General features: G+C 41.4%; 3 protein-coding genes, 1 non-coding gene and 1 pseudogene across 4 annotated transcripts; 2 read left to right on the top strand and 3 right to left on the bottom strand.

The window, feature by feature from the left end:
- Positions 1–24,262: 24,262 nt before the first annotated feature.
- Positions 24,263–33,907, bottom strand: Mapk1ip1l (mitogen-activated protein kinase 1 interacting protein 1 like). Its single transcript, XM_090345005.1, has 4 exons — positions 33,779–33,907; positions 27,849–27,870; positions 26,223–26,912; positions 24,263–24,389 (listed from the first exon to the last, which is right to left on the bottom strand). Exons 2-4 carry the CDS (start codon positions 27,864–27,866, stop codon positions 24,378–24,380), a joined length of 720 nt encoding a protein of 239 aa, XP_090201131.1. The 5' UTR covers positions 27,867–27,870; positions 33,779–33,907; the 3' UTR covers positions 24,263–24,377.
- A 6,943-nt stretch (positions 33,908–40,850) lies between these two features.
- Positions 40,851–54,112, bottom strand: Socs4 (suppressor of cytokine signaling 4). The gene is made up of 2 exons (XM_090345006.1): positions 54,011–54,112; positions 40,851–42,719 (listed from the first exon to the last, which is right to left on the bottom strand). The coding sequence occupies exon 2, from the start codon at positions 42,625–42,627 to the stop codon at positions 41,320–41,322; it is 1,308 nt and encodes a 435-aa protein (XP_090201132.1). The 5' UTR covers positions 42,628–42,719; positions 54,011–54,112; the 3' UTR covers positions 40,851–41,319.
- Positions 54,113–54,431: 319 nt separating this feature from the next.
- Positions 54,432–112,751, top strand: Wdhd1 (WD repeat and HMG-box DNA binding protein 1). The gene is made up of 25 exons (XM_090345007.1): positions 54,432–54,787; positions 60,599–60,710; positions 64,541–64,692; positions 66,896–67,007; positions 67,182–67,232; positions 68,356–68,451; positions 69,900–69,992; positions 71,518–71,624; positions 72,023–72,164; positions 74,623–74,830; positions 77,589–77,770; positions 80,978–81,162; positions 83,131–83,372; positions 86,747–86,884; positions 90,551–90,707; positions 98,431–98,545; positions 99,053–99,184; positions 101,717–101,934; positions 102,021–102,139; positions 103,579–103,629; positions 105,141–105,184; positions 106,730–106,900; positions 107,743–107,873; positions 110,480–110,618; positions 112,433–112,751. The coding sequence occupies exons 1-25, from the start codon at positions 54,711–54,713 to the stop codon at positions 112,631–112,633; spliced, it is 3,375 nt and encodes a 1,124-aa protein (XP_090201133.1). The 5' UTR covers positions 54,432–54,710; the 3' UTR covers positions 112,634–112,751.
- On the top strand, positions 55,598–55,735 carry LOC150055051 (small nucleolar RNA SNORA21). The gene has a single exon (XR_016537720.1). It is a non-coding gene; the product is annotated as a small nucleolar RNA SNORA21 (small nucleolar RNA).
- On the bottom strand, positions 76,241–76,897 carry LOC150055052 (general transcription factor 3C polypeptide 6 pseudogene; annotated as a pseudogene).
- Positions 112,752–128,700: the final 15,949 nt, after the last annotated feature.

A 128,700-nucleotide genomic window follows, 5' to 3' on the forward strand; every position in this document is an offset into this window, starting at 1 on the left:
TTCTTTTTATTTCTTGACCTTGGCATTGTTCATAGTACACAGGCCAGCATGTGTAGAATCAGCTTCAGTTCCAGTCTGTTCCATGTTTTCTCATGACAAGATTGGAGTCATGGCGTCATCTTCTTCATTCCTATCTCCTGCATGTTAAGCAAGAGACGTCTTTCTTTCCCTTTGGATTTCTACCTACTTGATCTTTTTTGTTAAGGAAATTCTTGCTAACTTAAAAAAATGGTATGAGTTGTATATTTTTGACACATTGATGGGTAGATCTCGGTTTGAACATCTTTTTTTGTTTGCCAGTCCTGGGCTTGAGCTCAGAGCCTGAGCACTGTCCTTGGACTTTCTCAAGGCTAGAGCTCTACCACTTGAGCCTCAGCACCACTTCTAGCTTTTTTCTATATGTGTGGTACCTAGGAATCGAACCCGGGTCTTCGTGCATGCTAGGCAAGCACTCCACCACTAAGTCAAACTCCTGGCCCCGTCAGTTTGAACGTCTTAAACAGAGCTATATAATATTGAATATTGGTTTGTACCATCACAGAAATGTTAGATTTGATAACTTGGTTAAAGCTGTATCCACCACTATGATATCATTAAATTTTTCCTTTATAATTAATAAGTAATCTGTAAGAGCACATAGTTTTTATTTTATGTGTAGAGGATTGATTCCAGGACTCTTGTTGACAACAAGAGTCAAATTCTTGTACTATTTACATATAGTCTACATCCTTCTTGCCCTCTCTCCCTTCCTCTTTCTTTCCCTCCTTCCCTTCTTTCTCCCTCCCTGCCTCCCTTCTTTCCTTCCACCCAGGATCTTACTAAGTAGCCCAGGTAGGCCTTGGACCCATGATTCTCCTGTCTTCAGTAGCTAGGATTATAGGTGTGAGCAACCGGTACCCCTGATTTTGAATCTCATCCCTTGCTTTTTTCTGTTCCCCACTCTGAGGCTCATTTCACCTTAGCTCCTGGCCTTCGATCCCATTTTATCTGTTTTTTTGTTTGTTTGTTTTTATCTCCCAAGATTGGATTTCCAGTTCTACCTGCACAGTCTTTTCCAGTCCCTGAGCCACTCTGAGTCTGCTCCTCCACACTCCATGTTGCTTTTATTTCTGCACTAGCATACCTTTTTGGCAATACCAGGGTTTGAAATCAAGACCTTGAGCTTGCTAGGTAACCTCGTTAGCAATTAAGTCCTCCTTCTTCCCTCCCAACAGTTCTCATCCTGCTGGGCCGTGTACCGGTTTCATAAAGAGGAACAGCTCCTGGAGATTTGGCAGTGTAGCTGTGTCTGTCCCTGCTAACTCTTGAATTCTGAGCTCTGCTTGCTCTACCACCTCACTTCTTGACTGCAGTTCTGCGATGGTCCTGGGCCTTCCTCCGCAGTGATAGCAGAAGCCAGGAGCTGGTGACACCTCCTCACAACAGCGTTTTGTGAGCAGGACAATGACACACAGGAACCATGTGTCCTGCCACCATTTAATGGATGTGAAACTACGCAACCCACCAGCAAGGCATGGCAAGTGGCCAGAGCTGGGAGAAAAAGCAGAGAGGCGGGCGGGCCGCGAAGCACCCTTTAAATGCTCCTGAATAACTCCCTTTTAGCATAGTTCAGCTTAGAAAGAACCCTAGGGCACAGGAGAGAAACTAAGAAAGGAGGCCACAGAAGCAGGAAGTTACACCCATATGACTATTAAGAGAAGTGAGGCTGTAAGAGCTTATTTTCCAGGCTCCTCCATGAAAAAGGTTAGTGTCGTTCGGCTCTGGAAGCTTCTGAAAGGCTCTTTGACTCAGAGGAACTCAGCCCTGCTCTTCAGGCCTCCCTAACTTTATTAGCAGCCCAGGAAGCGGCTGTTTGCTCCTTCTGGGGCTGTGTGTGTGCGCGTGCACCAGTGTGCCAGTCCTGGGTCTTCAACTCAAGGCCCAGGTGCTGTCCCTGCTCTCTCTTCTTTTTTTTTCCCCTCAAGGCTAGCCTTCCCTCTGTCACTTGAGCCACAGTTCCACTTTCAGCTATATCACCTATGCTGCCTAGCCTTCTGAGGTCTCAGAATGTTGGGCTATAAAAGGGTTACTATATTCTTTCTTTTATTCTTTTGTACCAGTACTAGGGCTTGAACTTGAAAAGAACTTCATGTTCTTTTTTAAAAACATTTTTGTTAGCATTAAGATGTTCTACAAGGGTTACTGTTTCATAAGTCAGATAATGAGTCCTCGTGTTCTCCCTTGGTTTTGTGCTTAAGGCTGGCACTCTACCACTTGATTCACACCTCCACTTCTGGTTTTTTACTGGTTCATTGGAGGTAAGACTCTCAGATTTGTCTGCCCTAGATTGCCTTCAAACTGTGACCCTCAGATCTCGGCCACCTGAGCAGGTAGGATTACTAAGATGAGAGGTCAGCAGTGGCCACTATTGTTCTTCTCATGGGTTCTCAGCCTCTCCTTGCTTTTCTCCACCTGCGCATCTTCATTGGTTTCTATTGGGTCAACAGAAAATTGGCTAGAGCATCTTTTCCGTAGGCTTGTGGATAGCAACCTCTCATAGGATCTCATGGTGCAAAGCCTCTGAGCTTCCTGCTGTTATTCCTGCTTGGAGACACCAACACACCACAGACCAACAACAGGAACTCCTCAATGGGGAGTCCTCTCTACCATACACCAGACTAGTTTAGGATGTGGTTCTAGCTCCTCAGATTCTCAGTGGTGCAGGTACCCAGTCCTGCGGTTCTACTCCCTGCTTCCCACTGCTGTCCTGACCCACTTGCAGCTCCTGTTGACTCTTACCTAGATTATTGTAACCACCTACTTCCCAATGAGTCTACTGCTACTGGTAACAGTAAGATGTAAAGCGATCTGGCGGTAGAATGTAAGGTTATTTGGCCACGATCCCACATTAGCCTCCTACTGGAGCCACCATGAGATTCCATAGTCCTTGAGAGATGCATACAGCTGGTAAAGCCAGGGAAACCAAGCATTAACAACTCCAGCCAAATGAGGACAGGGCCACAGCTGGATTGGAAAATCTCATTTGGATACATTTCCAATGGATCTTTCACAGCCTTGGCTTCAAGTAGAAGCATCTGGGGAACTTTAAAAACTACCACGCCCCTCCCTCTGACCTTTAGATTTAATTAGACCATGATGAGATCTGGGTATGTTTACTCTTTCCTTCAAAATAAACTTTTATGTAAGTATTAAATTACTCAAGTCCAAAATGGCTATAAATTCGTTATGAGTACCTTTTTTTTTAACAAATTAGTACAAATTTCCAATATGGTTTTCATTGTTGTAAAATGCCCCATCAAGTGAACACAAATATTTAACTATTCACCTGCTATTTGTTGAGCTTTTAGTTTGTTTCTGATCTTTTTCCTTTTCACAAAAGAAGTTAGAATGACAGCAGTCATCACAGACATGTTCCTTACTTGAAGTTTCTTGAATCCATTAGGAGAAAATCCTGAAAACTCTGACAATTAGTTTCACTAAATTGTACACAAAGAGGTCTTGTGCTTGCAAGCTCAGTTTGCTTGGTGGGCTGGGTGCTCTACCACTCGAGCCACACCTCCACTTCTAGCTGGTTAATCTTCTTTTTGTGCTGGTACTGGGGCTTGAACTCAGGACCTCAGGTTCTTGCTTAGCTTGTTTTGCTCAAGACTGGTACCCTAGCACTCAAGATATACCTCTGTTTCTGGTTTTTTACTACTTCATTGGAGGTACGTTGTCTGCTCTGGTTGGCTTCAAAGTGTTATCCTCAGCTCTTAGCCTCCTGAGTAGCTAGGATTACAGCTGTGTGCCACTAGTTCCAGCCTTTGTCATTATTTTGGAGATGAGGTCTAGTGAACTTTCCTGCCTGGCTGGTGTTGAACCTGGTCCTTCCTGTCTCAGCCTCTTAAGGAATGTCAAGCTGTTGTAGGCCAGCCAGCCTATCTAGAGTGAAGCTGCATCGTGGAATCGTTCGGGACTCGGGTGCTGAGCTCACTCTGCTCTCTGTTGTCTTACTGTATCTGGGAATAATGGGGATACTCCCTTGGAGTCGAAAGTTCTATAAATGTGGGAGATGGAGGGCACTGTTTTGTTTAAGAACCTTGCTGTGATGCCCAGGCTGGTCTCTAGTTGGTGTGCTCAAATGATCCTCCTGCCTCAGTCTCCCTGGTAGCTGGGATTTATGTTTTTCCTCCCTTCTTTCCTCTCTTTTCTCCTTCTCTTTCTTCCTCTCCTCCCTCCTTCCCGTTCCCCCCTCCCTCCCCTTTTCTCCCTTCCCTCTCTCCCTCTGCCTCCCTGCCTCTTCCCTCTGTTTTTTATTTTTGCCAGTCCTGGTTTGAACTCAGGGCCTGGGCACTGTCTCTGAGTTTCTTTTGCACTCTACCACTTAAGCCACAGCTCCATTTGCAGCCTTTCCTGTTATGTGGTACAGAGTGATCACTTTATCACTTGAGCCACAGCACCATTTCCAGTTTTTTCAGGTTAATTGGAGGTAAGAATATCACAGACTTTTGTGCCCAGGCTGGCTTTGAACTGCAGTCCTCAGATCTCAGCCTCCTGAGTAGCTAGGATTATAGGCATGAGCCACTGGTGCCTAGCTAGATTTTTTTTTTTGCTAGTCTTAGGGCTTGAACTTGGGGCCTAAGCACTGTCCTTGGACTTTCTCAAGGCTAGAGCTCTACCACGTGAGTGACAGCACCACTTTCAGCTCTTTCCTATGTATGTGGTACCGAGGAATTGAACACGGGTCTTCATTCTTCATGCACACTAGCAAACACTCTACCACTAGGCCAAATTCCTGGCTGCTCCATTTTTTTTTTTTTTTTTTGGCCAGTCCTGGGCTTGGGCTCAGGGCCTGAGCACTGTCCTTGGACTTTCTCAAGGATAGCACTCTACCATTGAGCCTCAGCACCACTTCCGGCTTTTTGCTATGTATGTGGGGTACCGAGGAATCAAACCCAGGTCTTCGTGCATGCTAGGCAAGCACTCTACCACTAGGCCAAACTCCCGGCCCCTTGATTTTTTTTTTTTTATTTTAGATATTCATCAAGGACATGCTTATTCAGAATGGAGCTCAACTGACCTAAGAACATTTTAATTCTAGACTTGGTTTGAAAGTTTGGCAGACACAGGACTGGGTCATATAAGGAAGTCTCGGGTGTGTGACTGGCTTGTGCAGAAGCTGCACTGGGTTTGGTAGGAACAGGACTGAACACTGGGCTCAGCACATATATAAGGTGGCTAGACACCTGGGCTCCTGTGAAGTGTGCATAAGGCCATATCTGGTTCCCCTTTCTTAGCTCACATCCAAGGTCATTATACAACCCTGGTGGCACGAGCATCAGAAAGCTGGGCGTCTTGGATTAATCATTTTGGAACTTCAGCTAACTCTTTGTGTCAGAATCCCCCAAACCTATACTTTCTCCTGGAAAAATGGGTAAAACCTTTCTACTCATAATTTGGTATTAGAGTGGTCACAACGAGGACATTTTGATTTGGGTACTTATTTGTGGAGTCATTGGAAAAGGAAGGACATAGTCATTCTAAAATGGAGAAGAGGGGCCGGGTGCTGGTGGCTCACATCTATAATTCTAAATATTTAGTAGGCTGAGATCTGAGGATCACAATTTGAAGCCAGCTTAGGCAGGAAGTCCGTGAGCCTCTCATTTCCAACTAACCACCACCAAAAAAAATAAATAAAGCTTTAAGTAAGTTGGGCGTGGTGGCTCACGCCTGTAATCCTAGCTACTCAGAATGAGAGCTGAGGATTCTGGTTCAAAGTCAGCCTTGGCACTAAAGATTCTGAGTCTCCAATTAACCACTAAAAAACAGGAAGTGGGGCTGTGGCTCAAGGGGTAGGTGGTATCTTTAAGCTGAAGACCTCAAGGACAATACCTAGGCAAAGGGGCAGTGCCCAGGCCCAGAGTTCAAGCCCCATGTCCCACAAAAAAAAAAAAAGCTGGGGAAAAAAAATCTAGAAGTGGAGCTGTGGCTCCAGTGGACTCAGGGACTGAGTTCAAGCCTCAGGACTGTCGTGCACATGTGCTTGTGCGCATACACATAAATTGGAGAAGAGAGAAGATTGAGTTTAGTATCAGACACTGGCTCAAGCCTATAATTCCAGTCACTCAGGAAGTAGAGATTAGTAAAATTTCCATTTGAGGCTAGCCTGGGAAAAATGTTAAGGAGGCTCCATCCCAACAAAACAAGGTAGACATGGTAGCACATGTACAATCGTATCTATGTAAGAGGTATAAGTAGGAGGATCAAGATCCAAAGCAAAAATATGAGATCCTATCAGAAAGACAAAGCAAAAAAGGCCTAGGGATTATGGCTCATGTAGTAGAATACCTGCTTAGAAAGCGTGAGGCTCTGAGTTCAAATGCCAGAATCGTCAAAAGAAAAAAAATCTGACTTCTGAAGTTTTTGTTTTCAGCTAGTCTCTAGTGGGTCACTCTTGTAATTCTATGTAAACAGAAGTCTGCTATCTTGGCATCATGGTTTGAAGCCAGCTCAGGTAAGAAAGTCTGTGGGGTTCTCATGTCCAATTAACTACTACCCCCCACCCCCCAAAAAAAGCTGTGGCTCAAGCCACAAGGAGCTAGCCTTGAGCAAAATAGCTCAGAGACAGAGCCCAAGCTCGGAGTTCAAGCCCCAAGACTAGTACAAAAAAGGAAAAAAGGAAAAAAGAAGTTTTGTTTTCTTTGCCTCCCTCATTTTTCTCTAGGTGCTGTCTGATCATGGTTGGTGACTGGCATTCTCAGACCCGTCTCTGGTTCTGGGAGATAAACTCTACTAAATGTAATTAGGCTAAGGAACTTTCCTTTTAACGTGTGTGTGTGTGTGTGTGTGTGTGTGTGTGTGTGTGTGTGTGTGTGTGTGTGTCACAGATACCTGAACCAACTATTTTTGGCCCAGGGAGAGAGATAAATAACTCTTGATCCAATATGTTTATTTGTCCTTTAAGATTTATTTTTCCCAGCACCTTGGTCCTGCAAGAAATAATGAGAGCGAATGAGGAGCCAAGTGCACTCTGGGAAACAGGACGTCTGGTACCATTTAGGGCTTCCTAGGAGCAGACATGGACTTAGTTGTTGTTTTAGTTACTGGGGATTGAATTTAGATTGAATTTTGGCAGCTTCAGTTTTCTTCTTGGTACCTCTCCTCTCTTACGTTTCTTCCAGGATAACACAGGCTAGGGAGCACTTTGCCTGTTGTTTGAGATGTTTGATTGCTGCAGGTGGTTTGTCTCGCCTCTGTTTCTGAACCCACAGCCAGTGCATCTGCTTGGAGACCTGGCATCGGTGGATGATCTTTTCCTGCAGGAGCTCTCCCGGTGTCTTCTCGTGCGCATACATGCCAAGGCAATGCTGACCTGTTCTCGCCACTCTTCAAACTCTGGGAAGTGGTGGTCAGAGCCCAGCAATAAACCAATCTGTTCCTCTAATTAGCAAGTTTGGGCAGTTTGCTTATATAAGAAATTAGAGAAAGAAGATTACATTTTTTTGAAGTGCAACATATGTGCAGAAATGTACAGAATGCGTAGGCATGCATCTTGATGGAGTTTGTACAATACAAACACCTGTCACTCAGGTAGCTACTATGTAGAAGGAGCACTAGAGCATTAGTGTCCCCCAAGAGACCCCCTCACCCTCTTTCGGCACTAGGGCTCAGGGGGCAGGGGTTTGGGGGTTACTACTAGCCAGACTCCCAGCATCTTAGATTTATTTTGCGTTTTTCAGCTTCGCTTTTTTCTTTTAAATTAGCATATATGACTTTGCACAAAGGAGTTGTATTACAAATGTCCATATATGCATAAAATATACTTAGATCAAATTTACCCCTTCTGCTACTCTTTCTTGTCCTCCTGCACAACTCTATTATTAAACAATTTGAATGGGTTTCATTATCCTATTTCATACTTAACGTCTGAAAGACTGATCACATTCATTGTCCTTCATCTTTTTTTTCACCCTCTCTCAATCTTACTGATTCTCACTTCTTACAGTTCCTCCCCATTTTACACCTGGGTCTTTTTTTTTAAAGATCTAGATTACATATGCAAGAGATAATACTTGATATTTGCCTTTCTGAGTCTGACTTATTTTATTTAATATGAGTTCTATTAATTTTCTTGCAAAGGCTATCATTTATTTTCCTTTATGCTGAATAATTACTCCATTGTGTATATGGCACTCTCTCTTCAACCACATCAGTTGATGGGCACCTACCCTGGTTCCATAGCTTGGCTATTGGGAGTAGGGCTGCCATAAAGATGGGTCTCTAGTGTCTGCTGGCTTACAGTCTTTTTCTTTTCTCCTCCTCCTCCTCCTCCTCCTCCTCGTCGTCGTCGTCGTCGTCATCGTCGTCATCGTCGTCCTCCTCCTCCTCCTCCTCCTCCTCCTTCTTCTTCCTCTACTTCTTTTTTTTCTGGTTGGTCGTGGGGCTTGAACTCTCAGCCTGCGCACTGTCCCTGAACTCTTCAGCTCAAGGCTTGCACTCTACCTCATTCAGCCACAGCACCACTTTTTGTTTTCTGGTGGTTAATTGGAGATCAGAGTCTCATGGACTTTCGTGCCCTGGCTGATTTTGAACCTCAATCTTCAGATCTCAGCCTCCTGAGTAGCTAGGTTTACAGGTGTGAGCCACTGGCACCATTCTGGCTTATATTCTTTCAGATAAAATCCCATCAATAGTATACTTAGAATCACATGGTAGTTCTACTTTTAATTTTTTGAGGAACCTCCATACTGATTTCCAAAGTGGCTACCCTAATTTACATTCCATTGACAATGGGAATGGCAATCAGCCACTTGAACCAGGCCTCCAGACTGGCAATTTGCTGCTTAATTGGAGATAAATTCTTACAGATTTTCCTGTGTGCACTGGCTTTGAACCTTGATCCTCCATGTCTCAGCTTCCTGTGTAAGGTACAAACATGAACCACTAGTGTACAGCCTTCTTCTCTTTTAAAATTTTTGCTGAGGAGGGTGGGGGTGGGGGGGAGGGAAATGGGGACCAAGACATGTGAAAGGGTATCAATGTATGGGAATTAATGCATCTATCTGGCAAATATCATGTAACCCTTCTATTAATTACAATAAAAATATATGAAAAAAATTGTTGCTGAGGACCCTTCTGGCATTCTTTTCTTTTTCTTTTTTGTTTGTTTTTGGTTTTGGCCAGTCCTGAGGCTTGAACTCAGGGCCTCAGCGCTGTCCTTGGGCTTTCTCAAGGCTAGAGCCCTACCACTTGAGCCACAGCACCACTTCTGACTTTTCTATATATGTGGTACCGAGGAACCAAACCCAGGTCTTCATGCATGCTAGGCAAGCACTCAACCACTGGGCCAAACTCCCGGCCCTCTTCTGGCATTCTTATGGGTCTGCACTAGTGGTTCACACTAATTTTCAAAACGGCTTCCCAAATTGCATAATTTGGAATTATTTTCAGCTTGGGCTGTTACAGATTATGCAGTTGTGAACGACCTTGGTGTGCTTGTCCTTGCCTATTTGGATGCATGCATTCCTGTTGGGAATGTTTCTAGAAATGCAATTTGGGAATTGGAGGCACAGCTCAGGTGGTGGAGAGCCATATGGAGTTTGAGTCTCAGCCTCAGACCAAGAAAGAAAAAAAGGGGTACAATTTTTGGGTCACAGTGTCTGCACACATTCAAGTTGTGTCCCTAGAAAAAGCAGTGTGTGAGAATTAGGAATTTTACATTTGAGAAGGGAAAGAATACAGAGCTAACATCAGACCTCAGACTTCTGGTTATCAGCCTCAGGATTGGCTTTGAGGGGAAAGCAAAACAAACCACTTACTATTTGTGACTTTGCAACTGTAAATTGGAAATAATTAGTACCTTCTCTACTATTTGCTGTGTGATGGGAAAAACCCCTGGCAAAGACTCCTGTGGCACAGATGTAAGCTGTCATTAAAATAGAAGAAGAGGAGGGAACTTTTTAATTATCAATGAGAACTATAGAGAGCTATACTTACTCGAGTTTCCATTTCTAATTAAGAATCCAGATTAGATTTGCCAGCTCTGCTGGGCAGAGTTGTACTGCCAGAGGGACCTGCAGTAATCTGAAACCCAATCGATTGCCAGGAGCAACTTCCAAACCCCTTCTAGATATTTTGCTAGGAGATTGCCCAACTCTGGAGTCCCAGATTTCTTTCCAGTTTCTTTTCTCAGACACCAAATAACCCAGCCTCTTTCTTCTACCCCAGCATCTGCCTGAATTTGCCTACTTGGGGCTGAACCAACTATGACCTGTCAGGAAACACAAAAGACAAAATCGTTCCGGGTCTTCCAGCTTTACTGAGCATAAAGCCCATGTCTTATTAATGAGGTGCTTCATTCCTATAGTGAAATTAAAAACTTGAAAACATTTAAAATGGAAAAGGTTGTGCTAAACTCAATCTAGGGCTGTAAAACAATTGGATTAACATGTCAAGTGGAAAAATCCCTTCCCTCTTGATGGGTCCCATGCGGATACAATGGGGAGCAGCGCCCTCTGCTGGTAAATGCCGCATTTGCATGGCTGTAGCTAAGGGGACCAGTTTTTCACTTTGGGTAGTCCCATCTTCCACTCTTGTGGAAACAAGTTTTAGGATTCTATCTTTACTTTCTTCTCCAAAGAAGAAAAATCAAAGCTGTGATGATTTTATGCGTTACTATAGCTAGCCCACGGTGCCCTGTTAATTTCATCAAACACCAGTCTAAATGTTATGAAGATTTTTTTGCTTCTATTGTTCTTTTTCATATTTCTACTCTATTATAAAATAAGTCTATTTCCTCATTTAAGGAAGGAGTGCTCACTTAGCATGCATGAAGCCCTGGGTTCAATTGGCAGTATGGCTCAAGTGGCAGAGCATTAACCTTGAGCAAAAAATGTCCAAGGACAGTGCCCAGTCCTTGAGTTCAAGCCCCAGGACTGGCAGACACAAACAAAAAACAAAACCAAAAGGAAGCATTCACTAAAAGTCTTTTTTTTGCCAGTCGTGGGCTTGAACTCAGGGCCTGAGCACTGTCCTTGGGTTTTCTCAAGGTGAGAGCTCTACCACTTGAGCTTCAACACCACTTATGGCTTTTTTCTATGTACTTGGTACCGAGGAATCGAACCCAGATCTTCATGCATGTACAGTTGTCACTTAAATCAGTTCACATCAGGGAAGCAGGTCACCTTCATATAGAGTGAGTTGGCCTCTTTCCATCTGTTAGAGGCTTGAAGACCAAAGAGTGAGGCTTCATGAAGAAACGAATTCTGTCTCAGGACTGCAGCATAGAATATCTACCTCAGTTTCCAGGATGCAGCTTCCTAAATTAAGGTAGCAACTTTAACCTACTTTCTGGGCATGGTAGCTTGATGTGCAGATGCTAGATTTTTACCAAGTCCCTCAGTTGGAAGACCCAGTGAATAAAAATCTAGGTGTATTTTGCTTCTTCCCATAGGGATTAATCAAGATAAATAATTACATTTTATCCTGAGCACCAGTGACTTATGCCTGGAATCCTAACTACTCAGGAGACAGAGATCTGAGGCTCCTACTTTGAAGCCAGTCAGGGCAGGAAAATCCATGAGATTCTTTCTTTCTTTCTTTCTTTCTTTCTTTCTTTCTTTCTTTCTTTCTTTCCTTCTTTCTTTCTCTCTCTCTCTCTCTCTCTCTCTCTCTCTCTCTCTCTCTCTCTCTCTCTTTCTTTCTTTCCTTCTTTCTTTCTTCTTTCTTTTGTCAGCTGTCGGGCTTGAACTCTGGTCTCGAGCGCTGTCCTTGAGCTCTTCAGCTCAAAGCTAGAGAGCACTCTACCACTTGAGCCACAGCACCATTTCTGATTTTCTGGGCTGGCTTTGAACCATGATCCTCAGATCTCAGCCTCCTGAGTAGCTTGGATTGCAGGTGTGAGCCACCAGTGCCCAGCTTCCATGAGATTCTTATTTCCAATTAATCACCAAAAATCCAGAAGTAGAGATGTGGCACTAGTCTTGATCAAAAACTCTCAGAGACAGGGCATAGGCCCTGAGTTCAAGCCCTAGTACCAATAACAAAACAAAAAAAATTTAAGTTCCAAATTAAGGACTAAATCATAGATGAGACCTGTATTATGTCACCAAAGCAAAGTTCAATATATTTTGGTGACAACTAGACTTGGATAAATTTATTCTTCATTTTACAATACAACTTTTATTAATTAAATTGATCTCTCTCTCTCTCTCTCTCTCTCAATTTAGAAGGATTTGTTGTTGTTGTTGTTGATGATTTGGTTGGTCAATGCCTGTTTTTAAAAAATGTGTTAGACAGTCTTGCTTTGTAGCCCATACTGTCCAGAAACTCATGACTGTCCTGTCAGAATCCTCAATGTGGGAAGATGGCTGCATGTCATGATGCCTGGCTACTTTTGAAGCTAGTCCAACTGGAGAGATTTTGGTTCACTTATGTTTTCTGTCTTTCTTTTTATTAATATTTGTATTGCACTCAGCAATTTACCAGAAAGACCCACAGGTCTTAATAGTAGGTTGGTTATATACCACCACTAAGATTTAGGAGAGCAGGAAAAAGAGAGGAATCACTGGTTTCTGAGAGACTTGATCTAGACTTCCAATACCCAATCTCTGCTGGAAGCCACACAGGAGTCTTGTCTTTATTGCCTATCTACAAGGGCCAGGCTGGAATGTTAAACCCGGTTTAAATATCAGTGCCCCGTTTTGTGTGTGTGTGTGTGTGTGTGTGAGGGGGGGGGGAGGGAAGGAGGGAAGGAGGGAGAGAGAGAGAGAGACAGAGACAGAGACAGAGACAGAGACAGAGAGACAGAGAGAGACAGAGAGACAGAGAGAGAAAGAATGAGATTGAGAGATATCATGAGCATGTATGCTGGTCCTGAGGCTTGAACTCAGGGCTTGAGCACTTCCCTGAGCTTTTGTGCTCAAGGCTAGTACTTTTCCACTTTGAGCCACAGCTCCACTTCTGGCTTTTGGTGGTACATTGAAGATTAAAAACTTCATGGACTTTCCTGCCCAGGTTGGCTTAGAACTCTGATCCTCAGATCTCAGCCTCCTGGGTTCTAGGATTACAGGCGTGAGCCACCGTGCCCAGGCAGACGGAGCTCTATTTTGCTGGGCCTCTTCCATGGCAACTCTAACTGGAGCACAAACAATGAAACCAAATGCATACCATCACCTTTAATATCACTGAAAAGCATCCTGACAAACCAGAATGGCACAGTCCATAACTCCGGTGTCTATAACGACATCATCAGCATCTACTACAAAGAACACTAGAAGGGCTTTGTTCTCAGTGGCTGGCCAAGGGTCACTCATGGTTCCCTTAGCAGCGTGGAGGGTATATGCAGCTTAGCCTGCCATGAAGTTTTTCTTCACGGTTTGTATTCTTGAAAATGTGTATAATTAACTGGCATTAACTTTATCATCAGAAGTGTAAGTCAATACACAAGTATCCAAAGTTAATGATTTTCTTTAATTGTCTGCTTTGTGATATAAGTACATTTCCTTGTAGGAACCAGAGCTGCTGACATAGCCACCCTGCCAGACATTTCACCGAGACCCCCCAGCGTCCCTGCACATCATTGAAAGATCATAAAAGCAGGCACGACGAGGCCTGAGACCTCTTCCTCCACTCCTCCCTTACACCCGGGGACATGGGAAGACTCAGCTGTGGCAGGAGTTGTTTCTGGCTTTAAAAGCTTCTCTTGGAATCGCCAAGATGCCTGCTCAGTTGCTTCTAAAAGCCTTTACCCTGAAAAGGAGAAGCCTGACATTCGGGGTTATCTGAAACATCTCACATCTTCTTCTGCCCATTCCAGCCAGATGCTCTTCAGAAGAAGTAGAGCTTTCCGCTCTTCTCCTTCTTTCAGACCATGCCAGAGGCACCCGGACCAATATCCCATTTGGGGACCTATTAAGAGATTAGAGTCATCATTCATTTTCCTTTTCTCTCTCCATCTTTTCCTCTTATCTGCCTCTGCTGTTTTACAAATTCCTTTAAAGTCTACTGGAACCATGTTTTACTTGTGGTTCCAGGTTGAATTCTGGTTTGCATCTCATTTGGCTTGTATGATTTGAGTAAGTTACTTAATGGAAATAATAGTACCTTTCTCATAAAATCAGTAAGGGGATAAAATAAATGAAGGAATAACTCAAACATTGGACATCGCCTATAGTGAATGTTCAATAACGAATTTTAAAAAGAAGACATTGATTTTGCGAAACTCTTCTAGTTTTTAAAGTAGATTTTGGCTGGGTGTGGTGGCTCACGCCTGTAATCCTAGCTACTGAGGAGGCTGAGATCTGAGGATCAAGGTTCAAAGCCAGACCAGGCTCAAGGGTAGGGTGGTAGCCTTGAGCTGAAGAGCTCAGGGACGAAAGGACAAAGCCCAGGCCCAGGGGTAGGGCAGTAGCCTTGAGCTGAAGAGCTCAGGGACAGAACCCAGGCCGAGTTCAAGCTCCATGATCCACAAAAAATAAAAAAATAAAATAGATTTTGTTGAAGCAATTGACATCCCATTTACAGTGAGCATTTGAAAAGTATATAGTATGTACATTTTGACACGTACACCTCTTTATCACTATAGTCCGTTGCATTTTAAACTTCTACTGTGGTTTAAAATGCATTATTATTGTTATTATTATTTAATTTATTTTTATCTTGTTGGCCTTGGGACTTGAACTTAGGGCCCGGGCACTGTTTCCTGATGGTTCATGGGACTTGAACTTGGCCGGGAGCTGTCCCTGAGCTCTTCAGCTCAAGGCTACCACTGGGCACTGTTTGTGAGCTTTATTGCTCAAGGCTAGTGCTCTAATTCTTTTTTTTCTTTTTTGGTCCACTTTGAGACTTGAACTCTGGGCCTGGACTCTGTCCCTGAGCTCTTCAGCTCAAGGCTACCACTTGAGCCACAGCACCATTTCCCATTTTCTGGTGGTTAATTGGAGACAAGGTTCTATGGACTTTCATGCCCTGGCTGGTTTTTAACCGTGACCCTCAGGTCTCAGCCTCCTAAGTAGCTAGGATTACTGGCGTGGTGCTCGGCTCCCAGAAGTTTCTTACACCCTAGTAACATTCCTTTCCTAGTTTTTTACAGAGCAGCTTTCATTTGCTAGACTTTTATATAGAGTCATATATAAGTGCATTCTCTCAGCATTATTGTGAGATTCATCAGTGTTGTTGAGTTACTTGAGGGTATGGACTGACCAAATCATTCAAGCAGTGTTTTTTGTTTTTTATTCCAATTTGCCTTTTGGCAGTAAACCTGGGAATAAAGTCCCATCTCTTGAGTGGCATGGTGCTGAGATTGATTCTGTCACCAAAAGGCTTAGAGATCCTTGCTCCTTTATCTCAGGGTTGCTCTGTCTTCCTTTGTCCTAGGTCAAAGTCTTCTCAACTCCCTTTGTCCACAGCTCAGAACCTTCTCTGCAAACCCTTCTTATCTGTTTCCCAGAGTAAAGCAGCTGACATCACTGCACACAGGCTAAAGTCTCTTGTGCTGGGGAGCTAATATGCCTGGAGAAAGCAGTGAAGTATGTGTTCAGGGATCCTAGAGGCCCTGGGCTCACTAATGAATACCTCATGTGTGGGCCCTCAACCCAGCGAGAAGGATCTGTGCAGCTGTGGGCAGCCCAGAAGCCAGCTGTGTTCGCAGGTCGGCTGCTGACATCACAGGGCATGAGGCACCCAAAGTTGTTCCAGGGTGGGGCCATCTCTGCAGTCCACCTGCACTCCTACTCAGAGGCGGAACTGTGATTCTCTGCTCCCTATCCCTCCCTGGGGGAAACACTTGCTCGCTAGCCCCTTCCCATAACCTGAACTCACTTGCACTCTAAACTTCTACTATGCTTTAAAATTCATTACTATTAGTTTATTTATTGGTTGTGAGCTCTTTTGCTCAAGGCTTATATTCTACCACTTCTAGCTTTTCGGTGCTTAACTGGAGATATGAATCTCATGGACTTTCCTGCCCAGGCTGGCTTTGAATCACGAGCCTCAGATCTCAGCCTCCTGAGTAGCTAGGATTATTGGCACAAGCCACTGGTGGATGGCTGTCCCTTTAAAGTTCTTATAAAAACCAGTTAGACAAATGCTTCCTAGCTCCCCTGAGATCTCAGGTGCTGCATGCTCTACATGGATTGTTGCCTTGTTACTTGGGACACTTATTTTATAGCTAAGTAAAGGAAGGCAGTGATGTATGCAGTACTGAGGAATTGAACCCAGGTCTTGGTGCATGCTAGGCAAGCAGTCTACCACTGGGCCAAACTCCCAGCTTGTTTGTTTAAAAAAAAATTAGAATGAGGTTTATTCTAGACACAACTCTGGAGTCTAGAGGGTTCAGAAAGTCGGGCATTAATCATTTCCCAGTGAGGGTTTGTTCACTGTGTTGCCAGCTGGAAAACCACGGAAAAGGAATTGGTTGTGGGCGGAAGAGGCCAAACATGCAGTGGCTTCAACCAGTGTCTAGCAATCTGCTTTCGTAGGAGCGTCCTCGCTCCGCAGCCAGTATCCATGCTTTGTGGGGACGAAGTCTCTGTGACCTAATCAGTTAGGTTGTAGTAGACAATCTCTCTTTAAAGTTCCACCGCTTCATCCTTGTCACATCAAGCTCCATTTTTTTTTGCCAGTCCTGGGGCTTGAATTAAGGGCATGAACGCTGTACTTGGGCTTTCTCAAGGCTAGAGCTCTACCACTTGAGCCACAGCACCATTTCGGGCTTTTTTCTATGTATATGGTACCAAGGAATCGAATCTGGGTCTTCATGCATGCTAGGCAAACATTCCACGACAGGCTACACTCCTGGCCCTACACATGAATTTTATTAAAAAACAAAAGCAACTACAGTAGATAGTGCACGTGGATGAATACCATTCGTGTTTGCAGGTGATAGGATGGATGCCCCTGTAAAGAAGCACCCACTTGATAGTCTCTCCACTCGTCCATTTACCCTTCCCTGCGCATCCCTCTTCCACTGCCTTCACCCACGCCCATGATATACAAATGCTTTCCCTTACACGCAGAAGGAGTTACCTGGAAGTGACAAATCTGTGATTCAGACGTCATCTCCCAAGTTCCTTCTTATGAAAGGGGCCAGTGGCACGTGCACAGTCAAGCTTGGAGTATCTATGGCTTTCTGTGCTATGCAAACTGTTGTCATCAGTGGCTCCTGACTTACCAATTGCCATGCTACAGTCACCAGAGGTGACACTGAATTGAGATCTATAGGCAGAATTATTTCTTTTTGTGTGTGTGCAAGTACTGGGGCTTGAACTCAGGCCACCATCCTTTAGCTTTTTCACTCAAGGCTGGCACTCTACCCCCTGAGCTGGAGCTCCACTCTGGATTTTTGGTGGTTAGCTGTTGGTAAGAGTCACATGGAGCCAGGTGAGGGTGGCTTACACCTGTAATCCTGGCTATTCAGGGGCTGATCCCTGAGGACCAAAGTTCAAAGCCAGCCCTAGTAGGAAAGCCCATGAGACTTTTCAGAAGCAGTCAGGATGTTCAGATTGGGTGCTTGCTGGTGGGGAGGAGAAGTATATAAATGGCAGGAATGGAGGGAGGACTGTGACATCAGGTCTCAAGCGTAGACAGCCTGTGGCCTGCAGCTTGCCAGGTTTCCCCAGTGTCACTGGTGAGGTCAACTGAGCAGAAGCGGTCAGCATCTTATCACCCCAGTACTGCGAAAGCCCCCAGAAATTTCACCTTCTGGTGCCTGGCCCTGGCACCAAAAAGCTGACAATTACCAGTCCCACTATTGGTTATGGCAGCGTGGTTTAACAAGTATTTGCCATGTATTTCCTGTTCTGTGGAACTCTATGGAATAACTTCCTCTGCCCTAGCCACATATGTAAATCGGAAACACACAAAGGGCTGGAGGAACTGAAATATAGTTGGCCCATACCTAGGTTTGGTGAGGTTTGTTGTGAAGCCTCTAGAGATCTAAGAAAATAGGACACCCTTTAGGAGCTACTCAGCTTCTGAGGGGATTACGAAAAATTTTGGAGCTATAAGGAAAGTTACATTCTGATTTGGGAGAGAAAAGAAAAAGACACAATCAAGGCTCTGAGGCAAAGTCTTGGAGGGATGCCTGGAAAAGTTGGAAACTTTATTTCCACCCTCGTTCTCTATCTTCTCTTTCCCAAAAAGGCAAGCTTCTGGTTCTAGGGCTGGAATGTGCCCCAACTCACAAGAGCACAAGAGTGACCAAACGAAATGTAGCTGCAGTGAAATGTCCTCGCTATATTTTCCCACGTTTTTCTTTTCTTTTTTTTTTGGTGCTAGTAGTGAGGCTTGAACCTTGCATTCTCTAGCTTTCTTGTTCAAGGTGGCACTTTACCACTTGAGCCACAGCTCTACTTCCAGCTTTTTGCTCTTGGAGTTTTCTTCTGTGTGCTGGCTTTGAACTGAGAATTTCAAGTCTCAGCAGCTTTTGGGTAGCTGGGATTAAAGGCACGAGCCACCAGTGCGTGGCTTTTCTTCACTTTTAAAAGAGTATTAACTCTGAACAACAAATAAGTCTAAGGGGTAGCTCCTCTGCTAAAATGTTTTATGGAAGTTTTTTCTCCTCAAAACCTTCACTAGCACCGCGTGTGCGCGTGCATGTGTGCACACTGTATTTAGGATTGCTAGACGACTTATTCTTAGAGCTGGGACACCTTGAGGATTGGCAGCATCAAGGCTTGAACGCGGGCCTCACGCTTGCTCCCGAGGCTGGTGCTGTGCCATCTGACCAGACCTCCAGACCAGACCTTTGCTGGCTGTCTTGGAGCTGGAATCCTGCAGACTTTTCTGCCTGGACTGATTTTCAACCAAGATCCTTCAAGACTCCAGCTCCCAGCCACCTGGGCAGCTAGGATTACAAGCATGAACCATAAGGGACTACACTGCTTACATTGTTGTGCGACAGGGTCTCTTTGCGGACGCTTCCTCCGTGCTGGGATGAGAGGTGCCTGCTACTGCACCATCACTCATAGGTTGCGATGAGATCTTGTGAATGTTTTCCCCAGGGAGTGGTTTAAATTGCAATCCTCCTGCTGTACAGCGCTTGAAGGCTAGGGATTCTAGTTATGAGCCATCACACCCGGCTGGGTATTATTCATTATTATGTCTGGAAAGCAAATCAAAATTTTTCCAGGCAAACCAAGATATATGGCCGTTTACAGTGTAAGTTTTGTATTTGTAAGATTTTTTTTTAAAAAATCACAATGTAGAATTTTGCTTTAAGGATCAGTGTGACTACAGTGTACTATAGTGGTATAAAGCACCAGCCAGGGCCGGGCGACCCAGGACAGCTTGGTGGATTTTGAGGCTTCCCGTTCTCTATAACTGGCCGTCAGTCAGCTGCTTCTCACTTCCCAACCACCATGCTGTAGTCTGAGCCATGTCGTTCCAACAGGGGAATGAACAACTATTCCTGCTCCAGAATGGTTTTCTCACTGTTTTTGTTATGGCTCCATGACAGGTGGGCACTTTGGGACATGGACTACCAAAACCCTAGGCTTACATTTAGTTCTAAGTTGCTCAGTTACAAGGTAAAAAGCAGAAATGTCTTTCAAAACTTTCATTTTTCCTGCTCACATGGAAACTCCTGTGAATAAGAATGCAGACTCTGCCAGGCTTCATGTGGCCTTCATGAAATGGGCATCAGTCAGGACAAGTAGCTGTTGTTTGTCCCACAAGTGGGAGTGGTGGCAGCCCCTGTGCCATCACAAAGGTTTCAGAGGGAGGTTCCGGACTTCTGCAGATAACCCAGTAGTAACAAACCAGCCTGGCCTTGCAGGGAGCAGAGAGGCCAAGTTCACAATGGACATGGCTGCTGAAGGGGGTTTAGGGAAGAAGTGCTCATCACATGCAAACAGGTGTATTTCCAGCGCTTGCTTTCCTCGCCACAATAAACAGGCAGTCAGTCAGAGTAGGACTTACTCAGGATTGGGCCAACAGAATAAAACACTTGAAAAACCGTGAAACAGCTTTCGGGTATGGTAAAAAGAAAAAAAAGCAAACAAGTTTATCTCAAAAAAGCCAACAATTACATCGAAAGTCTATCCCTAATTATGTCTGAAGAAACATTTGTCTTTATTTATACATACAGCAGCAGGTAAGAAAACTTAACACTTTAGATTGTTCATAGTACAAACAAATGTATGTCTCTCATCACATTTTAGGCAGTTTTAACTTAAAAGGCATAGACAATTTTATATATTAAATTTGTCATTATTGTGTAAGTGAAGCATCATAATTCCCAGGAAAAATTCTAGAGCATTTCTGAGTCTAGTTTGCTGAATGGTAGCACATCTGTTTATCAGGGCCAGGGAGCCCCTGGGGAAGAGGAAAAAAATCTTATTTGAATACTGGAATAGTATCAGTGCTCAAAGTATGTCTTAGATATGTTTAATTTTAAAAGAGCACATCATACTTTGATCTCTAAAATGCCCAGGACTGGTCAAGTCACTATCCTAAAAAGCTTCCATCTAGGTAGCTAATAATGGATGTATTAACGCCATAAGGTCATCCTTGGACTCTGAGCTTCTCAAGGACAGGGATTTGCTTTCATCCTTATCTCTGACTGCTGGCCTCAGACATGTGTTGAATGAACAGTAATCGAATTGTTTTCTATAGCCAGAAGCTTGCAGAACATTTGAATAGTGACTATCTTATTGGCATTTTGTTTTTCTTGGTAGAACTCTGAAAATAAATAGAATAGTATGACTTCAATATTGCTTTGCTAAAATTGGTCTTCCCTGCAAGCCCCTCACTTTCTAAGCAGTTTATCAGTGGGATTCATCTTGGTTTAGGTTTATGTTTTTCATGTACCTGCCACACTTGAAGGTCTGTGCTTAAGGCTAATTATCTGAGGGGCAATATATACTGTGGTAAACTACTAGTCAAGACTTGACAACTGATGTAACCCAAAATTTACTTCTTCTTTGCCCTTTGGATACCTAGAAATATGTATAACTGAACAATCAACATGGTACCTTACCTAAAAAATCGGGCTGTGAAGTGTCTAAAAGTGGCAGGTGTGATGAGGACAGTGAAGCCTTCTTTAAGGAACACTAATTCTTGAGAACTGGGTATAAATGAGAGCCTAAAGGACCTTTTTAATACTTTTTAAAGTTTCCATAGTGTTATTTGGGCTCAACATTTCAAAACCTACTCTAGTAACACTGTTCTTGAACACACACCAGAGATTTCAGAATCTCTTGTCTAAAGCCTGCTAGATAGCCTACTCCATGATCTAGGCTCCCTTAAGACCAAGTACTTTTGCTAATAAACAGTTTCTTCCATAGACCAAGTTAGCCCAGCATGACTTTTTTTTTTTTTTGCCAGTCCTGGACTTGAGCTCAGGGCCTGAACACTGTCCTTGGACTTTCTCAAGGCTAGAGCTCTACCACTTGAGCCTCAGCACCACTTCTGGCTTTTTTTCTATGTATGTGGTACCGAGGAATCGAACCCGGGTCTTCATGCATGCTAGGCAAGCACTTTAACCACTAGGCCAAACTCCCGGCCCCCCAGCATGACTTCTTAAAAGCAGTATCTGCTCCTCTCTCCAGGTGGAAAAGAACCTCAAACACCATTCCTTACTCCATGTTCTTTTGTTCACTAAAATTTTTGTTTAACTATCTTGAACCTAAAAATACTTTTTGGCCCATATTTCCCAGAAGAGTGGAGACCTTCTCATCTCATGCCCAGGGATGCACTGTATAGAAAGAAAAGCACAAATTCTATTATCCCATTCTTACATTAAACAAATAAAACCTACCGGATGTAAGATGGAAAGCCTGCAACAATAAAAGCTGGGTGGTAGAGCCTTCCAGAGCATGCGGGAAGTTCTCTCTCCTGGGAATAATCTCAGACCCTCGATTCACTATCCTTCAAATCCTCTTCAGTGGACTCCACACTTGCTCTGTAGTGGTTAATGCTGCATGCAAGACTAGCTGTTGATCCCACTGAGGGACAGCCAAAATAACCAGATATCTCTGTGGCCATCTCACTATTCTGCTTCCTTCTCATTAGCTGACATCTTGATATTGCCTGGAAACTACATAGTTTATCCAGTCTTGTAGACTTGAAGCTACTTTGACAAGAAATACTAGGGTACTGAAACAGATAGCTGCCCAACCTTGCAAAGTTGGGAAATAAATACCATTGTCACAGCTCTTTAAGAAGTCTTAAAGGGGCTGGGAGTTTGGCCTAGTGGTTAAAGTGCTTGCCTAGCATGCACGAAGACCTGGGTTCGATTCCTCAGTACCACATACATAGCAAAAAGCCGGAAGTGGTGCTGAGGCTCAAGTGGTAGAGCTCTAACCTTGAGAAAGTCCAAGGACAGTGCTCAGGCCCTGAGCTCAAGCCCAGGACTGGCAAAAAAAAAAAAAAAAAAAAAAGAAGTCTTAAAGGGCCAGGAAAGTGGCATAGCCGTAGAGTGCTTGCCTAGCATGCACGAAGCCCTGGGTTCGATTCCCAAAGGCTAGAATTGGTGCTGTGGCTCAAGTGGTACAGCGCTAGCCTTAAGAAATCCCAAGGACAGTGCCCATGCTCAGAGTTCAAGCCCAGTACTGGGGAAAAACAAAAAACTTCCTAGTCTCAAAATAACCAAGCAAATTAGTCATCTACCTTTGAATCTAACAAGTACTTTACCATCCAACTGGCAGGATCTAACTTTTTTTTGGGAGGGGGTGGGAAGGTGTTAGTCCCAGGTACTCTGCCTGAGCTTTCTTTTTTTGCCTAAAGTCAGTGTTCTACCATTTGAACTACTTTCCGCTTTGGTTGGAGATTTGACTTTCACGGATTTTTCCCTATGATCCTCAGATCTCAGCCTCCCAATAGCTAGTATTACACTCAGGATCCGCCAGAGCCCAGTGAATTTAACATTCTTGACACTTAAATTATACAAGAAATAAGCTACTAATATTTTATTTCAACGTAAAAACGGAACTCCAGCATAAAATTTGCATACCAGTCAGAGTAATTTCACAATACATTTTAGAAACCTAATGAATACATTCAAAAGTCCAAAACATTTCTGATAAATAAGATCAGGTTGATCACAAACCCAAGTCTGATTTATAGGCAAGGTGTCAAAAGCTACCAGGATTGTTTTGGATGTTACAGACTGCAATATAGTGACATGGCTTTAAATTTAGTTGCAGAGATCTACAGTTTTTGTTTTCAGCGTTAGAGCTAGAGAATAACTTAAGTGCTCAATTCCACTTATTCACTTGTCAACAAATACAGAATGGAACTGTTAGCCATTAACACAGACCGAGTAAACAATGCAGGAAACAGACACAGCTCTGAAAGATGTATTTTTGATTCACGCGGCAAAGAGCAGTCATAGTGGCATGACTTAGCGTTCTCTAAATATAACGGCTCTATGTCCTGACAACAGACCTCTAGTGTGCCCGCTTTCCCTATCGGAAGAATCAAGGGATGTGCTCTCTGCAACGAACTGGGAGTGGGTCAGGGGAGGCCACGGGGAAAGGGCTGAGCAAAGCTGCCTCAGGTTTTATGGGCATAAAATTACAATGAAGCAACTGTTGGAATGAAACAATTCCCAGGGTTTATCTACTTTGAGGTTCAAAACAAAGGAGACACTTCTTTCCTTCATAAGCCACTCTAAAGCAGCACAAAGGGATCGCCAATTCTCTAACAACATAACTTACATACACACTGGCTTAATTTTAGAAAGTTAGGCTAGAGAGATACTCATTGGCAGAGTGATTGCCCAGTATATGTGAAGGCCCTGGGTTCCACCTCAACAACACAAAAAGTTTTTATAAATGGCAGATTTCAGTGCTATATATAACCTGTGTGGCAAAAATAAAACATCACAAGTTTTTACTCAAAGCTCAAGGATAAACATGAACATCGTCTGGCTACTGAACGCAGTATCTGACAATTAAAAATATCTATCCAAAACATAATCATAAGAGGACCACATCTATCTATCCTATACAGCAGCACATCAAAAGGAATCGTTTGTTTAGGTTATAGTGTGATTGTTTCCAATGTCACTTTGGGGTAAATATGATTATAGAAAAATACTTGAAGTCTGCAACAAAGCTGCAGATTCTTGTAGTAATCCATATATAACATCTTAAAATTGTAATGGTGTGGTTTCATGATTTAAACAAATCATATCAAAGAGCTATTCCAAATACTTCAATCACTTTAACTTCCATAAGAACCAAATAAAAATCACATCTGAATGATCTGCTTCTGTTTTATCTGATTGCATCCATTTGATGAACTACATATCCAAGCTCAGGAGGCAGATAATCTTCTGAGAGGTGCTGTTTCATGAGTGGCCTCTGAACAGAGAAACAGCAAATCTGATATATGCACTCATGTGCACATACACGTACTTCAAAAAGCAAAGCGGCATCTCTTCATCCACTATTAACTTAATGGTAAGACTGCAATAGAACAAAGAAAAAGTCAACTTTGGGATGTTATAAATGGAACTTCTTAATTCCTTGCTAAGGCTTAAAATAATTGCTTAGCAAACCAAAATAGCAAGTCATCTTAATTTACATTGACATATATTTCGCAAAAAGTATTTTTTAGAGAATATATCTAACAAGAAGTTATACTGAAGAAACTTTGGCAGCACTTCATCAAGAGTATCTATCAGTATATACAAAAAAAAAAAAAGAATCTATCTAGCTCGAAGCATGTGCTAATACTATGGCTAGAACTCTCTAGGCTTGTTTACAGCTGGCACTCTACCATTTGAACTATGACTCTCAAAAAATGTAACCACTTTATTAACCAGTCTGATGTATTTTTCTGCTCAGGATGGCTCTGAACCTCAATGTTCTAGATCTCAGCCCATCAAGCAGCATGTATTACAGATGTAAGTCAACAGTATACAGTTATAGATTTTTTTTTTTCTTTTAAAACTGAGGTGGCTATCTAACCTGTTATCTTGGGGTTTAAGAATTATCAGGCTGAATGCTAGTGGCTCACACCTGTAATCCTAGCTACTGAGAAGGCTGAGATCTGAAGACTGCAGTTCAGAGTCAGCTGGCCAGGAAAGTCTCTGAGATTTTTCTCTCCCTTTAACTACCAGAAAACTGGAGGTAGTGCTATGGCTCAAAGTAGTAGAGCAACAGCTTTGAATGAAAGCACTCAGTGACAGTGCCCAGGCCCTGTGTTCAAGCTCTACAATTGGGGGGGGAAAAAAAAACTACCAAATGTTTTGTCATCATCACTGCTTTAGGATTTGTAAAATCCGACCTTTTTTTTGTCAAATGAGACAGGCAGAGATTGCTTTTATTCATCTATGCTTTGGAGTCTTTCAATAAAAAACTGGAGAGATGAGAAATGCACAGCAAACACAAGCATCCACAATGAAATGCATCACAGAACTCACCTCAAGATGCTATTGAGAACTTTGCTTATTACATTATAAAGTCTCTTGGGGAGGGAAGGGATAGAAAAATATTCTATCTTTATTATAAGAGAAGGCATACTTCTCATCACTCATCCTTTTAACATGCCATGCCACTTTATATATTCAAATTCTAAGAGTTTTAGAAGCTGCTTCTTTTTTTGTGTGTGTGCCAGTCCTGGGGCTTTAATTAAGCTCAGGGCCTGGACATTCTCAAGGCCAGAGCTCTACCACCCATTTGAGCCACAGCACCACTTCCAGCTTTTTCTATGTATGTGGTACCGAGTAATTGAACCCGGGTCCTTGTACATGTTAGGTAAGCACTCAACCACTGGGCCTAACTCACAGCTGAGAAGCTTTCTTTTTAAAAAAATTAATTTAGTTACTATTATTGTGAATGTGTGTGCAATGCTTGGGCTAAATCTAGGGCCTTGCCTTGCATAGGCCAGGTAAGCATTTCATCACTGAGCTACACTCCCAGCCCAAGTGTTAATAAAACTTTTGAAGATGGGTGCAATGGATCAAATCTGTAATCCTAGCTACTCAGGAGGCTGAGATCTGAGGATCACAGTTCAAAGTGAGCTCCGACACTAAGTCCATGAGTCTTTTATTTCCAATTAACCACTAGAAAACTGAAGTGGTGCTGTGGGTCAATGGGTAGGGCAGTAGCCTTGGGCTGAAGAGCTCAGGGACAGAGCCCAGGCTCAAAGTTCAAACCCTACAACCGACAAAACAAAACAAAACAAAACAAAACAAAACAGCTTTTGAATCTGCCATCCAGCACTGGGGAGGAACAATTTTCCAGGTGTGCTTATGTGACTATTAGTACAGATGACACAACTAACTCAATACTCACATGGGGGGCACCAGGCATTGGCGGAGCACCGGAAGGTCCTGAAGGCACTTGAAAAGGATTGTTGGGAGTAGGATAGAGTCCTGGTGTGGGATATGACCCTGCAGGGGCAGGATAAGGTGCTGGTGGTCCCCAGGCTCCTGGTGGCACGGCACCCCAAGGAACCGGCGGCGCTGCTCCCGGGGCTTGGGGAGGAGGAGGGGTTGGATAGGGCCCGGGGGAAGGGTACGGCATATTAGCAGAAGGATACTGCCCTCCCATTCCAGGTGCCCAAGGTCCAGAAGCCATGGATCCCCATGGACCTAGACCGGCTGCAGCTGGATCTGTGGGAGTGCCATATGGTCTAGGTAGCTCTGGAAATGGCATATTTGGTGTAGGATATGGCCCTGTGGGGCCTGGCACAGCTGGAGCTGAATAAGGACCACCAGGTGGGGGTCCAGAAGGAGGAAAGGGTGCTGGGGGTCCTGGCGGTGGTCCAGTGGGAGGCACAGATGGATACATTCCTGTGGGTGCTGGTCCAAAAGGCACAGTGGACGGGGTTGCACTTGGGGGGAGTCCAGACGGCACAGATGGTGGAGCACTTGGGTTATTCCAAGGACTGGAACCTGGCCAGCCCTGAGGAGGCTGGCCAGGTTTTGTATTGCTCACAGCCGAGGTTTTGGCAGGTGAATGCTCAGGTAGTGCATCTGCCAACTGGAATACAAAACAGGTATGTCTTAGCTATGTCACCCAGGTACAAGGCAGAGCAAGCATGATTATGAATGGCTGTAAATGCTTCAGAGGAGATCAGCTTTTTCTAAATAAAACTAGTCATACTGTGTTGCCTTTCTGTGTTATATTGACACTAGAGTACGGTAAGTAAGAAGAGAGAATTCAAGTCAAGATCTGGATTCAAATACTGGCTTTGCTCCAAATAAGTAACATACCTTCTCTGAACCTCCTCATATTCAAAAGCAGTTGTGGGGTTTATTCTTAAAGGAGGTCCTTCCCTCCCTCCCTCCCTTCCTTTTTGTAGAGTTGAGGACTGATGCAGGGCCAAGCACTTTTCCACTGAGCTAAATCCTCAACCCCCTTGAGGTAAGATACTTTGTGCAACCCACTGGACATAATACTTGGCATAAAATAACTCACTGAATGCAGGGACTATTACTAGATAAAAGAACACAAAAATTTTCACTTAAGAATTCATGAACCGCTGGGTGCAGTGGCTCATGCATATAATCCTATCTACTCATAAGGCTGAGATCTGGAGCTGAAGAGCTCAAGGACAGTGTCCAGGCCCAGAGTTCGAGCCAGGTACGTAGTCTAGTGGTAGAGTGTTTGCCTGGCACGCACGAAGACCTGGGTTCAATTCCTCGGTACCACATGTACAGGAAAAGCTAGAAGTGGTGCTATAGCTCAAGTGGCAGAGCACTAGCCTCAAGCAAAAAGTATCAAGGACAGTGCCCAGGCCCTAAACCAACCCCCAGGCTGATTAAAAAACAAACAAAAAAAGCAAAATCACATGTCTCCCCAAATCTATACAGTACCAAAAAGTATTCTTTTCAAATGAAAATACATACGGTGGTACAGTGAGGGTATTTTTCTTAAAAGCCTAAAGCCGTACCAAAGATAAACAGATCAACTTACCGAGAATTCATCAGACATTTTCCTAAAGAAAGAAAGAAAATTTCAAAATCAGTGTGTACCATTTCTTTTACAAACACATATTTTTCCATGTTTATTTATTTATTTTTTGCTAAATAGTCCTGGAGTATGTACTATGGCATGTAGAAGGCAGCACTACACAAGGTTTGAGCCAAAACTCCAGCCCATTCTGCTTTGGCTATTGTTAGGATAGTGTGTCCTATTGTGCCCAGGCTGGCTTGGACTGCAATCCTTCTATTTACACTTCCCATTATATAGCTGGGATGAGAGGTACATATATTGATACCCAGCTTTTTTCACTGCGATGAGGTCTTGTTCCATGCTAGTAGTGATCCTAACTCCTCTCATTTCTGGTCCAAAGCAGCTAAGATTACAGGTGAGAATCACTGGCAAAAGGTTTTATACCAATCATTAAAGTGGCATTCTCATTTATGTAATTTTTTTTCTTCTTGCCAGTCTTGAGGCTTGAATTTAGAGCCTGGACGTTGTCTTGGAGCTTTGTGCTCAAGACTAGGTCTCTACCACTTGAGCCACAGTGCCACTTCTGGCCTTTTCTGAATAGTTTAGAGTCTCACTGACTTTTCTGCCTAGGCTGGCTTTGAATCATGACTCTCAGATTTCAGCCTCCTGAGTAGCTAGGATTATAAGTGTTAGCCACCAGCACCCAGTTTATATCAAATCTTTTTTAACATAGGAAAAAATTCCCACTCAAGTGATCAAGAGATCTCTGGAAAGATAACCTGCTACAACCTGCAGGTCCAGTAGACCTCCTAGACCCACAATTTATACTTTGATTTTTGTGTCAGTTTACATTGTTTCAAACAAAGGCATAGAGAACAATTATTTCTGACAATATTAGCATATAGCTTCAAGAAAAAGCACCAGAAATAGAATTTGTGTCAACAGGTAAGTTTATCTAAATCCTAATCCATCTGAAAATTCCATGCCAATTTATACTCACTTCTTTCTAAGCTCTAGATTCTACTAAAATTTGAAATCTAAAATTGGTCCCTTATATTAATTTCCATTCAACTTTTGGGTGCCAGGACTATGGGTTGAATTCAGGGCCCTGGGTGTTGTGTTCCTTACAGTTTTTTCCCCCATTCAAGGCTACCACATCTTAACTTGGGGGCTTTTAATGGTTAACTGGAGATAGTCTTACAGACTTTCCTGCTTAGGGTGGCTTGCAACTATGAGGCTCAAATCTCAGGCTCCTGATAGCTAAGATTACAGGTGTGAACCACTAGCATCTAGCTTGGAAGGTAGAATGTCTTAATATTCTATTTATAGTTCAGTGAATTTACTGCCATCAATTTTTCTGGGGATGGAACCTAGAGCCTTGTGCATACTATGTGATTTCAGGAAATACTTAAAATGTCAAATCTCATACCTGGTAAGCACTTCAAGTTAACATTGGGTGAAAACCTTAAGTGCTGAAGTCAGAGTTATGCCAACTGTATATGCCCCTGTAACCACCATCAAACAAAATACAGAACATATCTATGACTCCAGAAAATTTATGTACTTTGGGCCTACTCTTCCTGATTTTATGTGTGCACACACACACACACACACACACACACAAAATGTGTGTGTATGTATATATATATATATATATATATATATTTTTTTTTTTTTTTTTTTTTTTTTTTGGCCAGTCCTGGGCTTGAGCTCAGGGGCCTGAGCACTGTCCTTGGACTTTCTCAAGGCTAGAGCTCTACCACTTGAGCCTCAGCACCACTTCCGGCTTTTTTCTATGTATGTGGTACTGAGGAATTGAACCCGGGTCTTCATGCATGCTAGGCAAGCACTTTAACCACTAGGCCAAACTCCCGGCCCCATATATATATATATTTTTTTTTGCCAGCTCTAGGGCTTACACTCAGGGCTTGCGCACTGTCCTTGGACACTTTTTGCTCTAAGCTAGGTACAAAAATTCAAACCCAAGGCTTTGTGCATGTTATTCTTCCCCATTTTTGACTTGGTATGACTAGAATAAGATAGCAGGCCCTCTTTTTTTGGGGGGTAGGGGGAGGAGGGGGCAGTTCCAGGGCTTCAACTTAGGGCCTGAGCACTGTCCTTGGGCTTTCTCAAGGCTAGAGCTCAGCCACTTGAGCCACAGCACCACTTCTGGCTTTTTCTATGTATGCGGTATCAAGGAATTGAACCTAGGTCTTTGTGCATACTAGGCAAGCACTTTACCACTAGGCCAAACTCCCAGCCCCCCAACAGTACTCTTAAGGGCCAATGCTAGAAGAAATTACGAATGCATAAATAAATTTAAAGTCTACACAAGGCTGTATGTGGGAAGCTGTGTTATTCAGGGAGAATTGCGAGTTTAAGGTCAGCTTAAGATGACCTAGGCATGCAGTGAGATTGTGTCTCAAAAATACAACAAAAGGGGCCGGGAGTTTAGCCTAGTGGTAGAGTACTTGCCTAGAATGCACCAAGACCTGAGTTCATTCCTCGGTACCACATACATAGAAAAAAGTTGGAAGTGGTGCTGAGCCTCAAGTGGTAGAGCTCTAGCTTTGAGAAAGTCCAAAGACAGTGCTCAGGCCCTGAGCTCAAGCCCAGGACTGGCCAAAAAAAAAAAAAAGGAAGGAAGAAAAAACAAAACCAAGTTTTTTTTTTTGGTATAATCTAAAACTATTACCTCCAAAAATCAAAAATTTCAACTTCTACTTCCTGGGATAACCTAACCATTATCTGAAAAAAATGCTTATTTTATGAGGAAAGAATTCTAAAACAGAGCACAATTTTTTTTTGTACTAATAAAGCACGACATACTTCAGTAACTCCTAGGACTTTTAGAATAAAAATGACAATTCAATCACCAGGAAAAACCTGAACTCCATAAACTGGGACTTACAAGTTCTCCAGAGGGCCATCCAAATATAATCCGATAAAAGAAAAATTTGAGACCATATAGTTATAAAACCTGAACACAACCCTCTTTGGATAAAAGCAAACTTCTAGCAAGAGACCATATTCCCATCAAAGATGTAATTGAGCAGGGCCCTGGCGGCTTACTCTTACAATCCTAGCTACTTGGAAGGCTGAGACCAGGAAGATCAAGGTTTAAAGTTAGCACAGACAGGAAAGTCTGTGTCTACTTCCAATTACCTAGCAAAATGCTAGACTGGAGACAAGGTTCAAGTGGTAGAGTCCCAGCCATGAGCACATAAAGTTTTGTGTGTGTGTGTGTGTGTCAGTCCTAGGGCTTGAACTCGGCCTGGGCACTGTCCTTGTACACTTTTGCTCAAGGTTAGTGCTCTGCCACTTGACCCACAGCATCATTTCTGGCTTTTTCTGTGAATGTGGTACCCAGGTCTTCGTGCATGCTAGGAGAACACTCTACCACTAGGCTACACTCCTGGCCCTGAAACACAGTTTAGGGAGAGCAAGGGACCCTAGTTTCAGCATGTGCATGCACGCACACACATATACACAATAATTCCTAGCTATCTCAAAGACAATGAAAAGGAACACAGCAATCTATAATGCACTAAATAAATACATTAAGAGGAAATAATAAGGATTTACTAAGGGAAATCAAGATTTTTGTGTTGATTTCAGTATGGGGACAAATGATGGTATTGCACTGAAAAATACTGAATTAAAAATACACACTACTGGGCCGGGAGTTTGGCCTAGTGGTTAAAGTGCTTGCCTAGCATGCATGAAGACCTGGGTTCAATTCCTCAGTACCACGTACATAGAAAAAAGCCAGAAATGGTGCTGAGGCTCAAGTGGTAGAGCTCTAGGCTTGAGAAAGTCCAAGGACAGTGCTCAGGCCCTGAGCTCAAGCCCAGGACTGGTAAAAAAAAAAAAAAAATACACACTACTTGTCAGTATTGACTCATTTATCAAACTACTTTCCATTGTAAAATATTGGGCAACTCACGAAACTGGAGCACAAAGTTTATGAACACTTTCAATCCCCACAGTAGCTTTTATAATTTAAATATATACGGGGGGCTGGGAGTTTGGCCTAGCGGTACAGTGCTTGTCTAGCATGCACCAAGACCCGGGTTTGATTCCTCGGTTCCACATGCAGAAAAAGCCAGAAATGGTGCGGTGGCTCATGTGGTAGAGCTCTAGCCTTGAGAAAGCCCAAGGACAGGGCTCAGGCCTCGAGATCACACCCCAGGACTGGCAAAAAAAAAAACCCACCAAAACAAAACTTATTGGGACACCCGTGCTTTGGGAAATCAGTAACATTGCACACACATTCCAGAGAAGTGGTGTCTCTGCAGTTTAGAAGGAAAATAAAGGAGAATGTTGTACAGGTTCTAGGCTAAGTTTGTGGAAAATCTGTGAGGACTTATGGGCAGTTCAGATTGGATGGAACAAAGCGAAGAAAAAGAAGACAACGTGTAAGTTTTAGAAGTGAAACCTTAGACAAGGATGTCTGCCAGCTTATCTCAACTCCACTTCAGTTTCTTCACCTGTACAGAATGGGTCAGTAATAATGTATGGAGACTAAATGGTATTCTAGACTAGAAAGTACCTAAAATGGTGTAGGCAACAAATACCAAATTTTCTCTTCTTCCTTTGCATATGTATCTACATACAGTACAGGTTTAAGAGTCGATGCCTAATTAAAACTGCGATTCTTCACTGGCTGGCTGGATTCTGGGCAAGTCCAATTCTTCAAACCTCAAAGATACAGGTAGAGAAGTTCCACCTCACAGACTGCTGAGACAGAAATAAATCTCTTGGTCACTGGCTGGCAAACAGCAAAAGCCCCACGAATTCTGACTCTTACAACTGCTACAATAGGTCCAAAAAACTTTGTAAGCAGCCTTCAACCCAGAAACCCCTGCAATGAATGAAACTCCCAAGTCTGGCTCAAAACTTGTTTGATGAAAAAGTTATCTGAGGCTATTTACAGTTCTTACTAAACCTAATGTATGGATTGAATATTGATTTCTGCAGGCCGGCCAAGAGCTCAAACACAAACAGCCACAGATTCTGTACAGGTATTAATTTTGGAATTGGGCCGGAGCTGGGGGAAAACGGGCACTGCTGGGCTAATCTTAAGTCTCTCTTAGGTATAAAGCCCCCTTTTCTTAATTTCCAAACACAGTGGGCCCGGTGGTTGAGGAGAGTAGAAGAGAGCATCCCCAATCCTCCCAGGATAAAGCAGTGTAGGCAATTCAAGAGTTCTCGGAAGCCAGGTTTTGGTGAGGGTTTCTCACACCTGTACACGAGCTTCTGTTCCTCCTGACCAGAGCCCTACACACAGGGGCTTCGGGGACGCGTCTGGGGCTATGCCGCCGTGGGGCCGTGCGGCCGAGGCTTTCAGTCCCCACGCCCTCGAGGTGTGCACGTGTGTCCTCGTCTTTCTCCCGCGCGGCAGCGTCCAGGGAAAGCTTGACTCGTCGTTCCCAAGTAAAGGAGGGAAACGGTGCGACTACTTGCGAGACCGCGCGCGGGGCGTGCTCCTAGGACTCAGTGTCACCCCCGCGCTTGGGGTGAGCTGTCCGGAGGGCCAGCGCCCAGCCAGGCGTGGGGTGCTGGCGCCGGATCCCGGGCCCCTTCAGCGGCGGCGGGTGGGGTCAGGGTGGAGAGGCGCGGGCTCCGCGGCCCCTCAGGGCCTGAGGAACAAAGGCGTCCGGGATCGGCCGGAGCGAACCGGCCTGGGAGCGGGTCGTGCCCGCCGGCCCGGGGGGAGGGGAGCCGGCTGCGCCCGACCCCCGCCGGGCCTCCCCTCGAGCGCCGGGCTCGCCGGGCCGGGCCCACGAAGCCTGCTCCGCCTGCCTCGGGGACCCCCGAGCCGCTGGCCCGCGCGCGGCGCCCCCGGGGAAGGGAGGAACTCCGGGCGCCTCCGCCCCGCGCCCAGCTCCCGCCGCTCCCGCGCCCTCCGCTTCCCAGACCCGGCCGCGCCAGCGCCGAGGCGGTCTCACCTGGCAAGATCGGAGCCCGAGGCACAGCGCAGCGGAGGCGATGGGTCCGAGGGAAGTGGGCGCTGAAGAACCGCGCGGCAGTGTGACTGACGGCAGCGACGAGGCAGCGGCACAGCAGCGCGCGTCTCCTCCGGCGCCGGAACAGGAAGCGCGCGTGCGCCGCCCCGCCCCCTCGTGCCCGCCCTCCGGCGCGCGCCCGCGCGCTCGCCTCCCCGCCCTCCGCCCCGCCCCCTCGTGCCCGCCTCCCCGGCCGGCCGCGCGCGCCCCCGGCTGGTCCCCGGGGGGACTGCAAGCCTTGGACGTGGCTGTTTTCTAGCCGTGGCCCCCCTGACTTGCCAAGCTGCTGTTTGATGGTGGGTTGGGCGTCTGGGGAAGCCGACCCTGAGCCCACACTTGAGAGTTAAACTACCCTGCCGCGGGCCTAGGGCTGGCAGCTCACGCCTGTGCTCCTGCTGAGCAGGCTGAGGTCCCAGGGTTGTGGTTCGAAGGCAGCCGTGGCAGGAAAGTCCCTGACGCTTTTACCACCAATAAATCACAGAAAAAGCCCCAAAAGTGGTAGAGCGCAAGAGCTCCGGGGCAGCACTCAGGCCCCGAGCTCAAGCCCCAGGCCCGACCCCCCCCCAAAATCAGTGCAACGAGAAGACGTTGAAAATGGATTGATTTACTTTTAAGGTTATCGTTGTGTGTGGTCATGTGCGTATGTACACATAGGTACTGTTTTTATATAAAATAACTACACTAATGAAACCGGGTAGATACCTGCCTGTGAACTCTTTAGACACCTCACACCATGCATTATGCTCATACCGAAGAAAAATAAGTCGTAGAGGAAACTCGGAATACCAAGGGAGACCTGTTTGGGGATTCGGATCTAGAAAAGGACACTTACGTGGAATATCCGATCTCAAAGGAGGCAGAGAATGGGCACTGCCTTTTGTAACACGAAACGTCCTATGTCTGGACTTGGTTTCCATATCTTCATCAGTTTAAAAAAACGAACTAGAATACTGCATGAAGTTAGTCTTTTGGTTAGAAAGAAAAATCGTGTCCAAGCAAAGTATTGCATAACCCTAGTGCTGGCCCCTGGGTGTCAACGCAATGGGCAGCCCGTGCCGCCAGCTAGTAAGTGAGCTTGGTAAGATGTTTTTCTCTTTTCCTTTTGCCGGCCCTGGCTTGAGCTCAGAGCCTCAACTCTCAAGGCTAGAGCTCTACCACTTGACTACGGCACAACTTCCGCCCTTTTCTATGTACGTGGGGCAGAAGAACCCAACCCGGGTCTTGCAGCGTGCTCGGCACGCGCTCTACCACGAGGCCACACTCTCAGCCACCTCTGGCTTTTCCTGAGGAACTGAACCCAGGTCTTCATGAATCTCCCACCAGGCCCAACTCCCGGCTCTTGGTAAGATGTTTTCTAGAGCCAGTTTCTCCACCCTGCCCTGTGTGTGGACTTCACTACAGGCAGATTTCGTTCTGTAACTACACTCCACTCCCATCTACACCTATTCAAACCTACCATGCCCAGCTCTAGCCTCTCTCCAGTGTCAGCCCGGCACTGTGCATCACCTCCTCAACCTCTGATCCCTCCTTCCTCTCTTTACCTTCTTGTTTCACAGGAAATAAATTTTGCACATTCCCTAGTTCTGGAACACTCAAATGGATACAATGAGAATCATAAAGCGTATTTCAGTTCAGAATACAGCTCTTTTTTTTTTGCCAGTCCTGGGCTTGAGCTCAGGGCCTGAGCACTGTCCTTGGACTTTCTCAAGGCTAGAGCTCTACCACTTGAGCCTCAGCACCACTTCCGGCTTTTTTCTATGTATGTGGTACCGAGGAATCGAACCCAGGTCTTTGTGCATGCTAGGCAAGCACCCTACCACTAGGCTAAATTCCCAGCCCCAAGATACTATGTTTTTTTTTTTTGGCCCCCTTCTCTTTCTGGCCCCACTCGCTCCGGCCCCGCTCGCTCCGGCCTCGCTGGCTCTGGCTCGGCTCGCTCCCGCAGGCTCCGGCCCCGCTTGCTCCGGCCCCGCTCGCTTGCTTTCGCTCTCTGTCGCTTGTTGCAGTCTCCTCTCTGTCACTTCCGGCTTGGTTGTGTCTCGTCTCTGCCACTTCCGGCTTGGTTGTGTATGTGGGATACCGAGGAATCGAACCCGGGTCTTTGTGCATGCTAGGCAAGCACTTTAACCGCTAGGCCAAACTCCCGGGCCCCGAGATACTATGTTTTTAAAACAAAACACAGGGCCTTTGGGTTTCACATATGAAGATTTAATGAAGTGAAAATTTATTCAGATCAAATCATTTGAACTCAAACCCAAGAAGAAACATTTGATGGGGGAAAATAGAAAAGTTTTGGTGGTAGCAGTGGGTGATGTTTGACTGAAAATAGCTTTGTGAAGTAAGAATCTTATTGTTCACACTTGACATATTTACAATTTATCCAATTATAGCAGTAGCACAATCTGAGTAAACTGCTTTGAGTTTTATAGCTTGGCTCTCAAGTGTGGGAGCTCAGATCTGATGACAAGCATGACAAAATGGTTCTTTATATCCTGTAGATGTAATTTTTAAAAATAAGTTAGGCAAACATCAATTTTATGTAGGGTAGGAGAAAACTGCAATTGTTTATCTAATTGTAGTCTCAACTGTAAGTTTAAATTGTACTGTTATTTCTAAAAGTAAATGTGACTTCACAGGGTCTACTATGGGGAACACTGCAAAATCCTAGCATCACTTAAATTAGAACTGATCAGCTGGTACAGTAATTATTTTCAAGTATGCTCCAAGGGTCACCTCTTTAAGAAGGATCAATCCTCAGGAAACCATGTAACAAGTATTATCTACATTTTATAGACAATGGAAAGGAAAGATTTAGGATTTGAGTAATCTCTTCAAATTAGAAAACAGGATAAAGTCTTTAGCTTTGAGTTAGAATTTGTGCCCAAAATTCCTTTTTCATTGGCTAGCCATTATTTTTATTCCTAATTGTTAGCCAATCTATATTTTAAAAATTACCTCCATTTATGGCCAATATTTTAGTGTTAGAATACCATATACAGACTTGTAGTACTGTCCATTTCTGGTAGGCTATCAATAATGAAAACCCTTTGTGCTGTCTGTTCCTTAGAAATAAAAAAATGAATGTAAAATTGTTTGAATGAAACTAGCAAAGATACTTCCTCACAAGTTTCTTGACATAAAATCATTTATTCATTTGGGCACTCAGTCATTACTATTATATAGCTTATTTTTCTTGAACATTGATTTGTATCCAGAATGCATTAAAATTAAGTCTATTTTCTGATGAAAGCTGCTTTTCTAAAAACATAAAGCTGTTTATTGGATTCTGAGTATAACTAGAAGTGACAAATATTTTCAATGAAGAATATGAGAGACCTCAGGGTTTTCATCTCATGGGAAGGAAGTGCTCTATTACTTGGATCTATAAAATGATCCAAACTTCAGGGACAGGAAGTGCATGATTTAGCTTCTTAATGGTTTTGGCTCATGAATAAATAATAGTTTTATGTTTTTTTAATAAAAAGAAATGTGATTTGTATAAAGATGAGTCCTACTTGCTGCATTTGTTCTACTTTTCAAAAGACTTCTAATTACTGACATTCTTTATATTATTTATAATAAGGAATCAAAATTCACTCTGACCACAGCCATTAGCTGAAGTTTAGGAAAGAACACAGTTTGATCACCAAATCAATAAGGCTAGCCACAAGCTGACTAAAAGCTTCCTTTAAGCTTCCTATTAGATCTCCTTTAAATTAAACTATTCCCTCTATGAAATATTTAGGACCATAGCATGATTATAGAAAGACTACCTATGACCCTTCATACAAACCTAAAAAAAATCCATTCAGCATATTTCAAGAATGACAGTATGAATCAAGATGTATTTGTTTCTGTTTTTGTTAAAGGAGGTGAGAGGAAAGGACTATGTCCTGAAAAACTGCAGAGTAAAACAGAAGTCAAGTTTATTTCCTGATTAGCACAGGATGATTACTGAAGCCCAGTTTAATGTCTGGTCCAGACAAGCTATTAGTGATTAAGTAGTTTCCTTTCACTGTCAAGCATTTTCTTGGAGGTCATGTCTAAATTTTAATATTTCATCTTGTTTCTTTTCAGCTCTCTTACAATAAGCTCTATTTATTTCCATCAGGCTGAATGTTTTCTGGACTGAATTTATACTTTTCAAATGTTCAACTTACAGAGTTACAAACTTTTTCAAAACTTATTTTATATAGTTTAATAAGTATGATTTACACATTTTTATGAAAACTGATGTTTTTCCAACTGCATCCTCACAAAAACAGAGAGAAGGGGGAAGGTAACCTCTTTAGGTTCCAAACTCATGTTAAAAACAAAAAAAAAACTGCTGGATGCCATTGACTCATGCCTGTATTCCTAGCTACTCAGGAAGGTTAGATCTGAGGATTGAGGTTTGAAGCCAGCCAGGGCAGGAAAGTCCATGAGACTCTCATCTCTCTAATACATCATAGAAAAAGCAGGAAGTGGCGCAATGGCTCAAATGCTAGAGTACTAGCTTTGAGCAAAAAGAAGCCAAAGGACAGCACCTAGGCCTAGAGTTCAAGTCCCATGACTGGCCCAAAAGCAAAACAAAACCCTCTTTTCCCTTCAAGATATATAAACCCATTCTCAAGTCTTTATATTCCTACTCCTACTTCCCCAACTTTTTTTTCACTGCAGAAAATACCAAAGACAAAATATAATCCAATTCAGAGCAAATGAGTCTCTTTCCTGTTCTCATTTAATAGATGCTAAAATGGTATACACATGGCAACAATTTGAAAATGTTAATACCTTGAAATTGAAAATAATTGAAGAGCTAGAGAAAATATATCATAGGCAGTCAGTTTGAATTGTATGAAAAGTTACTTAGATTTTGACTTTCATATAAACACTAATATTTATTATAAAAGATAACATAATTATATTTTTATAAAACTACCCTTAAACAGAATATTCATCCCTTAGATATTTCTACCCTGATTAAAAAGTTAGTTTCAAAAGAAAAGTATTTAAAATAATTGTTTCATAGAAACAAAAAGTCTTATCAAATTCTGGTAAAACAAAAACAAAAACAAAACACAACCCTACAGTCATGGGTGGGTAATCTTTACCACACTATTTTTCTTTCACCGAAGATGGATATTTAGGAAGTGCTACAGTGGTCTACAAAAGGGCCACAAGAAAGGTGAGGTAGTGTAAGACTTTTCTGCCTTTGTAAAAGGTGAACATTGTCTTCAGAAGGTATTTGTCCTACCATGAGTGTTATATAATGTACTGAGTCTAGTCCCAACTACAAGATTCTAGTTCATACATACCTCTCCTGGAAACCAAATGAATCTAGACCACTGAGAAAATAATGCTAGACTGCCTGGCATCAGTGGCTCACATCTGAAGTCTCAGCTGCTCAAGCGGTTGAAATCTAAGGATTGTGTTTTGAAGCAAGTCCGGGCAGGAAAGTCTGTATGACTACTATTTCCAGTAAACTACTACAAAGCCAGAAGTGGAGCTGTGGCTCAAGTGTTAGAATGTTAGCCCTAAGCAAAACAAGCTCAGAGACAGTGTTTAAGCCCTGAGTTTAAGCTCAGGATAGCTTCTCAACCTTCCTGCTCCCCTCAAAAAAAAAAAAAAAGGCTAGAAGATAATGGCAACAGATTTTCCTGCTTTCATTCTGTGGTTGTTAAAAATTTATCATCAAGCAATAGTTGAAAAATGCCATCTTTTACAGTAAGATAGGGCAATACATCAATATAAAAACAGTAATAATTAAGAAACATCTATTCTAACTTGGAACTTTAACAAGTCAAGAGTTCTTTCAATACTGGCAAAAAGTTCCTTGTTTAGTTAAATAAGCATCAAGAAAGTAGCTACTAGTTAGGCTAGTAGCTCATAACTGTAATACTAGTACTTGGGAGGTTGAGGCAGGAGAACTGAGAATTTGTAGCCTGGATTACAAAGCAAGTTTGAGGGCTGGCTAAGCTACATGGTAAAACAAGTTTCAAAAACAAATTTCAATTACTACATTTACAAATGGGGTAGGCAGTTACCAGAAGAAAAACTGGGCAATCTGTCTAGATTTACTAATGTGACAGAATGACATTTTATTTGTTACATTGGTCTAATAATTAATGTCTCTCTGTCTGTCTGTCTCTCATTATTCCTTCCTTCTTTTATTTTTTTTTGCCAGTCTTGGGGTTTGAACTCAGGGCCTGAACACTGTCCTTAGGCTTTCTCAAGGCCAGAGAGCTCTACCACTTGAGCTACAGCACCACTTCTGGCTTTGAATCCAGGTCTTCGTGCAGGCTAGGCAAACATTCTACTGCTAGGCCAAACTCCTGGCCCCTGCTTAATATTGTCATTTTTATCCTACTGCTCAGTATGTTATAAGCTCTGGCCTTGCACTGAAGAAGTTCATTCTGAAGATATTAAGAGTTACTTGGAATATGAAGATAAAAAAAAAAAACTAAGCTTCCTAAATATTGAGCTCTAAGTGTTCAGTTCCTGATTTCTTATCTAAGTTCAATTTGAAAGAATGAAAGAAAGTACTTAGGGATTTTAGCTACCACTGAAAATTTGTCCCTGTTTGTAAATGGCAGAATTTCCCTTAAAATAACAGGCTCAGTTTCAACAGAAGAGGACAGTAGAAAAAATTAGTTTTTGTAGCATCTACGAGCTATAATCCTGTTATAATTTTTTCTTTCTTTCTTTTATGATTACTAGGCAGACACTACTTCTTGAGCCAAGTCGTCAACTTTGTAATCACTATTTCTAAAGCTACCAGTGAGAAATGAAATTTATGTTTTGTCAGTGGTATAACTCTTCCAGGTCAACAAAGATATATTCTGGAAAAACAAATGACCCTGCCATATTGTAGAATAAAAGAACCTCTAGAAAGCCATGTCCTCCTTTGATTCTCAATAGGCTAATAAAAAAAAGATAGTAACTGTTTTACAGTTAAACACACAAATTCTGACCTTGAATAATTTTGTTCCTTCAACATTCCTATTATCAAATTATACAAAGTCAATTACATTAGTATGGACAAATTACAATACACCTTTACTGAATAACTTTAAAGTTCAATGAGAACAGGACAGGAGAATTATATTTTTTTGCATAGGAATACTGACAACATAGATTAACAAAGTATTTTACCTGTAAACTTTTCCTATACGTTTTAAAAAGACAGAATATTCAAGTGCCTTCATTACCTACCAAATCTCAAATATGTCTAGAAAATATATAAAGAGAAAACAAGAATACAATCTACACAATAAAACAAAAACCAAACGGCCAGTGAGTCAAAAATATCTATTAGCTGCTCATACACAATCTTAAACAACAGTGTATCATAAGAAAAATAAGCTGATTTGGAAATAAAATTAAGGGCAGAGATTTATCTTGGATTATAACTGCCCTTGTAGAAAATTCAGAGGCATAATATTAAAAATATAACAGTAAATGAAAGTACTTATGTTAATGATTCCCATGTTTCTACCCTTTTCCTAGCATTGTTGTTCTGGTGCATCAATCCTGAGAACTCTAACTTTTGATTTGTAATGATACTCCTTCAGATATAATTTCATAGAAGAAGGAACTGGAAGGGCGTCAATGCCATCATAAGTCGTACAGTTACAAATAACTGTTCTGCAAATATGCTGCAGGGAAAAGGGAAAAGTCCGAATTAAAGGAGTGGATAAAAGTGGCTCAAAGAACATACAGGCACTTGGGTCCTTGTAATGCTCTAAGAGCCCAGTAATGTCGGGAGAGTGGAAGACACAAGGATCATGTGCATCAAAGCTAAAGTTGTGATTCCACTGCTCAATTCTAGCATGAAGAGAACGACTATAGCGTCTAAAACTAACAGAAAATAAATAGTCTTCCTGTGCTGAGTCCCGAAGTAAAAAGGTACCCTCTGGCTTCCCTTCTAATAGAGCTTCAGCTGCGTATTTATCCATAACTCCCCAGTAACATGGGTTGTTATTGATCTGAAGGAGATCTGGTACGAGACAATGGACATAGTCAATCTGGGTGTGATACTTAGGAGGTGCTTCCAACTGTAGAATCTCGTCATCCATTTCCCATTTGGGTTTATTCCTCTTTCTGGAATTTGTGCAAAGTGTTATGATTTCATCATCTGAGTCCATGTCACTGTCTTCAACACTGTTATTTGAAACCAGGTTCATCACAGAGCCAGTCACGGGTCCACCTCTACATGAAGCACTGTTGGCAGTTATGACACAAGGCTGGACATTGGTATGCGAGAAACAGTTTACATCTTCTTCCATGCTTCTTCTTTGTCTTAGCTGACCGTCGCTCAGTTCACTCTGAGGTAAGTCTGTGTTTACCCAGTCATCTGATTTGGGACTTATTGGAGCAGTGTGTCGTTTAATAAAATGCCACCTAAAGGCTAAATCTGATCGAGGTGGGAAAGGACACTTATCTAACATAAGTTCACTAATATGAATTTTTCTTTTAGATGGAAGCCCTGAAGAATGCCGACTACTACAGTTCTTTATTGGAAAACACTGCCCAACGGCATCCTGTAGTTTTTGTTTAAGAGATCGTCCTAAAAATCTATGTCCACAGGAATGATCTAAGTCCAACTCAATGGATGAACAGCTCCTTAAAGTAACTTCAGATTTCTCCACAGCATCCACTGTGTCAGCATCAGAACAACTCTCACTTTTTTTGGACCAAGATAACTTCTTTCCACTCCATACATAACCGTCCTTTCTGTCAGCACTTCTACTCCGACTTGTTTTGGGTCTTACATCTATACTTTTACTACTATTCTCACTACTTTCTGCCATTTTAGCAAATCATCCACAAAATCCAGTGTTATAAATGCTGCTTTTTCAGTTTTGCCGACAGGAAGTTTCTTCGGGTAACTTTCTGGATGAATCTAAGAGGGGAAAAAAGCCATTAGCCATTTGTTGTCCATCTTCTAGTTTATTTACATATTAAACCCTAATCACACACAGGATAAAGACACCATAATTAGTATATGGTGGCTGTGTTGGAAGATAGTACTCAGGATTTTGTTCCCATAATTTCATAATGGGATGGCATTAAGTTCCTTTCTCACAGCTAATGTTCAATGTCACAGTATGTGGACAAATGCAAACAGTACCTAGTCATGAAGTATACCTTGTGCTATCTCTTCTCACTTTGTTTTTATTTCTTAACAGAAGGTCAATTCTTCACAAAAGACAGTTATAAATCAAGGTGGGCAATTGAGAATCACTACCCTATATTGTTCCTCCACTTCCTTTCCTATTGATTAAAATATAAAGAATTTAAAGTAATAAAGCTGCATGACCTTATTAAGTAAACACTACCAAACAACAGGAATGCCAAGCAAGCATTCCCACTGGAGTTTTGTTGATTCATTTTAACAGTCCTCCAACACATATCGATAACTATTCCACATCATCACTATTAGTCTATGTAGTTTTTAGAAAACACAGATAATTTACACAATTATCCAATTTGAGAGAAATGAATAAAATTCTGCATTTAACCTAAACACATTCAAAGTAGTCTCCCCCCTCCTTTGTGTTCTGGGACTTAAACTTAGGGCCTCATGCTTGGCTGGCACTCTCTTACTAGAGGTACAACCCTTCCACTTTTTGCTGGTTAATTGCTAAAGGTCTCTCAGATTTGTCTGCTTGGGTCTCAGATATTCGTCTGAGGACTGGATTATAGGCACCCAGATTTTTGGTATTCTATCTGTGTGTGTCGCACATGTACATGTGAGCACGTGTGAACTCAGGCACTGTTCCCTGAGCTTTTGTCATTAGGTTAGTGCTCTGCCACTTGACTCAGAGTTCTACTTCCGGCCTTTCTGGTAGTTAACTGGAGGTTAACTTTCCTGCTCAGGCTAGCTTTGAACTATGACTCCTGAGTGGTTAGGATTACAAGCATGAGCCACTAGCCTGGTCTGGCCGAGCCCCAGGGTTTTAATTTTTTTTTTAATTAAAAAAATTTTTTTTTTGTCTGGACCCTGGGGCTTGAGCTCAGGCTATGGGCTATCTCTTAAGTGAGCTTTCTCACTTAAGGCTAGCACTCTACTACTTGAGCCACAACTCCACTTCCAGTTTTCTGATGATTAACTGCAAATAAGAGTTTCACAGACTTTCCTGTCTGCACCAGCTAACTGTGATGCTTAGATCTCAGCCTCCTGAGTACCTAGGATTATAGGTGTGAACCCTTGAAGTGAAGTAAGATTTAAGGCAGGAATTGAGGGAAGAGGTTGTACAAATAAAAGCTGAATTTTATGACTAAGAAAACCAAATAGTACTGTCATTATAATTAAGTAGTCAAGTAATGTCTATAGATATTTGAATCTATTTTTCAAAGAGGAGCCTTGAAACAAAAAAAATTATATTTTGGAAAATATAATCCCAAAATTTAAAAAGTATGAACTAGTAGTAAAGATTTTCTATATTCCATTTCCAAATATTCTGGTAACTATACTTACTATTGTGATTTAGTGAGTTCAATGGCATATAATTATTCAAATTCTAATTTATTTTGATTTTGTTTTGTGTTTTACTTATTTTATTTTCCCAGGTTTGACACTGAATCTTCTATGCTTCCAGAGTAGTGGGGACAACGGTCTAGACTATTTTTTTTGGGGGGGGGGTTATGGGACTTGAACTCGGCCTGGGTGCTGTCTCTGAGCTCTTCAGCTCAAGGCTACCGCCCTACCCTTGAGCCAAGCCCCATTTCATGTTTTCTAGAGGTTAACTGGTTAATAAGAATCTCAGGTCCTTTTGTGTCTAGGTTGGCTTTGAACCTTGATTCTCAGCTCTCAGCCTCCTGAGTAGCTAGGATTAAAGGCATGAACCACCGTGCCCAGCCTAGCTAATTTTTTACCCAAAATAGTCTTGAGCTTTCATCTCTCTGACTCCATTTCTGTTTCCTAAGCAACTGGGTCTACTGGTATGAGTCACCATGCCTAGTGAGTTGTGCTATTACAACACGTAAGCTAGTTTTACAGACTAGTTCATAATGAAGAAATCACAGAATACCTCTAGCCCAAACTAATTAAAAAGCAGAGGGGCGGGGAGTTTGGCCTAGTGGTAGAGTGCTTGCCAAGCATGCACAAAGCCCTGGGTTAAATTCCTCGGTACCACAGACACAAAAAAAGCCAGAAGTGGTGCTGTGGCTCAAGTGGTAGAGTGCTAGCCTTGAGAAAGCCCAAGGACAGTGCTCAAGCCCCAAGTTTAAGCCCCAGGATGGCCAAAAAAAGAAAAAAAAAAAAAAAGAAAGGGATATTGATTTCCAAGTATTTCTAATTGAAAAAAAGATCTATGTGCCAAATAGAGATGAGACTCAACGGGCCATACAGCTACAAAACAATTAAATATATGGTTGATAGTATTACTATCACTCTCTGCTAGGTGGTCATTAGATGCAGTTCCTGAGCTGAGAATGGAAGTTTCTGATGAGTTATAGCCACCCACTGCATTTCTTCACATTATATTCAAACTGTATGCATGAGGTTGAAATGGATTTGTGAATTATATGTACTTTTAAAATCCTAGATGGACTCAAACTGCCATCCTCAGATCTCAGCCTCCTGAGTAGCTAGGATTATAGGTAAGAGCCAATGGCACCCATCCTAAAAACATTTATGCTAGAGCAGTATCCTACTACAGAATTACAACTCTACTCCAGTTCTGCATAAATGAAGTGGAAGAGAAGACAGAAAATAAGGTGGCTTTACTATCAATTTGATATTATATATAAATCAGAGAGGATACTTTGAAAGATGCCAATGAATCGAAGATTTTAGATAGTTACAAGTTTTGGTTTTTTTTGCCAGTCCTGGGCTTGATCTCAGGGCCTGAGCACTGTCCTTGGTCTTTCTCAAGGCTAGAGCTCTACCACTTGAGCCTCAGCACCACTTCCAGCTTTTTTCTATGTATGTGGTGCCGAGGAATTGAACCCGGGTCTTCATGCATGCTAGGCAAGCACTCTACCACTAGGCCAAACTCCCGGCCCACAAGTTTTTTTCTTAAAGATGGTGAAACAATCATTCTGGAGAAGCTGCTTAGGTTCTTGATCCAATAATTCACTTTTAATGAAGGGAGCTATGGTATACATGACTCTGGGGAATAAACAGTGCATTTAAAACAATTATTCTTTCTTTTTTTTTGGTAGGGCTTGAACTCTGGGCCTGGGTGTTGTCTCTGAGTTCTTCAGCTCAAGGCTACCACCCTACCCCTTGAACCACAGCGCCACTTCCAGTTTTCTGGTGGTTAACTGGATATAAATCTCATAGTCTTTAGTGCCCAGGATGGCCCTGAACTGCAATTCTCAGATCTCAGCCTCCTGAGTACTAGGAAGGATTACAGGCATGAGGCACCGCGCTGGGCAAATCATTATTTCTTAATGAACCAGAGGTAAATGTCTAAAAAACAAGTTTATATAAAAGTAGTGTCAAGAAAGAAAGCTTTCAGATTCAGTAGACTCAGTAGACATTTGATCTACCATTAATTTTAATGGCATGAATAACACAATCAAGCTAGGTGTGGTGGCTCACGCCTGAAATCCTAGCTACTCAGGAGGCTGAGATCTGAGGATCATCATGATTCAAAGTCATCCCGGTCACTAAAAGTCCATGAAGAATTTTTTTTTTTTGGGGGGGAGGCTAGTCCTGGGGCTTGAACTCAGAGCCTAACACTGTCCTTGGGTTTTTAAGGTGAGAGCTCTACCATTTGAGCCACAGCACCACTTCCAACTTTTTCTTTTTTTTTCTTTTTTTGCATTTTTTTATTGTAATTAGTAAAAGGGTTACATGATATTTGCCAGATAGAAGGTGCATTAATTCACGTACATTGATACCCTTTCACATGTCTTGGTACCCATTTCCCTCCCCCCCCACACACCCCACTTCCAACTTTTTCTATGTATATGGTACCAAGGGATCAAACCCAGGTCTTTGTGTATGCTAGGCAAGCACTTTTACCACTAGGCCAAACTCCCAGCTCTAAAGTCTGTGAGACTCTTATCTTCAATTAACCACCAGAAAACTGGAAGTGGCGCTGTGGCTCAAGGGGTAGTCTTGAGCTGAAGACCTCAAGGATAATGCCCAGGCACAGAGTTCAAGTCCTACAATGGCAAAAAAAAATTAATAACAAAATCAATGCCTGTGGTGGCAAATGTACAAACAAAAGATTTAAGTAGTAGTTCTACTGAATAAAGTTGGATAGATAATTTTAGTTCACAATTGATATACAAAATAAAAGGTTGAGCTTCATCTGGAAAATTTATATCCTCTATGATTTGATTTTGTTTAAACTTAACAAAACATCATATAGCCAGACATTTGTGGCTCATGCCTATAATTCTAGGTACTCAGGAGACAGAGATCTGAGGATTGCATTGGAAGCCTGCCTAGAAAGGTAGTCTATGAGACTCTTAGTTCTGAAAGTAAAGCTGTGGCTCAAGTGGGAGAGCACTAGCCTTAAGTGAAAAACCTCAGGGGCAGTGCCCAGGACCAGAGGTTAAGCCCTCATACTGGGGCACATAGGTGTGGATACACACAGAGACACACACTCACACCCTTTACCTTAAAAATTAATTAAGGTACAAACGGCCTGCTAGACAGCTTGCCTAAACAAGCTTGAGTTAAAACCCAAGAATTTCTGTTCTGTTGTGGGTTCTCAAGCCAGGGAGACAGGAAACCAGACACTGTTATCAGAAGCAGTTTATTGTGCTAAGCACAGACTCTGTGGAGTCATGTTCTCCAAAACCAAGATCCCAAGAGAGAACAAAGAGCCTGTCTTTTATATCCTCTGTCCTTTATGTAGCATATATTTACTTGGCTAACTTTTTGTTGTTGTTTTGCCAGTCTTGGGGCTTATACTCAGGACCTGGACTCTGTCCTTGGCTTTTTCAAGGCCAGTGCTCTACCACTTGAGCCACATCACCACTTCTGGCCTTTTCTGTGTATGTAGTACCAAGAAATTGAACCAAAGGCTAGATGAGCCCTGTACCACTAGGCCAGCCCCACTTGGCTAATTTGATCGAACCCAGGACTTTGCACTTGCTAGGCAAGCGCTTTACCACGAGCTATGTCCCAGCCCTTGATTAATACTTTCATGGATGAAAACTTTTTTTTTTGCCAGTCTTGGGGCTTGAACTCAGGGCCTGGGTGCTGTCCCTGAGTCTCTCTGTGCTTACAGCTATGCTGTACTACTTGAGCTGTAGGGCTACTATTGGCCTTTTCTGAGTAGTTTACTGAAAATAAGAGTTTCATGGACTTTACCGTCTGGCCTGTCTTTGATGAATGATCTGTACATCTCACCTTCTTCAGTAGCTAAGATAACAGGCCTGAGCTTCTGGTGCCTGGCTAAAACTTTTTTTTTGCTAGTCCCGGGGCTTGAACTTAGGGCCTGGGCACTGTCCTTGGGCTTTCTCAAGGCTAACACTCTACCACTGGCCCTGGCTAAAACTATTTACAGACATTGCCTACATGCTGCTCTGTCCAAAAGGCCTAGCCTCCCCACTACATAATTAGTTGCAGCTCAGCTTCGCTCTATCCTCAACATCACTCCCACAAAACAAAAACAAAAAACACATTTCACACAATAGTTTTCAATTTTTTGGAAATACTAAAACACTGCTGGGCACAGTGGCTCATGCCTGTAATCCTAGCTACTCAGGAGGCTGAGATCTGAGGATTGTGGCTCAAAGCCAGCCCGGGCACTAAAGCCCAATTAACCACTAGAAAACCAGAAGTGGCACTGTGGCCCAGGAGGTAGGGCTGTAGCCTTGAACTGAAGAGCTCAAGGACAGCGCTCAGGCCCAGAATTCAAGCCCCATGACCCATCCGCCCTTCCCCCCACAAAATAAAGTGGGCCAGGAGTGTGACCTAGCAGTAGAGTTCTTGCCTGCCATGCATGAAGCTCTGAGTTCAATTCCTTGGTACCACATGCACTGAAAAAAGGCCGGAAGTGGTGCTGTGGCTCAAGTGGTAGAGTGCTATCATTGAGTTAGAGAGAGGTAAGAAAAGTCTAGTAATCTGTCACTGATGCCTAATCTGAAGAAAAGAGGAAATACTTAAGAGCTGGAAATACATGAATTTCTAAAAGTAGAAGGAGGATTAAATGTATCTTAGAAACCAGAATATCTAAGATATACCATTACATATCTCATGAAAAAACAAATAAAAGGAGAAAAAAGACAGTAATTCCAGTATCCAAAGGCAAGCAATTTTGCTACAGTTGTTATACTCTTTTTGCCAGTCCTGGGGCTTGAACTCAGGGCCTGGACACTGTCCCTGTCCCTGAGCTTTATTAGTTCAAAGCTAGCACAGCGTCATTTCTGCTTTTTTCCTGTTTATGTAGTACTAAGGAATCAAACCCAGGGCTTCAAGCATGCTAGGCAAGTACTCTATCACTAAGCTACATTCCTAGCACCAGTTATTACAGTCTTGATCTCTTTGCCTTAAGAGCTCAATTAGTTTAAAGAAAAAACAAATTAGAAACCTATTAATAACCTAAGCTAATTTTCATTATATTTAAAAGCAATGCAGATGGAATAGTATGAGTTGTTATATTGTTAAGCAGGAGTCAATACTCAAAGTCTACTACTTTCTAGGTATGCTACTTCTTCTTTTTTTTTTTTGCCAGTCCTGGGCTTGAGCTCAGGGCCTGACCACTGTCCTTGGACTTTCTCAAGGCTAGAACTCTACCACTTGAGCCTCAGCACCACTTCTGGCTTTTTTCTATGTACATGGTACCGAGGAATCAAACCTGTGTCTTTGTGCATGCTAAGCAAGCACTCAATCACTAGGCCAAACTCCTGGCCCAGTATGTTACTTCTTTCTAATAAAAATTTCATTTTTAAAAAGTTCGGAATGTAGCTTAGTGGTAGAGCTTGTGGTACTGGTTTAATTCCTAATACTAGAAAAATCTAGCTTTAGTTTTATCACTGTAAAAATCTGATCATGTTTTTACTCTGTTAGAATTAGACAAAAACATTAATTGAAATTAGTGGAAGTATTACACTCAAAACTTTGCCAAAAAGAGGTGGGAAAGTAGCAAAATTAAGGAGAAAAAAAAAAACAAAACCAAGAGTAGATTTGAAGCTAGAAAATCTGCACATACAAAAAAACCCAAAACCTTGAAATTCTGAAGTTCAAGAGGCTCCAGCATCTCTGAAACAGCATAAAGTATTTTACGTTACTACTAATATTAAGTAGTATATTACTACTAATATTAAATATGTTTCTTTTTTTGCCATTCCTCGGGCATCAACGCAGGGCCTGAGCATTGTCTTTGGGCTTTCTCAAGGGTAGAGCTCTACCTCTTGAGCCACAGTACCACTTCCGGCTTTTTCTATGTGTGTGGTACTGAGGAATTGAATCCGGGTCTTTGTTGTATGCTAGGCAAGCACTCTACCCCTGGCCAAACTCCTGGTCCCCTTAAGTATGTTTCTTTAAATATTTTTTTCTTAAGTTTTAAAGCCCTGAAGAATACTATGGATAAAAATAACCCATGCCTATAATCCTAGCTACTCAGAAGGGTGAGATTTGAGAGTCAGGGTTCAAAGCCAGCCCAGGCACAAAAAAAGTCCTTGAGACTCTTTTCTCTAATTAACCACCAGAAAAACTGGAAGTGCACTGGAGCTCAAGTTGTAGAGTGCTAGCTTTGAGCTGAAGAGATCAGAGACAACACCCAGGCCCAGAGTTCAAGTCCCATGATTGACAAAACAAAACAAAACCCAACACGTTTTATTTACTTATTTATGGCAATGCTAGGGTTTGAACTCAGGGACTTGACAATGCTTGGCAGGAACTCTACTTACTACTCAAGCCACACTTACAACCCTATGACTTCTGTTTTCAGCCACCTGAGTATGTAGGATCACACTTAATGACAAAATATTTGTAGTTTCTTGCAAGCTAATTTAGTAAATAAGATTATAGAAAAAGGCAATTTTAAAAATTGACTGCAGAGGGGCTGGGAGTTTGGCCTAGTGGTAGAGTGCTTGCCTAGCATGCACGAAGACCTGGGTTCGATTCCTCGGTACCACATACATAGAAAAAAACCCGGAAGTGGTGCCTAGGCTCAAGTGGTAGAGCTCTAGCTTTGAGAAAGTCCAAGGACAGTACTCAGGCCCTGAGCTCAAGCCCAGGACTGGCAAAAAAAAACAAAAAAAACTGCAGAAACCAGTGGTGGCTCATGCCTGTAATCCTAGCTACTCAGGAGGCTGAGACCTGAGGATCTCAGATACAAAGCCAATATAAAGCCATGAGACTCTTATCTCCAATTAATCACTAGAAAAATGGGAAGTGGGGCTATGGCTCAAGGGCAGGATGGTAGCCTTGAGCTGAAGAGCTCAGGGACAGTGCCCAGGTCAGAGTTCAAGCCCCATGACCCCCTCCTCCAAAAAAAAAGACTGCAGAGGTATTTCACTAATTTCTAACAGTTATATATTCTTATATTTAAGGCTGAGCAATAAGCTTCATCCAGAATCTAGTAAATGACTGAAGATTTTAATAAAATTGCTTAAAAAAAAAAAAAAAAGCTGGGTGGCATGAACATGTAATTCTAGTACTTAAAAGGCCAAGACAGGAGGCTCTCTAATTTGAAGATAGCCAAGTCTACATGAGTTTGAGGTCAAACAGATATAGTCTTATACCCCTCTCCTATTATGTGCTATCAAATTCTGACTTTGATGGTAATGGTTATGATTGGGAAAGTCAAGTGGTATACTAACTTGATTAGGCAAATGAACTAGGCTTGTCAGAATCTACTATGTCTCTAGCAGATATGTACGTTGGGTAATTTATGCTGCTATGCTCTTTATAGCTTACTAAGTTATAAATGGGCAAGCTCCCAAAATAAAGAGTTTCAGAATACACTCAGGAACAAAAGTAATTTTCTGGCCTGGGAGCTTGGCTCAGTGGTAGTGTGCTCACCTAGCATGCATGAATCCCTGAGTTCCATTCCCTGGAACCACATACACAGAAAAAGCCCGAAGTGGTGCTGTGGCTCAGGTGGCAGAGCACTAGCCTTGAGCAAAAAGTGTCCAAGGACAGTGCCCAGGCACTGAGTTTAAGTCCCAGGTCTGGAAAAAAAATTTTTTTTTTAAATTGTAGATTTCTAACCTATCTCAATGTTACTTTTTGAATACTTCATTCTTTTCAGTTACCCTCTCCTTCCAGTCGCATAAAATATATATCAAGTATATATTTTATAGAAAGGGCAGTAAAAACAAAAAATCCCAACTCCTTCCATTAGGTAGTATTGATACACTGTGGTATCACTTACATAGATAATATTATAATTGATAGAATGGCAATGTATGTATTTTTTCTCTCTCTAAAGGCATTAAGTCTGAGGATACTAAAGTGGTCACAAGACAGCAACTAACCTTCACTACAGCTGAATCTTAGATTTCAGCATAGTTTTTTATTAGTTTATTCAGCTACGAGTAACTATGATGCAATGATAAATACACTGATTTCAGAAAATTTTAGACAGTGACATAGCAATATTGGTTTATTTATTTTTTAATATAGGATCTTAAATAATCTAATGACTTTGCAATTCACTATTTAATTTACACTGGTTTTCTTTGCTACACTACCACTTTGTACATATTGCTTGAATGTCCATTTCCCTCAACTGGATCTCACCTCACTGAAGCCATTACAACTTGTAGGCATTTGAAACAAATCAAATTGTAACACATTTGTAAAAGAATTTACCTCTTAATATTAGAAAATTTTACTGATTTAGCCCCACTGTAAGGAAAAGCAGTAAATGTACCACCTCTTAATAATTTGAGACATTATTGATTCATTTTATAAATCCGTAAATATCTATTTTGGGGGGGTAGGGGTGCAGTCCTGGGACTTGGAACTCAGGGACTAAGTACTGTCCTTGAGTGTTCTCAAAGCTAGTGGTCTACCACTCTGGTCTTTTCTGTGTATGTGGTATGAGGAATCGAACCCAGGGCTTTGTGCATGCTAGGCAAGCACTCTAACAGTAGGCTATGCTCCTGGTCCTGCATTTTGTTTTTAAATTAAAATTTCATTATCTTTAAGTAGTTGTACAGAAGGGTTACCATTCAATATGTCAGTTTATGAGTACAAAGCATCTTGGTGCCATCACTTCCCCCCATCCCTCACAACCCCATCCATTGCCTCAACCTCCCTAGGTTTGTTTTTTTTTCCTGTGTATTAACAATTTGGTGATGCTGAGCCTCATCTCCACTTTTGAGATGAGGCATTCCATTACCTGGGAAAGCAGCATGTTTAAGGTCATACAATGTGGCAACAGTTAAATGAAAAAGGAAAGTTTCTTTTACCTTTTGAGTCAAATTGCTGATTGCTAAAGGTCACCAGAACCATTCACAGTTTTAAAGTCTCCTATAATTACAGACATCACAGCTACAATTCCTGTTTCAATGTGCAGATTGTAGTTATGCTGAGCTCTGAATAAAGCTCATCATTTATTTAATATAGAGATGAATATTATCAATTTCTCTGAACTCCACACTGTATCCAATGACAGCTAATTGGACAAAAATTGTAAATCATCACTGTATTCCAAACCTGAATGATCTCCAAATAAAATTAAGGTACTCCAAAAGGATCAACTAAGGTATCTTTGTTCTGGTGGGAAATCAATAGTAGGCTATTCTACAAATTCCAAGTTCTTCTTGAGCCAATCATTCCTCCTTTTCCTTCATACACTGAATGCACTCGCAGCTTTTCAAAATGGAACTAGACTGAAAAAACGACCCTGATTAAAACAAGTCTGACTGAAACGGAGACAGGTAATAATAATAAAAAAAAGCCTCAAAGAATATCAGCGAGAAAGTTTTCATCGAAGACTGGTGGAGGGAGAGCGTGAGGCCGAGAGCCTGACACACGGTGAGGCTCCTCGGAGGAAGCCTTCAGTCACTGTTAGAGTTAAATATTCGCGTCGGTGAGCTCTGGGCGGGACGCGGACAGGCAGAACGAGGCTTGTCCTCCTAAGGGCTCTCGGTAGCTCACCCTACAGCCACGGCAAGAGAAAGCACGGAGGATGTGCCACCAGGGTCTCGCTTTTCCTCTACAGCTGGCCAGGATCCGGCCCCTAACGGCCGCCCGCGGGCTGGACCCGCGAATGGCAGGGCAGGCCCCCGGGCTTCGAGGCCAGCCCGCGGCCGGGCTTTCCCGCTCACCTCCTGGAGGGCGGCGTCGCCGGGGCAGTCCGGGGAAATGCCGCCATCACCGTCGCCATCGCTCCGGGCGTCTGTCAGGCGGGGGAGGAGGCCGGGCCCCGCCGGCCCCGCGTGCCCTTCCCACACGCCGGACGACTTCCCACCGAGCCTTCCGAGCCCCTAGGAATCATCGACTCCGGCCTCCCACTTCCGCGGCCCCCGCCTCTGCCGGCTCCCCGGCACGCCTCAACTTCCGCGTTGGTCTCCCCTCCTGCCTCGCTCGTTCGCTCCGTCTCTCTCTCTCTCTCTCGGCTACCGGCTCTTTTTTCCTCGCCGCCGGCGCGTTGCTGACGTCACCACCCCGCGACCCAGGGTGGGCGGGCCGCGCAGGCGCAGCGCGGCGGACTCGCCGGAGCGCGGGAAAGCGCCGGTGGTGGCCGTGCTCCTCGTCGGCGGGTCCTTCGGTCTTCGGACGCTTGGGTTCCCGGTGGGCCGCGGACGGCTTCTCCGGTTCCCACGGCCCGCGCGGAGGAGAAGCGCGGCCCTCTCCCGCGCTGACTCCGCTGGCGGACTCTCCACACGGGTGCGCGCCGAGGGGACGGCGAAGAGCTCGCGGCGCGGGCGACCGGCCGTCCCCGCGTCCCGGCCGCAGGACTCGTGCCGCCCCGCTCACTACAGAGACCCGCTTCCTTCTGACCTCTTGAGGTCGGGGGAGGGAAGGATGCCGGCCACGCAGAAGTCGGTGAGGTACGGACACACGGAAGGACACACGGACGTCTGCTTTGATGATTCCGGGAGGTAAGCAGAAGAAGGGCTTTGTGAAGTGCAGACAGGTGTCGCTTTATCCATGTTCATCCGAGGATGACTCCGAGCAGGGAGGAATACTACAGGAATCGAGGGTTTCCCTGCTTCTGCCTTGTGCTTAGTACAACAGGAATTTTAGCCTATTGAAATCTTGGAAAGATGCAAGTTCCCCCTCACCCAGTTTTTGTTTAGAGTCGCACATTAATTCTGTCACATCACTAGATAACCCTTGCCAAAATCAGTGATTCTGTTTGGCATAGCATCTTCCATTGGTTGTAGTGACACTTTTTTTGTTTCTTAAATGTTCTGACTTAAAAAAAAAAAGTTGATTTTCCTCTGCTTGGTCCTTTAACAGCTATATTTTCTTGTTTATTGATTTCTCAAACTCCATTCCCATTGAGTATTGTCTACTGTGTGACTTCACTGCCACTAGTGTACTGAATGATTCATTGAAAAATATGTGTGTGTTTGCTCTCCCCGGGAGCTACAAATAGAGTAGTACAAACAAGTCCTGACCTTTTCCTTTATTGAGCTTAAGGTATATGGGGGTTGAGAGTTGATAGTTCAAGTAAATCACAAAAATAAATGTGTGTTTAGAAATACGCAACCCCCGCCTTTTTTTTGCTGGTCTTGGGACTTGAACTCAGGGCCTGAGCACTGTCCTCAGGCTTTCTCAGGTTAGAGCTCTACCACTTGAACCACAGCACCATTTCTATGTATGTGGCACCGAGGAATGGAACCTGGCTCTTCGTGCATGCTAGCTACGCATTCTATCATTAAGCTAAACTTCGGGCCCCATCAAATCCCCTTTTAAAAGCACTCAGCAGGTCTTTTGCTAACAGTCCATAAGCTGTCAGGAGAGAGCAGAGTAGAAATACTGCTTTTGGATGAAGTAGTGGCAGCCAGTTGTGTCATTTTGCTTCAATCAGTGGTATGGCAAGTTGAAAACAAGCAAAAGTAGAAATACTCCTAGAAATACTAACTGACATGTGTAGTGATATGTATTTTTCGGGGGGAGTTTGACATGATAAGGAAGCTCCTGAGGAAGTGTTGTTTTTTCCTTGCCAGTTGTGTGGCTTGCACTCAGGGCCTGAGAACTGTCCTTGGATTTCTCTCAAGGTTAGAGTTCTACCCTTGAGCCACAACACCACTTCCAGCTTTTTTCTATGTATGTGGTGCTGAGGAATCAAACCCTGGTCTTTGTGCATGCTTGGAGCACTCTACCTCTAGGCCAAATTCCTGGCCCTGAGGAAGTGTTTTTTTTGTTGTTGTTGTTGTTGTTGTTTTGGGTTTTTTTTTTTTTTTGCCAGTCCTGGGCTTGAGAAGTGTTTTTTTTTTGAGAGGAAATTGTGAGGTTGAATAGGTATTGAGAAGTATAAAGAGATGGGGGTATATGTGTCAATGTGGTGGTGGTATTGGTGTTGTAAGTAAAGGGAACACTAGGTTAAAAGGCCCTGTGACTCCATCAGGGACCGTGGCATGCTCAAGAGCTGAAAGAGTTATTGGTACTAAAGTGTAGAGGGATGCTGAGATTGATGAGAGATGAGTGTGTAACCATAAGCAAGATGAGTGCCATGCAAAGCTGTTTTGGGTTTTTTGTTGGTTGTTTGTTTTTCCCCCCAGTCCTGAGGCTTGAACTCAGGAGTCTCGAAGCTGTCCCTGAGCTTTTTTGGTGTTTAGTTGGAGCTAAAAGTCTCATGGACTTTCCTGCCCGGGTTGACTTTGAAACACAGCCTCCTTTTTAGCTAAGATTATAGATGTCACCCACTGGTACCTGCTGGTGGTGCCTTCTGGTTTTAAGGAGGAATTTTGTTTTTATTCTGAAAGCTGTGGGAAGGTATTAAAGATTTGAAGCATATGATGCATGAAGGATGAATTGGATAAGGAGCAAGAATGATTGCAGACTGTTAGGTGCTTATATTTATTTAAGTGAATATGCTGGCAACTTGAACTAGAATAGATATGGGTGCAGTGAAAAGAACACTAATTCAGGAAATAGTTAAAAGGAGAAGTCAATAGGATGATCCATGTATTAAGGATAAAGAGAGGTGTCAGGGATTAAGTCCACACTATGGAATAGAACATTAAAGGAAATGATGCTGCAGGTGTTGGAAACACTTGTCACTTGAAAAGTTGCTCCTTTTGAGGGAGCAGCTGGTGGAGTGCTTGCATTTGGACGTGGCTGATGTCTGGTTTATTTTGAGGTATTCAATTGGAGACATAAAACAGGTTGGGGCTAGAACTGTGGCTTAGTGGTAGAGTGCATACCTAGCATGTATGAAGCCCTGGGTTTGATTCATCAGTACCACATACACAAAGAAAGCCAGAAGTGGTGCTGTGGATCCAGTGGTAGAGTACTAGCCTTGAACAGAAAAGGTCAGGGACAATGCTTAGGTCCTGAGTTCAAGCCCCAGGACTGGCAAAAAAAGAAAAGAAAACAATTGAATAAATGAATCTAAGAAAAAATGTGAACTGGAGAGAATTATGTACATTATTAGTTGATGCCTCTCTGAGTTCAGGATTGAGGACCTCAATGGAACCTCAAAGATGGCAGTTCTTAGGAACTTGTTGCACAGCTAACCTGGAACCTCGATTCTCTCAACATCTGTTTCCTGAATAGTGTGGATAATAAAATGCATTCTGCCACAACCCAACTATTAGTTGCACAGCTCAAGCTGTGATCCTTCTAATCTCCCTCCTTCTCAATATCTACATTATAACTGTTAGCTGTCAATGCCTGGTGTCTTTGATGTGTGAGTGTGAGTGTGTGTGTGTGTGTGTGCATGTGCGTGTGTGCATATGCTCACTCACACAGGTCCTGAGGCTTGAACTCAGGGCCCTAGGAGTTGTCCTTCAGCTTTTCACTCAAGTCTGGTACTCTACTACTTGAGCCACAGTTCCACTTGGAGATTGTTGTTCCAGGGCCTCCTGGAACTTTCCTGCCCAGGGTGGCTTCCAACCACAGTCCTCAGATTTTAGCCACCAGAATAGCACTAAAGATATGAGCCACCTGGGTCTGACAGCTTTATTTATTCATTGATTTTTTTTTTTTTTCCCCAAGTCATGGGACTTCATCTCAGGACCTGGGCACTGTCCCTGAGCCTCTTTGTGCTTAAGGCTAGCACCTACCATTTGAGTCACAGCACCACTTTTTCTGAGTAGTTTATTGAAGATAATCTCACAAACTTTTATGCCCAGGCTGGCTTGAACTATAATCCTCAGATCTCAGTGTCCTGAGTAGCTAGGATTACAGGCATGAGCCGCTAGTGCCCGGCATCTTTGATATATTTGAAGACAAAATGTATTTGATTGTCTCTATGGTTCCTTTCTTCCCACAAGTCAAAATATTTCTATGTACAGTTATGTAGAATTTCAGAATTAAGTCATTCATCATTTCAGCTTTAAATTTTTTTTTTTATTTGGGGCGGGGAGTTTGGCCTAGTGGTAGAGTGCTTGCCTAGCATGCATGAAGACCTGGGTTCGATTCCTCAGTACTACATACATAGAAAAAGCCAGAAGTGGTGCTATGGCTCAAGTGGTAGAAGTCTAGCCTTGAGAAAGCCCAGGGATGGTGCTCAGGCTCTGAATTCAAGACCCAGGACCGGCAAAAAAACCCCAAAATAAAACTCTTTATTTGCCAGTCCTGGGGCTAAAAAGTAGTAAAATGCCTGCATTACAAGCACAGGTACTGAGTTAAGACTGGAGTACTGCCTAAAAACAAAAACAAGAAAAGACTGGCAAAAAGGGGTTTCACCAGCCATTTCTCAGATTTAACCATGTTAAAGTGAGGATTCCATATGTTGCATGTGTGTTACATTATTAAGTAAGGTCGTGGCAAAAGGTAGAAGTATGAAGATGTGGGCTGCCAAACCCATTCCAGCCAATATTGATGCAACAACTACTGATGTGTTGTGCAGTTAAAAATTCTAGCACAAATGACCATGCCAGCTGGATACCCAAACCCAGGAGTAGTTTGCACAAACAGACTTGTGGTCTTCCTGTCTGATCGGTATAGAAGAGAATCTGGTATTACAGTCACCAGCCTTCCTTTTCCTTCTCATTTCCTAGATTGTCTACACTGAATAAAGTTGGTATTCTTTTTTTTTTTTTTTTTTTTTTTTGCTGGTCCTGGGGCTTGAAACCTGGGTCTAGATATGGTCACTAGGCTCCTTTTGTTCAAGGCTAGCACTCTACCACTTGAACCACAGCTCTACTTCTGATTTTTTTCTGTGATTAATTGGAGATAAGAGCGTGGCCTAATGGAGTGCTTGCCTAGCATGCATGAAGCCCTGGGTTCTATTTCCCAGTACCACATACATGGCAAAAGCCAGATGTGGTGCTATGGGCTCAGGCTCAAGTGGTAGAGTACTAGCCTTGAGAAGAGCCCAAGAATAGTGCTCAGGCTCTGAGTTCAAGCCCAGGACTAGCAAAAAATTATTGGTTTGGTTCACTAAACCACATTCCCAGCCAGGCATTTTTTTCTATATTGATTTAAAGTCTTGTTATGTAGCTCAGGCTGACCTTGAACTTAGTCTTATTGCCTCAGCTTCCGGGCTGTTGGGGTTCCAGATGTGCACCGCTGTTGCTGGTTTCTGTAGCACTTTTTTCTAAGTCATAGTGTGTTAGTTTCCTAAATACCACTTTTTAAGTGATATTATGGGAACTCCGGGCCTGGGTGCTGTCCCTGAGCTCTTCAGCTCAAGGCTACCGCCCTGACTCTGGAGCCACAGCCCCACTTCCCATTTTTCTAGGGATTAATTGAGGATAAGAGCCTCACGTTTTTTAGTTCTTCAGTGCTGGGGCTGGCTTTGAACTACGATCCTCAGATCTCAGCCTCCTGAGTACCTAGGATGGCATGGGTAAGCCACAGTGCCCGGCTTTGGATCTAATTTTTGTAGGTGGAAATTTTTTTTCTTCTGAATATTCACAGTTTTTATTTCCTTCTGTGTGAATAATTATATATAATTATGTGTATGTTACTAATAATATATACTATGTTTTAAAACATTTATATCTTTGTTATAGAATTAGTTATGGAATATAGTAACATAATTATAGTATATAATTTTAACATATACTGTGTACATATATGTGAATTTTTTTTTTTTTTTTTTTTTGCTAGTCCTGGGGCTTGAACTCAGAGCCTGAGTGCTGTCCTTTGGCTTTCTCAAGGCTAGAGCTCTACTACTTGAGCCATTGCACCATTTCTGTTTTTTTCTATGTATGGGGTACTGAGGAATTAAACCCGAATTTTCATGTATGCTAGGCAAGCACTGTACCACTAGTTCAAGCTCCGGGCACCTGTAAATATATTTTTGGTGGTTTGCTTTGTATATGTCCAAATACTCTGAATGAACCAAAGGACTCAGAAGTTGAGGGTTTAAACAAATTATGACATACAGGTAGCTAGTTGAACAATCATCTTTGGGTAGTTGAGTTTATACACCATCATTTATTCATTTATCAAACATTTTATTAAAGTCTCTATGTGTGAGAAACTTTGGTACTTTGGATACAGTGGTGAACATGATAGATATGCTTTCTGCTATTGCAGAGATAACATAGTTAAGTTTCTTACATTTTTACTAAAAAGTAATTTTATGTCCTAGAACTATAGAGAACATTAATCTATGTTTTATACAATAAGAAGGAAGCAGTCTTTGTTTTGAGATTTATTTGTATAAAATCAGAAGACATTGTTGCCTAATGGTTTGGTTTTATTTAATATGTTAGGGTAGTGCTCCAAGAAAGTTAATATATATGGAATTGGATGGCTTTTTAATAATGTGTGTGTTTTCTTCACAGTTGTATTGTGACTTGTGGGAGTGACGGTGATGTGAGGATTTGGGAAGACTTAGATGATGATGATCCTAAATCTATTAATGTTGGAGAAAAGGCATACTCATGTGCTTTGAAGGTAGTAAAAATAGCTTCATCAATTGATGTGAGATGATGTGACTTTTATGCTTGAAAGAAAATACTTTTATGGAAGTTGAATATAAATGTGTTCTTTTGATTTTTTCTCTTATGAAATAATATTTAAGATATATAAGAATGTTATAACTGCTGGAAGTGGTGGCTCAAGTCTGTAATCCTACTTACTCAGGAAGCTGAGATCTGAGGATCCATGGTTCAAAGTCAGCCCTGGCACTAAAGACCCTGAGACTCTTATCTCCACTTAACCACTAGAAAACTGGAAGTGGTGCTGTGATTCCGGGGCTATGGCAGCAGCCTTGATCTGAAGAGCTCAGGGACAATGCCCAGGCCCAGGGATAAGGCAGAAACCTTGAGTTGAAGTGCACAGGGACAGCTCCCAGGCTCAGACTTCAAGCCCCGCTACTGACAAAAAAAAAAAAAAAATTCTGTAATTTACCAAAAAAATTTTAAGATAAAATAGGAAAGACTTATTAAAAGTGTTGAGCCAGTTAGTTCAAGACGCCAAGGTGGCTTATGGGTACAGTCCTAGCTATTCAAAGGCAGAGGTTAGGAAGGTTGTGGTTTGAGGCCGGCTTGAGCAGAAACTTAGTTCGAAACCTCGTCTTAACAAATATATCTAAGTGAAGTGATGTGCTCCTGTCATCCCAGCTGCATATAAATAGGACCACAGTCAAGGATTTCTTAAGCAAAAATGCAAGCCCCTATCCAAAAAATAACTTCAGTAAAAATGGGATGGGTACAGTACATGTCTAGTAAGCATGAGCCCTGAATTTAGATTCTGTTAGTACCCAATCAATCAGTCAGTCACATAAATATATAAATAGAACATTGTAAACAAATGAAAAATTCCTATAGTTTCCAACAATTCCTTAGGTTATTTGGATGAGTATCTTAATCTGTTTGATGCTCCTGCAACAATACTACAGACTTGTTCTAATGAGCAGAAAATTTCTTTTTCATGGTCTCATGATTCTGGAGATTGTTAAAGTTAAAATCAAGGGACTGGCATCTGCAAAGAGTATGGGCAGTAGGGCAGTTGTGTGTATGTGTGCGTGTGTGTTGAGCTTGGGCTCGAGGGCTCTTGTTCCCAGATGGTGTACTCTACCTCTTGAGTTAATGACTCTAGTCTAGCTTAGTTTCTGGATAATAGGAGTGTCATGAACTTCTTTACCCAGACATGCTTCAAACTGTAATTCTCAGGTCTTTTTTTTTTTTTTTTCCAGTCCTCGGACTTGAACTCAGGGCCTGAGCGCTGTCCTTGGGCTTTGTTCAAGGCTAGCGCTCTACCACTTGAGCCATAGCACCACTTCTGGCTTTTTCTATGTATGTGGTACTGAGTAATTGATCCCCAGTTTTCGTGCATGCTAGGCAGGCACTCTACCACTAGGCCAAACTCCTGGCCCCAATCCTCAGATCTTATCCTCCTGCATAATTAGAATTACAGGAGGGAGCCACAGATGTCTGGTTTGATGAGGACGTGACTGTATCCTTCCATGGCAGAAGGGCTAAGAGAAAGCAAGAAAATAAGAAGACCTGATTTGAGTGTTTCTAATGGACCCACTCACAAATTCCTAACTCACTTCTAGGTAATGGCAGCAGAATTCTTATGGCTTCATCATCTCTCATTCAGCTCCCCTCTCAATACCATATAGTGGTGGTGATTAAATTTCCAAGACTTTTGGGGGACACATTTAAACCAAAGCAACAAGCTAAAAACCACTCAGTTTTCCCCTCAGTGGAAAAGAGAGAACATTTAAATTTTGCTTAAAAGTGTAGTTACCTCCCTCCTTTCCCTCATCCTCCCTGAAATAGTTCTGTAATTAGAATTGTTTTCCTTGTGAATGTGCGTGTGTGCGTGCGTGTGTGTGTGTGTCTATTACACATACAAGGGAAATCACGGTATTTGCCTTTTTAAGCTTGGGTTATTTCTGTCACCATGATGTTTTCCAATTCCAACCATTTTTCTGCAAATGACAATTTTTCTTTATGGCTGATTTGTTCGTTATTGGACACCTCGGTTGATTCCACTATTTTTTGTGAACAGGGGTGTGTAGCTCTTTGGAGACAGTGACTCACTGTTGAGCTCTGACACAAGTGGATCCTCAGAATGCCTTTCTTCACCAAGGCTGGTATTTCACACTAGTGTGGTCATTCTCTCACAAAGCCATTCATTAAGGTTAAGGTATGAGAGTTGCATGAGCTTTCCTCCAGGTAGTGTTGGCAGTCTGTCCACAGAACCATCTGTTTTATTTGTATTACAGTCTTTTTCTCCTTGCCCAATCAGCAGGAGGTATGGGGGGTGCCAGGGACTCAGAAATTCCTGCTTTTCTTCTGACAGTATAGTTTTTCTATAATTTTCTGCCTTTTTGCTACCTTCTTTGTGATTTTTATTCATTTCTTACTTCAGAATCTAGTCTTTTCTGTGACCCCAGATTCTTTTCAGAGTAAAAAATGGCATGTTTGCAATCCACCATCCTACATCCCGAGAAACTTTTCTTTTTGTTGGTGGTGGGGCTTGAACTCTGGGCTGATGGCTACAGCTCTACCACTTGAGCCACAATGCCACTTCCTGTTTTCTGGTGGTTAATTGGAGAGAAGAGTCTTTCAGACTTTCGTTCAGGGCTGTCTTTGAACCATGATCCTCAGATCTCAGCCTCCCAAAGTGGCATGAGCTACTGGCATCTGGTTTCAAGGAACTTTTTGTTTGTTTGTTTTTGTTTTTTTGCCAGTCCTGGGCTTGAGCTCAGGGCCTGAGCACTGTCCTTGGACTTTCTCAAGGCTAGAGCTCTACCACTTGAGCCTCAGCACCACTTCTGGCTTTTTTCTATGTATGTGGTACCGAGGAATCGAACCCAGGTCTTCATGCATGCTAGGCAAGCACTTTAACCACTAGGCCAAACTCCCAGCCCCTCAAGGAACTTTTTATAAGCGATCAAAGTGAGCTGGGCGCGCTGGCTCACACCTGTAATCCTACCTCCTTAGGAGGCTGAGATGTGAAGATCGTAGTTCAAAGCCACCCGGGCACAAAAGGACCTGATATCTCCAATTAAGCAGGAAATGGGGCTTGGCTCAAGAGCAGAGCAGTATAGCCTTGAGCTGAAGAGCTTGGGGCAGTGCCCAGGCCCAGAATTCAAGCCCCATGACCTGCAAATGAGAGAGAGAGAGAGAATGAGCAAAGTGAGCTGAGTGTTGTGGCTCATTTGTATAATCTCTGATATTTTCTATAATCTCAGCTATGGAGGAGGTAGAAATGGGAGAGTTGGGGTTCCAGGCCATACCAGGCAAAAAGTCATTGAGACCTCCTCTCAGTCAACCAGCCAGTGGTAATGGTGTGCACCTGTGGTCTCAGCTATATGAGAGGCTGGAAGGGCTCCTGTGCTCTGAGGGATAATCAGTTTTATGCTTGCCTCCCAGGTTCTGGTTCTTGCCACAGTCCCAGGATTCCTTGGCTTTTAGATGTATCACTTCAATGTCTGTCATAGATTCTACGTTTAGACTTCATCCTATCCACAAAGAGTTGATTTCATTGTAGAAATAGGACACTGCTATCCTGGCCCCTGTGGCCATACCTTCTGGTAGTCTCTTTCCTCATTAAACTAAGTCCTGAATGCTTTGTATTTTTCCTTTGTTGGTGCCCAGGCTAGCTTTGAACCACAATCCTCAGATCTCAGCTTCCTGAGTAGTTAGGATTACAGGTGTGAATTGCTGCGCCCAGCCTGACTTTTTGGAGTTTGCAATACATAGATCCTGGGGCATTACAAACATATTGGGTTTGTTACTCTAGTGATTCTTATTTTTATTTTCTTTTAGAATGGAAAGTTAGTCACTGCAGTTTCCAACAACACTGTTCAAGTCCATACATTTCCTGAAGGAGTTCCAGATGGCATATTGACTCGCTTCACTACAAATGCAAACCATGTGATCTTTAATGACGATGGTACTAAAATTGCTGCTGGATCAAGGTAAGGCTCTGACAGAAGAAAAATGTTATTTGTTAATTTCAGGATAATAGTTTCAGATCTGTACCATGAATTCTTATTTGTTCTTATTAAATCTTTAGTATAAAGGGTTTTTTGGAGGGGCGGGGGAGTGAAGTACCAGGTTTTAACTGAGGGCTTCCTGCTTATTTTTGGTTGTTTTGTTTTAGTTTTTTGGTTGTGGGGCTTGAACTCAGGGCCTGGGCACTGTTCCTGAGTTCTTTTGCTCAAAGTTAGTACTCTACCACTTTGAGCTGTAGCCCTACTTCTGGTTTTTGAGTGATTAAGTGACAGTTTCATGGGGACTTTCCTGTCTGAACTGGCTTTAAACCATAGTCCTCAGATCTCAGCCTTTTCCCTAAATAACTATACCTGGCTGCAGATGCATTGTCACTTGAGCCACACTTCCAGATTTCTGTGCAGTAAATTTCTGTGGATGAGTTTTTTTTTTCTTAAATTTTCTTTATTTTTATAGAGTATAGAGCAGTTATCATTTCATAAGTCATAATGAGTATGAGTACATCTTTTTTCTTTTTCTTTTTTCTTTTTTGTCAATCTTGGTGATTGAATTCAGGGGCTAGGCACTGTCCTTGAACACTTTTGCTCAAGGCTAGTGCTCTGTCACTTGAGCTTCAGCGCCACTTTCAGCTTTTTCTGTGTATGTGGTACTGAGGAATCAAACCCAGGGCTTCAGGTGTGCTAGGCAAACATTCTATCACTAGGCTACGCTCGGAGCCAATCTTTTTTGTTTTTGTTTTTGTTTTTGCCAGTCCTGGGGATTGAGCTCAGGGCCTGGGCATTGTCCTAGGACACATTTTGCTCAAGGCTAGTGCTCTGCCACTTGATCTACAACGCTACTTCCAGCGCTTTCTGTGTATGTGGTACTGAGGACTTGAACTCAGGGGTTGGTGCATTCCAGGCAAGCACTCTACCACTGTGCTACGCTCCCTTCTTTTTTTTCCCAAGTTATAAGGCTTGAATTCAGGGCCCAGGTACTGTCCCTGAGCTTCTTTTGCTAAAGAATAGCAGCCCATGAGTATATAGTTTTTTTTTGGATAGTGTCATCCTTTCCCTCATTCTCTCCCAGTTTTCCCCTCCCATCCCCACTTACATGTTGTTCAGTTCGTTTCAGCATATTGTCTGCTGCTTTTGTTTGTCCTGTGTTCCTCCATTTTGTGTCTCTTTTACCCTCCCAAAGACAAAAAAAACAAACAGGACAAGAAAAGAAAAAAAATCTTTGTTTCCATTTCCTGGAGTTAATTTTGATAACTATTCTTTTTTTTTTTTTTTTTTTGCCAAAGCTGGTTTGAACTCATGGCCTGAGCACTATCCTTAGGTTTTCTCAAGGCTGGAGCTCTATCACTTGAGCCACAGCACCATTTCTGGCTTTTTCAATTCATGTGGTACCAAGGAAATCAACCCAAGTCTTTGTGCATGCTAGACAAGCACAAAGAAAAAATCTTCGGTCCTGCTATTTTTTTATATGATCCTAGGCACAGCGTCATTGTACCTTTATGTTCTTCCTAAAAATGTCTTCCATTGTTTTCACTGTGTTGAATACCTAGAGTCCAGTATAGTCTATCATGTCTTAGCTCCACATGTGAGAGAAGACCACAGGTGCCATTTGTTTCTCTGAGCTTGGCTTTCCTCACTTAAAGTAGATGAAATTTAATAAAAAATTTTATGGCAAAAGTGATTGTTTTGTGAATTGAAAAATACATTGCTTTGCAGGCAGTTTACTCAGAATGTTAAAAGATAATAGGAAATAGTGATAGCTTGTTACAAATTTTAAAGATTATTTTAAGTGGAACCTGGATTGTACAATCTGGATATTTGCATATTCACTTGATACTTATTTTTCATAGATTAAATGTAATTGGCAGACTGATTGAGATGGAATGAAACACATAGAGCTTTTTAAATATGACTATAATTAGGTTACCAAATAATGAGAGCTTAGGGTGTAACTGTAACTATAGAAGTCATATGGGAGATTTATATTTTAACAGTGTGAGAAATCCTGCCTTGTGTTTTCAGTATCTTTATAAAGACTGAGAGGCTAATCATTAAATTTGAGTGCCAGATTTTGCAGGTTAGTATAAAAACATAACAGTCTTGTGATTTTGAAATGATAGCAGAGGCATTTAAATTGGCACATATTGATGTGTATTACTTTTACCTTTCATAGTGATTTTCTTGTCAAAATTGTGGATGTAGTGGATTGTAGCCAACAGAAGACATTTCGAGGACATGATGCCCCCGTTTTAAGTCTCTCTTTTGATCCTAAAGACATCTTTCTGGTAATTACACCCCTATCCATCCCTTTTGTGTGTTTCTTGAATGTATAAAAGGTTATGTGAGAATCAGAAATTTTCACCCTGTTAATGAAAGGTTATGTGATTGAGTCAGTCAAGCCAGTTTCTATGTTGTTTTATGGCTGTAATTTTAGGGAAATGTGTTGTTTATTCCTTCAGGCATCAGCTAGCTGTGATGGATCTGTTAGAGTGTGGCACATCTCCGATCAGGTAAACTCATCAATTTAAACTCAAAACTGTTTGCCAATTTCTGTCTTATAGTAGGTGTCACATATTGTAATATTGGGCCAAAATACTTTTGGTAGTGTGTTTCAAGTAGCTTTAAGTATTGTTCTTATAATCAAATTGTAAAATTGTAGAATAATGTGAAAGTATGTTAAAGACTTAACTGCTTTTGCTGGGCATCAGTGGCCCTACACCTGTAATCTTAGCTACTCGGGAGGCTGAGATCGGAAGATCGAAGTTCAAAGCCAGCAGGGCACTAAAGTCCAGGAGACTCTTATCTCCAATTAACCATCAGAAAACCAGAAGTGATACTGTGGCACTAGGGGTGGATTGCTAGCCTTGGAGTTCAGGAACAGTTCCCAGGACTACAGTTCAAGGCCCACAACCTACCCCCCCCCAAAAAAAAATGCTTTTATGCTAATCACAAGGGGTATGATTGATTTATGTTTTCAATATATGTCTACAAATGACTACCATATGTTGGGTCTTGTATTGGATATTGGTGGTACATAAGCAAGCCATAGACCATACTTAGAGAGCTACGTGTGCATCTGACAATAGGTTTTAAAGGATATATGAAGAAAATGCTCTCTGAATTGATAAAGGTCTTCCTGAGGCAATCAGACCATGTTTGGCATTTCTGAAGTAATGTGGCTGTTAAAAGGAATTTCCCCATAGATATGTCCCAGTAGCCACAGTTCATCCCTTCATTATTGAACTATTTAGTTCTGACTTTTGTACCTTAACATTTCATAGTAGACATTTCAAGTTTTATTGATTTTTGTAGACATGTTAAAATTTTAATGTATTGAGATTTTTTTCAGCATAAATGTTTTTTCAGTGAGTGTACTGTTTGCTTATTCTGCAAGAAGATACTCTTATTTGAGACTTATTTAAGATTCTTATTTAAGACATATACATGTAAATATATTTAAGGTTTGTGTATCTGAAGAACTTGGAACCGTTGAGGCTAATAAAGTTTTCTTATCAAAGTAATAAATTGCTTTTTCTGAGATATATGTCAGTTTGAAGAAAATGCCTATTAAGTGAATTCATTTTAGGGGAATTTATCATAAAAGGAAATAAATTTTCTTTTTTAAAAATCTAGACATGTGCTATTAGTTGGCCACTACTACAAAAATGCAACGATGTGGTAAATGCAAAATCCATCTGTAGACTTGCTTGGCAGCCAAAAAGTGGGAAGGTAAGTGGCATTTATTTATTGATTGATTTATTGATTGATTGCCTTTTGAATTCAGTTCAATGTTCCTTTTTTATTAAAGAAGTTATTAACATTGATTTTTACATCATATTTCAAATGACGTATTTAACAAACAAGTATTCAAGAAGGGAATCTATACACAATCACTGGCCCTTAGATTTTAGAACATAATTAAAATTAGACTGAGGGTTTGTATGTCATAGATACATATTAATCTATGTAATAATACATTATGTCTATAGAGTCATAAATTTTTATGTCTATGTAGTTGTGTTTATATTTCCAATACCATGTCCATAGCATTGGGTACTCAAATTTTTTATTGCATTGTTTCTTGTCATTCTTGTAAACTTTCAATGTAAGAATAATATTTTTAATTGCAATTATCATTTGAATTATACATTTTAGAACCCTAAGACAAATAATTTATATTGAAATACTTAAAGATATATAATTTTTATTTATAGTTTTTGTCATCCTGAGGCTTGAATTTATAGCTTGAACACTGTCCCTAAGCTTCTTTGTGGTTTCATCCTGAGGCTTGAATTTATAGCTTGAACACTGTCCCTAAGCTTCTTTGTGGTTAAGGCTAATGCTGTACCACTTGAGCCTCAATTCCACTTCTGAAATATTTTAATTTATTTCTATTTATTTATTTTTTATGGGTCATGGGGCTTGAACTCTGGGCCTGGGCACTGTACTCAAGGCTACCTCCCTACCCCTGGGCCTGGGCGTTGTCCCTGAGCTCTTCAGCTCAAGGCTGCTACCCTACCCTAGAGCCAAGCCCCACTTCCCATTTTCTAGAAGTTAATTGGTGATAAGAGTCTCAGGTCCTTTTGTGCCTCAGGCTGGCTTTCAACCTTGATCCTTCACATCTCAGCCTCCTGAGTAGCTAGGATTACAGGAGTGAGCCACCACCTGCTTGGGCCTTGGGACTTTTGTCTTTAATCTTTAGTTAACCACAAAAAGCCAGAAATAGAATTTTAGAGGTAGAACAATAGTCTTTAGTCCAAAATCTCAAGGACAGATTACAGGCCCAGAATTTAAGCCCCAGGATTGCCTGTAATCCTAGCTACTCAGGAAGCTAAGATCTGAGGATCAAGGTTCAAAGGCAGCCCAGGCACAAAAGGATCTGAGACTCTTATCTCCAATTAATCTCTAGAAAATGGGAAGTGGAGCTCAGGGACAGGGCCCAGACCAAGTTCAAGCCCCATGACCCACAAAACAAAAACAAAAACAAAACAAGTAGTTGAGTGGTCATCTATTTTTTTTCATTTCAGTTTTTTAAATAATTTTTTGTTTTTGTTAGTTGCAATTAAAATTAAAATTTCCTTATATGCTTTATAAACTTATGTATGCTTTATAAATGTATCCTTTTCAAATTGTACTTAATATAAACTTTTGTTTAAATTACTTATATTTTCTAATAGTTACTTGCAATTCCTGTGGAAAAATCTGTAAAATTATATAGAAGAGAAACTTGGAGTAATCAGTTCGATCTTTCAGATAGTTTCATCTCTCAGGTGGGTTTTGTGACACTTTCAGGATACTATAGTAATACTTAATGCCTACTCCACCAAAGTTTCAGTGAAATATTATGGGAAGTGGAGAAAAGCTCCCCACTATACGTGTGTGTGTGCGTGTTTTAGAAAAAAGATTCAGCCTTCTCCAGTATGGATAGGTTTTTGCCATCTCTTATATGACCTTTCTCTTATGTGATTTTTTTTTTTTTCTGCCAGTCCTGGGCTTAGCGCTTGAGCACTGTCCCTGGATTTTTTTCCCCAAGGCTATGGCTCTACCATTTGAGCCACAGCACCACTTCTGGCTTTTTGCTACATATGTGGTACTGAGGAATTGAACCCGGGTCTTCGTGCATGCTAGGCAAGCACTCTACCACTAGGCCAAACTCCTGGCCCCTCTTATGTGATTTTAGAAAGAAAAAAGAATTTATGAAGTTTAAAATAAAATTTAAGCCTAGCTTAATAATTGGAGCAATTCATAGTTTTTATTAAAGTAAGTGGAATGTTAGAGCAAGAAAGGTTGTTAGTCTGGTCTTCTTGCTCGTTCTCTGTCTCTGTCATTTTTAAAACTGTTACATTTTAGAGCAAGGAAAGTTATTGCTCTAGTTCTCTCTTTTAAACATATTCATGTACACACACTCGTGGCCCACATGTTTTGTAGTTAAGAAAACATAGGCCCAATAGGTGAACAGTGACTTATTAAGGGTCATTTACTTCACTTATTGATTCTCTTTATCTTGATAGTAAATGAACGGAACGAGAGTGCCTTGACTGTCTAATTCCAAGATAATTTACTTTTAGATTTTACTTTTTTTTTCTTTTGTGAGTTGTAGAGCTTAAACTCAGGGCTCTCTCCCTGAGCTTTTTTCCTCTCAAATCTAGCATTCTACCATTTTGAACCACAGTACCACTTCCAAGATTTTACTTTTTAAAGTTATTCACCTATATAGTTTTGCAGTTTTCTCTTTCCTTGAAAAAGTTAAAAAACTAAAACAAGTCTTTGTCTTATCAAATCAGTCTTTGTAGATCAAATAATAGCGAATAGGAACTTTAATAATTAGGGGTATGGGCCGGGAGTTTGGCCTAGTGGTAGAGTGCTTGCCTAGCATGCACGAAGACCCAGGTTTGATTCCTAGGTACCACAAACATAGAAAAAAGCCAGAAATGGTGCCGAGGCTCAAGTGGTAGAGCTCTAGCCTTGAGAAAATCCAAGGACAGTGCTCAGGCTCTGAGCTCAAGCCCAGGACTGGCAAAAAAAAAAAAAAAAAATGGGGATATGGCCTAGTAGAGTGCCTGCCTGCCTAGCAAGCATGAAGACCCAGGTTCAATTCCTTGGTACCACATATATAGAAAAAGCCAGAAATGGTGCTGTGGCTCAAGTGGTAGAGCTCTAGCCTTGAGAAAGCCCAAGGACAATGCTCGGGCCCTGAGCTTAAGCTCCAGTACTGGCAAAAAAAAAAAAAAAAAAATGGGGCAATGAGTGTTAGTTTAAATTGGATTATTATTTATTTACTGTTTTTCATTACAGAACCTCAATGTAGTAACCTGGTCTCCCTGTGGGCAATATTTAGCTGCAGGTAGCATTAATGGTTTAATTATAGTTTGGAATGTGGAAACCAAAGCCTGTATGGAAAGGTATGATTCTTGTTCTTTTTTTGCTCATTTCTATTATTATTATTTTTTGGTTGGTCGTGGGACTTGAACTCTGGGCCTGGATGTTTTCGCTGAGCTCTTCAGCTCAAGGTTACGACCCTACTCCTTAGCCACAGCCCCACTTCCAGCTTCCTGGTGGTTAATTGGAGATAAGAGTCTCATGGACTTTTGTGCTAGGGCTGGCTTTGAATCACTATCCTCAGATCTCAGCTTCAATAGCTAGGATTACAGGCATGAGCCACCGGGCCCAGCCTTCTATATTATATTTTTGTATAGCTGTGAAATATTTCACAGCTTCTAGTTGTGAAAAGTCGTTAACTTTTTCTGCACAGTTTATTTTTCTTAACAGTATTTTAAAGAGCTTGCTATTTAATTTTTAGGGTGAAACATGAGAAAGGCTATGCGATTTGTGGCCTGGCATGGCACCCTACTTGTGGTCAGATATGTTACACTGATGCAGAGGGAAATCTTGGGCTCCTAGAAAATGTCTGTGATTCCAGTGGAAAGACTTCAAGAAGTAAGGTAATGTGGAATATGGTAGAGCATTTTCTCTCAACTGTTTCTGCATTTGCATGGATTCGAAGACAATAAACTACCATTCTTCCTTGTGAAAGTATAATTCATATTTTTGTTTGATGCCCAACAGTTATCTGTAGTTAGTTACAGAATTTGTGTTCAAGTTCGTTTTGATTTTGATAGTACTGGGCCTTAAACTCAGAGCTTTGTGCTTTTTAGGCATACATTCTACCACCAGAGCCATACCCTCAGCCGTAGCAATTATCTATGATAAAACTTACAGCTGGGTGCCAGTGGCTTGTACCTATAGCCCTACCTACCAAGAAGGCTGAAAGCTAAGGATCCAGGATTGAAGCTAGTCCGAGCAGGCCTAGTGGTCTAGTGCTTGCCTAGCATGCACAAAGGTCAGTGGTCCCTGAAGAATATCCATGTGTCCAGCAAAGAAATTGCCTTTCCCATCCTAATGTATATTATGACAGGATATATGTTCTCTGGAAAAGCAACATAGAGAAGGTACTTGATTTTGAGATTCTGTGTCCAGTTCAGGAACATTAGATCAGAAGAGACTTACGAGGAAGCAAATAAATTTAACATAATTATATTAGAAAACTAATGTTTAATAATGTGAAAGAACAGGAAACGGTACTTCCAAATTCATGTATTTAAACATAATTGAATGAGGCGGTAGTAACAAGATGTTATTTAACCATTTTAGCCCTAACAGCTTAAGAACCCAAATTCAATTTTTTTTTTTTATTGTTGGATAATTAGGTCTTTGTCTTATATTGATAATGAGGGATATAATATGATGACAGGTATTATGACATATATTATGAAGAACAAAACAGTGTTTATTTCTAGATAAAACATTTATGCTATATTCTTTATTAGTGGCCTTCTGGTAAATGTATATTCCCAAATTATAAATTATATTAACATTTGTACAGTTTCATTCATCCAGTAAGAATAAATTATAACTTCTAAACTGTGTCTGCTAAATACAACGACATTTAACTTATGCTTAAGTACTTAGGAAATAATGATGAAATGTTGAATTTCTTTGCTTCCTGTCTTTCTATTGGTTCTATGACTTTGTTCTTTTTTTTTTTTTTTTTTTTTTCTTTTTTTGTCAGTTGTGGGGCTTGAACTCTGGGCCCGGGCACTGTCCCAGAGCTCTTCAGCTCAAGGCTACCTCCCTTCCCTAGGAGCCACATCACCACTTCTGGTTTTCTAGAGGCACACACTTTAGTGCCTGGCTGGCTTTGAACCACAATCCTCAGATTTCAGCTTCCTAAGTAGCTGGGATTACAGGTGTGAGCCACTATGAATCTTTTTCTTTAACCATAAAAATGTAACAACAAGGGGCTGGGAGTTTGGCCTAGTGGTAGAGTGCCTGCCTAGCATGCACGAAGACCCGGTTCATTCCTCAGTACCACATACATAGAAAAAGCCAGAAATGGTGCGGTGGCTCAGGGTAGAACACTAGCCTTGAGGAAAGCCCAAGGACAGTGCTCAGGCCCTGAGCTCAAGCCTAGGACTGGCAAAAAAAAACCAAAAAACAAAAAAATAACGTAACAACAAAAACTCCAGCTAGATCCTACCTAGGCGAGTAAAGCTGGGTATAGAAGCACATGCCTGTAACCCCAGCGCTGGTGAGGCAATCTTAAAAAAACTAAATCCAAGCAGTACAAGAGCAATGACCCTGTTTGGGTACCCAAGGTTATGGACATGGTCTTGAAGATATAAACATAACTACCTAGACATAAAAATCTATGATGGGCTGTATACTCTGTAGACATAATATTTTATTACATATATTAATATGTATCTATGAAATACAAACCCTCAGCTTAATTTTAATTATGCTATAAAATCTATGTGCCAGTGAATATATATAGAGATTCCCTTCTTGAATATTTGTTAAACATGACATTTGAAATATGATGTAAAAATGTTAATAAAATCTTTAAAAATACATATAGAAAGATGTCTCAAGAAAATAACTAGCCTGGCATAGTGGCTCACATCTGTAATCCTAGCTACTCTGGAGGCTGAGATGTGAGGATCATAGTTCGAAGCCAGCCCAGGCACGAAAGTCCATGAAACTCGTATCTCCAATTAACCACCAGAAAACCAGAAGTGGCGCTGTGGCTCAAGAGGTATTAGCCTTGAGCTGAAGAGCTCAGGGACAGTGCCCAGGCCCAGAGTTTAAGTCCTATGACCAACAACAACAACAAAAAAAAAATAAGAAAGAAAAGAAAAATGTAAAAAAATTTTAACAAAGTAAATGGGAGAATGTCTTAGGAGATACTTGTTTCCTGAGAGTACAGAGTTCAGTGCTAGAGCACTTTCCTATCAAGGACAAAAGGTACTTGGTCTGTCCCAGAACCACCAAAACCAAAAGAGGGATAGTCTTTTCATGGAATTTTACTAATATGTGTTAAATTTTATTCATTTGTTCAAGGTATCTAGCAGAGTGGAAAAGGATTACAATGATCTTTTTGATGGAGAAGATACAAGTAATCCTGGAGACTTTATACATGACAGTGCGGTTGAGATCCCCTCTTTCTCAAAAGGGGTTCTCGATGATGATAATGATGATGACCTCACGCTTGCTTCAAGTCGTTCTAGACATCGAAGTCACATCCTAGAAGATGATGAAAACTCAGTTGGTATGTATTGGACTGTGTTCTTTTGCCTTGATGAATATTTTTTTAATTTAAATCTGTTAAAGAGACTTAAATTGTTGAATAGTCAGAGTTGTGCATAGATTAAAGTGCATAACATTCATAATTATATTCATACGTTAAAAATGAAAATTTCAGATTAACTATGCCAAATGAGAGCGTGGTTGGGAGCTTGAATTTTGAAGAATAAACTATAAACTATTGCATTATGTTTACAAACTAGGAAAAGGAGAAATACTAAACCATGAGAAGGAAGGAAATACTGCAAGTGATTCCGTGAAATTGACAAGAAAAAAAAGCTAGTTCTTTGAAAAAAAAAAACACTAAGTATCTACTCTAGTGACTAAGAAAAAGAGGTGTTATTGGCATTTGTTTATTCATTCACTCATTTAGTAGTAGGGCTTGTACTCAGGGTCTCAAGTGCTCTGTTTTTTCACCTGTATTTGGTTATTTTATCACTTGAGCCACACTTTCAGTCCAGTTCTTTTGGTAGTTAATTGGAAATGAAATGTTTTGCTGCGTTCAAATCTGTCTTCAGTTCTCAACATCCAAAGTGGCAAGGCTTACAGGTGTAAACCACTAGCATCCAGTTTGAGTTTTTTTGAGGGGGAATGGAAATTGGTGTTATAGTACTGGTATTTGAACTTAAAGTCTTGTGCTTTCTTGGGAGTTCAAATTTTAACATTGGCAGTAAGCTCTCTAAGTTTTTTTCTTAAATGACAGGTTTGCTTCATCTGTTTCCAAAAAAGTTAGTCATATATTCAGACCTTTATAATTACAGTTTATTTCATTAAAATAATAATAGTAATAATAATTTTATCTTGGAACTGAATCCACTGCCCAACTTTTTTTTTTTTTTTTTTTTTTTTTTTGGTGCCTGTCCTGGGGGTTGAACTAAGGGCCTGGAGATGTCCCTAAGTTTTTTAGCTCAAGGTTGGCATTCCACTACTTGAGCCACAGCTCTACTGGCTTTTTTGGTGGTTAATTGGAGATGAGTCTCATAGACTTTTCTGCACAGACTGGCTTTGAACCATGATCCTCAGGTCTCAGCCTGCTTAGAAGCTAGAAGTATAGTTATGAGTTGGCCAAACTTAATTTTTCTTGTTTTTGTCGGTCATGGGGTTTGAGCTCTGGGCCTGGGCGCTGTCCCTGAGCTCTTCAGCTAAGGCTACCGCCATACCCCTGGGCTGGGATGTTGCCCCTGAGCTCTTCAGTTCAAGGCTGCTGCCCTACCCCTGGAGCCACAATGCCACTTCTGGTTTTCTTGTGGTTAATTGGAGATAAGAATCTCAGGGTGTTTATTGCCCAGGCTGGCTTTGAACCTTGATCTTCAGATCTCAGCCTCCTGAATAGTATTTTTTTTCTTTTACATATGATTTTTTTTAAAGTTAATGACTAGTTATTATGGTAAATATTTTTTATTGAGGAGTGATTTCTAGAACCTTCCTTCTCAAAAGGAGTGCTTTCAACAGGACCAGGATCCTGTAGTGCCAGGTGCACTGATTTTTCCTGCCCATAGATCAAATTTGAACTGTCTTTAATTTGCATCTCTTGCTCTTCCAAATCCAAAGGTTTTTCAGGGGCTGGAACTATAACTTACTCTTCATTCTCATTTATACAAAACTGCAGATCATGTTGTGTCTATAGAAGTCACTTTCCTTCATTTGCATCCTTTCTTCTCCAACTGTAGTTTCTTCTCCTTTGTTTTCTGTCAGAAGAGTTCTTGTCATGCTGAGCTTCTTCATTGTATGACATTTATATTTTAGTAGTTTTATCGTAGTTTTCTGCATCCACATGTTCAACATTTTCTTTAAATATAACACAAGTCCCAAGGGTATCTTCATCCTCTCCAGCAAAGACTTACAGAATGGGCCTCTCAGTGTCAGTTCCAAAAATCTTGGATTTCTTTTTGCATTTTGAGAGAAAATCTGAACCAAAAATTCCTGTTAATTACACCAAGACAAACTTCTCCTGGTGGAAGAAAGATGAACCTGCTAGCCAAAAATCCACTGCGATTGCTACCCCTCCCCTCCAGGCCAAGGATGTCTCCATTCCCACTGCAGCGGGCACCGGGGACCGAGCTTGGATGGCACAGCTTGCATGCTGGAGCCACTCAGTCTGTATTCCCGTCTCCCTTCATCTTCTGCAGCCATATCACCATCACTACGGCCCTGCTCGGGTGCCCCCAACTTAATTTTTTTTAATTGGTGTCATACTTCTTTGTTTAACATACAGGAGTTTTTTAAAAAAAGATTATCTGGAGCTGGGAGTTTGGCCTAGTTGTAGAGTGCTTGCCTAGCATGCACAAAGACCTGGATTCAGTTCCTCAGTACCACATACATAGAAAAAGCTGAAAGTGGTACATGGCTCAGGTGGTAGAGATCTAGCCAAAGCCCAAGGACAGTGCTCAGGCCCTGAGTTCAAGCCCCAGGACTGTTTTTTTTTTTTTTTTTTAAATTCTTTGTAAATATGAAGATGAAATAAAAACTGGTACTTTTTACTGAAAGAAAGTGCTGGCTAACAATGCAGGAACTACTAATATAGTAGTATTGCAGTTGGTGCCACTGCTTTCATTGGTGCCAAGGCACCATGAGTTTCCTTACCAGTGCTTTTGTATTACTACTCTCTTAGCACGTGTGTGTGTCATTTATTATGTATTAATGGAAAGGTTATTAAGAGTCTTCATTTTTTTGCCTCCAGGTTATTGGTATTTATGATTCTCTTTTAATTCTTTGTGTTACAGATGTTACAGTGCTAAAATCTGGTCTTCTTAAGGAGGAAGAGGAAGATGATCAGGCAGGCAGAAGTCACAATCTCCCAGTCGTAACATCTCAAAGGCCATTTTATGATGGGCCCATGCCAACTCCTCGGCAAAGGCCATTTCAATCAGGTTCTACACCCCTCCATCTCACTCACAGATTCATGGTAAGCCTTCACTGAACTTTTAAAATAGCTTTTCAAGGTAGGCAGCCACAGCTACTCAGGAGGCTGAGATCTGAGGATTGTGGTTTGAAGCCATCCTGAGCAGGAAAGGCCATAAGGCTTTTATCTCCAACTAACCAGCAAAAAGCTGGATATGGTTCTGTGGCTCAAGTGGTAGAGTGGTATCTTTGTGTGGGAATAAAAGCTCAGGGAGGGCTGGGAGTGTGGCCTCATGGTAGCATCCTCACCTAGCATGCACAAAGCCTTGGGCTTGATTCCCTGGATCCACATACACAGAAAAAGCCAGAAGTGGCACTGTGGCTCAAGTAGCAGAGTGCTAACCTTGAACAGAGAGTTCAAGGACAGTGCCCAGGCCCTGAGTTCAAGCCCTGAGACTGGCAAAAAAAAAAAAAGCTCAGGGATGTTAGCCAGGCTTGAGTTTAGTCCTTAGGATAGGTATACATAAAACACAGAAGTGTTGTTGCAGTATTAAAAGAGAAGAAGTAAGAGGAGGAGAAAAAACTATTAGCCTTTTGTTTGGGCTTAAAAAGTTTATTTACGGGGGCCCGGGAGTTTGGCCTAGCGCTTAAAGTGCTTGACTAGCATGCACAAAGACCCGGGTTCGATTCCTCGGTATCCCACATACACAACCAAGCCGGAAGTGGCAGAGACGAGACTGCGACGGCGACAGAGAGCAAAAGAAGCGAGCTGAGCTGAAGTGAACAGAGCCCAACCGAGTGGTGGCCGGAGCGAGCGGGGCCGGAGCGAGAAGGGGCCGGAGCGAGCAGAGCCAGGAGCAAGCGAGAGCTGGCCGGGCCGGAGCGAGCGGGGCCAGGAGCGTGCGGGGCCAGGAGCGTGCGGGAGCGACCCGGGCCGGAGCGAGCGGGGCCTGAGCTAGAAAGGGGGCCTAGCCGGGCCGGAGCGAGCGGGGCCAGAAAGAGAAAGGGGCCAAAAAAAAAAAAAAAGTTTATTTACATAATTTATTTTGTGCCAGTATTGCTGCTTGAACTCACAGCCAAGACACTGTCCCTAAGCTTTTTTGCTTAAGGCTAGTGCTATACCACTTGAGCCACAACTCCATGTCTGGCTTTTGGGGATTAGTTATAGATAAAAGTCGCACAGACTTTCCTGACTAGGATGGTTTTGAACCTCAGTCCTCAGATCTCAGCCTTCTAAGTAGCTAGATAAGAGGCATGAGCCATTTGACACCCAGTTTAATATTTTTATTTGTTGGTTGTGATCTGTTCTGTTGGGGTTTTTTTTGTTTGTTTTTTTTTTTTGCCAGTCCTGGGCTTGAGCTTAGGGCCTGAGCCCTGTCCTTGGACTTTCTCAAGGCTAGAGCTCTACCACTTGAACCTCAGCACCACTTCCATCCTTTTTTCTATGCATGTGGTACCGAGGAATCGGACCCAGGTCTTCGTGCATGCTAGGCAAGCACTCTACCACTAGGCCAAACTCCCGGCCTCCTGCTCTGGGTTTTTTAAAGTTCAGAAATGTCTTTTGAGGAGCTTAATGTTTCTGTTATTCAAAGGCCATTTGTAAAGAATTTCTTTTTTCTTTTTTTATTAAAGAATTTATTAACATTGATTTTTACATCATATTTAACAAACAAGTATTCAAAAAGGGAATCTATATAATCACTGGCACTTAGATTTTAGAACATAATCAAAATTAGGGTTTGTATGTCATAGATACATATTAATCTATGTAATAAAACATTATGTCTATAGAGTCATAAGTTTTTATGTCTAGGTAGTTGTGTTTATATTTCCAGTACCATGTCCATAGCATTGGGTATGCAAATATTGAGTCCTCCCTCTTGTACTGTTTGGATCTAATAGCTGTATATTAAGGATACCATGTGCCTGTAAAGAACTTTTTTTTTTTTTTTTTGTAAAGAACATTTTTAACCTGATACTAGGACTTTGAATTCAGTGAACCTCTGGTGCTCTCAGTTTACTTGCTCATTTCTGCTGTTCTAACTTAGTCATGTTTCAGTCTGGAGTTTTGCTGGTAAATTTGAGATGGAATGTCTTGGGGTATTTTTTCTCTACCTGGCTTTGTACCAAGATTGAATCTAGTATCCTGAGAAGCTGAAAATACAGATATGAGTTACCAGCAATCAGCTCTAAAGTAACTCTTCTAATGATAGCAGTATTGCTTATGTATGTTGTTGTGCTTTTTCTTTTTCTTTTTTTTTTAGTTTTGGGGTTTGGACTCAGGGCTTGCCACTGAGCTCTTTTGCCCAAGGCTTGCACTCTACCACTTTGAACCACAGCTATACTCCTGGATTTTTTTTTTTGTTGTTGTTGTTGTTGTTTTGCCAGCCCTGGACTTGAGCTCAGGGCCTGAGCACTGTCCATGGATTTTTTTCTCAAGGCTAGAGCTCTACCACTTGAGCCACAGTACCACTTCTGGCTTTTTGCAATGTATGTGGTACTGAGGAATCGAACCCGGGTCTTCATGCATGCTAGGCAAGCACTCTACCACTAGGCCAAACTCCCGGCCCCTACTTCTGGTTTTTTGGTGGTAAATTAGAGATAAGAGTCTCATAGACTTTTCTTGCCTGGATTGGCTTTGATTCTCAGACCTCAGCCTCCTGAGTAGCTAGAATTACAGACATGAGCCACTGGCACCTGGTCAATGTAGTTTTGTTGTTTTTTTCCCATTGGTATTGGGGCTTGAACTCTGGGCCTGGGCACTGTCCCTGAGCTCTTCAGCTCAATGCTAGTGCTCTACCAATTGAGCCACAGTGCCACTTCCAGTTTTTTCTGGTGAATAATTGGAGATAAGAGTCTCACAGACTTTAGTGCCAGACTGGCTTTGAACCACAATCCTCAGATCTCAGCCTTCTGAGTAGTTAGAATTATAAGCATGAATCACTGGTGCCCAGCTCAGTGTAGATTTTTTAAATGCTTAAATAAATAGGTATATATGGTCAGATTTATTAGCTGCCTTGCTAAATAAATATATATATATTTTCTCATGAAGAAAGAATACTGGGTAATTGTAAATCGTTTGTACAATTGTAGCTTAATTGGTAATTAGTGTTACTCTTGTTGCCTAAGCCTCTAGATTTATGTGATAACACCCACAACTTAAACATTGATATAATTTGAATTGTAATATTATTAATTGTTAGCATTGTAGTTGCTAATTCTGAAAATTGCAGTCTTTCTTAGACTTGTATTCAATCTTACCTCTTTGTAGGTATGGAATTCTATTGGAATTATTCGTTGTTATAATGATGAGCAAGACAATGCCATAGATGTAGAGTTCCATGATACCTCCATACACCATGCAACACACCTATCAAACACTTTGAATTATACAGTAGCAGATCTTTCCCATGAAGCTATTTTGTTGGCGAGTGAAAGCACTGATGAACTAGCAAGGTAAATTCAAGATTATGTGAGAGGGTTTGGCACTGTTAAACTGTTAATTATATATATATATATATATTTAAGTGAAATCTAGAAAGAAATTTTGGTACACAACTCCAGTACACCCGTAATACCTCAGAGAACAGGTTTTCTCTAATTGTTTCCTCCACATGACATTTTCTAACTTCATACCAAAGCGATGTTTGCAAATTGTAATATGAGATGTGGAATTACTTTTGCATTGTTAGTGTTATTAGTACTATTAACAATATAGAAATAGTGAAGACAGGATACAGATGTTTACAAAAGGAAATTCCTCCTAGAATCCTCCTCTCTGATATAAGTACTATTAACAATTTGATGCATGTCTCTGAAGATTCATTACTATATGAGTCTTTAACGTTTACTGTATTGCAGTATTATTTATTTATTTATTATGCCAGTCATGGGGCTTGAACTTAGAACCTGACCACTGTCCTTTGGCTTTTTTCCTCAAGACTAATGCTCTGTCACGGTGCCACTTCCAGCTTTTTTCTACGTATGTGGTACCAATGAATTGAACCTGGGTCTTTGTGCATGCTAAGCAGGCACTCTACCACTAGGCCAAAGTCCGGCCCTACAATATAATTTATATGCAGTAAAATGCACTCATTTGTGTATAGTTTTGAGGAGACAGACACATATATTGAGGTATGACTAGTGTAATCAAGCAGACATTTTTTTGTCCTACTGTAATGAGGTTTGCACTCAGGATTTTAGGCCATCCAGGATGGCATCCTGGGGTTTGAGCTATATTCCCCACTCCTTTTTCTTCTATTTATTTATTTATTTTTGCTAGCACTGGGGCTTGAACCCAGGGCCTGGGCACTGTCCTTGGGTTTTCTCCAGGCTAGACCTTACTACTTGAGCCACAGCACCATTTCCAGCTTTTTCTGTGTCTGTAGAAGTGAGAAAATGAACCCTAGTCTTTGTGCATTCTAAGCAAACACTCTACTACTAGACCAAACTCCCGGCCCTCATACTATTTTTTTTTTAATTAAAAACTGTTTCATACAAAGGGGTTTCGCTATGTTATTTCTATGTATGTTTTAGTAGGTAGGTATAGACAGAAAAATAGATGTAGAGAAAAAAATCATGGTGGCAAAGTATTGGGTGCAGATTTTTTTTTTTTTTTGAGGAAAATATTTTTCTCAAATTTACTGTTTTTTCCTTTGTCATTCCTGGAGCTTGAACTTTAGGCCTGGACACTGTCCTTGGACACTTTTGCTCAAGGCTAGTACTCTGCCAATTGATCCACAGCACTACTTCTGGCCTTTTCTATGTATGTGGTTCTGAGTAATCAAGCCCAGGGCTTCATGCATGCTAAGTGAATTTGCTGTCACTAGGCCACATACCTGGCCCTACTCTTTTTTTTTTTTTCAACTTATTTTAAATTATGGAGGTCTTTGACATCTTATCTTCATACACTTGATGGATTTTACCATCTCTCAGGTAATTTGAAATTAAAATATTTCTGATGAGATATATTTGTTTCTTGCTGCTATAGTGGTCCATAGCCTAAGGGTGTTAATCACTTCAAGAAATGTGACTACCATCACCCAGGGGCTTAATGGTTTTAACTCTTTTTGCCAGTCCTGGGATTTGAACTCAGGGTCTGAACACTGTCCTTGGGCTAGAGCTCTACCACTTGAACCACAGCACCACTTCTGGCTTTTTCTATGTATGTGGTACCAAGGTCTTTGTGCATGCCAGGCAAGCACTCTACCACTAGGCCAAACTCCTGGCCCGCTTAATGGTTTTATGTATTTCATTTTAAGGGTATTTCATGGGGCTAGGCTTATAGTTCAGTGGTATTGAATTTGTCACCATGCTCAAGACAGTGAGTCTACCCTAGTTCAGAGGCATAGGAAGGGGAGGGGAGAAGGAAATTGGAGCTCATAATTATTAACTTGGATTGTTTCTGTCTTGTTTACTTTTTAGCAAGCTGCACTGCCTACATTTCAGTTCTTGGGATTCAAGCAAAGAATGGATGGTAGATATGCCTCAGCATGAAGATATTGAAGCCATTTGTCTTGGTCAAGGATGGGCTGCTGCCGCCACTAGTGCCTTGCTCGTTCGATTGTTTTCTATTGGAGGTGTTCAGAAAGAGATCTTCAGCCTGCCTGGGCCCGTAGTGTCAATGGCAGGACATGGAGAACAGCTTTTAATTGTTTTTCATAGAGGTAGGGCTTTTTTCTAGTTTAATAATTTGACCAGGATTTTAACTGAGATGGAAATTACTTTAGCTTTTCTGTAGTTGCTGTCTCTTTTTGGATTATGTATACTTCCTTTTGCATTTTTTAATATATTTTTATTGTAATTAATAGAAGGGTTACATGATATTTGCCAGCTAAATGGTGCATTAATTCCCATACATTGATACCCTTTCACATGTCTTGGTCCCCATTTCCCTTCCCCTCTCCCCCACCTCCTTTTGCATTTTATGTTTGCATAAGTGAAATCTTTGCAGAGAATTCTGTTGTATTTATTAATAGTAGTAAAAATAATTCTATTTGTAGACTATTAAACAGAAAATTTCAAGATGGAATATAGTTACTTCCATGTTTAATCCTTTGGCAAGCACATCTTTCAGAGTTTAAATTCCTAAAAGATAACTATCCTTTTAGTATGTAGGATCAAACCAAGCAACGTTGAATGTGATTCTTCCAAAGTTATTGCCTCCGTTTCTTTTTGTTGTTGTTATTCTTGTTCCTGGGGCTTGAAGGCTGCCCTGAGTCTTTTTTTGTTCAATTCTATCACTCCACCACTCGAACCACAGCTCCACTTCTGACTTTTTGGGTAGTTAATTGGAGATAAGAGTCCTACAGGCTTTCCTGCTCAGGCTGGCTTCAAACTTCAATCCTTATATCTCAGCCTCTTGAGTTGGTAGGATTACAGGCATGAGTCACTGATGCCTAGCTTTCTTTTTTTACTTCATGTTTTGTTTTTAGTCTTTACCACCTACCACTGTAGTTTTACCAAGATTACTATCAAGATTACTAACCAACCTGTGAGACTCTTATCTTCAATTAACCACCAGAAAATTGGAAGTGGTGCTGTGACTCAAGAGGTAGAGGGCTAGCCCTGAGCTGAAGAGCTCAGGGACAGGGCCCAGGTGGACCCAACAATTGACCAAAAAAAAAAGGAGGTGGGTGAAATGGCTCAAGCCTGTAATCCTAGCTATTCAGGTTCAAAGGCAGCCCAGGCACAATAGGACCTGAGACTCTATCTCCAATTAACCTCTAGAAAACCAGAAGTGGGGCTTGGCTCAAGGGTAGGGTGGTAACCTTGAGCTGAATTGCTTAGGGACAGCACCCAGGCCGAGTTCAAGCCCCATGACTCCCCCCCCCCCCCCAAAAAAAAAAGTACTAACAATCACTTCAGAGTTTGGTTTTATTTTAGAGCACTTCTCTTAGAAATACTTTTTTTTCCTTCTACGACATCCTACCAACTTTTTTCCTCACTGGCAACTTCTTTTATAGCTTTTATGTTGACTCCTTTTATTATGCTGATTTTCAGACTGGAACTGACCTCCCTGCTTTGGTACTCTCTGAAAATCAGGGATTTTTGCAAACTTAGCTATAGTGAAAACAAAACAAAAAAATTCTGTGTATCTGCAAGTGTAATTGAAATAAAATTTTTATAGACAGCTAGATGCTGGTAGTTCACATGTGTAATCTTATTTAGCCTAGTCAAGAAAGTCTATGAGACTCTTATCACTAATTAACCACAAAAAGCCAGAAGTAGAGGTTGGAGTCATGGCTCAATTGGTAAAGTGCTAGCCAGTGAGCCAAAGTGTCAGGTATCCAGTTTGAGTCCCAGTCTGAGACTTTAAAAAAGGATCAAAAAGTCAAGTAGAGCTGTAGCTCAAGTGGTAGAATATCAGCCTTGAGTGAAAAAACTCCGGGTTTGAGCCATGGTAATAGCACCCCCCCAAAAAAAAAAAAATCGTGTGTACAGTATTCTTTATTTTTTTTAGTACTGGTTACACCTTTAAATTGGTCAAACATACACTTAGAGAAACTACTCTGTGGAATTTTACCAAAAACCAGTTATAAATATATTTGTAGTCCATGATTTCTAAATTGGTATTACCAGCCCTATCTTACTGTGTCTCCAGGCCCAAAATATCCAATTGAAGTCTGGATATAGAGTTTTAATAGCTATTTCAAACTTAACTTAATAAAGCCTTTTTGCTTTTTCTTCTAAACTTGCTTTTTGCTTGGTTTCTCCTTTCTTGCTTTTGTCGGTTGTGGGGCTTGAACTCTGGGCCTGGGCACTCACTGTCCCTGAACTCTTGAGCTCAAGGCTACCACCCTACCCCTTGAGCCGTAGTGCCACTTCTGGTTAGTCAGAGATAAGAGTCTCAGGACTTCATTGCATGACCTGACTTTGAATTTGCTTAGTTTCTTTACCTCAGTGAATATTGTACTAGCAATCTACTTGGTAAGCCACAAACTCCATCAATTAAGTCCTCTCGTGTCAGTTCTTTTTTTCTTCCTATTTTTTGGGGGGAGGGGTCGGTGGTGGGACTTGAACTCTGGCCTGGGCATTGTCCCTGATCTCTTCAGCTCAAAGCTACCACCCTACCCCTTGAGTAACACTGCCACTTCCGGTTTTCTGGTGATTAATTGGAGATAGGAGTTTCACAGACCTTAGTGCTGGCTTTGAACTGTGATCCTCAGATCTCAGTCTCTATGGAGACATTCCAACTATATCTCATTTTGTTTTCTGTGTTTACACCCTGATCCAACCCATATGCTATATCTTAGACTTATCATAGAAGTTTCCTAACTTGCCTTTCAACTTCAAGTGCTTTTTAGCATCTATCCAAATGGCTACTTGGGTGACTTTTTAAAAACATAGGTAATTTCTCTCTTTCAGTCTTTCTGACTTACCTTTAAAAATAACGGTTAACACTATGGTAGATGTCAGTGATCTACTGTGATTTATTGCACAATCTGGCCCCTACCTGTCTCTTTAAAACTCATCTTTTGCCACCTTCTCACATTACCATATTCTGGCTATTTTGGGTTCTTTGAACTCTGTGCCTGTCTTAGGACCTTTCTATTAAGCTGTTGCTTCTGTTTACTACAGTGTACCTTCCCCTAACATTTGCATGGCTAGCCTTACTTTGTAATTGTGTGTAGCCTAAATTTTCCTTTTTTTTTTTTTTTTCCCTATGTCATGGAGCATGAACTCAAGGCCCTAGTGTTATCCCTGAGCTCTTCTGTTTAAGATTAAAGCTCTAACACTTTGAGCCACAGCGCCACTTTCAGTTTACTGGTGATTAATTGGGGATAATAGTCTCGTGGACTTTCCTGCCTGAGTTAGCTTCAACCTGCAGTCCTTAGATCTCAGCCTCCAGAGTGGCTGGGATTACAGGTGTGAGCCATCACTGCCCAGCTTAAATTTTGCTTTCTCTTTAAATGCCACCTTTGATTTTTAAAGCAACTACTCCGTCTAGCACTCTAAATCACAGTGACATTTTAATTCTAACACCTAATTGCATTTTGGCTGAATGCCTTCCTAATGTATGTATGTACTCCCTGTTCAGGAACAGGATGTGATGGAGATCAGTGTCTTGGAGTTCAACTGCTGGAGCTGGGGAAAATGAAAAAACACGTATTGTTCGGGAACCCTCTTCCTCTTACAAGGAAATCCTACCTGGCATGGGTAGGGTTCTCAGCTGAAGGCAAGATAAATTCATTTCTATGTGCTAAAGACATTTGAAAGAAGAAAATCGTGTCATTTTATTCCTAATTTGTTTCTTTAAAGATATGTTCATTATATTTTCCAAAACTAATGAATTTTAATATGTCAGCAAAATTGGAAACTGCAGTTGTTAGGTAAAATAGCCATTTTATTTATAAAATCTCTTCATGAGAAATAAGGTTCGAAAACAAACTATTTTGTTGTAATACATACATAAATATGCTTGTGTGTAAGAATGTTTGTATGACATTTAATATATGTAATATTTACATATGGAAGAGATATAAATCATTGGTGAAGTTGTCTTTTCCAATAAATTCTCACACAAAACTTAGGAATTTTGTAGAACTGTATTGTCTACCGTAGTAGCTATTGAATAGTTAAAAAATGAGACACAGAGGGTCAGGAGTTTAGCTTAGAGGTAGAGTACTTACCTAGCATGCAGGAAGACCCCGGTTCCTCGGAACCCTATACATAGAAAAAGCTGGAAGTGGTGCTGTGGCTCAGGTGGTAGAGTGCTAGCCTCGAGGAAGCCCAAGGACAGTGCTCAGGCCCTGCGTTCAAGCCCCAGGACTGACCCCCCCCCCCAAAAAAAAATGAGGCACAGAAATGGTGAGACAATAGGTAAAAGGAATGCAGCAGTGGTTCTTGTTAGCTACTATATTGAAAATAAACTGTACAACTTGAGTTTGGGAATTGGAGGGAAAAACTGGGAGAGAGCTAGGGAAGGGGTGGCATTATTCACAAAGAAATGTATTTTTTACCTGATTTAGGTAACTGTATCACCGCTACATATTGCCATTACAATAACAATTTTAAAAAATGAGTAGAGGAGGGGCTGGGAGTTTGGCCTAGTGGTTAAAGTGCTTGCCTAGCATGCATGAAGACCCGGGTTCGATTCCTTGGTACCACATACATAGAAAAAAGCCGGAAGTGGTGCTCAGGCTCAAGTGGTAGAGCTCTAGCCTTGAGAAAGTCCAAGGACAGTGCTCAGGCCCTGAGCTCAAGCCCAGGACTGGCAAAAAAAAAAAAAACGAGTAGAGGATCTGGGAGTTTGCCCTTTAATGTAGAGTGCTTGCCTAGCATGCGTGAAGACCTGGGGTTCGATTCCTCAGTACCACATACATAAAAAAGCCAGAAGTGGTGCTGTGGCACAAGTGGTGGAGCTCTTGCCTTGAGAAAACCCAACAAGGAGTTTAAGCCCAGTGAGTTTAAGCCCAGTACTGGCCAAAAAAAAAAAGGAATGGAAACAGCTCATGTCTGATAGAAAAAGAATGTATTTTTGGCTTGCATGTTTCTGTTAGTGCTACAATAGACTCATTTTTATATTGGTTTATAACATGATTTGAAAGACATGAATGCATTTTTTTTTTTTTTTTTGCCAGTCCTGGGCTTGAGCTCAGGGCCTGAGCACTGTCCTTGGGCTTTCCTCAAGGCTAGTGTTCTACCCTAAGCAACCAACCACTTCTGGCTTTTTCTATATATGTGGTACCGAGGAATCGAACCCGGGTCTTCGTGCATGCTAGGCAGGCACTCTGCCACTAGGCCAAACTCCCGGCCATGAATGCATTTTTTTATTTTATAATACTTGTCAACCTTTCTTGAGGGCTTTACTATTTCTGTTAAGAGATTCATGACCCCCAAATGAAAAAGCAATAGAATAATACTAACATGTATTACCTACAGTTGGATATTTTATTTTTAATATTCTGCAGTTGCAATTAATACACAATGAAATCTTCACTCTTAAATCCTTAAAAAAAGATTCATGCCTTTTGTTTATATCATTTAATTTCTGGGTGTATTTGTTTTGTTTTGGTTTTTTTGGTCTGTCATAGGGCTTGAACCCTGGGCCTAGGCGCTGTTACAGAGCTCTTTAGCTCAATATTAATGCTCTACCCCTTGAGCCACAGCGCCACTTCTGGTTTTCTAGTGGTTAATTGGAGATAAAAGTCTTTTGTGCCCAGGCTGGCTCTGAACCAGTATCCTCAGATCGCAGCCTCCTGAGTAGCTAGGGTTACTGGTGAGACACCAGTGCCCAGCTCATTTCTGTAATTTCTTATACCAGTTTCCAGTCAGATCCAGACCCCAAGGAAATTGATGTTTGCAGTAAGAGGGTTATAAAAGCACAGATAAGAAAAGGGATAATTACGTAACTTGTCATGTATTTGCTGCCCTTTGTAAAATGGTTGGAAAGTGACATGCCTGTTTACCTTGGACTGGGGAACAGGGTAATGAGGCCACCAGAGAAGAGAGAGAAAAACAGTGTCCAAGTCATATTTCTTTACATTGTCACCTTGTACCAAGTTTTGCCTATTTTACAAGTCTTTCTAAACCAGGAGCCTTTAGATTATGTTTAATATATTTAAAATTAATACTTAAAACTAATTAGTATTGTATTCTAGCAGGTGGCATAATTTTTACTGTAACTGTTAGATTTTTTCTTTTTAGTTGGGTAAAGTTTAGTTATATTAATTGTAGTTTCTTTATTAGTAGGTCTTAACTCTGGCTATAAAGTTTTACAGGAAATAACCTTGAATTATTTGTCCTTTTTTTCCTTTGGAAATGAAAGTTGAGTACTTAGTATATATTATTTTAACCTGAATGTGTCCTTTTTTGGGGGGGGGGTCATGGTGCTTGAACTCCTCCTGGCACTGTCCCTGAGCTCTTCAGCTCAAGAGCTGTCGCCCTACCCTTGAGCCAAACCCTACTTCCCATTTTTTAGAGGTTAATTAGAGATAAGAGTCTCAGGTCCTTTTGTGCCCAGGCTGGCTTTGAACCTTGATCCTCAGATCTCAGCCTCTTGAGTAGCTAGGACTATAGATGTGAGCCACCACCCGGCTAGAGAACCAACCTTCCTTCCTTCCTGCCTGCCTGCCTGCCTGCCTGCCTGCCTGCCTGCCTGCCTGCCTTCCTTCCTTCCTTCCTTCCTTCCTTCCTTCCTTCCTTCCTTCCTTCCTTCCTTCCTTCCTTCCTTCCTTTCTTTTTGCCAGTCCTGGGCTTAAGCTCAGTGCCTGAGCACTGTCCTTGGATTTTCTCAAGGCTAGAGCTCTACCACTTGAACCTCAGCACCACTTCTGGCTTTTTTCTATGTATGTGGTACTGAGGAATCAAACCCGGGTATTTGTGCATACTAGGCAAGCGCTCTACTACTAGGCCAAACTCCTGACCCCTAGAGTACATTTCTTTATAGACAATATCATCCCTTCCCTCTCCTAATTTGTCCTTCCCATTGCTACCTACAGGTTGTAGAATCATTTATTTGTTTATCTATTTATTTTGCACCAGTCCTAGGGCTTGAACTCAGGGCCTGAGCACTATCTTTGGGTTTCTCAGGGCTAGAGCACTACAACTTAAGCCACAGCACCACTTCCAGCTTTTTCTAGGTATATGGTACTGAGGAATCAAACCTAGGACTTCATTTGTGCTGGGTCTTCCTGAATGCTAGGCAAGTGCTCTACCAACTAGGCCAGACTCACTGCCCTATACAGTTAATTTTTAACATCGTGAGGACCAACCACTATGTTAAAAATTGCTACATTTTATGTTAAATATGCTACATTTGTTCACCCTTTGCTTGGTATGTGTTTTTGAAATGAGCTTAATTTAACATATATTTTCAAGTGATCTTTCTGTGGATATGCAGGTACTCCCTGCTATGTGGATTCTGAAGGCTGTGTTCGAATGCTTAACAGAGGGCTTGGTAATACTTGGACTCCTGTATGTAACACACGAGAACACTGCAAGGGGAAGTCTGACCACTACTGGGTAGTTGGTATCCATGAACATCCCCAGCAACTGAGGTGAGCTGTTACAAAATGGGTAAAAGTTGGCTACTTTTATTTTTTTTTATTTAACATTTATTTATATTTATTTATGTATTTTGTGGGTCATGGGCCTGGGCGCTGTCCTTGAGCTCTTCAGCTCAAGGCTACCACCCTAGCCCTAGGCCTGGGCTTGGGCCTCAGGTCCTTTTGTGGACCTGGCTGGACCGGGCTGGCAGTGAACCTTGATCCTCAGATCTCAGCCTCCTTAGTAGCTGGGATTATAAGCGTGAGCCACCGGCCAGCTTATGAGACTCTTTATTTCCAATTACTCCCTAGAAAACAGATCAAGGGGCAAAGTGCTAGCCTTGAACAAAAAGAGCTCAGGACAGTGCCCAGACCCTGAGTTCTGGCCCCGTGATCATCAACAACAACAAAAAAAACATGAAAAATTACCTAAAGAAGGTCAAATCACAGAAGCTATAATTGTAGATAAGTTTCGACAAAGTCATAGTATATAGAAAAATACAAATTCTCTCACATATATGAAAAAATGATTATTAGTATAAATACAAATCAAATGAAATAATTGTTTAAATTAAATAATTGTTAAAATAATTCAAGTAAGCAGTAATTGAATAAATAATAATAAATACTTGTTTAAGGCTTGCCAATTAGAAAATTCTAAAAGTTCAGTAATCCTTCCCTTTTTTTGCCAGTCCTTGGGCTTAAACTCAGGGCCAGAGTCCTTGGCCTTTCTCAAAGCTGAGCTCTACCACTTCAGTCATAGCACCATTTCTGGCTTTTTCTATGTATGTGGTAGTGAGGAATCGTGCATGCAAGGCAAGCATTCTACCAGTAGGCCAAACTCTTGGCCTCAGTCATACTTTTGAGTGAATTGACTGAGGAAATAATCTCAAGCAGTGCTAAAGGAGTATAAATCAGTACAAAATTACTCAAGTTTATGGTGGCTTAAAAAAATCCATCTTCTTGCCTCAGCCTTCTGAGTATTGGATTAGAGGTACAAGCCACCATACCTGCGTACAACTGAAATACTGAAGATTTTTTTTTGCCAGTCCTGGGGCTTGAACTCAGGACCTGAGCACTGTCCTTGGGCTTTTTCTTCAAGGCTAGCACTCTGCCACTTGAGCCACAGCACCATTTCTGGCTTTTTCTATGCATGTGGTACTGAGGAATTGAACCTGGGTCTTTGTGGATGCTAGGCAAGCACTCTACCACTAGGCCAAACTCGGAGCTCTGCTCTCCCACCTTTTTTTTTTTTTTTTTTTGGTGGGTCATGGGGCTTGAACTCAGCCTGGACACTGTCCCTGAGCTCTTCAGCTCAAGGCTACCGTCCTACCCTTGAGCCAAGCCCCACTTCTCCTTTTCTAGTGGTTAATTGGAGGTAAGAGTCTCAGGTCCTTTTGTGCCCAGGCTGGCTTTGAACCTTGATCCTCAGATCTCAGCCTCCTAAGTAGGCTAGGATTACAGGCAGGAGCCACCACCCTCAGCTTTTTTGTTTGTTTGTTTTTTAAATGAACATTTATTCATTTCTTCTGGTTGTGTGTACCACAAGATGAAATCTTAAAAAGAACAGGAAGATAGACATTTTTATCAGTTGTAATAAGTAGAAATATTTTTAAACAGTTTTTTAGGTTTGATACTGAGGCTTGAATTCAGCGATCAATTTCTTATTTAGCTTTTTTGCTTAAGCCTACCACTCTACCATTTGATACACACTTCCACTTCTGGCTTTTTTATTGGTTATTTGGAAATAAGAGTCTCACTGTCTTTTTTTGCTTTGGCTGGCTTTGAACCACAATTCTCAGATCTCAAATTCCTTGAGTAGCCAGGATTATAGGTGTGAACCATCAGCACCTGGCCAAATGTAGATTGATTTACTAGTTGAAAAGTGACAGAAATTTCTGTTTTCTGTTCCTGGCTTCTCTGGGCAAGTTACAAAGCAATATCAGGGATATTTTAACAGAGCTTAAGATAGGCTGCTTATTAATTTCTAAGAGCCAGGTTATTTAATAATTTAATTCACCTATCTTAATAGAGAGTTATAGTTTGGATCTATTAGGATTTTGACTACCCAAGTTATGATGGTTTATTTTATTAATGAATGTCATTATATTCATTTGCAATGAATTATTTGATTTTTTCATTTAATTTAATAAGCACTTTTATCTAGCTCAATTTTCATACTCAACTTAAATACCCAGCTTTCTTAATCTGCTTTTCTCTTAAGATCTACAGAATTTTAACTTTGATGTTCATTGAAAACCATGGTAATTATAGCTGGTAATGCTTAACAATTAAATTCAACATGGGATGAAAAAATAATGGACTCTAAATTACAGCTTTTAGACTTGGAAGGATTTTAGAAATTGCTAGGTCAATGATTTCTGACATTTTCAAATACAGGAACCCTTTTTATGTGTTAGATATTCATAATTTTCTCATGCTGGTAGTTGTACATTAACTATCAGTCGATAGTCCATTGAATCAGAAGCTTCTATAGACCTACAGTTATATTTTAATACAGGCTTATAAATTGTGTCATCTGTGAACCCGTGAAAATTCTAATATGTAACATGGAAAGTATTTTTTTTTTCCTCTGTCAACACGACTCATTCTTATTTATTGGTTCATTTGATTGTGCTAAGACTGGGGCTTAAACTCAGAGCCTGGTGCTCTACTTTGCCTTTTGTTGTTGGTATTCAAGATTGGTTCCCTACCACTTGAGCCATCCCTCCACTTCTAGTATTTTGCTGGTTAGTTGGAGATAAGGGTCTCATGGACATTCCTGCTCAGGCTGAGTTGTGACCTTGATCCTCAGAGCTCAGCTTCCTGAGAGCTAAGATGAAAGGTGTATGCTACTGGCACAGTGCTGAACTTAGTAGTCCCTTAATGTATGCTAAAGTAATTTTCAGTCCCCAGCTCCAACCCTCAGATACTCTTGGGCCCCTGGCACTGGGTTGTGGCGGGTCCTCTGTCTGGTGGAAAGTATTTTTTATATTCAGTTTGTGGACAGTTCATGGTAGTCTGTGAATTTGTGGAACCTTTATTATAATTCCAAAGCTACACAGAGATAAAAGCATAGTAACTACTGGCTTCTTTTGGTTTCTCTCAAACCTCTAACATTAGCCTTTCTCTGAAGTTTCTCCATATGATAAACTTTAGGTTCTTACTAGTTAACTTGTTTGAGATAATAAGTTAATGACAAAAATACTCATATATTCTGTATTGAAATAAAGGACAAATAAGAACCAGACACCAGCGGCTCATACCTGTAATTTATATTCAGGAGGATGAGATTGTGTTTTGAAGCAAGTCAGGGCAGGAAAGTCTATAAGATTCTTTATCTCCAATTAACCAGGAAAAGGCCAGATGTGGAGGTATAGCGCAAGTGGTAGAGCATCACCTTTGAGTGAAAAAACTAAAGTACAGCACCTAGTCCCTGAGTTCAACTCCAGTATTAGTGCAAAAAAGGAGGGGGGAAACAAAAACAAAAACTTAACTGTGGAAATTGAGTTAAAAATACACTGGATGATTGGGTAAATGCCAAGTAGTGGAATTGCTGGGTCATAGGGGAGCTCTATGTTTAATCTCTTAAGGAACTGCCATACTGCTTTCCATAGTGGTTGAACGAGTTTGCACTCCCACCAACAGTGTAATAGTGATCCCTCCTGGCCACATCCCCTCCAGCATCTGTTGTTATTAGTTTTCTTGATCCTGGCCATTCTAACTGGAGTGAGATGGAATCTTAGAGTTGTTTTGATTTGCATTTCTTTTATGACCAGAGATGTCGAGCATTTCTTCATGTGTCTATAGGCCATTTTTGTTTCTTCTTCAGAGAAGACTCTCTTTAAGTCTTTGGCCCATCTCTTAATGAGATGGTTGTTACTTTGGAGATTAGTTTTGGATTGATTCAATTTTTTGAGCTGTTGATATATTTTAGATATGAGGCCTTTGTCTGTTGTATGGTTGGTGAAGATCTTCTCCCACTCTGTAGGCTTCCTAATTAGTTTACTAGCTATGTCCTTTGCCATACAAAAGCTCCAGAAACAAAGACATACTAAATCCACCAGCACAACAATGTTCATTGCAGCACTATTTACCATAGCAAAGATATGGAACCAACCTAGATGTCCCTCAGTTGATGAGTGGATCAACAAGATGTGGTATTTGTACACAATGGAATTCTTTGCTGCTGTCAGAAAGAATGACATTGCCCCATTTGTTAGGAAATGGAAAGACTTAGAAAAAAATCATATTAAGTGAAGTAAGCCAGACTCAAAGGAACTTAGGCTCAATGGTTTCCCTCATTTGTCATAATCAGCAGAAACCTTGGGCTCTCCTAGCAGAGATTTGCAATAGAGCAAAACCTAGATACATAAGACCATATGATGCTAAATGAAAAGATCTCTAGGATATAGAAACATAAGCCATATAATGAGTGATTGTTGTTCTTAAGGTACTATGTTATCTCTCATCTCTTTTGCTGTCCCTTGGTTATCTCATATTGGTACAGTATCTCACTTTGTTACCTGATATATCAGATATATTTGTATTTGGTTATTTGAAATTGGATAGGGAACAGGGGAAAACAAGATGAGGGGTGGGGGTGGGGGGGAGGGAAATGGGGACCAAGATATGTGAAAGGGTATCAATGTATGGGAATTAATGCACCATCTATCTGGCATATATCGTGTAACCCTTCTATTAATTACAATAAAAAGTATATGAAAAAAAAAGTACACTGGAATAATAATCATTTCTTTTCTTTCTTTTTCTTTCACCAGTTCTGGGCTTGAGCTCAGTGCTAAAAGAGCATACTAAGTAGCACAATTTCCAATTTCAGAACAAAGTTCAAGTTTATTTTTTTTAGAATAAAGACAGTAAAAGGAAAGTACCTTAAAATAAATTCAACATACTAGATACTAATACATTGCTCTTCTTTCTCTTTGAGACAAAAATCTTGTTATTGTGGCCCAAAGGCTAATCTGAAAGTCAAAATACTTCCACTTCCACCTCCTGGCTGCTGGGGTTAAGGGTGTGTGCCACTAAGGCTAGCTGAAATAATTACTTGTGTGTGTGTGTGTGTATGTCCAAGCCTGGAACTCAAACTAAATATCTGATGCTTGCTTTTATTCACTGGCTGGTACTCTACAACCCAAGCCATACCTCCAAACCCTAAATACATTTTCTGCCTTTCTAAGTAATTCAATCTTTCTTCTACAACAGACTGGCCCTTAAGAAAGAAATGATTATGGGTAGGGAGTTTGGCCTTGTGGTAGAGTGCTTGCCTAGCATGCATAAAGACCCAGGTTTGATTCCTCGGCACCACATACATAGAAAAAAGCCGGAAGTGGTGCTGAGGCTCAAGTGGTAGAGTTCTAGCCTTGAGAAAGTCCAAGGACAGTGCTCAGGCCCTGAGTTCAAGCCCAGGACTGGCAAAAAAAAATAAATTAAATTAAAAGAAAAAACACTAGGTTGGGTACATTGGCTCAAGCCTGTAACCATAGGTACTCCAGAGATTGAGATCTGAGGATCGTGGCTCAAAGTCAGCCCAAGCACTAGACTCTTCTCTCCAGTTAACCACTAGAAAACCAGAAGTGGTGCTGTGACTCAAGGGATAGGGCAGTAGTCTTGAGCTGAAGAGCTCAGGGACAGCACCCAGGCCCATATTCCAAGCCCCGTTACCCACATGACAAAAAAAAAGCCCCCCAAAAAACAAAAAATTGGAACTAGGTCCGAGTGTGGCCCAGTGGTAGAATGCTTGCCTAGCATTCATGAAGCCCTGGGTTCAATTCCTCAGTACCACGTACACAAAAGTGGCGCTGTGGCCCAAGTGGCAGAGTGCTAGCCTTGAGCAAAATGTGTCCAAGGACAGTGCAAAGGCCCTGATTTCAAGCCCCAGGACTTGCAAAGAAGGAACTCTTAAAAATATGTTTTTATTTTCATTAAAATGTTTGTATTGTCACTAAAAGTATCTCGAGAAAGAGTATTTTGAATAGCATTCCTGGGTATTGTCAATTTTTAATTAGTGAGTATTTTATTTTATTTTGCCAGCCCCAGGACTTGAATTCGGGGCCTGAGCACCATCCTTGGGCTTTCTCAAGACTAGAGCTCTACCACTTGAGCCACAGCATCATTTCTGGCTTTTTCTACATATATGTGGTACTGAGGAATTAAATCTCTATCTTTGTGCATGCTAGGCAAGCACTCTACCACTAGGCCAAACTCCCAGCCCTCCCTATAATCTTTTTAATGATGCTGAACTTTCTGCTATTCTGTCACCAACATCTAATAAATAATTATATTTGGACATTTTTATTTTATCTTTTTCTTTTATACTTACCATTGGCACCAAATATTTCCAGATTAACAAATGAATATTTTCTGTCAAAATTTTATCTTGGAGTAATTGACTCGATCTCATGAATCCCCATGAAAAGTGCTTTATGATACAGTTTATATTAATTTTTTAAAGTGAATTGTTGTGGCTGGAGGCTCCCCATCCTTCCCACAAAATCCAGACTATTGACTAAGGAAAATGTTAAGCCTGCTGTGAGCTGGCCTCATTTCATTAATATTTACTTACTTTTGAGCCAGTACTGGAGCTTAAACTCAGCGTTTTTCACTCTTGGCATTTTTGCTAAACATTGACACTCCACAGGTCACACCTCTGCTTCCATCCCTTTTCTGGTTAATTGGGGGTAATCACCTCACAGACTTTTCTCTCTGGGCTGGCTTCAAACCCAAAACCTCATACCTCAGTCTCTTGAGGAGCTAGGATGATTGCCTCAAGTGTGAGTTGCCAGGGCCTTGCTTGGCCTCACTTTTAGTAAGTCCTAATCAAGCTAAGTGAGAGAAAGGAATTTTTGAAGTTTTTTTTGTTGTTGTTATTGTTGTTTTAGTCAGTTGTGGGGCTTGAACTCTGCGCCTGGATGCTGTCCCTGAGCTCTTCAGCTCAAGGCTATCGCTTTATCCCTTGGAGCCACAACACCACTTATGGTTTTCTGGTGGTGAATTGGGGATAAGAGTCTCACAGACTTGTGCCTGGACTAGCTTTGAACCTCGACCTTCAGATCTCAGCCTCCTGAATAGCTAGGATTACAGGCGTGAGCCACTGGATCCTGGCCTCAAAGTTCTTGAAATGCATAGAGTGACAGCAGTCTTTATGTCTTGTCAATCTAGTATACTGTTTTTTCCTTGGAGATGCTGGGATTTGAACTCAGAGCCTCATGCTTGCTAGGAAGGCATTCTATCATGTTCCCAGCCCATTAATTTTTTTTCGAGATAGGTCTCAATTTTGGCCCAGGCTTTTACCTAGAATGCTGTCCTCCTATTTTACACTTTTCATCCTAGCTGAGACGAGGTACACTCACACCACCCTTCCCAGTTTCTAATGGTGAGATAGGGTTTCATGAACTTTTTTTTGTCTGGGTTGAACTATGGTCTTGAACTGTGATTTTCCTGATCATAGTTCCCATGCTGCTAGGATAACAGGCATATACTGCCATATCCAGCTATTGGTTAAAAAGGAATTCCTCTGAACATTTTGCCTGGACTGGCCTTGAATGGCTTAATGTACTTTTTTGTCCTTCAAAAGAAATTTATTGTATATTGTTAAGCTAGACATTAGAATATTATTGTTTAGGAGTAGTAACTTTTGAGATGTTTTTATTTGAACAGTTTTTGAGACATTGTAGAGCATCTTTATAGTGGAATTTATTTTTTTTTTAACTAACAGGTGCATTCCTTGTAAAGGTTCTCGATTTCCTCCCACCCTTCCACGCCCTGCTGTCGCCATATTATCATTTAAACTTCCTTACTGTCAGATTGCAACTGAGAAAGGACAAATGGAGGTATGTGGAAGTCCTAGCTTGATATTCTGAGTTTGGTAGACGGTGTGCCTGCTTATAATTACCACCTGGTTGCCATCATAACTTCTAGCGGTTTCGGTACAGAGTAAATGGGTATGACTGAAGGACATGCTGTGATAAGGTCATTCCTCTCCTGGTCCAAGTCCATGCACACCGTGACATAAATGCCTGGCTTACTTCACCCTGGTCCTCACCCTTTGTTAGTAAATCATTTGAAACCTTGCAGTTATTCTAACCAAGGAAGAAATCATAGTCTACAAAACTAGTTTACCAAATTGATGCATGAAACTTAAAACATTGTTTCTGTACACCCCTCCTTTGTACGGATAGAAGAAGATAGAGCTGTAAAATCACATTGGAATTTGAATTGTACAGTAAATGTAAAGAAAGGATTTCAGAAAATATTTATTCAGAAATTGATATCTTAAGGTAAATGCCCAACACTTTCCTGATGGTAGTATTTGTCTCTAATTTTATCCACTTTTGTAGGAACAATTTTGGCGTTCGGTTATATTTCACAACCATCTTGATTACTTAGCTAAAAATGGTTATGAATGTGAAGAGAGCATTAAAAATCAAGCAATAAAAGAACAACAGGAACTCTTAATGAAAATGCTTGCGGTGAGTAAAATACACTGAAAAAATTATAATGCCTTTCTTGAGGTTGAATTTTTTTTTTTTCCTAGTGGTACTGGGGCTTGAACTTGGTGTATTACTCAAGTATTCTATGACTTGAGTCATATCCCCAGTCATGTGAATTAGCAGTAATATACCTAGGATTCATAAGTTTCATCCAGCGGTTCTTTTTCCTTTTAAAAGTTGTTTCCTTCTTTGATGTTGCAGTTAAAATATTTGAAGTATTACCTTGTGTTTTTTGCCTACCAATTTGCATTTTAATAGGCCCTCAGGTGACTGATGCTGTTCTGGATATTGCTCCCATACTCCACAAAGTTTGGCTTGGGTGTGTTTAGATCTCCCAGGTTAGACAGCTTTGTCACCTTCTTTGAATTAGGCACCAGGGTGTAGAAAACATTGGTTGTAGTCTGTGGCTAGATTTGGTTCCTTGGATAGATGTTCATTTATCTTTGGAAGAATGTGTCTTAAAGGTTAATATATCCTCACTCTAAATTGGCTTATCAAAGGGAATATAATACCTTTTTTTTTCCCCTCTTCTGGATTTATTCTAGTCTGTCAACCTTTGAAGGTTAGTTTAGCCCAGTCATTAGGAAAACCAAACCAATCCCCTTCATTTACAAATCCCTCTCCACTTGGAGGCAGAGGACTACCCTGATTAAAAAGTACTGCAGGCTGAGGGCTAGGAGTTTGGCCTAGTGGTAGAGTGTTTGCCTAGCATGCACAAAGACCCAGGTTCAATTCCTCGGTACCATATACATAGAAAAAAAGCCAGAAATGGTGCTGTGGCTCAAGTGGTAGAGCTCTAGCCTTGAGAAAGCCCAAGGACAGTGCCTAGGCCCTGAGTGCAAGGCCCAGGACTGGCAAAAAAAAAAAAAAAAAGTACTACAGGCACTGGCGGCTCACACATGCTATCCCTTGCTACTTTGGGAGGGTAAGATAGGGAAGATAGTGATTTGAGGCCAGCCTGGGAGGGAAAGCTCATGAGAAAACCCACCACCACTCAGCAGTTAGCTGGACCTGGTCCTGCTTACGAGTAGCTGGACACAGTGATGCGTGTGTCATTGTAGTTTTATAGGAAGTGTAAATAGGCAACTCATGGTACAGGTTACAGGTACATGTCCCAAGTATAAAGCAAGGCTATTAAAAATAACCAGTACCAAAAAAAGAGAAAAGGACTAGAGGTGTAACCTAGTAGTAGAGCCCTGTAGATAACACAAGGTTCTGAGTCAAACCCAAGGACTGCCAAAAAAAGTATTCCATGTACATCCAGGAGAGTGTACACAGCTTTCATACTGATGTATCAGGTGTGATACATCTAAGTAACCAAATACTTGTGCATTGAATTCTGACACCCTTGGTAACAACATGCCTCTGTTTGGAGTTTCCTCATGTTGAATTACCAGAATTCAAACCAAAAGGGTGATGAGTGCTTTGTATGACACGTTAAAAGGGGAAAATGCCCTTTGTTTTAAAGAAAAGCATGCCACAAGAAAACCAAATTGTTAATTTAGAAGTTGTGTAGCTATTTGTGATAGTTTACAGATTAAGCTGGGCTCCTATAGCTCACATCTATAATTCTAGCTACTCAGGAGGCTGAGATCTGAGGATTGAGGTTCAAAGCCAGCCCAGACACAAAAGTCCCTAAGACTATTACCTCCAGTTAACCACCAGAAAGCCGGAAGTGGCACTGTGGGTCAGATGGTAGAGTACTAATGTTGAGCTAAAGGGCTCAGGGACAGAGCCCAGGCCCAGAGCTCAAGCCCTACTACCAGCTAAATAAATGTTGTAGATGATACTGTACTGTGAAATGGAAGGATAAATATACTTTTTTCCCACTCAGATTTCTTCAGTAGCATTTGTGTGCCAGTTCTGAACAAAGTAATATTTAACTTAATTTATTTACTCAAAGTTTTCTTTGTTACTGGATGAGTGGCAGCTAGAAATCCAATTAAAGAGAATTTTGTTTAAATTTAAAACTTAGTTTCCTTCATCTTGAAATTAATTGTTATTTGATTGAATCAGAGTTACTGTTAGTTGTAAATGCATCATGATTTAAGCCACTGAGACGAAAAGTCTGCTTATTAAACCAACCTACCATGAGTTGTAAGCTTTCTGATTTCATAGATATCAAAAAGTGTGAAGTGCACATGTTATAATCAGTATAAATCTATGGTCAATATCTAAAAAAACTGTTCTCTCCATTTTACTAGTAGTATTGGTATTTAAAATGTTTTTGACTTAGCCAGATGCTGGTGGCTCATGCCTGTAATTCTAGCTCTAGGAGCTGAGACTGAGAATCCCAGTTCAAAGCCAATCCAGGCAGGAAAGTCCATGATACTCTCTTATCTCTAGTTAACCATCAGAAAACTGAAAGTGATTTTGTGGCTCAAAGTGCTAAAGCCCTAGGCTTGAGCAGAAAAGCTCAGAGACACTGCCCCAGGCAGAGTTCAACCCCCCACAACCAACCCCCCCCCAAAAAGTTTTAGACTTAATATATTGTTTTTCTTTTGGGGTTAGCTTTCTTGTCAACTGGAGAGAGAATTTCGTTGTGTGGAACTTGCTGAACTAATGACTCAACATGCTGTGAATTTAGCTGTTAAATATGCTTCTCGCTCTCGGAAATTAATATTGGCCCAAAAACTTAGTGAACTAGCAGTAGAAAAGGCAGCTGAACTGGCAACAACCCAAGCAGAGGAGGAAGAGGAAGAAGATTTCAGAAAGAAGCTAAGAGCTGGGTAAAAAATACTGAGTTGCTTGAATTTTCCTTTACAATCTAAATACTACATTTGCCTTTGCATAGCTCTTTATTACTGTCTCTTAGTTATAGTAATACCGCTACAGAGTGGGACCAGCCACCGCTCAGAAACCAAACTGAAGAAGATACCGAGAACAGAGGAGAGGCTGATGATACAGAGAAAGCACCGGAACTCCATGAGCACGGTGAGAAACATTGTGTATGTGTGTATTCTGGTCCTGAGGCTTAAACTCAGCATGGGTACTGTCCTGAGGTTTTTTTTTTTTTCTCAAGACTAGCACTCTGCCACTTGAACCACAGCTCCAATTACAGTTTTTTTGTGGTTCATTGGAAATAAGAGTTTCATGAACTTTTCTGCCCAGGATGGCTTCAAACTGTGATCCTTATATCTCAGCCCCCTGAGTAGCTAGGATTACACATGTGAGCCAACAGTATCCAGCTGAGATACTTTCTTTCTTTTTTTTTTTTTTTTTGCCAGTCCTGGGCTTTCGCTCAGGGCTGGAGTTCTGTCCTTGGACTTTCCTCAAGGCTAGAGCTCTACCATTTGAGCCTCAGCACCACTTCTGGCTTTTTTCAATGTGTGTGGTACTAAGGAATTGAACCCAGGTCTTTGTGCATGCTAGGCAAACACTCAACCACTAGGCCAAATTCCTGGCCCTTGAGATACTTTTGTTTTGAATAATTTTTATTATCTTTAAGGGGTTGTATAAAGGAATTAACATTCATGAAAGCAGTTTATAAATACAGTACATCTTTTTTTTTTAAAAACCAGTACTTGGGCTTGAACTCAGGGTCTGAGCACTGTCCTTGGGCTTTCTGAAGGCTATTATTCTACCACTTGAGCCACAGCACCACTTCTTGCTTTTTTCTGTGTGTATTGTACTGAGGAATTGAACCTGGGTCTTCGTGCATGCTAGGCAACCATTCTACCACTAGGCCAAACTCCCAGCCCAAATACAGTGTATCTTGATCAATGTCACACCTTTCAATGTTCTCCCCACCCCTCTCAACTTACCCCTTCCCTTACTTATCTTAATTTTAGGTTATATGTTCAATTTTTTTTGCCATTAACAAAGCAGTTTATGGATACAATGCATCTTTATCTGTGCGTCACCACTTCAATATCTTCTCTCCCTGCCCCACCCTTCCCTTATATTTCTCAATTCTGTGGTATATACAAATGACTTCTTGCCTGCATTCTCGTCCCTTATCCTTTAGCATGGTTTCCTTATTTGTGGTAGCTTGAATTTGCCTATAAATCTACAAAGTAAACATACTATGTGGTAAGCAAAGGGTTACAAATGAATTGACTGAAGTATAATAGATTATGGAGAGCACACATAGAATAATTCTTTTAAAAAGCCAAAGCTCAACAAAATAAATACCAGGAAATGTATACTTGCAAGAGGGAGAATGGGGCCGGGGAGAAATGGGTAGAAGAATGAGATAGGTGCATTTTAAGGCTGAAAGTGATGAGAAATGTCATGAGTGAATTTTCCTGTTTGTTTTGCTTGGTGAGGAAATCTCCCAAGTCCCTTATTTCTGCGTGATATCTTTTGCTGTCTGCTGAATATCAAGGATTTTATTTTTTTCACTTACATTATATTGTTTATCTTAATTATAGGACAGAACTCTAAAAGTGCAGATACACTTGATGCACCAGCTATTAAGTCAGGTGAGGAATATTTGCAAATTGTAATGGCAAGAAAAAATTAGCAAGTAGTTTTTACTTTCTTAACTGTATGTATGTTTTGCCTTTTGTTTTTTGGTACTCAAGATCAAACCCAGGCCAGTGCAAGTGCTTTGTCACTGAGCTTCATCCCAGCCCAGGAATTAGTTTTAAAAGTGATCCATTTTCTACTCAAATATACCTTTCTTTCCTGTTTGTTGTATTTGGTTTTCATTTTGTTGTTTTATTAGAAATTCTGTTTGTGAAACTCAGTAACATTTATTAAATGTTCTGTGTCAGGGACTTCGCTAGGTAGGGAATACAGAACTCAAGCAGACATACATGGTTTATCCCCGCCTTGATGTACTTCCCACCTGGAAGGAAATATGTTGATGATAGATCTGAGTTTTACTAAGAAAACATGCAGGATACTGGAGGAACTGTGTGAGTGGGGGTGTGATGGTAGAAAGAATGGGTAGAGTTATGAAGGTGTTGCTAAATGTAGAGTGTAGGAGTTCAGAGTGTGGAGAATGACTCAAGGGTAGGGTGGTAGGTAGCCTTGAGCTGAAGAGCTAAGGGGTAGTACCCAGGCTGAGTTCAAGCCCCATGACCCCCCCCCCAAAAAAAAAAGATGTGAGAGAAAATGGTTGCTGAAAGGAATATTGAGTAGGTTTATTTTTTGTTTTTCTTTACTTTCTAATTTTCATTTTTGTCAGTACTGGGGTTAGAACTAAGGGTATGCTCTATTATTTGAGCCATATTTCCAGTCCTTTCCCCGCTGGCCCTTTTCTGTTTTTAGATAGAGCCTCACACTTATTCCCAGTCTGGCATGGACAACAATCTTCCTAGCCAGACACTGGTAGCTCATGCCTGTGTTTCTAGCTATTCAGGAGGCTAAAATCTGAGCATCACTGTTTGAAGCAAGCTGGGGCAAGAAAGGCCAAAAGGTAGTGAGACTTTTATCTTTAATTAACCACCTAAAACCTGAAAGTGGCACTGTGGCTCAAAACAAAGCAAAGTAGTAGAGTGGTAGCCTTGAGCAAAATAGCTCAGAGACAGCACTTATGCCCATAGTTCAAGCCCCACAACCAACAACAACAACAAAAATAAGGTCCCACTGTTCATAATAACAGAGAGAAAGACCTCTATCTATTTTGGGTATTCTGTTGTAGCAAGTTGGGACAGTTCCCATCTGACATCATTTTGACTTGGAGATAGGAAAGAGGTCATTTATAGCTCCTAGTACTTTAAAAGTTGCAAAATATGGGCTGGGAGTTTGGCCTAGTGGTAGAGTGCTTGCCTAGCATGCATGAAGACCCGGTCAGTACCATATACATAGAAAATAGCCAGAAGTGTGCTGAGGCTCAAGTGGTAGAGCTCTAGCCTTGAGAAAAGTCCAAGGACAGTGCTCAGGCCCTGAGCTCAAGCCCCGGACTGCCCCCCCGCAAAAAAAAAAATTGCAGAATATAGTACAGATTAAAATATTTTATTAAGTGAGGGTTTCTTTCTTGTGAAAGGTGCTGTTACCCCTAGCAACCAAGGACGAATAAACCCATTCAAGGTAAGCTTTTTCCACTGGTATTTTTAAATTCCCTCCTTTCTTCCTTCTTTCCTTCCTCCCATTTTATCTGATGCATAAACTGAAGACCATCTGGATTCTCAGAAGGTTCTGGGTGCTATTAAAACTGTTTTAGACAGTAAAAGGAGCTTCAAAGGCTTGTGGTTGTAAGCATTGAGGTGTTCAGTTGTGTGGGAGCTATGGAGACTAGTTTCCTGCGTTTGGTGGAGGTCCTTTCTCAGCTTCAGCAGTAGCGGCCAAACAAGGTTGCTATCTCTGCCAGCCACAGACAGGAGTGGGAGGCAGTTTCTCTATATTCAATCACCACCATCTTGGCCCACTCCTGCTCATATCCATTTGGCATCCATTCTGACCTTGGTACTGAGATACCAAGCTCACTAAAGCTGTTGAAAGAGCTTCAGGACCAAGTCAGTCATTCTCGTGGCTTGTTCATTGGCGTCTCCCATTTTTCCATAGTCAGTGACTTTCTTGGTATAGCTTCTTATTTCCTTCACTTACAACCACAGTACCTTTATGTGCTCATGTCACGCTAGTCCTGTAAGGAAGTTCTGCAGCAGGTGGATATAAGACTTGGGACCAAGGTTCAGGTGACATTCTGTGAGAGATGGTAGCAATAACAGATGGCCACATTTTCCCAGTATCTCCCAGCCCCTTGGAAGCTGGGAGTGTCAGGGTATTTCTTATTATTTAAAAACATGTGCGGGCTGGGAATTTGGCCTAGTGGTAGAGTGCTTGCCTAGCATGCACCAAGACCCAGGTTCGATTCCTTGGTACCACATACATAGAAAAAAGCCAAGTGGTGCTGAGGCTCAAGTGGTAGAGCTCTAGCCTTGAGAAAGTCCAAGGACAGTGCTCAGGCCCTGAGCTCAAGCCCAGGACTGGCAAAAAAATAAAATAAAAACCAACATGTCCTTTCAGGGCTGGGAGTTTGGCCTAGTGGTAGAGTGCTTGCCTAGCATGCACGAAGACCTGGATTCGACTCCTCAGTACACATACATAGAAAAAAGCCAGAAGTGGTACTGTGGCTCAAGTGGTAGAACTCTAGCCTTGAGAAAGCCCAAGGACAGTGCTCAGGCCCTGAATTCAAGCCCCAGGACTGGCAAACAAAACAAAACATGTTCATGCAACAGAACATTTCCAGGTACAACCTTCTTAGTCTCAGAGCCATTGAAGACTTGATCATTGTGAAAAGAAAGAAAAAGAAGCCTCAGTTCACATTTAGGTCAGGAATTTAAGAAAGGATTCTGAAACTAGGTACGGGGGTTTGTTCCTGTAATCTTGGCAAATCAAGATGCTAAGATCTAGAGGACCTCTTATTCTCTCATACTGATGGTTTTGAAAAATCCTCCCTCTGTGTTTTCTTTGGGATGTGGGATTATAAGGTACCACATGAATCTTAATTTGGAGCATACCATAAGCATTCATTTCCCAAGGAGAGACCATAATCCAAACATGACAAATTTAAAGGAAATAAATTTCTTAGAAATTTTCTCTAAACAGAAATGCCAATATCAATTTGCTGTTTAGGTAACAACCAGTTCCAAAGAATCAGCTATGTCAGTGAATTCAACGCGGTCAACTAACATTTTAGATACTATGAGCAAATCATCTAAAAAATCCACTGCATTTAATCGAGCAGCAAATAATGAAAAGTCTCCCGTTATAAAGCCTCTGATTCCAAAGCCAAAGTCTAAGCAGGTACTGTTTCATTTACCTACATCTATAATAAATAGCATCAACCTGTTTCTCTTTTTCTCATCATTTACCCTCATCTCTTTTCTCTCTCCTATCTTCCTAGTTTCATGACTGAAATTGTGTGTGTGTGTGTGTGTGTGTGTGTGTGTATACACATATGATTATATACACACATTTATGTATATAGGTATATGTACCATGTCCATGAATACCTGTGGCTTTTAGGTCTAACGACCACATATGAGCAAATACATAACAATATTTGGCTCTTTCACTGTGGCTTATTTTTTTCAGCATCTTTTCCAATCCCATCCTTTTTCCTGTGAATGACATGATATCATTTTCCTTTGTGGCTGTGTAATATTCTATGGTGAAGATTATATATCTCACTTCTTTATCTGATTGTCTTGTTTGGTACCTCAGCTGATTCCACCATTTCTCTGTAATCTTATACATCTCAGATGTATCCTTATTTTATAGTGACTATTACATTACATAGCCCTACTCTTCCCTTTTGTATTCTGAATTTGTCCATTCTTATGTGCATTTCATCCTAAGTTTATATCATTAGTTAAATCAATCTATTGCTTTTTTCTATTTTATGTAACTTGATTTAAAAAACATGGAATTTGAAGTATGGAGGTAATTTTTGGTTTTGTATATGTGCATGTTTATTTTCAGCTGAAAACTCAAAAGACTTTGGTAATTAGTATGTGAGTTATAAATGATTATAAGTGCTTCTTTTTATAATTTAGAATTTGTTTGATGCATATAAAAACCTTATTAGAAAAAAAAGAAAAGAAAAACCTTATTAGATTTAATGCTTATAATGTTTGTTCTTATAGGCATCTGCAGCATCTTTTTTCCAGAAAAGACCTTGTCAGGTTGATAAGACTGAGGAAATAAAGGAAGAAAACCCTAAAATTGCCTCATCTGAAGCCCCAGTGTTGTGTCCTCAAAATGTTGAAAACCAAAGGTCAGTTCTGACAGAATTTTAGTTACTTTTCATCCAGTCTTAAGCATGTTTGAGTGACTCTAAAGAGTTTGATTGTTACCTCTCATACTACATTATATAAAGAAAAGGGGTATAATAGATGCTATGCTTTCTAAAAAGGATTACCTTTTGCTGCTCTAGAAGAAGAAAGATTACTTGACAGCATTTTGATCTTTTAGGTGTGGCTTCCCTGTCGATTTGAAGGTCAGGCAAAGAAAGGGAAGCAAAAATTACTTTGCCTAGAACTCTAAATATAGGAAGATAGTATTTTATTCATATGTACAATATTTAAATCTTTTAGCAATTTCTTTTAGTCTCAATTCTTTTTTATTATTATTTTTAATTTTATTGTCGGGGTGATAGATGGGTTCCAGTAACATTCATATGGTAGTGAGTATATTCTTGAACATTGCTATCCCTTCCCATCTTTTTCTCCCACTGTCCCTCCTTAGTCTCAGTTCTTTTGTTTTAATTTTTTTTTTTGGTGGTTGTGGGGCTTGAACTCAGGGCCTGGGTGTTGTCCCTGAGCTTTTCAGCTTAAGGCTAGTGCTTTACCACTTGAGCCACAGCACCACTTCTGGTTTTCTGGTAGTTAATTGGAAAGAAGAGTCTCCTAGACATTCATGCCTGGGCTGGCTTTGAACCATGATCCCTCAGATCTGAGTAGGATTACAGGGGTGAGCCATCAATGCCCATCAACTTGACTATGGCTTTTTTTCCGATTTCCTGTCACCTGCCTTATCTATCCTGCTTCACAGAAGAAACCTTTAACATTGATTTTAGCATCATTTTTATTTTATTTTCCTGGAGACACGATTTAATTAAGATTATTTGAAGTTCATATATTTCTAGAAATTGGGCCACTAGTTCTACTATGAATGTTTTATTCTTGTTTGGATATCTCTCGCGCGCTCTTTGTGGGTCATGAGGCTTGAACTCGGCCTGGGTGCTGTCCCTGAGCTCTTCAGCTCAAGGCTACAGTCCTACCCTTGAGCCAAGCCCCACTTCCCATTTTCTAGAGGTTAATTGGAGATAGACTCTCAGATCCTTTTGTGTCCCAGCTGGGTTTGAACCCTGATCTCAGATCTCAGCCTCCTATGTGTAGCCACGCCTGGCTTTTCTTTTCTTTTTTTTAAGATGTCTCTCAACTATGCATCCCTGGCTTGTCTGAAACACTTAGCCTTCCTCTGAGTAGTGGGATTACAGCTGCTCACCACCAGGCTTGATTAATGTTTTTTTAGTAACAGGATATTGTAAAAAGTTTTAAGTTTAGATCAAAAAATTACATTTTATTCATTTTCAGGGGTTAATTTTTTCGTGTGTATGTGTGTGTGTGTGTATGTGTGTTGTTTTGCTTTGATTGTGCTGGGGTTTGAACTCAGAACCTTGGGTTTGCTAGACAGGCACTCTGGTACTTGAACCACACCTCCAGCCCAATGCTTTCCTTTTAATCTTTCTTAGTAAATTTTTTATACTTAATGCAGTTTGAGTTAGAGATATAATTTTGTATTCTATATTTAAATTTTTTATTAGCATTTTTTTTCTGGTATCTTGGGGGGGGGGTGTCTGTATGTCTGTGTCTGTGTCTGTCGGTTGTGGGGCTTGAACTCTTGGTATGGGCACTGTCCCTGAGCTCTTCAGCACAAGGCTACCACCCTACCCCTTCAGCCACAGCCCCACTTCCCATTTTCTGGTGGTTAACTGGAGTTAAGAGTCCCATGTTCTTTAGTGTCCGGGTTGGCTTTGAACCACGATCCTCAGATCTCAGCCACCTGATGAGCTAGGATTACAGGCGTGAGCCACTGCACTTGGCTTTTTTCTGGTATCTTTATCATGTATTTAAACTCATCACTTAGGATCCTTTTGGCATCAGCATAGTGGGGTACAACTTAACTGGACACTCATTGTTGAGTGTAAGGTTAAGGTATAGGGTCGCCTAAATTATTTCATCTCCCTCAGCTTCTGTTTCCTGTCTGTAGATTGAAGATACAGATTATTCCCAAACGATAGAGTTGATAAAATGATATACATACAAAGCATTTAGGACAATTCCTGGCAGACATTAAATGCTCAGACGCTTAAATATCTGCATTGAACCATTACTTAGGACCTAATGTCAATTTGTATCAAAAGTAGAATCTAATAAAATCTACAAATGTGTTGTGTTCCTGCTATACATAATGACATACATCAACCGTGAGAGCAGGGCACAGGGGTAATAGATGGCTTGAGAAATCAAGATTTCAAGTAGCTGATCTGGGAAATGGAGGAATTTTACCAGGCCTGAAGTGAAATTGGAGGCCTTGAAAGCCTTATTCACAAGAGCTGAAAGGGAAAGTTCAGGGTTGCTGCACTACGAACATAAAATATTGAATGATCCTTTTGAGTTGCTTTTCTAAAGCATTTTTCACTTCTTTCATCCTGTTTTCTTCAAGCAGTTTAAAATAATATCAATAGTAGCCATTATAATTGTGTCTCCCTTATTTTATGTAGGTATACAAAGACCAATGTTAATTACTAATTTAAGAAGTCATATTGTACTTTAAACTTGTAGTAAACATGAATTTTTTTTTCACATACTATTTTAGGCCAAAGACTGGGTTTCAGATGTGGCTGGAAGAAAATAGAAGCAATATTTTATCTGACAACCCTGACTTTTCAGAGGAAGCAGACATAATAAAAGAAGGAATGATTCGATTTAGAGTGTTGTCACCTGAAGAAAGGAAGGTAAAGATAACATTTTGCTGAGATTGAGATCTCTGTGAATTTTCCATGCTTAACACATTCTTAGAAATGCCTTTTTTCTATATTTGGAAAATTGAATACATTGTAAAAGTCCTGGTGGAGAGGAAATGAAATGTGAAATGTCAGCTTTGGGCTTATGGATTTGTAGAAATCATACTGTGTTGATGATTAACTTTCTTGGTAGTTAACAATATATATATGTTTGTAGTTAGGAAAATAGCTCCAAGAAAAATTTTAAAAATGGTATCTACATACACATTGAATCTTCCTTGCACATGGAAATTTTCCTTTGAGGGGAACTCTGATACTCTGGCCTATCCTTTCATATGGAAATTGGGGCAGGCCTTTTGCTCTTCCTATGAATTTCCTGTGATCCCCATGTGAAAAGCATTTCAAGGTATCTCCTAGAAAGGAGAGCTTCTTGCAAAGTGGAAATTTTAGCAAAGATATACTTCAGTGTGTAACAGGATGAAGTAAGGTGTAAAAGGGAGAGAGGGGGAAAGGATATAAAAAAGGAAGGGAAAGAAAGAAGTGGGGGTTGGGGGCTGCGGAATAGGGAAAAGGAAAAGGGGAAGGATTTCTTGCTTCCCAGGCAGGAAGAATAAGGACTCAAAGTGGTGGTTCTGCCTGAAGGAATACATGTGGTCAAGACCTTTAGCAACCCTTAATTAGACAGTAGTTCTGGATGGCTTTGATGTACTGTTTATTATTATTATTATTATTATTATTATTATTATTTTGTCAGTCCTGGAGACTGAACTCAGGACCTGTGCACTGTCCTTGGACTTTCTCAAGGTTAGAGCTCTACCCTTTGAGCCACAGCACCATGTCTGGCTTTTTCCTATGTATGTGGTATGGAGGAATTGAACCCTGGTCTTCGTGCATGCTAGGCAGGCATTCTACTACTAGGCCAAACTCCTGGCCCCAGGCTATTTATTATTCTAAAATGTGGAGATGTAATCTAGACCTATCTGAAAAAGAAATAGTATGTATTAGTGAAGTATCATCTTCCCATTTGTTTACACAGTTATAAGTGCTTAGATCAGATTTAAAACATTTATTTGTTAATATGTGTATTACTTATGCTGAAAGCTTTCAAAATACCAGCTTTTGAAAATGTATAGTAACTGTATTGTACACCAGAACTTCTTGCTTCCTTTTACCCCACATCTTTACCCATACTTTTTCTATTTGTTTTACTCATAACTGGTCCTCTACCACTTAAGTCATGTTTCCAGTCTGGCTTTTTGCTAGGTAATTGGAGATGGAGTCTTGTAGACATAAGTCTTGAGTACTTTTCTGCTAGGCTGTTTTTGACCATCCATTCTCCAGATTCTGGCCTCTTGAGTAGTTAGGATTACAGGCATGAGCCACTTGTTCCAGGCCCTATTACTCTCATTCCCTTTGGTCTTTTTGATAATAGCTATTCTTACAGTAAAGTGATATCTCATAATAGTTTTGATTTCCATTTGTCTGATAATAAAGAAAATGTAAGGATTATTTTTGGGTATTCGTTGTATATTTGTTTTCTATCTTAGAGTTCTTTTAGATTCTATTCACAATCTACAGTTCACTTTTAAATCAAGTTTTTTGGTGTTTTGTTATTGCATTTTTGAAATTCTTTAAAGATTTTGGATATCAGTCCTTCCTTAGATAGCTCGTTTAAGAATTGTTTAACAATTCAAATGTGATTGCTCTTTTTTATATAAGAATGTTACTAGGAAAATAAAAGTAAATTCCATTTTTCAGTTATTGCAATAAATATCTTTTCTTTTTTCTCCCACTATTTTTCAAAGGCATGGACTAACAAGGCCAAGGGAGAAACTGCGGTAGATGGGGTTGAAGCAAAGAAGAGAAAACATGTGGTTGATGAAAGCCATGGAACAGAGAGCCAGCAAGAAGCAGCAAAGGAGAATATGAGCATGCCTAAAAAGCAAAAACCTTTAGGTCTTTCTACTTCTCAGAAGCTGTCAGCTTTTGCATTTAAACAGGAGTAAAAGGAGAGAGTAGCTTTAGTAGTAATAGATTTGGGGCTTATCTTTGAATCTGGTCTTCTTTTTAATGTTGAGGAAACACATTAATATGTGCATGTTTATCCGATGTTAAAAGAGGACTGTTTGTCTTTGTAAGGTGTTGTAATGGGAAGAAGGGTGTAGCTCTGTGGTAGAACACTTCCTTCCCTAGCATGCATGAGATGCCAGGAGTGATCCCTGTCACCACTAAACAAAATAAGGGATAATGTAGTAATTAAATTGGTGATAGAATTCAAAATGTAAAAACTCATCTTTGCAAATTAAGAGTTATTTTGCCCATAATGGAATAGAAGCATTGCAATTACTGACTAGAGGCCTTTGGGCTCCAGGAATCAAGTTTGATTTTTTTTTTTTAACCTTCAAAATCAAGATCTGGGGGCCGGGAGTTTGGCCTAGTGGTTAAAGTGCTTGCCTAACATGCATGAAGACCCAGGTTCAATTCCTCGGTACCACATACATAGAAAAAAGCCGGAAGTGGTGCTGAGGCTCAAGTGGTAGAGCTCTAGCCTTGAGAAAGACCAAGGACAGTGCTCAGGCCCTGAGCTCAAGCCCAGGACTGGCAAAAAAAAAAAAAATCAAGATCTGAATACCTCTGCACAGGAAGCGCCATCTAGGGACTTGCTCACCATCTCACCATGTTCCTCACCAACTACAAAGTGCCCCAGTGGTCCTCTTCCAGATGTGCTGCCACGAACTGTTCATCCTACACCCGGGCGCCTGTATCTTATGATATACTCCCTAAATATGTAAATAATCTTGTAGATAAAACATTTGTGGGGGGAGTATAGAAGTTGCTTTATAGTATCTATATGGCTTAGATTTTGTTTAGATAAATAAAACCTCTTTGTTTCTGTATTTGTCTCGGTCAGGTATTTCTTGAATATGGCATTTCTTTTTTTTTTTTTTTTTTTTTTTTTTGCCAGTCCTGGGCTTGAACTCAGGGCCTGAGCACTGTCCTTGAGCTTTTTCCTCAAAGCTAGCACTCTGCTACTTGAGCCACAGCACCACCTCTGGCTTTTCTGTGTATGTGTGATACCGAGGAATCGAACCTAGGTCTTCGTGCATGCTAGGCAAGCACTGTACCCCTAGGCCAAACTCCTGACTCTGAACATGGCATTTCTGAGACAAGGAATTGTGCGTTTATGTTTGCCACTGTAACTCCTACCACCTCCCCCTTTAGCTCATGCCGTCCTCTCAGTAGGAGTGGAGTGTCGCGGTGCAGGTTTCCTGTGCTCCTGCGGGATGCCCTGGCTGTCATCATTGGCTTGGTAGGAGTGGGTGACACCGTGTTTCAGCTAGAGTGTACAGTTACAGGCAAATAGTGTATTACCAGGAGTCTTTCAACAAGAGCAAGCTTGTGACCTCTTAATAACACTGTTCCTAAGGGTTTCAGAGTAGTTTTTAAAATTTCTTACGAGTAATATATTTGAGTCTGTTTTAAGTCATATTGAAAAGGGTGAAAGAACAACCCAGAATAGTTGAAAGGTTAGTCATTACTGTGGTTCTTTTAATTATATGTGTGTGTGTGTGTGTGTGTGTGTATACACACTGAACACACACACTCTTGAAGAGTGTGAAACAGATGAATGACAGATAGACATTTTTCCCTGAGTTAGAATCAGTCCCCTACAAAGTATTTCTCTGCAGACAGCTGACTTGAAATTCATCTGGACTGTTTCTCTAAAAAGGGAGGAGTATTAATGTGGTTCAGTGAGATAAAGTCTCTTCATTACATCATTTCCCCTCAAGTGAAATGCCATAGCCACTGATTAAAAATTGTAGCTGAGTTATTTAGAATATGTTAGGATCTGTTAAACTAACATTGACAAACACCAATTATTAGTGAGGATACCATGAAACTAGATTACATGTATATTGCTGGTAGGAATGTGACCAATAATTACTCTGTTAGCTGTTTATCTCAGGGAAATGAATTTTAGTCTCACACAGGAATTTGCTAATAATTGTTTATAGCAGGTTTGTTTGAAATACTCCCAAATTGGAAACTGAATGTACCTCAACAGGTGAGTGATTAAATAAGGGCCAGGAGTATGGCCTAGTGGTAGAGTGCCAGCATGCACAAAGACCTGGGTTCCATTCTTTGGTACCATATACATAGAAAAAGCCGGAAGTGACGCTGTAGGTCAAGTGGTAGAGCTCTACCCTTGAGAAAGTCTACGGACAGTGCTTAAGCCCTGAGTTCAAGTCCGGGGACTGGCCAAAAAAAATAAATAATGATAAGTGCATGCTATAGTGTGTTATTCAGCAGTAAAAACAATTGACATTTTCAACAACTAGTATTAAGCATGCATTGTGGGAAAAGGATTATACTATCTGATAACACGCATGGAATAATTATAGAGGAGGAAAAACTAATGGTTGCCAATAAAAGGGAAGAGAGGAAAGATGACTAAAGCAACAGTTATGGACCTGAGGTTTAGCCTAGTGGTAGAGTGCTTGCCTAGCATGCACAAAGACCCGGGTTTAATTCCTCAGTACCACATACATAGAAAAAAAGCTGGAAGTGGTGCTGAGGCTCAAGTGGTAGAGCTCTAGCCCAGGACTGCAAAAAAAAAGCAACAGTTACTTTTGGATCATGTGACCAAAATACCTCAGAAACCAACAAAGGTGGAAAGATGTGTTTTCTTTACAGTTTTACAGGGTTTGGTCTATTGTGATTTAAGTCCTATGCATTTGGACAGAGCACCACGGCAGGAATGGATAACTGAGGAAAGCTGTTTGCTTCTTGGTAAATAGGAAGCAGGGAAAGAGACAGAGGCACCCAGGGCAAGGAGTTTTTTCCTCCAGCTAGGCTCCACCTTCTGACGTCTCCAGAACCACTCAAAATAGCACCACGAGGTGGTACCAACCATTCAACAGGCAAGCCTGAGAGGGGCATTTACTATCCAAGCCATAATGATGGTAGAATTGGATATCGTGCTGGTGATTTCATAAGGCTACATGTGTAAAGTTGGTGAAATCTGAATAACTTACAGCTTGGTTTTGATATTAATACTATAGTTGTGTAAGGTTAACACTGGGAAATGCTTGAGGGGGGTGGGAAATAGTAGGTGGGAGGTGTGTGGAAACCAACAGTGAGAAACTAATGTGGCACTTGTAGTGGGTGAGAAAAAATTTACATTCTTGACTCTCCAGCTTGAGGAAATCAGGAATATAAGTATTTTCTATTTGAATCCTGTATGCTCAAAGAAAAAGTGGCCATCTGTCTGAGAATGGAGACTGCATCAGACTGAGAATGGCTAAGAAGAAAGATGGTAAGGACTGGAGTCTCAGATGATATTACTGAGTGCCCAAGCCTTGCTTCCTATGCCACTTCCAGGCTTCAGGTGAAGGGAAATGGTATGTGTCTGTCTTGTTCAAGCCCGCTAGTTCCCAGCCTTAACGTCACAGGGGAATGACTCATGCCCAGCTACACCCCGCCGTATGAGATCAGATCTTTCCAGGCGGGAACCATGCTTCCTAGTGATTCCAGTATGCAGTCAATTTTGAGACTCACTACCAGTTTAAATTTTGTAGTGGATATCCAGTGTTTTATCAGGAAAAAAAAATCCACTTGAAGTCATATATTTTTACCCAGATAGGGCTCACGGCTCCTAAATGGTGAAAAAATTAGCATCACTTCTTTTTCTCATCAACTTCAGTTCATTTATCTGTGAATCATTCATAACATTGACATTAATTTCTACAAATCAAAGCATGATTGCTTGGGACACTCGTGTTCAGTGGTGGTTGTGATTATAAAAATAAATACCAGAACAACAGAGAAACATGGTTTTGAACCTCTCTTGAGCTATTCGTTCCCGTTATCTTCCTTTTTTTTTTTTTTTTTTTGCCAGTCCTGGGCCATGAACTCAAGGCCCAAGCACTGTGCCTGGGCTTTCTCAAGGCTAGAGCTGTACCACTGGAGCCATACCACCATTCCCAGCATAGATAGATGGATAGATAGATAGATAGATAGATAGATAGATAGATAGATAGATAGATGCATACATACATACATACATACTACCAAGGAATCGAATCCAGGTCTTGGTGCATGCTGGTCAAACTCCCGGCCCCCATTATCTTTATTGTAATTTCTTATTTGCTTATTCATTGCTGACATTTCTGGCAGGATGGTTGTCCCTGTCCTTACAGGGACCAGCTTGCCTGTCTTTCCCTGGTGCAGAGCAAACAACCAAAGACATCAGGAGACCTCGGCGTGCAGGCTTGTTCCATTAAGATCACATCTGTGCTCTTTAGAGGAGAGCCGCAAATACAAACCAGTAAACAGCTAAGATGTTCTATTACCATCGATGAACCATTTGCTGAATTACCAACTATACATCCCCCACCCCTTGTCTTCCTAGAGGTCCCATTAAATAACAGCAGAGGCATGAAAATAAAAATAAGTTCACATAATGATGAAGTGAAAGGGGAGGAGGGAGACACTGATGCCTGAGAGAAATCAATTCTTTAAGAAGACAAATGTTATTTTTATTTATTTTTTATTTATTTTTATTTATTTATTTATTTTTACAAATGTTATTTTTAAAGTCAACCAATCACACCAGGGCAGACCAGTGGCAAGTATTAGTTGTCATGTGGCTTACTTGAAGAGCTTGTTAAATGTACATTCTGATGGAGTTGGCCTTGGATGAGGCATGAGATGGTGCATTTCTCAGAGACTCTAGGTGATGCCTGCAGGCTGTCCTGGTGGGAGGCCTCCATGTTACATTATGGAAGCGACAGTGGGAAGTACAGCAAGAAAAGTCACAATCTGCCCTGTGGAATCAGAGAGGGGCTTTAACCTTTGGAAGGAGTGCCGTGTGGGGGCTGCCGCCATGGAGACTCGTTCTAGTTCTACAGGGCTTTAAAAAATCCGCCCAGCCTTAGAGCAGGGCTGACATGGCTGCTCCCTAGCGTGTTGATATAGAGAATTGGGGCCCAAAGTTGCCTAAGCATACAATTAAAGAAAAAATAAGCCAGATGCTGGTGGCGGCTCATGTCTATAACCTTTGCTATTCAAGAGGCAGCGATATGAGATACTCAGTTTGAAGCCTGCTCCAGCAGACAAGTCTGAGAGACTCATCTTTAATTTTTTTTAGTGGGGGGGTGGGGCAGAAGTGGAGCTATGACTCAAGAGGTAGAGTGCCCACCTTGAGTGAAAGCCAAGAGAGGATGAGGCCTGAGTTCCAAGTTCCAGTATGAGCATAATCAAAAAGACAGAAACTAGAACTTAGGGAAAATACCCTGATTTTGTTTTATTCTTGGCAACTAATGGAAGGCTATGTGCAAAATGTGGATGCTAAAGAAGATGAGAACAGTATCCATGGAAAACCACAGAAGCACCTCCTGGTATTCCCTCTTCCCATATTCTCACAGTGACACGGGGAGTAGGCTGAGGCCTTATGCACGTGTTAGGACACCTTGGGAAAACACAAAGCGCTTGAATAAGGACTCGGGTGGAGTAAAAGGTAAAATTCCATTCCATATCACATGGGAGGAAATTTCATTATCCACAGAGCTACTTGTGATCATGACACTGACACTAGAGAGAAGGAATCCAGGCACGCCCTTGCTCTGCACGGACCCAAGCCCCACAGTCATAAAAACATGAAAGCTTCTGTTCTCCATCTTGTTGAATGAAGAAGTTATGTATACTTCATTGATGGTGTCATAAAATAGTGACTCAGCTTTCGGTGAAATTAAAAATAGTAGTTTAGGGCTGGGCATTTGGCCTAGTGGTAGAGTACTTGCCTAGTATGCACAAAGACCTGGGTTCGATTCCTTGGTACCACATACATAGAAAAAAGCTGGAAGTGGTGCTGAGGCTCAGGTGGTAGAGCTCTAGCCTTGAGAAAGTCCAAGGACAGTGCTCAGGCCTTGAGCTCAAGCCCAGGACTGGCAAAAATACTACTACAACTAATAATAATAATAATTTATTCTGTCACATCAGTGACCAGGACCACAGACTGAAGTTACTCTAAATAACATACTTCACTGTGGAAGAGATTATCTGAACTTTTCTTTCTTTCTTCCTTTCTCCCTTCCTTCCTTCCTCCCTTCCTCCCTCCCTCCTCTCTCTCTCTCTCTCTCTCTCTCTCTCTCTCTCTCTCTCTCTCTCTCTCCCTCCCTCCCTCCCTCCCTCCCTCCCTCCCCCCCTATCTCTCTCCTTTCTTTCTTCCTTTCTTTCTTTCTTTCTTTCTTTCTTTCTTTCTTTCTTTCTTTCTTTCTTTCTTTCTTTCTTGTCAGTCCTGGGCTTGAGCTCAGGGCCTGAGCACTGTCCTTGGACTTTCTCAAGACTAGAGCTCTACCACTTGAACCTCAGCACCACTTCCGGCTCTTTTTTCCCTATGTTTGTGGTACTGAGGAATCGAACCCTGGTCTTCGTGCATGCTAGGCAAGCACTCTACCATTAGGCCAAACTCCTGGCCCCATTATCTAAACTTTTATGACCACAAAACAAAAGAAAGTTATAAACTTAGACATTTACCAATCACATTGGCCTACAGCAATGCTATGGAGTTTTTCGTGGACTTCAGATATTATTTATCTGTAGCATTCTTTGCTTTAGGGTTGGTGGAAGCTGGAGGACTACGAGGCTTAATGATACACTCCAGGAAGTTTATTAGAATAATAGATCAGATACAAAAGGAATAATAAATGTCTACCAGACCTAAAATTGCTCAGGATAGTTCTGGCCTGTGACCTACTAGATTCTATTTTTCCAGTCAAGATACTCTCACAGCCAAAGTCAAGCAGTCTGGAGTGTCTCTGGTGTGGATATGGCTCATCATAGAGAACTGCAGTTCACAGATTCCTCTGTTGGCCAAGCACCACACTGTGCAGGTGGAGCACAAATACTGTTTTATTGTCGGGGTCCTTCGTCCCCGGTCCCTCTCAACTAATAGGAGGGCTAGGGAAAACATGCCCCGACCAGGAGGAGCCCCGAGAGGAGAAGAACCACTGTCCTCCCGCACTCAGCTTCCCCGGAGCACGAACAGAGACGCCACGCAGCTTCATCAAGGCAGGAAAATCTCTCTAATAAAGCCCCCCTCCTGAGGAAGTCCCTCCAGCTCACATCCCCTCACTCTAGGTCCCAGCAGAGAGTGATAAACAATAACACATTTGTAACCAATGGTAAGTCTTGTGCCCTGCCTCTTGCGCCTTGCCTTGTCTCAACAGAAAGTTATTAGACATGGGGTTACTCGGCCCCCAACATTTTATGTCCCATGGAACTAGGAAAGCTCATTCCTAGGATGGGAGAAAGATGAGATAGATAGGAATTGAGTAGGCAGAAAAGTAATGTTCAGGAGAGAGATATACTTGTGAAAGCCATCACAAAAAACAATTCCTGGATCACACTAACGTTACAAACCATCACCATCTGATTCTCTTTTCCTTTTGTCTTCCCTTTGCATTTGATGTGACATGCCACATAAAAGTGGAGGACTATTTGAGGGTAGAAATGCATAATTAATTACGTTACAGAAGAAGTCAGACAATAACATGAATTTGTGAAGCTGTGGCCACCTTTGATTCCCTTATTCTTTGGCCAAGAATAAATCTTGTTTTGCTTTCAAAAGAAGAGGGAGAAAAGAAAGATGAAGGAAAGAAAGGAAGAAAAGAAAAAAAAGAAAAAAAAAGATGAATTTGTACATAGTATTGATTGACTTTAAATAACAATAGTCAGGGGCTGGGAGTGTGGCCTAGTGTTACAGTGCTTGCCTACATTACACGAAGCCCTGGGTTTGATTCTTCAAAACCACATACACAGAAAAAGCCAGGAAAGGTGCTGTGGCTCAAATGGTAGAGTGCTATCCTTGAAAAGCTCAAGGACGGTGTCCAGGCCCTGAGTTCAAGCTCCAGTAATAGTAATATAATAATAATAATAACAATAGTTAGCAATGAAGCAAGCATTAATATTTAGAAGATTAAAGGTTACAGTGATAGAATTTCTCTGATGACTGTTTTCAAGTTTTCTTTAAATCTAAAAATGAAAATGAAAATATCTATTTTACCTTTGGTGCAATAAATACTAAAAAAAAAAAGAATGAAAATAGAACAGGTGCTGTCATGGGGTTAACAGGGATGGTGGCTGGCAAACAGAGTGGATGAGGATGGGGAAATAGGAGCGAATGGAGGAGTGAATTTGATCAGAATATGTTGTATGGCTATATGGAAAAGTCACAGTGAAACCCCTCTTTACAACTAACAATCCTAAACGCCCCCCACATTAATAAAATCTCTACTCATTTTTCTTCCCCTTCTACACTAAGCATTTCAGCATCTTTGGAAAGTAGCTTGCAGCCCATTTGAAATGTAGAATCTATGTCAGAAGTTTGAAGCAACATTTATATACTTGAGGAAAATAGGATCTTACGAAATGTCTGTGGGCCATCTCATGGAGCTTTGAGACTGGTTTGGTGGTGGAGAGGCAAGGCTAGCCAGGCTTGCCTAGGGCACTGAACTGACCCAGGCAGGCACAGAGCTGCTTGCTGTTTGTCTGTGGTCTGCCAGAAAGAGGCAAGCTTGGCACCACTGGGTCAGAAGACAAGAGTTTCCACTGATGGTACATAATGTATTTCATTGGCTGCCACTTCACATAGGCCCTGTGTATCTAATTTGGTATCCTTTTGTACTTGTTTTGACTGGAGGTAAGACATTGACCTGGGCACTGATGGCATAGGTCAGCTTGTATTCTGTGAAGCCCTGGATTTGATCTCCAGCACTGCCCAAACAAAAAATATACCTCACTTATCAATAGACTTGTTGATTGCTTAGCATCTGGCCTCAGATCTTCTTGCCTGGAACCATTAAACTATTGTTCCCATGTAACAGATAAAGACGATTGAGTTTAGAGAAGCTGACTACTTTATCAGAAGCCACATGATGTGAGATATCCTGATAGTTTATATTTTCATAAATGAAAGGTGAAGGGAAAAGAGTTTAGAAGTACACATTTTTGCTTTGTTTTGGTTTCGATTATGCTGTGGTTTGCATTCAAGGCCTGGAGTTTGCTAGGCAGGCTTTCCACCGCTTGCACCATGCTCCCACCACCTTTCTGCCTTATTTTTCATTCACTGTCTGATGTTTTAGCCTGGATCTGTTAAGGGGAGCAGGGAGTGTTAAGGGGAACAGGGACTGGCGCCATCCAGAATGCCTAAGAGTTCCCCCGCCCCATTGTGGAAGGTCGACAATGGTACAGCCCAGCCACCTTGACCTCCCCAGCACCCCCATGAGGAGGGATATCTGGTACAGCTCAGCCACCTTTGCCCTTCTAGGGAGGGGCAACCTTGACCTCCCCACCCCCCACAGGAGGGACATCCGCTTGGGTGGGGGGGGCCTGCTTTGTGTGCAGACCTTCCCAATTTGTGCGCCAACTCCAACTAAGGTGATGGGTAAATTAAACACTGGGCTGTGACCCTATTGGCTACCTGCGTGTGGCTGGAGCTGGCAATGGTCCCTCTGTGTATGTGACTATCCCGTAGGCCACCTGTGTGGCCAGGTTGGCCCGCATGGGTTTTGCCCTTAAAAACCCAGCGTGAGAGCCGCTCGGGGTCACAGCGTCAGCTCCCGAGTCTGCACTGTGTCCCTGGCCGGTTGGTTCACCATCATCTGCTTCCCCAATAAATTCACCTTTTTCTATGAGACTGTCTCTGTGTGGTGGACTCTGGTGGGACGTGGAATCCCCTCCTCTTGACCCCATAACAGATCCAGACTTACCTCAATGTTCCTATCCTGTGTAGCTTAGATCTCATTTCGGCACTACCCAACCTCGCTTACTGATTGAGATGGGGTCTCAATAGCTTTTTGCCCAAGCTGGCCTCAACTGTGATCATTCCATCTCTACCTCCCAAGTATTTGGGACTGCAGGACTGATCCACCTCATTTACAAGCTGGTACCGATGGACTCACTGTACAGGCTCATTGTTTCTGAGCGATAGTCGGTGTTGAAGTATTCTACTATTAATAAGAGATTTTATCCAATTAACTGGATAGTAAGAAGCCATTTTTTTTAAAGTAAAAGGAAATGTGATTGCCCATAAATAATAGGATACTATCCACTCCAATGAAAAGTGAAATCCGGTCATCTGTGATAACAATGGAAAGAATTGAAGATCTTTACAACAAATGAAATAGGTCAGGTACAGGAAGGCAGATATTTCGTAATATCACTCATGTGGAATTTCAAAGCTGATCTCATAGAAGCGGGGAGCAGAATAGCCTCTGGCTACCGGAGGCTGGGGAGAGCAGTGGGGAGGATTGGGAAGGTTGGTCAATGGGCCCTGGGTTATAAATGGAGAAGAACAGTACGTCCCTCTGTGCTATTGTGGAGAAGAGTGACTACAGATAATGCACTGTACATTTCAAGGAGTTAGAAGGAAGAATCTGAAGGTTTTCACCATAAAGAAACGATGTTTGGGGAGATAGGCTTTGCTGTATTGCTTTATCTTGTGCGGGTACTGGCCATGAATTTAGGACCAAGGCATTCTCTCTCAGCTTTTTTGCTCAAGGCTGGAGCACTACCACTTGAGCCCAACTTCCACTTTAGGCTTTTTGCTAGTGGTTGGAGATAAGACTCTCTTAGGGGGCTGAGAGTGTGGCCTAACGACTCAGGAGACTGAGATCTGAAGATGGCCATTTGAAGCCGGCTGTGGCAAATAAAGAAAAAAAAAATGTCCCCGTGGGATCGTCTCCAATGAACCACTCAAAAATGGAAGTGGAGCTGTGGCTCAAAGTGGTAGAGTGCCAACTGTGAGGTCTGCCTGGGAGAACCGATTCCTTCCCTTGGCGTTCTGTGCACCCTGGAAATCCCCACCCAGACTGTAACCCTGGCAACTGGCATGTCCCCCAGTGGGAGGCCCCCCAGTCTGAAGTATTTCTTCCTCCTCTGTGGCCACACTCCTCCCCACTCTATAATGTCTCACTTCCAGCCATCAGCTCTTTCTTCCGCCTGACTCCATCTTGTGGGGCTGTAGGTCTGTTTTTCTCTCTTTCTCTCTCTCTCAATAAGCCATCGCCTCTTAAACTGCGTGGAGTTTCCTTTCGGCAGCCCTTACACTAACCTTGAGCAACAGAGCTCGGGGAGGGCCCAGAGTGTGAGTTAGTGGTAGAGTGCCTAGCATGCACAAAGCCCTGGGTTCAATTCTTCCATACCACACAGAAAAAAAGCCAAAAGTAGTGCTGTGTCTCAAGTGGTAGAGCACTAGCCTTGAGAAAGCTCAAGGACAATGCCCAGGTCCTGAGTTCAAGCTCCAGGACTGGGCCCTCCCCCTCGAAAAAAAAAAGTCTTTTCAATTTGTTTGCATGGACTGGCTTTAGACTTCAACCTTCAGATCTCAGCCTCCTGAGCTAGGAAGCACCTGGCTTAATTTAAATAGTACACCGTGCACACAGGTTCAGAAACATCACATTATGTACAATTTTTAAATTTTTAGTGTATCATTTAGAAAATAAGTTCAAACATTATTTGGTTTAATTGGAGTAGCACGTCATAAAATTAAAAGTAAAATTAAAGAAAAGAGTGACATTTTGTAGCATGAAAAAGTTTATATAGAATGGTGATAAAAACAAATTCTTAATGAAATGTAACAATGCAAATAAAATAAAACACAACTGTTCATGCATAGAAAAACTATAATGCTCTGAGAAGGTGCTAAGATTTCAATCCTTTTTACAAATAATTATTTTCCAATTAAAAGTTATATCATTATTAAAATATGATAAGCCCACTTCACAATCAAAAGAAGACAATGAATAACAAAGTAAATATCCTGCCTATAAGGATTTAAACAACCTAAGTTTGTTTTTTTATTATTGAATTTGCTGTGGATGGATAAAAGGAATTTAAAATGAAGAACATTTGCACTTAAAGCATGGAAAGTTCAGACTGTTTGGAAAATGGCTTTGGCAATAACTTGACTGTCATTTTGCCTTAAAGGAGCTTGTGAACCTGCTCCCAGGGGGAAGAAAGAGAAAATGTCAGGGTAGACCCTGGCAAAGAAAAGTCAGAATATTTCCAGGGTTTCTCCTGACTACTAATGGCCGTTGGGTATTCATGGGAAAACTGTACCTTTTCGTTGGGATCAGAAAATGCTGGGAATTCATCTGTTCTTTCTGTTTGCATACCATGAAAACATCCACTTCTTTTGTAGCCTTCAAATAACAGGTGGTGGCCTAAGAGTTTGGTTCTTTGTTTGGTATTATACAATCCCAGGAGAGAGATGGTGTATAAATATAACATTTGCTCATTTCCCTTAGGCAGGCATAATGCTAATATTTATGGAAGTTTGCAGAGAGCCACTTGATGGGGGAGCCAGGTGACTCTCAATGACAGAGGAAATTCACCTGAATTGGTTCAAGATGTGTGTTGCCAGGAAACTATGTCCAGAGGCAAATAATGTTATTGATTACCAGGAAATGATGCCACCAAATAAGTGAGCAGACAGGTGCAGCCACACAAACAGAATTAGGCTTTAAAAAATTGGATGAAAGACTTGTTCTTGTTTTATATTAAAGCTGACAGCTTTAGAAGGAGGAGAATAAGAAGAAATAAGATTATTTGCTCTGGTCATCCTACTAACTCATTTCCTAGGGCTTTTTGCATACATGGTTTCTAATTTTCTTTCCCGTACTCTGTGTGTGTGTGTGTGTGTGTGTGTGTGTGTGTGTGTGTACACAGCTGTCCTGAGACTTGAATTCAAGGCCTGCACACTCTTCCTAGCTACTGAGCTTAAGGCTGAAACACTTCTCACTTGAACCACAACTTTACATCAAGCTTTGTGGTGGTTAATCATTGACTTTTTTTGCCCAGGTTGTCTTTGAACTGTGATCTTCAGCTCTCAGCCTCTTCAGTAGCTAGCATTATCCACTTTTGCCTGGCAAAAATAAGTTCCTGAGTATCAGAACCTGTCCCTCAAGTAGTCATAAATAGTGTTTTCTGCTGGTCTGAGTCAAGATCAAAATGAATTCTATATTCTCATTTTATTTTATTTTATTTTTATTTTTTTGCCAGTCCTGGGGCTTGAACTCAGGTCCTGATCACTGTCCTTGGGCTTTTTCCCCAAGGCTAGCACTCTGCCACTTGAGCCACAGCCACATTGCCGGCTTTTTTTTTTCTATGTATGTGGTACTGAGGAATTGAACCCTGGTCTTCATGCATGCTAGGCAAGCACTCTATCACTAGGCCAAACTCCTGGCCCCTATATTCTCATTTTGTTTTTATTTTGTATTAGTATTGAATAGATGAAAATAATAAGAGATTACCAATGCTTGATTACTTACTTTGTTTCCAATAAGTAATGTGAAAAGTTACAAATTCAAATAAAAACTTTATATGAAATGATCTATTGGCTGTCAATGTAACTAGTACGCCTTTAATTTTGACAAAAAGAAATAGCTGAGAACCATGAGTTTCAAAAAGGCCTATTTGCCCAGTTACTTTTGGCACACACTCTGTTCACAGATGCCAAGATGCTTGACTATCTCTCTACAGAGTGCCCAGGACAGTGTGTGATGGAAAGATACTGGATGCCTGAGGTGGGTGACTATCCTTTGCTAAAGTCAGGAGAAAGACAGCTGCAAAAAGGGAGATGAGGAAAGAGTCCAGTCACAAGCAGGTCCTTCTGAGCAAAATGACAGGTGACACTGATGATAAAGAATTAGTGGGCTGGCAGAACTGGCTATACAAATGCTGAAGTTATATCCTTATGTATCACTCTGCACCAAAATCAGCTCTACATGGATCAAAGACCTCAGTGTAAGACCGGATACCCTGGAAATATTACAGGAAGGGATGGGGAAACACCACGGCTCCTTGGCACAGGTCAAAAGTTCCTCAGAAAGCTGGGCACGGTGGCTCATGCCTGGAATCCTAGCTACTCAGGAGGCTGAGAGCTGAGGGTTGTGGTTCAAAGCCAGCCCTGGCACTAAAATCTGTGAGACTTATCTCCAAGTAACTACTAGAAAACCAGAGGTGGTGCTGGGATCAAGGGGTAGGGCAGTAGCTGAAGAGCTCAGGGATAACACACAGGCCCAGAGTTCAAGCCCCATGACCGACCAAAAAAAAAAAGTTCCCGAGTAAAGATTCAGAAACACACACACACACACACACACACACACACACACACACACACACACACACACACAGAGGCCAGGTGCAGTGACTCACACCTGAAATCCTAGCTACTCAAGAGGCTGAGATCTGAGGATCATGGTGGTCAAAGCCAGCCTGGGCACTAAAATCTGTGAGACTCTTATCTCCAATTAACCACCAGAAAACGGGAAGTGGGGCTATGGCTCAAGGAATAGGGTGGTAGCCTTGAGCTGAAGAGCTCAGTGGTAGCGCCTGACACTGGATTCAGTGATAGGCCCAGAGTTCCAAATCCCATGACTGACAAAAAATAAATAAATAAAGACTAGTGGATTGTGTCCACTGAAAGGTTTCTGCATGGCAAAGGACTTAGCTAGCAAGATAAATAGAAACAGGTAGCAGGAGGGAAAGTGGGAGAAAAACATGGGAAGAGGTGTCAAGAAGTAATGTACCCACTACCTGACTAATGAAACTGTAACCCCGCTATACATCACCCCGACAATAAAATACAATTTTGAAAAAGACAAATAGAAAACCCACAGAGTAGGAGAAGCTCTTTAGTTATCCATGCATCAGACAAGGGCATCATACCTAAAATATGCTCAAAAACCTCCTAAAAACAAATCCTCAAAGAAACAATAACCCAATTGATCAATGGGCTAAAGACATAAAGAGAGACTTCCCTGAAGAAAAAACAAGAATGGCTAATAGACACATAAAGAAAAATGTTTGACATCTTTGTCCATAGAAGAAATGCAAATCAAAATGAGATTCTACCTCACCCCAGTTAGAATGGCCATTCTCAAGAAAACTAACAATAAAAGATGCTGGCAAAGATGTTGCTAAAAAGGAACGCTACTACACTGTTGGTGGGAATGTAAATTTGTTCAACCACTCTGGAAAGCTTTATGATGGTTCCTCAAGAGACTCAACATAGAATTTCTCTATGACTCAGCAATCCTTCTTCTGGGCATCTATCCAATTTGACCACAAACCATGCTACACTAAAGCTACCAGCACCACCATGTTCATTGCAGCATTGTTTGCCATAGCCAAGATATGGAATCAACCCAGATGTCCCTCAGTGGACAAATGGATGAAGAAAATGTGTGTATATATACCCAATGGAATTCTATGTTTCCATAAGAAAGAATAACATCGTCCCATGAGTAAGGAAATAGAAAGACTTGGAAAAAATTATACTGAGTAAAGTAAGCTAGACCCAAAGAAAGGCTGCATGGTTGCCCTCATTTGTAATAATTAGAACTTGCCTATAAATCTACAAGTAAATTTAATGGATAGTAAAATAAAAACAAATAATTAAACACCTGGACGTGTTTAATTAAGCAGCAGTCTAAACATTGAGAACACAGGAAGATATTCTTTCTCTTTTAATTGTATTTGATTGTCAGGGTGGTGTATAGAGGGGTCACAGTTCCATTCATCAGGTAGTGAGTATATTACTTCTTGAACATTGATGAAGATATTCTTATGAGAGGATCACAGGGGTTCAATAGCTATGTGCACGTGGTCATATAAAATGATGTTTATGGAAATAAACTCCAAGAAATGGGAGCAGTACTGTGTGCAGTTCTTTCTTTTTTTCTTCCTTTCTTCCTTTTCCTCCCCTCCCCCCCTTTTGGCTTATTCCTTTCTGTCACTGATGTGTGTGCCCTTTGTCTTGGATGTGAGTGCATCTGATTTGGGGAGGGGCAGGAAGGAGAAGCACAGAACTGGTGGGACAAAGGTGAACCAATTCAGCAGGGAAACAAAGTAGACATTACATTGGGAATGGATTATACAAATTAAGGGGGAAGGGAAGTCAGGAGGGGGAAAACTGGGAGAGAACGAGGGAGGGGTTGACACAGTTGACAAAGAAATGCACTCCTTACCTGACTTATGTAACTGTAACCTCTCTGTACATCACCTTTAC

The sequence above is a fragment of the Megascapheus bottae genome, chromosome 14 (genome assembly GCF_031878675.1).
Source record: "Megascapheus bottae isolate mThoBot1 chromosome 14, mThoBot2.hap1, whole genome shotgun sequence".
NCBI classification, from domain to species: domain Eukaryota; kingdom Metazoa; phylum Chordata; class Mammalia; order Rodentia; family Geomyidae; genus Megascapheus; species Megascapheus bottae.

What these genes read in the sequence shown, in the direction of transcription:
- Wdhd1 (XM_090345007.1), top strand. Translation starts at nt 54,711, where the DNA reads ATGCCGGCCACGCAGAAGTCGGTGAGGTACGGACACACGGAAGGACAC. An exon ending in ATCTCACTCACAGATTCATG is followed by an intron (nt 77,771 to 80,977) that starts GTAAGCCTTCAC and finishes ACCTCTTTGTAG; the next exon opens with GTATGGAATTCTATTGGAAT. An exon ending in ACCGGAACTCCATGAGCACG is followed by an intron (nt 102,140 to 103,578) that starts GTGAGAAACATT and finishes TCTTAATTATAG; the next exon opens with GACAGAACTCTAAAAGTGCA.
- Socs4 (XM_090345006.1), bottom strand. Translation starts at nt 42,627, where the DNA reads ATGGCAGAAAGTAGTGAGAATAGTAGTAAAAGTATAGATGTAAGACCC.